Source organism: Schistocerca cancellata, chromosome 6, assembly GCF_023864275.1.
Source record: "Schistocerca cancellata isolate TAMUIC-IGC-003103 chromosome 6, iqSchCanc2.1, whole genome shotgun sequence".
Classification (NCBI taxonomy): Eukaryota; Metazoa; Arthropoda; class Insecta; order Orthoptera; family Acrididae; genus Schistocerca; species Schistocerca cancellata.
The window spans coordinates 634,370,876-634,515,054 of NC_064631.1; positions in this window are offsets into that span (position 1 = coordinate 634,370,876).

A 144,179-nucleotide genomic window follows, 5' to 3' on the forward strand; every position below is an offset into this window, starting at 1 on the left:
ACCCAGGTTCGTCGTTGAGTACACCATCGTAGGCGCTCCTGTCTGTTGCAGCATCAAGGGTAACCGCAGCCATGGTCTCCGAGCTGATAGTCCATGCTGCTGCAAACGTCGTTGAACTGTTCGTGCAGATGGTTGTTGTCTTGCAAACGTCCCCAACTGTTGACTCAGGGATCGAGACGTAGCTGCACGATCCGTTACAGCCATGCGGATAAGATGCCTGTTATCTCGACTTCTAGAGATACGAGGCCGTTGGGATCCAGCACGGCGTTCCGTATTACCCTCCTGAACCGAATCCATATTCTGCTAACAGTCATTGGATCTCGACCAATGCGAGCAGCAATGTCGTGATACGATAAACCGCAATCGCTATAGGCTACGATCCGACCTTTATCAAAGTCGAAAACGTGATGGTACGTATTTCTCCCCCTTACACGAGGCATCACAACGTTTCAACAGGGAACGCCGGTCAACTGCCGTTTGTGTATGAGAAATCAGTTGGAAACTTTCCTGATGTCAGCACGATGTAGATGTCACTACCGGCGCCAACCTTGTGTGAATGCTCTGGAAAGCTAATAATTTGCGTATCACTGCATCTTCTTCCTGTCGGTTAAAGTTCGCGTCTCTAGCCCGTCATCTTCATGGTGTAGCAATTTTAATGGCCAGTAGTGTATATGAGCTCAGTGAACAGGTAAATTTCTGTGCAAAGTAGATCATAATCTAATAATTATGGGAGACTGGTGACTAGAGCGCATAGTAGGGGAAACAATAGAAGAAAAATTACGGTAAAAGATTGGCTTAGTAGCAGAAATGAGAGAGGACTTCTCTCAAAAGACAAAGCACAGACGCTGGGCGATCAGTCGTGGTTAAAAGGAAGGAAACTGCGAACAAACGTTGAGTTGTTGTTGTTGTGGTCTTCAGTCCTGAGACTGGTTTGATGCAGCTCTCCATGCTACTCTATCCTGTGCAAGCTTCTTCATCTCCCAGTATCTACTGCAACCTACATCCTTCTTAATCTGCTTAGTGTATTCATCTCTTGGTCTCCCTCTACGATTTTTACCCTCCACACTGCCCTCCAGTACTATATTGGTGATCCCTTGATGCCTCAAAACATGTCCTACCAACCGATCCCTTCTTCTAGTCAAGTTGTGCCACAAACTTCTCTTCTCCCCAATCCTATTCAATACCTCCTCATTAGTTACGTGATCTACCCACCTTATCTTCAGCATTCTTCTGTAGCACCACATTTCGAAAGCTTCTATTCTCTTCTTGTCCAAACTAGTTATCGTCCATGTTTCACTTCCATACATGGCTACACTCCATACAAATACTTTCAGAAACGACTTCCTGACACTTAAATCTATACTCGATGTTAACAAATTCCTCTTCTTGAGAAACGCTTTCCTTGCCATTGCCAGTCTACATTTTATATCCTCTCTACTTCGACCATCATCGGTTATTTTACTCCCTAAATAGCAAAACTCCTTTACTACTTTAAGTGTCTCATTTCCTAATCTAATTCCCTCAGCATCACACGACTTAATTCGACTACATTCCATTATCCTCGTTTTGCTTTTGTTGATGTTCATCTTATATCGTCCTTTCAAGACACTGTCCATTCCGTTCAACTGCTCTTCCAAGTCCTTTGCTGTCTCTGACAGAATTACAATATCATCGGCGAACCTCAAAGTTTTTACTTCTTCTCCATGAATTTTAATACCTACTCCGAATTTTTCTTTTGTTTTCTTTACTGCTTGCTCAATATACAGATTGAATAACATCGGGGAGAGGCTACAACCCTGTCTTACTCCTTTCCCAACCACTGCTTCCCTTTCATGCCCCTCGACTCTTATAACTGCCATCTGGTTTCTGTACAAACTGTAAATAGTCTTTCGCTCCCTGTATTTTACCCCTGCCACCTTCAGAATTTGAAAGAGAGTATTCCAGTTAACATTGTCAAAAGCTTTCTCTAAATCTACAAATGCTAGAAACGTAGGTTTGCCTTTTCTTAATCTTTCTTCTAAAATAAGTCGTAAGGTCAGTATTGCCTCACGTGTTCCAACATTTCTACGGAATCCAAACTGATCTTCCCCGAGGTCGGCTTCTACCAGTTTTTCCATTCGTCTGTAAAGAATTCGCGTTAGTATTTTGCAGCTGTGACTTATTAAACTGATAGTTCGGTAATTTTCACATCTGTCAACACCTGCTTTCTTTGGGATTGGAATTATTATATTCTTCTTGAAGTCTGAGGGTATTTCGCCTGTCTCATACATCGTGCTCACCAGATGGTAGAGTTTTGTCATGACTGGCTCTCCCGAGGCCATCAGTAGTTCAAATGGAATGTTGTCTACTCCCGGGGCCTTGTTTCGACTCAGGTCTTTCAGTGCTCTGTCAAACTCTTCACGCAGTATCTTATCTCCCATTTCGTCTTCATCTACATCCTCTTCCATTTCCATAATATTGTCCTCAAGTACATCGCCCTTGTATAAACCCTCTATATACTCCTTCCACCTTTCTGCCTTCCCTTCTTTGCTTAGAACTGGGTTGCCATCTGAGCTCTTGATATTCATACAAGTGGTTCTCTTCTCTCCAAAGGTCTCTTTAATTTTCCTGTAGGCAGTATCTATCTTACCCCTAGTGAGACAAGCCTCTACATCTTTACATTTGTCCTCTAGCCATCCCTGCTTAGCCATTTTGCACTTCCTGTCGATCTCATTCTTGAGACGTTTGTATTCCTTTTTGCCTGCTTCATTTACTGCATTTTTATATTTTCTCCTTTCATCAATTAAATTCAATATTTCTTCTGTTACCCATGGATTTCTATTAGCCCTCGTCTTTTTACCTACTTGATCCTCTGCTGCCTTCACTACTTCATCCCTCAGAGCTACCCATTCTTCTTCTACTGTATTTCTTTCCCCCATTCCTGTCAATTGTTCCCTTATGCTCTCCCTGAAACTCTCTACAACCTCTGGTTCTTTCAGTTTATCCAGGTCCCATCTCCTTAAATTCCCACCTTTTTGCAGTTTCTTCAGTTTCAACCTGCAGTTCATAACCAATAGATTGTGGTCAGAATCCACATCTGCCCCAGGAAATGTCTTACAATTTAAAACCTGGTTCCTAAATCTCTGTCTTACCATTATATAATCTATCTGATACCTTTTAGTATCTCCAGGCTTCATCCAGGTATACAACCTTCTTTTATGATTCTTGAACCAAGTGTTGGCTATGATTAAGTTATGCTCTGTGCAAAATTCTACAAGGCGGCTTCCTCTTTCATTCCTTCCCCCCAATCCATATTCACCTACTATGTTTCCTTCTCTCCCTTTTCCTACTGACGAATTCCAGTCACCCATGACTATTAAATTTTCGTCTCCTTTCACTACCTGAATAATTTCTTTTATCTCGTCATACATTTCATCTATTTCTTCATCATCTGCAGAGGTAGTTGGCATATAAACTTGTACTACTGTAGTAGGCATGGGCTTTGTGTCTATCTTGGCCACAATAATGCGTTCACTATGCTGTTTGTAGTAGCTAACCCGCACTCCTATTTTTTTATTCATTATTAAACCTACTCCTGCATTACCCCTATTTGATTTTGTATTTATAACCCTGTAATCACCTGACCAAAAGTCTTGTTCCTCCTGCCACCGAACTTCACTAATTCCCACTATATCTAACTTTAACCTATCCATTTCCCTTTTTAAATTTTCTAACCTACCTGCCCGATTAAGGGATCTGACATTCCACGCTCCGATCCGTAGAACGCCAGTTTTCTTTCTCCTGATAATGACGTCCTCCTGAGTAGTCCCCGCCCGGAGATCCGAATGGGGGACTATTTTACCTCCGGAATATTTTACCCAAGGGGACGCCATCATCATTTAATCATACAGTAGAGCTGCATGTCCTCGGGAAAAATTACGGCTGTAGTTTCCCCTTGCTTTCAGCTGTTCGCAGTACCAGCACAGCAAGGCCGTTTTGGTTAATGTTACAAGGCCAGATCAGTCAATCATCCAGACTGTTGCCCTTGCAACTACTGAAAAGGCTGCTGCCCCTCTTCAGGAACCACATGTTTGTCTGACCTCTCAACAGATACCCCTCCGTTGTGGTTGCACCTACGGTACGGCCATCTGTATCGCTGAGGCACGCAAGCCTCCCCACCAGCGGCAAGGTCCATGGTTCATGGGGGGGAACGTTGAGTAATATAAGAATAATCAAATGATCGACAATGGGAAGAAATAACAAGTGCTCAGAGAAAGATACAGGAGATAAGCAAAATAATGTGAACACATGTACTTCCTTCGGAATAGTTTATTAAAGAGGAGTAGGCTCCCCATTTGCCACTAATGCAGCTGGAATTCTTTTTTGAAATACTGGCATATAATGATCGTACAGTCTCCAGTGGAATGTTATGCCACTCTTCGATCAGAGCCTCTTCTAACCCCTGTAGTGACGAGGGAGGCGGAAATCTGCACCGGAGTCTGCGCGTCAATACCGACCATAAGGGTTCGATAATGTTCAAGTCAGGGGACTGTGCTGGCTAGGGAAGACGCTGCAGTTCATTTGCATGCTCCTCATACCACGATTGTACTGTCCTGGCTGTGTGAATGGGTGCATTGTTGGGGAACAATATTTGAATCATGGTGTGCACCTGATCACCTAAAATGTTCACATAAATGTTGGCTGTAACGCGGTCTTTGAGAGCAATGATGGGACCAACGAAATACCATGACATGGGTGCCCATACTATCATACTTTCACGTCCATGCTTAATCTTCGAAATCAAGAAATTCGAACCTTAAGCTTCTTTAGACGTTCTCCAGATGTAAACCCGACCCGATGTTGGAAATAACGAAATCGTTGACTCGTCGGACCATATGTGTGTTTCCACTGATCAGCCGTCCAGGATTTATGCTCCTGACACCATGTTTTACGTTTCTTTGGGTTGGTTGTTGTCACTAATGGTTTCGATATAGCAGCTTGTCCAATAATATTCACTTTTTGGCGTTCTCGGTGGACAGTGACGATAGATAAGGGGTCTCGAAGATATTTATGGAGCTCTGCAGTCACTTTAGCCGCCTTAGCTCTGTGTTGTTTTGACACAATTCGTGTTAGCGTTCGACGATCTCTGTCACTTAATTTTGATTTGCGCCAACTGTTGCGTTTACACGGTGATGTCTTTCCATGTTTTGTGCAGGCTGACATTACTGCTGAAACAATTGCTCCTGAAACATTCAGTTAGTTGGCTGTTTGTTTACTGATGCTCCAGCTAATCGGGCCCCCACAATCTGCCCTCTTTGGAACTCAGTTAGGTCTTTCATTGCACGTTGACCTCGGCCTCTGAATGCAAATACGAAGTGTGCATTACACGCAAAGAGCCTGAACAGAGGTCTTTCCGTACTGAACACGCGCAGTCCATCACTGCAATTGCCTTACTTGAGTTGTTGACTGTCAAACGCAACCATCTCGTTACTACCACTGTTAACGTTATTATGGCTACCGTTTGCAGAAAGCAGCAATGTACGTTGTCAGCAAAAATATAGAGGTCGGAGCGTGGAAAGTCCTATCCCTGATCCAGTACATAGATTAGAGAATTAAAAAAAAAAGAAGAATAATTCGTTAACAAGACAATGGAATTAGCCAGTAGCAGTTGCAGGACTAACACAACTGCTAGTCAGGTGGGTATATAGTTAACTGTACAAAATTAAACAGTGACAATGCAAGGGTAATTCTAATAATGAGTAAGAAAATAGAAATACATGTAAGCTATTAAGAAAGTAATAATGAACACACTATCATAGCCAAAATAGTCTCTAAACCATTACTCTCTAAAGTATAATACTACAGTTATATGGGCCAAGAAGCTCGGTAGATGATGAGAGTGAAATAATGTATGAAGAGTTAAAATACATTATAAGATACTTAAAACAGGTGAAATTTTTATTGTGATTGGAGAATGGATTTTGATGGCAGTAAAAGGAAGAGAAGGAAAAGTATTAGAAGAATGACTGGGGAGAAGGATGGAAAGAGGAAGCCGAATGACAGATTTTAGCACATAGAATAATTTAATAGTCACTAAGAACCATGTAAGAAGCTTCTGGACGTGGACGTGACTTAGAGATATTGAAAGTATCTAGGTGGATTACATAATTGTAACAAACAGATTTAGAAAACTAATTTTTAAATTATAACACAATTCCAATGGGAAGTATGAACTATGGTTACAATTTGTTGATTGTGAACTGCAGAGAAGGCAAAGAGGTAGAAAAATAAGGAGAGGGTACCTGGATTAATTGAAAGAACCAGTGGGGTTACAATTTGTTGATTGTGAACTGCAGAGATGGCAAAGAGGTAGAAAAATAAGGAGAGGGTACCTGGATTAATTGAAAGAACCGGTGGTAGTTGAGAGATTTAGAAGAAGGATTAGGGAATAAGTGGCTGATACAGTGTTTATATTAATTTGGAGCTTAAGATCTTAGCGTTTTTGTTTTACATGTTGATATTCGGGCTGCAATGGCTTTGTTTATCCATTGTAGTTTTTTTATTTGTAGTTTATTGTTACTATCTGAATTTACATATTGTCATTTTGTTATTTCGAGCTAGTGAATGAAGCTGTGGACGCTAGAAAGTAGGGGGGAAAGTGTAGAAATCGGAACACTCCCGACATATTCCTCTGTTTGAGTTCAGTAGAGGGATGATAGAAGTGGAGGAGCCAGAAAAATTAGCACCGTGTACAGAGACAATGCCAATGGAGCGAGCACTACAAGAAACTGGTTTTCACGTTTTAAGGAGGACCGTTTTGACATTAGTGACTCTGCACGTTCAGGAAGATCTTCGAGGTTTGATGAATATCATTTAAACGCTCTGAATTTAATGACCCACTCAAGTGTACTCGAGAACTCGCAAATATGATGAACTGCAATCATGCCACCATCGAGCAACATTTGCATGCGACAGGGTAGGTTCAAACATCAGGTGTATGCGTACCGCAAGCTCTAAAGCCATCTCTCGCCTCAAATCTGTTACGGCGTAACGACTAGCGCCGGCACGACGATCATGAACGGAGGAACAGGTAGGGCTGTGGGACGACGTTAGCCAGTAGTACGCTGACAAACTCCTCTCTAAGACGACACCAAAACAGAATCGGCCTCTGCACGCTGAGAATATAAGCGCCGTGCCGCCTAGCCGTCGTACAAACGCTACAGCAGTGACTTACAAGCTGTACTGTTTTGCTTTCAACGAAATTGGATATGGAAAAGGACGTTGATTACTTGTATGACGCATTTGCTTGCGACACACCTTTTTGAATACGCAAAGTTAAGTATTGTCAATTTAATTTATTGTACTAAACTCCATTAATACGATTTGCTTGAATTGTTGTCCAGCGATCCGAGAAAACAGTCACTCTATGTTTGACGAGTGGGCAGAACACAACAAAAACCACGTCATTTCTACAGCCTCAGAATCGAAAAGTTACTCCAGAGTTGGCAGAATATTGTAAATAGTAAAGAAGAATATATTATTGGTCACTAAAACGTCTGTTATATGCATCTGTTGTGTTCATTTAACTTATGGAAAGACGCAACGAACAATGTACCAACCCAATAACAGACGGCAAATAGATAGCTTTGTAAGATGAAATAGCGAAAGCAGCGAAAGGTCAAATAGGTGAAAACGTAGCACAGTAAAATCTTGGATAACACAGGAGGGACTAAATTTAGTTGATGAAAGGAGAGAATATAAACATGCAAAAAATGATGCAGTGAAAAGGCATACAAGTAGAAATTAAAATAATTTCTAAAATGGCTATAAAATGGCTAAAGGGTAATGGCTAAGGACAAATACAAGGCGTTATGTGGTTGTGTAACGGGTGGGGGTGGTGGAGGAGGGGGGATGATAGATCAAGCGTGTGCTATCGACAGCTACGATGCCACTGCTTAGGTTGGCACTACGACGGACACCGACGACAGTGCCCTCTAGCCGGCGCTGGAGAGCTCTACGAGCTTCGCTACAGATTCAGCCCATTTCATCAGGTGCAGACAGCCAGGACACTTCGCTTCAACTTCGCACCACCTTGCAAGTTATGTAATGTGTTTGCATATGTTATCCGCTAGTAAAGGTACTTTAACTGTGTCCGCAGTACCGAGAGCTTTGTACCTTTTCCTTTTTCCTGGTCCTACCCACGCGCCACCTCCCAGGCGGGATACAAAAGTTGACGACGAGATGCCGCATTTAATCTCCTATCATTCCCTCTTTTTTTGCTCGGTACTGCTTTAGCCTTTTTTGTCATTTCACAGTGTGACGGTGTGGGTGTATCACTGTTTCCCCCAGTTGCTATAAAACTTTCATTTGTGTACATCATGGCTTCGCCACAGGAACAGGCTTCGCTGTCCGATCTTGTACGTTTTCAGACTCAGCAAATGACGCAGCTCCTTGCTGCCATAAATGGCCTGGTCACACTACAAACTGCAGCTACTTCAGCGCCACCTACGCCACCGCCTGTACCGACGCCGTGGAGAGAGACCAAGAGATGAATACAGTAAGCAGATTCAGAAAGATGTAGGTTGCGGTAGGTACTGGGAGATGAAGAAGCTTGCACAGGATACAGCAGCTTGGAGAGCTGCATCAAACCAGTCTCAGGACTGAAGTTCACATCAACAACGCTTTCCGGGGCGCACGCCCGGTACCGCACGCACTGCGTGACACCGTAGTTGCTGACCTTATACATTTTCAAGACAGTGGTGTCATTGAACCTGTTTATGCTTCGCCGTGGGCTTCGCCTATCGTGTGTGTGAAAAAACCAAACGGTCGTCTCCGTATTTGTGCTGACTTTAAGTCTACAGTAAATCCCCAGACACTGGTAGGTACGTTACGCTAACTGCGTTCTGAAGACATTTTTGATAAGCGTGGTGCGGGAAAATTCTTTTCCACGATTGACTTGCGGGGTGCCTACATTCAGATTCCGCTTGCCTAACAGTCGCAGCACTATTTTGTGATCAACACCCAAATTGGCTTGTGCAAGTTTCGCCGCCTTCCGTTCGGTTGTGCCTCAGCTACTGCTACACTCCTGGAAATTGAAATAAGAACACCGTGAATTCATTGTCCCAGGAAGGAGAAACTTTATTGACACATTCCTGGGGTCAGATACATCACATGATCACACTGACAGAACAACAGGCACATAGACACAGGCAACAGAGCATGCACAATGTCGGCACTAGTACAGTGTATATCCACCTTTCGCAGCAATGCAGGCTGCTATTCTCCCATGGAGACGATCGTAGAGATGCTGGATGTAGTCCTGTGGAACGGCTTGCCATGCCATTTCCACCTGGCGCCTCAGTTGGACCAGCGTTCGTGCTGGACGTGCAGACCGCGTGAGACGACGCTTCATCCAGTCCCAAACATGCTCAATGGGGGACAGATACGGAGATCTTGCTGGCCAGGGTAGTTGACTTACACCTTCTAGAGCACGTTGGGTGGCACGGGATACATGCGGACGTGCATTGTCCTGTTGGAACAGCAAGTTCCCTTGCCGGTCTAGGAATGGTAGAACGATGGGTTCGATGACGGTTTGGATGTACCGTGCACTATTCAGTGTCCCCTCGACGATCACCAGTGGTGTACGGCCAGTGTAGGAGATCGCTCCCCACACCATGATGCCGGGTGTTGGCCCTGTGTGCCTCGGTCGTATGCAGTCCTGATTGTCGCGCTCACCTGCACGGCGCCAAACACGCATACGACCATTATTGGCACCAAGGCAGAAGCGACTCTCATCGCTGAAGACGACACGTCTCCATTCGTCCCTCCATTCACGCCTGTCGCGACACCACTGGAGGCGGGCTGCACGATGTTGGGGCGTGAGCGGAAGACGGCCTAACGGTGTGCGGGAACGTAGCCCAGCTTCATGGAGACGGTTGCGAATGGTCCTCGCCGATACCCCAGGAGCAACAGTGTCCCTAATTTGCTGGGAAGTGGCGGTGCGGTCCCCTGCGTAGGATCCTACGGTCTTGGCGTGCATCCGTGCGTCGCTGCGGTCCGGTCCCAGGTCAACGGGCACGTGCACCTTCCGCCGACCACTGGCGACAACATCGATGTACTGTGGAGACCTCACGCCCCACGTGTTGAGCAATTCGGCGGTACGTCCACCCGGCCTCCCGCATGCCCACTATACGCCCTCGCTCAAAGTCCGTCAACTGCACATACGGCTCACGTCCACGCTGTCGCGGCTTGCTACCAGTGTTAAAGACTGCGATGGAGCTCCGTATGCCACGGCAAACTGGCTGACACTGACGGCGGCGGTGCACAAATGCTGCGCAGCTAGCGCCATTCGACGGCCAACACCGCGGTTCCTGGTGTGTCCGCTGTGCCGTGCGTGTGATAATTGCTTGTACAGCCCTCTCGCAGTGTCCGGAGCAAGTATGGTGGGTCTGACACTCCGGTGTCAATGTGTTCTTTTTTCCATTTCCAGGAGTGTATTTTTCAGTCTTATTTGCAGCAGTTGTGTGCCACCGTCCCTAGTTGTGCCAATTATCTGGACGATTTAGTTGTATAAGGTCGCACACCTGATGAATATTTACATAATTTATGTGCTTTATTTACTGTACTTTTGCACGCAGTACTAAAGTGTAACAGAGACAAGTGCAATTTTTTTTCAAATTGAGATTCAGTATTAAGGACACAGGGTTAACGGAGAGGGTATCCACCCCTGGCCGTCTCATCTCAGTGCGATTGGAGAGCTGCCAGCGCCCAGGAACTTGAAAGAACTCAGTCTCTGTAGGGCAAAATCACTTACTATATTCGAATTATACCACATGCAGCGCAGATTGCAGCGCCTTCGCATCGCCTACGGCGTAAGAACGATCCTCTTGTTTGGTCTTCGGAATGTGGCGCTGCTTTCCACAAGCTCAAATCTGCTTTGTTGAATGACCGCTGTTTGATCCCTTTCGATCCCTCCCAACCAATTGTTTTCGTTGTCGATGCATCTTCTCATGGCATCAGAGCGGTTCCCTCGCACCGCATGAATTCTGTCGATCGCCCGATCTCTTTTGAGTCTAAGATTCTCAGTTCTGCCCAGCAAAACTATTCTGAAATCGAGAAAGAATCTTTAGCTATTGTATATGGCGTAACTGAGCTTCATGACTTTTTTGTACGGTCGCAAGTTCGATTTGGTCACCGACCATAAGCCTTTGACGTCGTCGTTCCACCCGTCAAAGCCAGTTCCGGCCCATACTGCACAATAGTTGCTACGTTGGTCTTTGTATTTGTCTAACTACAATTACGAAATCTTGTTTCGGTCTACGGCCCGACATGGCAATGCTGATGCTTTTTCTCGTCTGCCTATCGGTCCTGACGAATTGTTTGATTCTTCCGAAATGCCCTGCATGTTTCTTGATTCGCAAGATAAGGGGTTACCTGCTGGTTTTCCGATGGATTTTCGTCGCATTGCTGCCGCGACAGCCACCGATGCTTCATTGCCGATTCTTTTGCAGTATATTCGTACTCAATGGCCTCCATCTGCTACGAAAATTCGTGATCCACTTGTTCGACATTACTTCGCGCAAGGTCACAACTTCTCTGTACATCACGGTGTTATCTTGTTACGAACTGACAATGATCAGTCTCGTGTGGTTGTACCTCGTTCGTTGTAGTCGGACATCCTCCGTTTACTGCACACTGGTCATTGGGGTATAGTGCGGACGAAGCATCATCACCGCACTTGGGTCGGCATTGACAGACAAATTGAGAATCTGCTTGCTAACTGTCGCTCTTGCGTGGAGCATCAATCTGCTCCCCGCCAGCGCTTCTTTGCGTGGCCAACTCCTACTGCGCCATGGCAGAGCGTTCATATTGATTTTGAGGGTCCTTTCTGGGATACCCGCTGCTTGATAGTTATTGATGCGTACAGCAACGTCATTGACTGTGTGGCTGGTCCCGGCAGAGGTTCGAGTCCTCCCTCGGACATGGGTGTATATGTGTGTGTGTGTGTGTGTGTGTGTGTGTGTTTGTCCTTAGGATAATTTAGGTTAAGTAGTGTGTACCCTTAGCGACTGATGACCTTAGCAGTTACGTCCCATAAGATTTCACACACATTTCAACACATTTTTCGTACAGCAACTTTCCTTTCGTTGCACCTATGTCCTCTACTACACCTGCCAACACTATTCGGGCTTTGACGTCTATTTTTTGCGTTGAGGGCCTTCCTGAAGTGATTGTCTCCGACAATGGCCGCCAATTCGTGTCCTCGAAGTTTGAAGCGTTCTGTGCTTCTAATGGCGTTCGTCATCTGAGCTCAGCCCTGTTCCAACCCCAGTCGAACGGCTAGGCTGAACGCTTTGTGCGTATGTTTAAGTCACAGATGAGCAAATCGCGCGTCACGCACTCTCGCGAGCGAACACTCTGGACTTTCCTTGGTTCATATCGCTCTCAGTCGAGCGGCACCCGCTCCCCTGAGGAAGTGCTACATGTCCGCGCCCATCGGTCGCTCCTGCAGCTATTGCACCCGCCGCCGCGCGTTGCAGCTGCTTTGTCTCGTTCTGGCTTGGCGCCGCATGATTTGGTGTTACATCGCATTTTCTCTGGCAGGTAGCGTTGTTAGCAGGGGCGCATTCTTCGCCAACTTGGCCGCGCCGTATTTTTCCCTCCGGCACTGTCAAGCGACACCGGAATCAGATCCGTTTGTGCCGTCCTTGGTTTTCTGCCGCTGGTTGTTTACCGGCAGAATTGGAGGCTTCGCGGCTTCCGCGGCCTCAGCCTACAACTCCACCGACTGCGCCTCCACCTCTCACGCGCCTGCCGTCGTCGTCGCCACCGCCGGGCCCGTCACCTGCACCGGACGGGCGCCTCTCGCCACCGCTGCAACCGATGGACGCTGAGGCTGCCGTCATGCCGCCGCCGCCGCCGCCGCCGCCACCGCCGCCGTCGCCCGTGGAGGTCGCTGCTCCGCCTCCGCCGCATCGGAGCCTACCCAGTAGCGGTGCGCGGCCTGGGAAGGTTTTCCACGGGGCGTTTTCGCATTTTCCTCGCCCCCTCGCGAGCATATTCGGGGTCGCGGGTGGACAGCGCGCCCCGGCAGTTCCGCTTTCCGACCCCTCCGCTGCACTGTCCTTGGGTCCCTCCACCCACCGTCGGAAACCATACTCAACCACGGTCCCTCATTTCAGGGGGAAGGGATGTGGTATCGATAGCTACGATGCCACTGCTTAGGCTGGCACTGCGACAGACACCGAAAACAGCGCACTCTAGCCGGCGCTGCAGAGCTCTACGAGCTCCGCGATTGCGTCAGCCCATTTCATTAGGAGCAGACAGCCAGGACATTTCGCTTCAACTTCGCACCACCTTGCCAGTTATACACTCCTGGAAATTCAAATAAGAACACCGTGAAGTCATTGTCCCAGGAAGGGGAAACTTTATTGACACATTCCTGGGGTCAGATACATCACATGATCACACTGACAGAACCACAGGCACATAGACACAGGCAACAGAGCATGCACAATGTCGGCACTAGTACAGTGTATATCCACCTTTCGCAGCAATGCAGGCTGCTATTCTCCCATGGAGACGATCGTAGAGATGCTGGATGTAGTCCTGTGGAACGGCTTGCCATGCCATTTCCACCTGGCGCCTCAGTTGGACCAGCGTTCGTGCTGGACGTGCAGACCGCGTGAGACGACGCTTCATCCAGTCCCAAACATGCGCAATGGGGGACAGATCCGGGATCTTGCTGGCCAGGGTAGTTGACTTACACCTTCTAGAGCACGTTAGGTGGCACGGGATACATGCGGACGTGCATTGTCCTGTTGGAACAGCAAGTTCCCTTGCCGGTCTAGGAATGGTAGAACGATGGGTTCGAAGACGGTTTGGATGTACCGTGCACTATTCAGTGTCCCCTCGACGATCACCAGTGGTGTACGGCCAGTGTAGGAGATCGCTCCCCACACCATGATGCCGGGTGTTGGCCCTGTGTGCCTCGGTCGTATGCAATCCTGATTGTGGCGCTCACCTGCACGGCGCCAGACACGCATACGACCATCATTGGCACCAAGGCAGAAGCGACTCTCATCGCTGAAGACGACACGTCTCCATTCGTCCCTCCATTCACGCCGGTCGCGACACCACTGGAGGCGGGCTGCACGATGTTGGGGCGTGAGCGGAAGACGGCCTAACGGTGTGCGGGACCGTAGCCCAGCTTCATGGAGACGGTTGCGAATGGTCCTCGCCGATACCCCAGGAGCAACAGTGTCCCTAATTTGCTGGGAAGTGGCGGTGTGGTCCCCTACGGCACTGCGTAGGATCCTACGGTCTTGGCGTGCATCCGTGCGTCGCTGCGGTCCGGTCCCAGGTCAACGGGCACGTGCACCTTCCGCCGACCACTGGCGACAACATCGATGTACTGTGGAGACCTCACGCCCCACGTGTTGAGCAATTCGGCGGTACGTCCACCCGGCCTCCCGCATGCCCACTATACGCCCTCGCTCAAAGTCCGTCAACTGCACATACGGTTCACGTCCACGCTGTCGCGGCTTGCTACCAGTGTTAAAGACTGCGATGGAGCTCCGTATGCCACGGCAAACTGGCTGACACTGACGGCGGCGGTGCACAAATGCTGCGCAGCTAGCGCCATTCGACGGCCAACACCGCGGTTCCTGGTGTGTCCGCTGTGCCGTGCGTGTGATAATTGCTTGTACAGCCCTCTCGCAGTGTCCGGAGCAAGTATGGTGGGTCTGACACTCCGGTGTCAATGTGTTCTTTTTTCCATTTCCAGGAGTGTATTTTTCAGTCTTATTTGCAGCAGTTGTGTGCCACCGTCCCTAGTTGTGCCAATTATCTGGACGATTTAGTTGTATAAGGTCGCACACCTGATGAATATTTACATAATTTATGTGCTTTATTTACTGTACTTTTGCACGCAGTACTAAAGTGTAACAGAGACAAGTGCAATTTTTTTTCAAATTGAGATTCAGTATTAAGGACACAGGGTTAACGGAGAGGGTATCCACCCCTGGCCGTCTCATCTCAGTGCGATTGGAGAGCTGCCAGCGCCCAGGAACTTGAAAGAACTCAGTCTCTGTAGGGCAAAATCACTTACTATATTCGAATTATACCACATGCAGCGCAGATTGCAGCGCCTTCGCATCGCCTACGGCGTAAGAACGATCCTCTTGTTTGGTCTTCGGAATGTGGCGCTGCTTTCCACAAGCTCAAATCTGCTTTGTTGAATGACCGCTGTTTGATCCCTTTCGATCCCTCCCAACCAATTGTTTTCGTTGTCGATGCATCTTCTCATGGCATCAGAGCGGTTCCCTCGCACCGCATGAATTCTGTCGATCGCCCGATCTCTTTTGAGTCTAAGATTCTCAGTTCTGCCCAGCAAAACTATTCTGAAATCGAGAAAGAATCTTTAGCTATTGTATATGGCGTAACTGAGCTTCATGACTTTTTTGTACGGTCGCAAGTTCGATTTGGTCACCGACCATAAGCCTTTGACGTCGTCGTTCCACCCGTCAAAGCCAGTTCCGGCCCATACTGCACAATAGTTGCTACGTTGGTCTTTGTATTTGTCTAACTACAATTACGAAATCTTGTTTCGGTCTACGGCCCGACATGGCAATGCTGATGCTTTTTCTCGTCTGCCTATCGGTCCTGACGAATTGTTTGATTCTTCCGAAATGCCCTGCATGTTTCTTGATTCGCAAGATAAGGGGTTACCTGCTGGTTTTCCGATGGATTTTCGTCGCATTGCTGCCGCGACAGCCACCGATGCTTCATTGCCGATTCTTTTGCAGTATATTCGTACTCAATGGCCTCCATCTGCTACGAAAATTCGTGATCCACTTGTTCGACATTACTTCGCGCAAGGTCACAACTTCTCTGTACATCACGGTGTTATCTTGTTACGAACTGACAATGATCAGTCTCGTGTGGTTGTACCTCGTTCGTTGTAGTCGGACATCCTCCGTTTACTGCACACTGGTCATTGGGGTATAGTGCGGACGAAGCATCATCACCGCACTTGGGTCGGCATTGACAGACAAATTGAGAATCTGCTTGCTAACTGTCGCTCTTGCGTGGAGCATCAATCTGCTCCCCGCCAGCGCTTCTTTGCGTGGCCAACTCCTACTGCGCCATGGCAGAGCGTTCATATTGATTTTGAGGGTCCTTTCTGGGATACCCGCTGCTTGATAGTTATTGATGCGTACAGCAACGTCATTGACTGTGTGGCTGGTCCCGGCAGAGGTTCGAGTCCTCCCTCGGACATGGGTGTATATGTGTGTGTGTGTGTGTGTGTGTGTGTGTGTTTGTCCTTAGGATAATTTAGGTTAAGTAGTGTGTACCCTTAGCGACTGATGACCTTAGCAGTTACGTCCCATAAGATTTCACACACATTTCAACACATTTTTCGTACAGCAACTTTCCTTTCGTTGCACCTATGTCCTCTACTACACCTGCCAACACTATTCGGGCTTTGACGTCTATTTTTTGCGTTGAGGGCCTTCCTGAAGTGATTGTCTCCGACAATGGCCGCCAATTCGTGTCCTCGAAGTTTGAAGCGTTCTGTGCTTCTAATGGCGTTCGTCATCTGAGCTCAGCCCTGTTCCAACCCCAGTCGAACGGCTAGGCTGAACGCTTTGTGCGTATGTTTAAGTCACAGATGAGCAAATCGCGCGTCACGCACTCTCGCGAGCGAACACTCTGGACTTTCCTTGGTTCATATCGCTCTCAGTCGAGCGGCACCCGCTCCCCTGAGGAAGTGCTACATGTCCGCGCCCATCGGTCGCTCCTGCAGCTATTGCACCCGCCGCCGCGCGTTGCAGCTGCTTTGTCTCGTTCTGGCTTGGCGCCGCATGATTTGGTGTTACATCGCATTTTCTCTGGCAGGTAGCGTTGTTAGCAGGGGCGCATTCTTCGCCAACTTGGCCGCGCCGTATTTTTCCCTCCGGCACTGTCAAGCGACACCGGAATCAGATCCGTTTGTGCCGTCCTTGGTTTTCTGCCGCTGGTTGTTTACCGGCAGAATTGGAGGCTTCGCGGCTTCCGCGGCCTCAGCCTACAACTCCACCGACTGCGCCTCCACCTCTCACGCGCCTGCCGTCGTCGTCGCCACCGCCGGGCCCGTCACCTGCACCGGACGGGCGCCTCTCGCCACCGCTGCAACCGATGGACGCTGAGGCTGCCGTCATGCCGCCGCCGCCGCCGCCGCCGCCACCGCCGCCGTCGCCCGTGGAGGTCGCTGCTCCGCCTCCGCCGCATCGGAGCCTACCCAGTAGCGGTGCGCGGCCTGGGAAGGTTTTCCACGGGGCGTTTTCGCATTTTCCTCGCCCCCTCGCGAGCATATTCGGGGTCGCGGGTGGACAGCGCGCCCCGGCAGTTCCGCTTTCCGACCCCTCCGCTGCACTGTCCTTGGGTCCCTCCACCCACCGTCGGAAACCATACTCAACCACGGTCCCTCATTTCAGGGGGAAGGGATGTGGTATCGATAGCTACGATGCCACTGCTTAGGCTGGCACTGCGACAGACACCGAAAACAGCGCACTCTAGCCGGCGCTGCAGAGCTCTACGAGCTCCGCGATTGCGTCAGCCCATTTCATTAGGAGCAGACAGCCAGGACATTTCGCTTCAACTTCGCACCACCTTGCCAGTTATACACTCCTGGAAATTCAAATAAGAACACCGTGAAGTCATTGTCCCAGGAAGGGGAAACTTTATTGACACATTCCTGGGGTCAGATACATCACATGATCACACTGACAGAACCACAGGCACATAGACACAGGCAACAGAGCATGCACAATGTCGGCACTAGTACAGTGTATATCCACCTTTCGCAGCAATGCAGGCTGCTATTCTCCCATGGAGACGATCGTAGAGATGCTGGATGTAGTCCTGTGGAACGGCTTGCCATGCCATTTCCACCTGGCGCCTCAGTTGGACCAGCGTTCGTGCTGGACGTGCAGACCGCGTGAGACGACGCTTCATCCAGTCCCAAACATGCGCAATGGGGGACAGATCCGGGATCTTGCTGGCCAGGGTAGTTGACTTACACCTTCTAGAGCACGTTAGGTGGCACGGGATACATGCGGACGTGCATTGTCCTGTTGGAACAGCAAGTTCCCTTGCCGGTCTAGGAATGGTAGAACGATGGGTTCGAAGACGGTTTGGATGTACCGTGCACTATTCAGTGTCCCCTCGACGATCACCAGTGGTGTACGGCCAGTGTAGGAGATCGCTCCCCACACCATGATGCCGGGTGTTGGCCCTGTGTGCCTCGGTCGTATGCAATCCTGATTGTGGCGCTCACCTGCACGGCGCCAGACACGCATACGACCATCATTGGCACCAAGGCAGAAGCGACTCTCATCGCTGAAGACGACACGTCTCCATTCGTCCCTCCATTCACGCCTGTCGCGACACCACTGGAGGCGGGGTACACAATGTTGGGGCGTGAGCGGGAGACGGGCTAACGGTGTGCGGGACCGTAGCCCAGCTTCATGGAGACGGTTGCGAATGGTCCTCGCCGATACCCCAGGAGCAACAGTGTCCCTAATTTGCTGGGAAGTGGCGGTGCGGTCCCCTACGGCACTGCGTAGGATCCTACGGTCTTGGCGTGCATCCGTGCGTCGCTGCGGTCCGGTCCCAGGTCGACGTGCACGTGCACCTTCCGCCGACCACTGGCGACAACATCGATGTACTGTGGAGACCTCACGCCCCACGTGGTGAGCAATTCGGCGGTACGTCCACCCGGCCTCCCGCATGCCCACTATACGCCCTCGCTCAAAGTCCGTCAACTGCACATACGGTTCACGTCCACGCTGTCGCGGCATGCTACCAGTGTTAAAGACTGCTATGGAGCTCCGTATGCCACGGCAAACTGGCTGACACTGACGGCGGCGGTGCACAAATGCTGCGCAGCTAGCGCCATTCGACGGCCAACACCGCGGTTCCTGGTGTGTCCGCTGTGCCGAGCGTGTGATCATTGCTTGTACAGCCCTCTCGCAGTGTCCGGAGCAAGTATGGCGGGTCTGACACACCGGTGTCAATGTGTTTTTTTTTCGATTTCCAGGAGTGTATGTTTGCATATGTTATCTGCTAGTAAAGGCGTCTTAACTGTGTCCGCAGTACCGAGAGATTAGTAGCTTTTCCTTTTCCTGTTCCTACCCACGCGCTGCCTCCCAGGCAGGATACAAAAATGTGTACAGAAGTTAGAGAGACCATAAGACAAAAGAGAAGCACAAGCATGAATATCAAGATCTCAGATTGCAAGTCGATATTAGACAAAGAAAGATGAAACCTGGGAGCAATATACAGAACGGCTATACAAGCGAAACGAATTTCAAGGCAACGCTGTAAAAAGGAAAGCTGTCATATTTTGACAGCAAAATAACTGATGATAATCAAAGTGTAGAGGACAGTGAGAAAAAATTACTGAATGACAGGAATTTATAACCGCATATAAATTTGATCATTTCGGACAAAAGAACAGAATAGTCTGTGAGGCTACAGAATAACGGTGCAGAATATTTAGGTTTATCGAGTAACTAGTGAGGAGATACTGAATCATAGTGGAGAAAACATAAATGTATGGTACAACTTAAAGCTGGTATCGACTGATAGACCTCTTGTGAAGCGTAAAGATATAGTCAATAATGGGGAAAGTTGTGAGTTCGAGAGGGGGGGGGGGGGCGGGAACAGATAATGTATGGGGGACTTAGGCATGAATGTAATTAGCAGACTCAAACGGATGTAGATTAAACTAACTACATATAGTTGAAATGTTTCGCGCTGGATGCACTACCATGATGAGATGTATCAAACTTGTCTTTGGACTGAAGCTCACAATAAGAACAACAACAACAACTAGAACGAAGTAAGCAGCAAGTGCGTGCAAGCCAAGGGGAAGGGCTGCAGGAAGAATCAAGCAGATCGAAGAAGAGATCGTTCGAGGATGGACAGATTCAGGGTAAAGAAAAGTAATAATTGAAGGGATCTCGGAGGAGGATTTCTCTGATGATATATGAAAAAAGAAATAGAAGTCGATATGGATGGCATAGGCCTGTAGGGAATCAACTATGTGAGTCAGAGATTGACACAGCTTTGGAAATCTTGCGATTAATTAACGCAAAAGGGATACATGATGATGCTTCGGAAATTCTAAAAAAGCGCCTGTCAGTGGACTATGAAGTTGATATACCGAATAAATTCAAAACACATTCCCGCCGTCTTAGAACGGATAAATACAAGTTCCGTCTTGTTTCAAAATGAATCTTATATTATACATCCTGAAGAGTAGTGACCAATTGAAATAACGATGATGGAGGTAGATAGATACCACACACTCTTTTCTCCTAAGCAGTCCTTAAACCGTTACTAATATTGTGATCTGTAATGGAATGAGAAGATGCGACAGTTTGTATTCATGCGAACAATACGAATCTTTCGCGATGAGAGCTATGTGAACATGGGTGCTGTCGTCTTCCAACACAGTATCTTCATTGGGAGACTAACATTGCACCATAGGGTGGTCCTGAACAACCAAAATAGTCATATAGTCCTCCGCAGCAATGCCATCTTGCAGAGTAGCCAAGGGTCCCTTGGAATAGCACGATATGGCTTCCCGAATGATCACCGCATTCCTGACATGTTTCACACTTGGACGTAAATTAGTTTTTATGGCTTCGGCATTATGTTGTTCTACTACGTGATTATTTTTTTTGTGCTCGCAGCGTTCGCGAGTGCAGTAACCTTCGCAGCAAAGTTTGCTCCGTGTTGTGAGTTAGCGGACGACGTTCCTCCACCTTCCTTGTAAGTGGCTAATATCTTCGATATGTCTCTCGAAATAACACACACTTCATCTATCCTCCGTACGGAAGCATCCACCAACCCGTCAACTAGGACCAACAATTTGGCCATGTTCGTATACACGTAACTCCGACACAGTGAGCTCAAAACTACAAGACTGATCAGTAAATGAAAACCTTTTTAAAATAAAATTTATAAGCATGTACGTTTGGAGCATAGTATTTAATGGCAGCGGGTCGATGACTATGAGAAAATATAAGAGAACTGATGCATTTCGGATGTGGTGATATTCAGTTTGTTACGGTTAAGAGCGTGCAAAAGTGTAACAAACTGAGGTAGGGAACCTAAGATCGGAGAAGGCAGCTTAAGGGGAGATGGAAGTTAACTTGTCCACCGTTTTGTCTAGCATTAGGTTTTCCAAGTTATTTACAACAAAACTATGGGATCAAAACTATCTGAACACGCCAAAAAAAATACGTTCTTCGTATTAGGTGCGTTGTGCCGCCGCCTACTGCCGGGTACACAATATCAGCGACCTCAGTAGTCATTAGATCTCGCGAGAGAGCAGAATGGGGCGCTCTGAGGAACTCACGGACTCCAAACATGGTCCGGTGATTGGGTATCACTTGTGCCATACGTCTGTATGCGAGATATCGATACTCCTAAACATTCCTAGGTCCACTCTTCACGATAGATAGTGAAATGTAAACGTGAAGGGTCACGTACAGGGCAAAAGCGAAGAGGCCGATCTCGTCTGTTGACTGACAGAGACTGCCGACTGTTGAAGAGGGCCGTAATGTGTAATAGGCAGACATCTATCCAGACAATCATACAGGAATTTCAAACTGCATCAGGCTCCACTGCAAATACTATTACAGGTAGGTGGGAGGTCAGAAAACTTGGATTTCAACGTCGAGCGGCTGCTCATAAGCCACACATCACGCCGGTAAATGCCAAACAACGCCTCGTTTGGTGTAAGGAGCGTAAACATTGGACGATTGAACGGTGGAAAAACGTTGTGTAAAGTGACGAATCACGGTAGACAATGTGGCGATTCGATGGCAGCGTGTGAGTATGGCGAATGGCCGGTAAACGTCATCAGCCAGCGTGGGCTGTGCCAACAGTAAAATTCGGAGGCGATGGTGTTATGGTGTCATCGTGTTTTTCGTGGAGGGGGCTTGCTCCCCTTGTTGTTTTACGTAGCACTATCACAGCACAGGCCAGAATTGATTTTTAAACACTTTCTAGCTTCCCACTGTTGAAGAGCAATTTGGGAATGGCGATTGCGTCCTTCAACACGGTGAGCACCTGTTCATAACGCACTGCCTGTGGCGGAGTGGTTACACGACAATAACATCCCTGTAATGGACTGGCCTGCACAGAGTCCTGGCCTGAATCCTGTAGAACACCTTTGTGATGTTTTGGAACGCCGACTTCTTGCCGGGCCTACCGACCGATACCTAATCTCAGTGCAACACTCAGTGAAGAATGGGTTGCCATTCCCCAAGATACCTTCCCGTACCTGATTGAATATGTGCCTGCTTGAGTGGAAGCTGTCATCGAGGCTAAGGGTGAGCCAAAACCACAATGAATTCCAGCATTTCCGGTGGAGGGCGCCACGAACTTGCAAGTCATTTTCAGACAGGTATCCGGATACCTTTGATCACATAGTGTAACATGCGCATACGTTTACACGCACTTTTCTGTTTACTTACATGCACATTCGTTATTTCCTGCAAGGAAACAAGGAGGACGAGTCTGATTGCTAGAAGTCATGATGCAGGTTTTGTTTACTTTACTTGTCCATAAAGTAGCTCTGCTATATCACGTTTACTTCGTTCCATGACAGAACACGCTATTGACCAATGACAGGCCCATTCACTACTCATCGCTATCCAGAGATGTACAGTTCGGTGGAGCAGTACCAGTGCAATTTCGCAAAAGTTACTGAAACGTACCTGTGTACAGGGAAGTACGTTGCAGTGGCCTCGCTGCTGAAGGCCTGTACAAGGATCGATTTCCTAACACGCATCACCCATCACGACGAGTGTTTATTTCTCTCGATCGACGATTACAAGTGATTGGTTCATTAGAAAGAAGAAACAAGGGTCCTAGTAACATGGGGACCACTCGCAAACCCATTTCCCATGAGGATGAAATGGCCGGTGCATACACTAGCATACGGCGAGTACTCCACGGACAACAATAGCACCCGTATCACCCACAACGGGTCCACGCAATGCTTGTGACTGACTTTGCACCAAGGGTGGCATTGTATCTGTGTTTTCTCCAACAATGGACTGATCTACCAGATTTCCTCCAAATCGTTCTGTTTACTGATGTGGAAACATTTGATCGTGATGTTATTTCGAACAGCAGGAATACATATGTTTGAAATGAGGAAAGCCGTCACGCTGTAGGAGAGTCACCTCATGAAGTACGTTTTGTTCTGCATGTCTGGGCCGGCATTGTAGCAACAGTCTCATTTGTCCATATCTTGTACCTGACCGTCTGAACGGCCACTTTTACTTGAGGTTCGTGCAAACAGTTCGACCTGAGTTATTGGAGAACATATCCGTGGCTGTTCCTGAGAAGATGTGGATAGAACATGAAGGCGCACCCCCTCACGTCATTGTGGATGTCCGAACCATCCCAATGCTTTATTTCCTAGTCTGTGGACTGGAAGGGGAGGTCCTATTCCATGACCTGCTAGGTTACCTGCCCTGAATCCCATTCGTTCTTTCCTACGGCTATATTCTGAAGTCACTTGTGTATGGGACACCAGTGGATATGCAAATTGAATTAGTTGCCAGAGTTGTAGATGTCTGTGACGTAATTGGAAACACACCAGGGATATTTGTCATCGTGCGTAAGAACCTTGTTATCCGAAGTCACCGTTGAATTGAGGATGATGGCCGTCAGTTTCAGTACATTTTGTAAGATGCAGTACAAATATTTCGTCATTGTGTCGATGATGGTATTTGCAGTCAGCAGTAGCTAATGTAAATAAAAAAGTACAAATTGTTCAAATGGCTCTGAGCACTATGGAACTTAACATCTGAGGTCATCAGTTCCCTAGGACTTAGAACTACTTAAACCTAACTAACGTAAGGCCATCACACACATCCATGCCCGAGGCAGGATTCGAACCTGCGACCGTAGCGGTCAAGCGGTTCCAGACTGAAGCGCCTAGAAGATCTCGGCCATTGCGGCCGGCTAAAAAAGTACACAGCAATGTGATTATATTCATATTATCTCCTTAAGCGGGCTTCTATGACACCAGATAACCTGCCTCAAACAGTTCAACGGAGCATCCTTTATCTCTTGTTAAATTTTTTCACGATCTTACGGAAACATCCTCTTACGGCAACACCCAATAGAAGAATATTCTGATTACGTTCTCAGCTGAATCGTTAAAAAAGATTACACATGCAAAAAATTGACTAGAAGTCAAGGATTATGTGACATACCTTGAAAGGTAACAGAACGACTTTCAGACTACTAGGAGAAGCTGCGGACAGTAGAAACTGTTGGTGAAGACAAGGATAGGAACACATCCAATAAGTAGTTGAGTACATCGGGTGAAAGTGCAGCTCTGAGATGAAGACGTTGGTACTAGAGAGGAATAAAATCAGTTAGAAATATGATGAGGAAAGAGACTGAGTGAGAGAGACAGAGACAGAGACAGAGACAGAGACAGAGAGAGAGAGAGAGAGAGAGAGAGAGAGACTGACGCCTAGCTTAAAGAAATACTTGGAGGTATGAGGTAGATATTGTTAGATGGCGATGTGGAGGTCCATAGGTATCGTCTGCAGTCAGACTTAGGCAGACTGTGATACTGAATAACTTTCTTTAACTTGCTTAACGACGGTGACATGCCCTTGCATTCTGAGCAGAACATATACTTCGTTGCATTTATTAACTTCTACAGATATAGTAGTGTATCTCAAAAACAGGGATTGCAAGCCTGCCACTGTATCTTTTTGTATGAAATCCAGCCCAACTTTATCTCCCCCTGCATGTACCCACAAACTGTTATTCAACTTAAACTCTTACGCTAACCTTTGACTGAGCAGAACGTAGTTTGAATTCAACTACAACTGGTCTGAATACAACTCGTCTTTATAGGAAACACGATACTCTCGTAAAATAAGCGACTGACCCTGATCAAAATTTCCACTTACCTCACGTGTTGATATCACTGGTGCCGATTTCTCGAAAGCACAACAGTAAATAGCAAGCACACAGGCGGCTAAGCTGGATTTCTACTTTTTAAATATATTTCCGGGATATATACAAACTATTACATACCATATGGAGGAATATTGTGAGGCGTAATGGTAAACCCTGTATAAGTTGTAAGGTTGGGAGCGTAACTGTTCCTGTGAAATTCCAAGATAACGATTTCCGAATGAAGTATGTATTCAAAACTACATGGTAAAATTTAGCGTGATCTTCACACACAATACTGGTCTGAATAATACAGTGTTGAACAAAGTGGACAATGATTTGAAAATGGTAAATTGTTAAGAGTGAATTTCTGTAAAAACCAAACAGCCTCATCGGTTGATATCTTAATGCATGACTCAAGGAAGAGGGGTCGTCTTTCTCTCAGCTCTGAACAAATTAACCAGCTGATAATAATTATTCCGACAAACTAGTTGCGCATTGCTGCAATATTACCTCCAATTCCTTCTCTTCAAAAAAAGAAAATAAGTTATTCAGAATTGATATTCTTCTCGCCTTCCATCGTATACGTTATATTTACACCTGCTTCCCTTTACAATAAATCTTCCTTCATCTGGGAGGTACTATCACAAGTCAGCACATTACTACTGAATAAGTCCATCACCTACCACACTTATCTAAGTATGTAACAGACTGCAAAGTGGCAAAGACTGTCCTCAACAAGACCAAAGAGTTTTTTAACAATACCATAATTTGCTCTCTCTTGGTCGTGCAGAACGATAGCTTATGAAAGTCAAAATGACAAGATACACTTGTGTTATTTCAAATTTTCAGGACAAGCTGTACAGCATGACTAAGTTCTTTGATATAATTCTTACCTTGTTTCATTGGTACTAATTACTTATGTAGGTTCGAAATAGTTTTTATCGGTGTAGATCAGCGACCTTAATACAAAATTTGTTTATTAGTGGCCCAATGGTAATGTAAAGCATGATGCTGGCCTCGATTACAAAGTTCATGAGCATTATTAGCACCTACGACATGTTGACAGTTCGGCTAAATCAATAATTGTTATATCTCTAGAATGTTTAAAGTTTTCGTCGTAATGTCTGTGGCCTATTCGGTTCAAAACGTGATGGTGAGGCGAGGCACACATAACAGTCCCTTAAGTTGTCAGGAAATAAATGTTCGTATAAACCGTTTATTATAGCAAAATACCAGTATATAAGTTACATCTGCTACTGTATCTGTGGAAATGCGTAGCTGAATATACTTTTGTATGCACTGTCTAGTATTAATACGTGATGGTCTACATGTAGTGTCTGTACACCTAATGGTTAAGTGTTACAATTTTGCATACTTTGTTGCCTATTTTTCTCTTTTGGTGCAGGAAAATCGAAGATGCTGGAGCGAAATCGTTCGTCCCCAGTAAAAAGTATAATGCTATAGTTGTATGTTTAATAAGGTAATCATTTTAAAATATTAAAATTTAGCAGACACCTGGGATAGAACAAAGACCACACTGATATGAAATACGTATTTCGTTGCAGCGGTACAAAGCAGAGAGGATATGTAAGTGCAGGGAAGAAAATTAGAAAACAGCATTAGAGATATGAAAGCAGGTTCTGACATAGTGGTAAGACTTTCTCATCCGCTGCTGAATCAACTCTCACTGCACCATTTCAGACAGAAATCTTACTTACACAGTCTAGTACGCCCTACATGTTCGCAGTCCGATGGTGATAATGTTGTTTTCAAACCCATAGTTCCAGGGTAGCTCCGTTTTATTACGGTCATTAGAAGGAATTTTACCTCTGCGAACGCTTTCTGAATATGTTGCACCAGGGTTCAAGCAGTATGTTAATTCGTTACTGGGATGGATGTCTGTGTAGAAAGGCAAAAGTCTTATAGGATTACGTCCACGGGAATAGTACGTTGATCCACTTAACTGTCAGATGTATTAGAGATGTCATGTAACAGATTATTAAATTTTTATGCACGATTCCCGAGAGGTGGGATTGAAAATCACATCATCATCCTTGCCTCACTGAGTGGTAGCTACTGTTTTCGCTTACTGACTGGAAAAATTTTGAAAGTCGGCCGTAAGTAAAATGGTCTCCTGTATTCTGCAAATTAGAAGAATAAAAACTTATCGCAAAAGCGTAAGGATAACATGAAAATGTTATTTAGTCTACACTTCGGAGAAAGAGTTTTAAAAAAAAATTACTCAATGTCTTAACTGTTAGTTGTAACTGCTGGACAGAATAACAGAAATTTTAAGAACCATCCACAAAGAATACAGCTATTTCTATGGTCCTTAAACCATCTGTAAGTGCTAAAAAGCATATGAATCTTTACGATGTGCCAGTATAATTGATCTAAGGTGCTGTCCTATAATGTTACGCCCATATGTAATACCGCAGAGAGGTTCAAGACAGAATGAAATGACACAATAGGTTTCGGCTGCGGAGTTGCTGAAATACTGTGCTGTTACCTCGAGTATATAGGTTATTTCCAAAAGCCGGAAAATTGTGCTACTGATGTAGCATTTCCAGAGGGATTGAACAGAGCATTGTTTATAAGAACCATGGATAAACAGGTGTTGTAGACAATCTATAATCGAGCTACCTTTTGAAAACGGCTGCTGTGGTTTCCTCGTTGGCAGACGGGCTGGATCAAAGCAACAGCTATTTTTTCTTTTTCTTCTCTCTTTGCATTCTCTCGTTTGCTTGCTTGGAGAATACCGTCCTTCCTCACAGCGTTAGTAAAGAACTTTTACCCCTACATTCTCCTCATCGTCTCCAATAAATCCTGTGATAACGTAGAAAGAATTAAGGAGTTGAAGGAGCATGTTTACTAGTTTGGATGAGCGTAGTTATCTGATTGCTATTTAGGTAGCGATTACTTGCAATTAATTCATTCCTGTATTTACATTGATACCCACGATTGTCCGTGTTTGCAGAGCCGCTTATAGGCCTGGGTTGTATCGATGTCTTTGACGTGGATATGTGGACTATCGATCGTGCTGCTTGTCATTTACTTACTGGTGGACACCCTGTGAATATTCAGACAATCGTACGATATTTCTTAAGGGCCCAATTAATTTTCCTAAGTCTGTTGCGCCTTGTCAAATCAGCAATTGTCCGACAATAAATCTTATAAAGGAGGTTCGAACATAAGCTCTCTGATACTTCGTATCGTAAGTGTTATTGTATTAGTTCGTTTGTAGCCCAGTACTCCACAAGGATTCAATGGAAAGCGCAATACGCTGCGCGCCGCTATTCACGCTTAAGGACCAGGATTCGTGGCTGTTGGTGACCCGGATGCGTATTTTTCAGTCGGATTCTGTCTTGCACGATTCGGATATTAATAGATACACGGTAGTACAATTCCTTCCACTACTACGCAGCGGTACTCACACTCAAGTGCTATGAACACGAGCAGCAAAAATATAATTTCTTCTAGGCCTTTGTTGTCAGTGACATCATTTTCTCGTGTCCTTTTAACAGGCTGCACATGCTATCAATATACTCTACAAGGAGTTTCACACTACGTTAAAGAAGAAGTGAATAAAAGTACAAAGTAGATTGCGTTAAGTAGAAATATTAAGAGATAGTGGGCTTAGACTGTCGAGTTTGTCTTGATGAGCAGCCGTCCTGGTAGCTTCGTTTCGGTCACTGTTTTTTTAGGTGAATCAGTAAATACCGAAACGTCCTCTCTTCTAATAACGATGAATACATTTTCGTCAATATTTAAGTTATTCTTTAAGTTAGGTTGCCAGGTTTCAGCTGAAACTTTTCTGTGGAGTATCTCAGGATTTCTTCATTGATCGGCAGTGCGATTCCTTCTTCTGCCGCGTTTAACAGAGAAAATCCAGTACCAGTGAGGTGCCATAGACTATCCAGTAGACCTTGCGGTAGGTGTTGTCTGTGCACGATTGTCCTGATTCTTTTTTTTGGGGGGGCGGGGGGGGCGGGGGGGGGCGGGGGGGGGGGCGGGGGGGCGGGTTGATGAGGAGGGGGGGGGTTCATCAGTCTCCTGACTGTTTTGATGCAGCCGCGATGAATGCTTCTCCTGTGCTTCTTCATCTCACAGTAGCACTTGCAACCTACGTCCTCAGTTATTTGTCATAGGTCCCTCTGATACCATGCATGTCCTGTCATCCTGCGCTTTCCTCTTGTCAGTGCATTCCGTATATTCCTTCCCTCGCCGATTTTACGAAGAACCTCCACATAATTTTCAATTTTCTTCTGTAGCACCACATCACGAATGCTTTGTTTCTCCTCTTTCCCGATTTTCCCGCAGTCTATGTTTCACTACCATACAATGCTGTGTTTCAAACGTAAATTTTCAAAAACTTCTTTGACAAATTAAGACCTTTATAAGGTACTAGTAGACCTGCCTTGACCAGGAATGCTCTTTTTGCTAGAGTGATCTTCTTCTGAAGTCCTCCCCCCCCCCCCCCCCCCCTCCGTTCATCATGAGTTATTTTGTTGCTTAGGTAGCAGAAATCCTAAACTTGATCTGTTCGTAATCACCACTCCTGATGTTGTTTTTCGCCGTTCTCACTTCTGCTAGTTCTCATTACTTTCGCCTTTCTTCATTGCATTCCCAATCCGTATTCTGTACTCATTAGACTGTTCATTCCATTCAATAGGTCTTGTAACTATTCTTCACTTTCACTCAGTGTAACATTGTCAACAGCGAATCTTACCACTGATATCCTTTACCTAGAATTATAATTCCGCTCTTAAAACGTCCTTTCATTGCCCTCACAACTTCTTTGATGTATAGAATGAACATTAAGGACAAAAGACTACATCCCTGTCTTATACCCTTTTAATCAGGGCACTTCCTTCTTTGTGTTCAGTTCTTATTGCTCCCATTTGGCACTTGTACACATTGTGTATTACACGTCTTTCCCATAGCTTACCCCTATTTTTCTCAGAATTTCGAAGATCCCGTATCTTATGACCGTGTCGAATGTTTTCTCCAGGTCGACAGACCCAATGAAAGCGTCTTGATATTTTCTTTAGTTTTTGTTCCATTATCAACCTCAACCTCAGAATTCTCTCTCTGGTGCCTTCACCTTCCCAAAGCCAAAGTGGTCCCCATGTAACACATCCTCAGTTTACTTTTCAATTATTCTTTATATTATTCTTGTCAACAACTTAAATGCATGAGATTTTAAGCTGAAAGCGATAATTCTCGCACCTGTCTGCTCATGCATTCTCCGGAATTATGTGGATGATGTTTCTCCGAACTTCAGATGGTATATCACCAGACTCGTACATTCTAAAGACCAACGTGAATAGCGTTCTGTTGCCAAATTCCCCAGTTATTTAAGAAATTCTCAGTGAAATTTATCTGACCCTTCTGCCTTATTCGATCTTAAGCCTCCAAAAGATGTTTTAAATTCTCATTTCAATACTGGATCCCCTACCCTTTCTACAGTGACTTATGTTTGTTTTTCTATCACGTCATCATTCAAGTCTTCCCTCTCATAGAGTCTTTCCACCAATCTTCTCTCTCCTCTGCATTTAACAGTGGAATTCCCACTGCACTTTTAGTGTTATCACCTTTGCTTTTAGTTTCATCCAAGGTTGTTTTGACCCTTCCAACGCTAAGTCATCCCTTCACATTTTCCGTGCAGTCATTTACCCTTAGTTTTCCTGCAATTCCTGTTTCATTCACTTGCAAGCGACTTATATTTCTAAATTCCTGATTTCCCTGAAGATGTTTGTACTTTTTCCTTGCGTCGATCAACAGAAGTATTTCTTCTGTTACCCTCGGTTTCTTCGCAGTACTTGTACATATTGTTTTCTTCCTAACTTCCTTGACTGTCCTTTTCAGAAGTGTCCATTTCTCTTCAAACGATCTGCCAAACGGGCTATTCCTTACAGCAGTATTTATAATTTCAGAGTACTTCAAGAGTAACTCTTCATTATTAGTACTTCCTTACCTCACTTCTTCGCGTACTGATCCTTCCTGAGTGGTCTCTTAAAAATCAACCTACTATTTATCACTATCAAATTGTGATCTGAGTCTATATCCGCTCCTAGGAACGGCTTACAATCCAGTATCTCATTTAGTGATTTCGGAGTCTCTGCCCGACTGTGGTGTAATTTCAAATGTTCCCACATTTCCAGGAATTTTCCAAGTATACCTCCTCCTCTTGTGATTTTGTAACGGAATATTTGGCATTACTAGTTAAAATTTGTTGCTACCAAGCCCATGTGTTCCGTTAACAGTTCTTTCTACTTCTCCCATAAACGCTTTCAATTCCCTTCTACTATAAGATTTTCATCTCATTTTACATACCGGATTACTCGTTCAGTATCCTCATTTATTTTCTCTATCACCTCGTCTTCCACATGTGACGACGACATGTATACCTGAACTATCGTTGTTGGTGTTGGTTTGTTGTCGATTCTGATGAGAATAACCGCACCACTGAAATGTTCACATTCTATCCCCTACTTTCCTATTCGTAACGAACGCCTATTATGTCGTTGGCTGCTGCTGTTCATATTACCATCAGGTCATCTAACCAGAAATCCTTGTCATCTCTCAATTTCACTTCACTGACTCCCACTATAAGTGGACATAGCGTATCCCTTTACAGATATTCTAGTTTCCCTATCACATTCAATCTTCTGACATTCCACGCCCTGACTCGTAGAACGTTAACTTATGGTTTGTTATTCAATCGTTTTCTCACGGTCACTTCAACCTCGGCAGTGCCTTCCCGCATATCCGAGTAGAGGACTAGCGCGCAGTCCTTTGTCAATGGGGAGATCACCTTGACACTCTTTCAGTTACAGGCCACTTGACCTTTGGATATATATTATGTTTCCTTAATGCAGTGGTTTCCATTCCCTTGTGAATCTTCATGCAGTTCATCATTGCTGATTCTTCCCCTTTTTTGATGGCAGTTTCCCACCACGCTGGCCAGAGAGTGCCCTGAACCTCTTTGACAAGGCCGTTGGCTGAATGAGGGTGAATTCTTATGCAGAAAGTCTTCGGCCGCCATGGCTGATGATTTGTGACTCAAGACCTATCTGTTCCACCGTAGCATCAGACGCTTGGAGCGCCATGGTCATTTTGTGATGTTTATGTAATTAACTACGATATTGGTGTCATTAGGTACACTACGTTTCACGACCACACTATTTTCGTTGAAGGGTGGTCAGAGATGACTGTTACGTCGGTATGGCGATTCCCAAGCAGTATCTTAATCGAGATGTCGGTAGTGTAGTATCCTGCCCACTTGTTTGATATACAATGCCTAGAAAGCTGTTTTCTCTTATCGCTAGACAACAGTTGAAGCAAATCGTAGTAGTGGAGATTATTACAGTAAGTTATATTGACACTACTTAACTTTGCGCGTCGTAAAAATGGTTCAAATGGCTCTGAGCACTAGGGACCCAACATCTTAGGTCATAAGTCCCCTAGAACTTAGAACTACTTAAACCTAACTAACCTAAGCACATCACACACACCCATGCCCGAGGCAGGATTCGAACCTGCGAACGTAGCAGTCCCGCGGTTCCGGACTGCAGCGCCAGAACCGCTAGACCACCGCGGCCGGCTGCGCATCGTAAGCAAATGGCGATTTGGAAATAATCGATGCCCTTTGGTACACATAATTTCAATGCAAGCAAAGCAATTCTGTTCATAAGTCACTGATGTAGCGTTTGTGTGTCCGCCTGTCTTCTACTGGGGCTGCGGCTAGGCGGTGCATCGATTATATTCCCGTCATTCAAGTGCCGCTCCAGTTGTGGTGTTGTCCTAGTCAGCGCACTATTGGTTGACATCGGCTCACAGCCCTCTCTGGCTTCTCCTTACGCCGGAGCAGGTAGTTCATAATTTACATTTTACTCTAGTCAGGTGGCTCGTCATATGCTACACATATGTCCACACCCGAAATATTACTCTGCCTGATGAACCAAGTAGACATTTCGAGAAGGCACGTGGCTTTTGCTGACGGCAATGTAAGAGCTATGAACTGCGTCAGTAACGGGCAAGTTTTAAGCGTCATACGTTTTTCGTCCTTCATCCATTCTACGTAGCACTGATGAGTCTGTTAATCGCCAGGGAATTGTTCAGCACAATGTTTCCTCTTCTGAACATTTTGTCTAAGACATTCGCCCAGCATCCGTGAAGTTGTGATCTCCGATGAACGAGTTAAACACGCCATCCCCAATGTCTACGGTAACTGTGTGGAGATGGTGTGGGGGATGGAAGGAGATGGAAGGGTGGAGTGGAGTGCAGGGGTGGAATCTATTTGGGAAAGGGAGCTCAAACGAGGAGACGCTAACACGAAATGAAGGGGGAATTCGGCGTTCCAGCCTTGCTGATTCATCGAATAAAAACGGAAATTAGCGAAACTTTTTGCTCCTTCGCCTCCGCAGCCAGGAAACGATGGGTGAAATTCCCTCTCCTCTTTTCCCTCCAATCGCTGCCTCACGTAGCAGCCACGCCCAGGGCACAGAAATTGCACCGCCGCCACATTAGTCTGAATACATTTTCCTCATTAAGTTTTTTAGCTCTTTATTCAGCGGCACGGAATAGCAGCAGTTACACGCCTGGTAGGGCGGATTTTGCTGTAGCGTAACTCGCCGTTTATGCATAGTCAGCTAAAGCATCTCTTCAGTTCCACTGTGCTTAGCAAATCTAGAACAAGTGAAGAACTAGAAGAGACTCATCAGATTCTCTAGAGAGAGATATTTTGCTAGGGTAGAGAGAAACCAGTTTCAGAGTTTTTCACTTTTCAACGATAAAAACAAGCTGATTAAAGATGATTTATTCCGTTTCCCAACACTGTATTTTCTAAATAAATAGTGGCAGAAACTAGGAATGAATTATATCCTCCGAATCGAAATTAAAAGTTTTCCTTGGCGTAGGTAAAAATATCCGTTCTTGTGTTTTGCCGGTAGGGCTGTCCTTCAAACATTTCGCTGTCTCTCATGCTCACTCGGTTCTAGGCATCATATACAGGGTGGTAGGTATATAAGTGCAGATACTGTGATCATTGTGGTACCTTAATATGTACTAATTTCAGCGTGTTAGTTTTTTTTCTCTGCTGCTAACAGCCTTCCCGCAAACATCTCACACAATGAAAAGCCTAATGTTTTCTAAATGGTCATAATTGTACCACTGAGTAGACTATACCTGTCAGAACAGACTAACCGTTTTGCTTCCATGCGTTTTACCCCTTAACACCTGACCTGTAGCAAAGGAGAAAATAAATCGAATATCTTGCTCTTGCCGCATGTACTTGGAAGTACTAACGAAGCACACTTCTCCGAATAGCTGCAATGTCTGTCTGCAAAAGACGTAAATATTGATAAAATGTTGTTTCAGTACACTATCCTCAGTCAGGATTTGCACTTCTGTGCCAATCTTTACGTCCAAGAGTAGCACTTGCACCTATGTCCTCAATTATTTGTTGGATGTATTCCAGTCTCTGTCTTTCCCAACAGTTTTTATCCTCTGTAGCTCCCTCTAGTAAAATGGACGTTATCCCCTGAGTATTAACTCTTCTTGACAATGTTTCCATGTGTTCCTTTCTTCGCCGATTTTGCTGAGAACCGCGTCATTCCTTATCTCATGTACCCACTTTCAACATACTTCCGTAGCACCATATCTCAAATGCTTCGATTCTCCACTGTTTTCCCCCGTGTTTTACTCCAATGCAATGCTGTGTTCCAAACGTACGTATCGGAAATTTCTCCCTCAGATTGAGGGCTATGTTTGATACCATTAGACGACACTTTACAGAGGAAATCCTTCGTTGCATATGCTAGCCTGCTTCTTTTATGTCGTCCTTGCTTTGTCCGTTGTGGGTTATTATCCTTTCAAAGGAGTAGAATTCCTTAACTTCTTATACTTCGTCATCGCCGGTTTTGACTTTAAGATACTATTCTCTTTTCTGCTGCCTCTCGTTACCTATGTCTGTTTCCGGTTTGTTATCAGCCTAAAATCTTCGCTCATTAGGTTGTTCATCCCATTTAGCAGATCCTTCACTTACTCTTTGCCTTCACTGAGGATAGCAATGTCATTACCAAAACATATCACTGATGTTAATTCACCCTGAATTTTAACCCCACTGTTGAACTTTTCTTTGGTTTCTGTCGCTGCCTCTTCAGTGTTCAGTGTGCAGATTGAACAGTAGAGGAGAAAGACTGCCTTCCTGTCTTACATTCTTTCAATCCGAGCACTTCGTTCTTGATCTCCAAATCTTATCGCTCCCTCTTCTTTCTTGCACGTATTGTACACTATCCATGTTTCAATATACCTAACTGCTTATTTTCTCAAAAGTTTGAGCTCTTTTGAGCCAATTTGCACTGTCCAACGCTTTACCTAGGACAACAAATTTTATGAGCGTGTCTTCTCTTCAGTCTTGATCTCATCGTCAAGAGCCACGTCAGAAATATGTCTATGGTGCCTTCAACTTACCTACAGCGAGACATATCATCTTCTAACAGATGCTCAGTTTTGCTATCCATTCTTCTTCATATTATTACTGTCAGTGGCTTGAATGCATGACCTATTGATTGGGCGATAGACCACGAACTTATCTGACCTAGCTATCTTCGGAATTGTGTAGGCATTGTTTTCCCTATAGTCTGAGGATGTCTAGATAGTCTCATACCTTCTACAAACGAGCTTGAGTATACTTTGGTTCCCATTCCCCAGAATGTTTTTAGAAATTCCGATGGAATATTACCTATTCCTGCGGCCTTATTTGATTTTATGTCAGAATTAAAAAAAAAAGAGAGAATTTACTTGTCCTAGATTCTCTATTTCTTCGATGCCGACTCAGAATTCTTCTCTCACGTCAACAGACAAGTTCTTCCCCTCATAGATACCTTCCAAGTACTCTTTGCAAGCTCCCTTTCTCTCCTTCATTTTAATTTCACAAAGGTTTGTATTGACTTTTCTGTGTGCTGAGTCAGTTCTCTCAACGATCATTCTATTTTCGTTATCTTCACACACTTCCTGCTGCCATATCGACTTGTTTGCCTTGCATTTCCTCTTCATTCTAAACGTAAGTGATTTACATTTCTCTCCCGTAAACATTTTTGTTCTTCTCTCTTATGTTGATCACTTGTGTTTGTTGGCCCGGCATCTGTTATTGTCGTTTTTAAAGATGTCCAATATATTTCTATTGCACTTTCTACACTGTTATTTCCTATCACAGTATCCACAGCGAGCATAAATATCGCCTCACAATTCCTCAGTACTTCGGTATCCCACTTCCTTCCTCACTGACTCTTCCGCATGTGATTTTAAATCTCAGTTTACTCTTCATCATTACTAAATTGTCATGTGAGTCTATATCTGCTCCTGGGTACGCCTTATAATCTAATGTCTGATTTCGGAATATGTATCTGTCAGTGTTTTGGTATTTTTCAAGTATATATCCTCCTTATTCCCTACTACGTTCAGACTTCTGCGTTTACGTGCTACGACTCGTAGAATATTATCCCTACTCTGGATATTCCATTTTTTCTCATGGTCACCTCCTAGAGATCAAAATGGCGAACTGATCCCGAGAATGGAGAGATCATCACTACACTTCTTCAATTAAATGTCCCATGTCCGCTGGGAACACGTTATGTGTCTTTAATGAAGTGGTTTCCATTGCCTTCTCCATCCTTATGCCATCGATTACTGTTGCTACTTCCACCTTTTTGGGGCAGTTTGCAACCCCAAAGGGAAGTAGTGCCCTGAATCTCTGTCATCTCTTCCGCCCACTATGAAAAGGCCTTTGGCAGAGGAAACGTGACTTCTTACGTCGGAAGTCCTCGGACGCCATTGCTAACGATTTTTCTTCAACATTTAAGTAGTGGCTGTGTTCAAACAGTGGGACCCAGATTTTATATCCTACTCTGCGTAGGCCGGCCGCGGTAGCTGAGCGCTTCTAGGCGCTTCAGTCCGGAACCGCGCGACTGCTACGGTGGCAGATTCGAATCCTGCCTCGGGCATTGATGTGTATGATGTCCTTACGTTAGTTAAGTTTAAGTAGTTCTAAGTTCTAGCGGACTGATGACCTCAGATGTTAAGTCCCATAGTGCTCAGAGGCATTTAAACTACTCTGCGTAGGCAGGAAAATACTTCATAACATCGCTCACTGGGGGACAACGAGGAGAACGGTGGAAAGAAAATATGATAGTCCGAAACAGCGGAGATCCCAAGATGAAGGAATAACCAACACAGGTCCAAGACGTAGCCAAGTCGTCTAAATACAAACTACGATCCAAGAGGATATTCAAACTCAAAACGTAATCAGGCAAGGTCAAAATACTCTGTTTTCTTATGGTGCGATGCTCAGGTTTCAGAGAACAATGAGAAATTTGTGGTAATAGTCGGTCTGAGGTACATCGGTAAACAGTCGTCAGAGGGCGGCACGAACTCCAAAGCTTGCCGCAGCATGAAGTTTTCGCTCTGGCGATACTCTGGAATTTGTACTGCAAGCTGCAATATCATCCTGTTGTTTCATGCTTGTTTTGTACTCAAACTACGTTTTTGCCGTAAACATACATTGCGTTGGGTGTTTCGCCCCTCAGCATTATACTTGGGTTTCAGGTGATTGTTCAGTCTATTGACTGTCCATCGTACGCCACATCAGTAATGGTCAACCTGTCATCACTTGATTTCAATGTTGTAGTTAATTGTAAATTATGACTGGTTCCATTACCTTCTGACCAGGGTTCTTGCTCGACGCTTGTCTTTGTATACGCCGCTAACCTGGTTAGCGTATGTTGTGGCTAGCTTAATCACTGCTCAATAGCCCAACACAGTGTATCGGCCGTCAGAAGCCGTGTATGTGTTATTTTTTCCCTTTATTCTAGTCAATCTATGAGCATGCTATTCTTAATTTGTTACTCTAGGTAGCCATTAAGTCGCAATTTTTTGGGTGTTTAGATGGAATGCGGCTCCTTTGAGCATAGATTCGCCAATTTCGTATTTAGTGTTTTTCCACCAGTTTCTATCTAAATGTCGTTTTTATCACTATTGAGCTGTACTTAATGTTACATTATAAAGAAAGGAACTTACTGGAGGTTAACTGCCGCCGTAAGGTGTTGTGAACGGTGCACTTTCGTGTTATTCACCTTAATGTTCTAGTCAATGTGCAAACTCACTAATTATTTTCCCTTAAAATGGAGTGTGGCTGCCTTGATGTTGCAAGTGACTATTTTATAACCAGTTCTTTAACGCGCCTACGCGCATATTTATATTTACGGGAAAACTTATATTGTGTTCGCCTGTTCGCCTGTTGGGTGCAGAAAACAGAATCACGTGTTTATTATTGTTCTAGTGCTATTATCTGTCAAGTGTAACACGCGACATTTTCGTGGTCCGTTGTCAAGCGTTACAATAAATGCAAATTTCAGTGAAGTGACGCGGTATTTCAGTTGTTCCCGTGATTTCCTATCTCCGCATATAATATTTGATATGAGAATGATTAAGCCTTTGTTGGGGGGTAAGGTGTGGGATGCGTCACCAATAGCCTCTCCCACACAAATGTCAACCTCTCCGGCACGTGGTATCCCCTGCTACGCTAACGAGGCTCTGGCGACCGAGTTTCTCCCGGGATAAGGAGAACCCTCTACTAAGTCAACGACCTTCTAGAAGGGCGGATGAGCTGGTAGAGCAAGGGCACCCTCTTGTCCTTGGAGTGAGAAATCACTCCTAAAGACGGAAGAATCACCAAGGGTTGTCAACGGCATAGGATGCTGAAGGCAACGGGAAACCACAGCATTAAAGATCCAATGGATATCCCCAGGAAAACTCATCATGGCAGGGTTCAATGTCAAATTATCCGGAGTTTCAACTCCCCCACTCGGATCTCCGGGGGGGAGAGCCTTGAACAATGCCACAAGTAAATACAAAAATAATGCAACAATAGCAACTTGGAATGTAAGATCATTATACCAACCAGGCAAAGTAAATAATGTTATACAAGAAATGAAACGCCTAAAAAATTAACATTTTGGGTGTAAGTGAAACAAGATGGCCTGACTCAGGAGAAATGACCATTGACAACATGAAAGTATATTACTCGGGAAATTCTGATAGCCAGCACAGGAATGGGGTAGGAATAATTTTAGATGAGTATGCTAGTAAATCTGTCAAAAGCATTTTACCAATCTCAGATAGAGTAATCAGTGTACATTTACAAACGAGACAAACAAATATTAATTTAATCCAAATCTATGCTCCAACAGCCGACAAAGACCAAGAAGAAATAGGAAAATTTTATGAAGAATTAACACAAGCAATAGGAACCTCAAAAAGCAGAGACATTATTATCATCATGGGAGATTTTAATGCCAAAATAGGTGAAGGAAGTGAAGGTGATCTTATTGGACCTTTTGGTTTAGGAACAAGAAATGAAAGAGGAGATTTGCTGACACAATTTTGCCAGGGAAACAATCTGTCTATTACAAACACATTTTTTAAACTCCCTAAACGAAGACTTTATACTTGGAAATCACCAAGAGACTGTAATGAAGAAGTTTGCAGAAATCAAATCGATTTCATACTTATAAACAAGAGGTACAAAAATTCTATTCATGGTGTGAAAACATATCCAGGAGCTGATATATTTTCTGATCATAACCCTTTAGTAGCAAAGTTCCATGTGAAACTGAAAGCCATACAAAAGAAACAAAAGAAGGACTATATAAATACAACTATTCTAAGAGACCCCTTGACTAAACAAAAGACTTCTGAAGAGATTAATAAGGAATTAGTTAGGATAAAGAATAATCAAACAGAAGACATTGATGGCAAATGGGAACTTATAAAAGACACATTAAATAATGCATGTAAAAACACAATGGCGACCAAACACGACAACATGAAAAAGAAGTGGATGACAGAGAAGATATTACAATTGATGGAACAAAGAAGAATACTTAAAAATAGAGATGAAAGTGAGTATAAAAGATTACATGCAGAAATACGAAAGGAAACACGGCGAGCAAAAGAAGAATGGTACAAGGAACAATGCTCTGAAATTGAGAGTTATGAAACAAGACATGATAGTTTCAACTTACACAAAAAAGTTAAAGATTTAGCTGGACTTAATAAAAAGAAAAGTACAAGTTTATTGTTAGATAAAAATGACAAAATAATTCCTGATGTTAAAGGTAAACTGGACAGGTGGACAGAATATGTCAAAGAACTACTTGAAGATACAAGAAAAGATCAAAAATTTTATGATAACATGATCGGAGAACGAGGACCAAGCATATCGAAAGAAGAAATATTACATGTTATCAACAAATCAAAGACAGGAAAAGCCCCTGGACCAGATAAGATACCAAATGACATCCCGAAACTCATAGGAATAGACCATATAGATATATTTGTACAATTGTTTAATGATATTTATAATTCGGGAATTATTCCTAGGGATTGGTTGACATCTACCTTTGTTACATTACCCAAAAAGGCTAATGCCAAAACTTGTAATGATCACCGTACAATAAGCTTAATGAGTCACACCTTAAGGATATTTCTAAAAGTTATACACCAACGAATATACAAAAAAGTAGAAGAAGGTATAAGTGAAACACAATTCAGTTTTAGAAGTTCCCTCGGTACAAGAGAAGCATTGTTTGCTTTTAACATATTAGCGCAACGATGTATGGAGGTTAATCAGCCACTATATGTGTGCTTCCTGGATTATAATAAAGCATTTGACAAAGTTCGTCATGATCATCTCATAGAATTGTTAGAAAAGAAAACACTTGATAAGAAAGACATCCGCATTATATATAACCTCTACTACAATCAAACCGCAACCGTGAAGGTAGAAAATGAGTTATCGAATGATATAGAAATAAAGAGGGGTGTGAGACAAGGTTGCGTTCTCTCACCCTTATTGTTTAATATGTATTCAGAAGACATATTCCAGGCAGCTCTATCAGATGAAATAGCTGGCATTAAAGTGAATGGGCTAAACATTAACAATGTTAGGTTTGCTGATGACACTGCACTACTAGCTGGAAACCTCAAAGATCTACAATTACTTCTTGACAAAGTCGCAGAAAAAATTGAAGAATTTGGCTTGACTCTTAACGTAAGCAAGACTAAGTTCATGGTGATATCTAAAACACACCAACAAGAAAATCTTACAATCAATAGGGAAAGAGTCGATCAAGTACGTAAATTTAAATATCTCGGAACAATTGTAAATGAGGAGATTGAAAGCTCAGAAGAAATTAAATCGAGAATAGGACAGGCCAGAAGTATCTTTAATAAGATGAAAAATGCATTCTGTTCGAGAGACATTTGTTTAAACACAAAAATGAGGTTGCTAAGATGCTATGTATTCTCAAAATTACTATACGGAATGGAAGCGTGGACATTGAAAAAGAAGGACATGAACAGTTTAGAAGCTTTTGAAATGTGGGCATATAGAAGAATACTTAGAATTAGTTGGGTGTCGAGGATTACTAATCAAGATGTCCTAAGAAGAATGGGAAAGGAAAAAGAATTAATTAAAACTATTAAAGTAAGGAAGCTACAATATTTAGGCCATGTTATTAGGGGAGTAAATTACAAAATATTGCAAATAATACTAGAAGGGAAAATTTGTGGGAAGAGAACGAGGGGTAGAAGACGGACATCCTGGATTGACAATTTAAAAAATTGGTACAACTGCTCAACGTCAGAACTCCTTAGATCAGCCAAATCAAGATCAGAAATTGCCATGATGACAGCCAACCTTCTTAGAGGAGACGGCACATGAAGAAGAAGAAGCCTTTGTTGAAATATTGGAGGGATGTGCGCGTGTCTCATCGCGTATGCATTTAAGAACTTTACCTGTCACGAGAAATTAGTTATGAAATAGAAGACGATGAGAATTATTTCATTTTGAAAATAAGCATGCTAGTGCAAAGAGCTGCTATGGAGGTTGTGATGCAACGCATAGAGAACGTCGAGGTCAATAAAGATTTATAAGTAGCTTGGATTTCATTACCATGTACGAGCCGTTGTACATAATAATAAAAAGCACGTCTCATATAATTGCGTAGGCTTCCGCGGCCAGAGTCGGTTGACATAATAGTTTTCTGGGTATGGTACGGAGTCATAATGTATAACACTGTTGCTGCTGGAGAGAAACTAACGTTTCGGCCACGGTTGCTGCGGTGTATCCACACCCAGAAGAACACAGCTGCAACCGTGGCCGAAACGTTGGTTTTTCTCCAGCAGCAGTAGTTTTATACATCCTGACGCGGTACCATATCAAGATAACTTTTATGTCGAAGCACGTCTCAGCTGGGGAATAAGTTTTTCGCATTCTCTAATGAGTCGAAGTCATGTAACGATTCTATTACGGCCAAGAAAATAAATTATAAATATACTCTCATGCTCAGAACAAACAGAATACCTGTAACGACTAGAGCTATAACGTTCACATTGATAGGAATGTACGCCAATATGCTCTGCAGTCATGATTAGGATCTGAACCATGTCGGCCCGCTGATTCGAGGTTAACATCGATATTGCTGTGCAACACCACAAAACGGTAAAATGTACCTGCGGCTCTCGCTTCGCTATAAAATGGAAATGAGAGTATGGCGTCGTTGGCCAGTGGGCCCTTAATCGGGGAATTTCGTACGCAAAGTGCAAGCCTTATTTAATTCGACGCCACATTGGGCGTCTTGCGCGCCGGTGATGAGGATGAAATGATGATGACAACACAACACCCAGCCACCGAGCTGAGAAAACCTCCAACCCGGCTGGGAATCGAACCCGGGCCCGCTTGAATGGGAGGTGAACACGTTACCACCCAGCTAAGCACGTGGATGTTGTCGGGATAAACCGAAGATAATGGATCAGTGTGACTTGAGCAGAGGTGCAGGATGCCTCCCAGACGTGTGCACGAACCATACCGTCAGATTAGTGAGTTTGAAAGACAGAGCATTTTTGATATGAGAGAAGGTGATGTATTTATCCTTGAATTTGCTGCTTGTGAGGAACTAGGTGTTTCGGTAGTGAAACATATGTGTGAAGAATGGTTCACGGAAGGCCATAGAACACGACGAGATGGGTCAGATCACACCACCCAGACCACCACAGTGACAGTGGAACAGCTAAGAACAAGGTTCCACCTCGCCCACTACGCGATGTGTCGCTGGCCTAGGAAGCGCAAACGGCATTCCGCACAAGCCTCGAAGCATGCCCACGCACGCCACTCAGCAGCCACCGCCTCCCTCCCCCCCGCCCCCTCGTCAAACCGACGTGCCTCTGCGCCTGCGCAAACACTGTTTGCTATGCCGCGCGATCGCATTGCCCGCTCAGTTCCGACCGTCATTTCTATTTGCATCTCAAAGACGACCTCGGCTCGTGGCCGCGCCTGCTGTTTTGCCACCGCGTGCGGCCCGCAGCCACCACTGCAGACGCCATGCTGGGGACAAGTCACAGGGAACCGCCAGCGCCTGCAATTCCGCCGCCATTGTCGGCTGAGGTGAGCGCAGGCGGCAGGTTCCCCGCGGCTCTTAACTCGCTTTAACATTTGGCGCTACACTGACTCCGTGTGTTGGTGGACCTTGGTGAACCGAGACCGAATCACTGGCTTTGCTCAACTGCCTCTTCTGAATCTGATACTGTGATGGTTTTATTTCGCAAAGGAAAAGCTTTTCCCTTGTAGCGAGAGAATGGAGAAACGAGAGGGAGATAACAAAGAATTTTGGATGAGGGTGGAAAAATTTTGTAGACCACGATGTGCCATTACTTCATTCATTCAGTATTTGCATTTGAGAATGAGAGTACTTCCAGAAACTACACAAAATAACAAACATTTACGAAACGGTTATATTGCTGACAACACGCAAAAATTATGAAATTGAAAAGTTTACTACTTTCATTACCGCTGTTCACGCAGTGCAACTGCCACATGAAGCAAGACATTTTAATTTATTACTTTTTTACCACTGTCTGTATTCGCAACACGTTTTACAGAGAGTGTTCCCACAATTACACCGCCGTACGAGATATAGTTCAGGAGATATAACATCAGACACTGAGATTTGTGAAACCTGCTGCATCATGCACGACTCTTAAATTTTTTACTTCATTAAGGCCAACTCTATTCGCCACACATTTCACAGACAGTAACCTCATATGCCACTGAATGTATCTTCGAAATTGCATTACTGTCAACACATGGTTCATGAGACAACACGTCAGAAACAATGTGCTAGTCTGTGACCCTCTAATGACGTTTAAATATATTACGTCTTTGCAACTACACGTATTCACAACTCATTTCGCAGACAGTAGTCATATGCACTCCTGGAAATTGAAATAAGAACACCGTGAATTCATTGTCCCAGGAAGGGGAAACTTTATTGACACATTCCTGGGGTCAGATACATCACATGATCACACTGACAGAACCAAAGGCACATAGACTCAGGCAACAGAGCATGCACAATGTCGGCACTAGTACAGTGTATATCCACCTTTCGCAGCAATGCAGGCTGCTATTCTCCCATGGAGACGATCGTAGGGATGCTGGATGTAGTCCTGTGGAACGGCTTGCCATGCCATTTCCACCTGGCGCCTCAGTTGGACCAGCGTTCGTGCTGGACGTGCAGACCGCGTGAGACGACGCTTCATCCAGTCCCAAACATGCTCAATGGGGGACAGATCCGGAGATCTTGCTGGCCAGGGTAGTTGACTTACACCTTCTAGAGCACGTTGGGTGGCACGGGATACATGCGGACGGGCATTGTCCTGTTGGAACAGCAAGTTCCCTTGCCGGTCTAGGAATGGTAGAACGATGGGTTCGATGACGGTTTGGATGTACCGTGCACTATTCAGTGTCTCCTCGACGATCACCAGTGGTGTACGGCCAGTGTAGGAGATCGCTCCCCACACCATGATACCGGGTGTTGGCCCTGTGTGCCTCTGTCGTATGCAGTCCTGACTGTGGCGCTCACCTGCACGGCGCCAAACACGCATACGACCATCATTGGCACCAAGGCAGAAGCGACTCTCATCGCTGAAGACGACACGTCTCCATTCGTCCCTCCATTCACGCCTGTCGCGACACCACTGGAGGCGGGCTGCACGATGTTGGGGCGTGAGCGGAAGACGGCCTAACGGTGTGCGGGACCGTAGCCCAGCTTCATGGAGACAGTTGCGAATGGTCCTCGCCGATACCCCAGGAGCAACAGTGTCCCTAATTTGCTGGGAAGTGGCGGTGCAGTCCCCTACGGCACTGCGTAGGATCCTACGGTCTTGGCGTGCATCCGTGCGTCGCTGCGGTCCGGTCCCAGGTCGACGGGCACGTGCACCTTCCGCCGACCACTGGCGACAACATCGATGTACTGTGGAGACCTCACGCCCCACGTGTTGAGCAATTCGGCGGTACGTCCACCCGGCCTCCCGCGTACCCACTATACGCCCTCGCTCAAAGTCCGTCAACTGCACATACGGTTCACGTCCACGCTGTCGCGGGATGCTACCAGTGTTAAAGACTGCGATGGAGCTCCGTATGCCACGGCAAACTGGCTGACACTGACGGCGGCGGTGCACAAATGCTGCGCAGCTAGCGCCATTCGACGGCCAACACCGCGGTTCCTGGTGTGTCCGCTGTGCCTTGCGTGTGATCATTGCTTGTACAGCCCTCTCGCAGTGTCCGTAGCAAGTATGGTGGGCCTGACACACCGGTGTCAATGTGTTCTTTTTTCCATTTCCAGGAGTGTAGTTGGATGTACCTGAAAATATACGATTCATAGTTTAGGAGATACGACGTCATAAATATTAAGCTGAGAGAGAATGAAACATAACGGTGAAATTCACTAGATATACAGGTGAAACATGTGTTCAAATACTTGTCGAATGTGTTCAGAATATGTTAAATACATTTGAAACGTGCACACGCGGGCAAATCATTGTGTAAAAGACCGTCGTAAACAGTTGCAAAGATTTCAACCAAATTTGGGAGACATATTAGTTGCCATCTGGAAAGGAATACTGATGGAGTAAGAACCGCCCATCTCTTGTGGTGGCTGATAACACGAAGAAAGCGAGGGGAGGAAAAGGGGGCAAGGAAGAGGTGGACAGACTGGGGGTGGGGGGAGGAGGTGATTGGCAGAGAGAAGGGGCAGAAGGAAATGGAGAGAAAAAGCGGAGGAGGAAATGGACAAAGGGTGGGGAAATATAGTCGGAGAGATGGTAAAGGAGGGATGCTTTAATACTAGAGTGGAATTAATACATACGTGGGCAACGCCGGATACTTAGCTATCTTTACATATACGCAGAGAACATCAAGTCGTGGTACATAGTTTACAGAGAGATATTGCAGTAGATTTCTGGCTCTCCGGACCGAATCAAATTACGATCCATTCTAAGCATGCCACAAACACTCGTGAAAGCATTTACTTACTCCCTTTCCTGGCACATTCTGTAATTCGTTATTCGGTCGCGTCAAAATGATTTCCATGAAGTAAACGAGTGACTTACAAGCAAAATGAGCTCTATCAGCTTTTCCCATTGCGTAAAATTTGGTGCTTTATTTTCAATGTCAAGCGGTTCGCTGGGCCGCAAGTGACTTTCGCCGCATGACTTTCAAGAGATAACATTTGTGGTGGCGCATAACCATGGACAGTCAGCTTCTGCATTAATATTTTTTATTATAAATTACTGTTTAACCACGGCTAGCACCGCGGGTGGCACATAGTGTATAGTAAAAGAGTCCATACCATAGGATCATCAAGGTTATCAGTGACAACAACGAATTTTAATAACGATTTGAGACGATAAATGTGGTTCTCAAGCTCTAGGTCTCGAAAGTAATATTCAAAAGATTAAAACCGTGAACCCAGTTATTATTACCGTTCATAACGAAAACTATGCTCTAGATGTTGTAAATGAATACTTTTATTTCGAACATAAAATGCAACTTGAAAAGAAATCCGACATCAGAGGCCACCAGATAAACTGCCGTCACCTGAATGGCATTCGGGAAACTTGGTTAACATATCCGTAAATAGACTATATCAAAGACTTAAAACGGAACGTCTACGACAGATACATTCTGCAACAAACAATATTTTATTTCTTAGTCCCGGGTGTTTTCCCTGGTTTGACGTGGCCCGCCAAGAGTACCTCTCCTATGCCAAACTTTTTAACAAAGAGCAGCACTTGAAAATTAAGTTCTCGATTATTTTCGAGTGTATTTCAATATCTGTCTTCCTCTACAGATTTCACCGTTTACAGTTCCCTCTAGATGTCTTAACAGATGTCCTATCATTCTGCCCTTCTTCTTGTCAGCAGTTTTCCATTCATTCCTTTCCTCACCGATTATGCGTAGAACCGCTTATTCCTTACGTATCATTTCACCTAATTTTCAACATTCTTCTGTAGCACAAAATCTCAAATGCTTCGATTCTTTTCTGTTACGGTTTTCGCACAGTTCATGTCTCGCTACATACAATGCCGTACCCAAACGCATATTCTCAAAAGATTGAGGCCTATGCTTAATACTAGTAGACTTTTCTCGGCCAGGAATCAGTTTCCTGCCCTCTTTGCTCCATCCATCATGGGTTACTTTGCTGGATAGGTAGCAGAATTCCTTAACTTCAGCTACTTTGTGATCACCAACTGTCTTGTTAGGTTTCCCTCTATTATCATATCTGCTACATCTCATTACTTTCGTCTTTCTGCGATTGACTCTCAGTCCATAACCTGTATTCGTGAGACTATTAATTCATTCAACATATCCTGTAACAATTCTTTACTTTCCCTTAGGATTGCAATGTCATCTGCAAATCTTATCATTGATATTCTATCACCTTGAATTTTATTCCCACTCTTCAGCCTTCCTTTTATTTCCGTCACTACTTTTTCGATGTGTAGATTGAATAGCAAAGACGGAAGTCCACACCCCTGTCCTACTCCAATTTTAATCCGAGCACCTCGTTCTAGTCTTCCACTTCTATAGTTCCCACTTCGTTCTTTTTCGTATTGTGTAAAATACGTCTTTCGCTGTAGCTTACCCGTATTTTCATCAGAATGTTGAACATCTTGCACCATTTTACACAGTCGGACCCTTTCCTCAGGTCGATAAATGTTATGAGCGAATTTTTATTTTTTTTTGTAGCTTCTTTTCGTTACTAACCACAACGTCAGAACTGCCCGTCTGGTGTCCTTACTGTTCCTAAAACCTAACCAATTGTCTTCTAAAAGATCCTCCATTTTCTTTTCCGGTATTCTGTACATTGCTCCTGTCTGCATCTCTTTTAAATTCTGATTCTAATATGGATTCCTTATATCTTCCATTTTGACTCGTGTTTCTTCTTCTGTGGCTTCATCAGACAAACCCTGCCCTTCATAGAAGCCTCTGTGTCTCTTCCCGCCTCTTCGCTCTCTCTTCTGCGTTTGACAGTGGGATTCCTAGTGCACTATTGATGTTACCGCCATTGCTTGCAACATTTTGTGGACTTTATCGGTTACTGGTACAATGCTCCCGACAGTCATTTCTTATTCGATTGGTTCACATTATGCATGCAACCATTTCGTCTTAGCTTCCCTATATTATCCGCTTACTTCATTCTCCTGTTATATGTATTCCTGTATTCCTTAAACATTTTTGTACATTCCTGCTTCCCTTGCGCTTCTTAAAGATGTAAATTCCTCTGCAACTGAACATCCTCTTGAGCTACTCATTATCGCAGTGTCTATATCCTCTGAGAACTTCAAGCATGTCCCTTCGTTCCTTAGTGCTTCAATATGCCTCTTCTTTATGCATTTTTTCTTCCTTACTAGTCTCTGGAACTTCAGCCTGCACTTCATCTTCACTAAATTGCGATCTGAGTACTCCTTACACTCCAATATCTGATTTCGGGATCTCTCCCTGACCATGAACTGATGGTTCAAAGGCTCTGAGCACTATGGGACTCAACTGCTGAGGTCTTTAGTCCCCTAGAGCTTAGAACTAGTTAAACCTAACTAACCTAAGGACATCACAAACATCCATGCCCGAGGCAGGATTCGAACCTGCGACCGTAGCGGTCTTTCGGTTCCAGACTGCAGCGCCTTTAACCGCACGGCCACTTCGGCCGGCACCATGAACTGATATCTTCCCGAAATTCCCAACCTATCCCCAGTACACCACCTCCTCTTGCGATTCTTGAGCAGAGCACTCGTTACTTCCATCTGAGGTTTATTAGCAGTTTTTATCCTCTTTTTCCTACTACCAACCCTGCACAGGTAACTTTCAAGAAGTCAACAGTGCCATCTAAGGCCTTCCTTTTGCTTTTTGTTTCTCCTTTTCAATGATTCGTGTTTTTACTGGAACTGATGAAAGAAAGAACTTCTAAATTACACATTATGCCATTCTTTATCGAGTTGTTTCGACGATATGCGGAGGTTTCCTGCCATTCTGTCGGTATATTTTGGGGTAATTCATCACTGAGGAATAAAGTATTTATTGCACAAAAGCGTGTAATCAGAATAATAGCTGGAGTCCACCCAAGATCATCCTGCAGACATTTATTTTAGGATCTAGGGATATTCACAGTAGCTTCTCAGTATATATACTCTCTTATGAAATTTGTTATTAACAACCAAACACAATTCAAAAGTAATAGCAGTGTGCATAACTACAATACTAGGAGAAAGGATGATCTTCACTATTCAAGATTAAATCTAACTTTGGCACAGAAAGGGGTGAATTATACTGGCACAAAAGTCTTTGGTCACTTACCGAATAGTATCAAAAGTCTGACAGATAACCAACAAGTATTTAAGAAGAAATTAAAAGAATTTCTGAATGACAACTCCTTCTACTCCATAGAGGAATTTTTAGATATAAATTTAAAAAAAATATTAATAAAAAAAATAAAAATAAAAAACATAAAAATAAAAAAAAACAAAAAATGAAAAAGTTGTTATATTAACTTAAGTATGTTGTTAAATTAACTTAATTATGTCTTGTATTGGAAAATTTGACTCGTTCCACATCATTACGAAATATCGTATTCATGATCCATGGAACTAGTATTAATCTAATCTAATCTAATCTAATCTAATCTACTTCATGCAGCTAAACACGGAGTGTGTCCGGGGAGGCGAATGAAGCTGACTGAATTCTGTGTCAGTCAGACTGACCGCAAATATTCTTTTTTTGTAATCTGTATGACGTGTAATACGTCCGACTGTGGCTTCTTCCGCCAATGCACCGCGAACGCCCGAGGAGTATATGGAAACTGAAATTTGTGATAAGTCCAATGGGACCAAACTGTCGATGTCATCGGTCCCTAAGCCTACACACTATTTAATCTAACTTAAACTAACTTACCCTAAGGACAACCCACACACCCATGCCCAAGCGAGGACTCGAATCTCCAATGGGAGCAGCCACGCCAACCGTGACAAGGCGCCGAGGAGGAAGCCGGTCACCCTGGGGCGAGCCCTGAAGAGAAGACACTGCAGTCATTATGCAAGCACTCAGCGGGAAGCCAGGCGGACATCCTCCACTTAATTCAATGGCTGGCTCAAGTTACTGTATTTATTCTTGTAGGTAAAGTGCACGGCGAGATAATCTGCCATGGGCCACATTTGCCGACATCAGGAATTTTAGTACCTGATGGTCGGTAAATACCTTTATGTTCCTTCCGTATAAGAAGTATCTAGATTTACTGAAGATACCTGCCAGCCCCTCGAGTTCCGTGACCGAGTAAATTCCTTGTGCTCACGACAGCACTGTGCTCGCGAAAGAAACTGGCTTCCAGGTGAGCGAATCGTTAGCGTCTTCTTCTTGAAACAGAACCGCACCAATACCGTTCGCCGAACTATCCGTCATGAGGTTGAAACCGCGATTCAAGTCTGGATGTGAGAGAACAGGTGCATTTACTAAAGCCTCCTTCAACCTTTCGAATTCGTCCTGTGCTTGAGCGTCACAATACCAGATCGTATTCTTTCCTGTTAGAGCGCAGAGACGAGTCGTGGTCAGCATGCTCAAGTTCACTAATTTCTTGAAATAATTTGCGACTATTAAGAATCCTCTTAGCTGCCTCTTCCTTGTTGGCCTTGGAAATTCAGCAATTGCTTTATCTCCCTCAGTGTCGTGTTGAATCCCGTTCACCGAAACTATGTGACCTAGAAACTTTATTCTCTTACGCCCAAACTGAGATTTATCTAGGTTCACTGTTGTACTGGCTCATTCTAATACGTCTAATAAACGGTTCAACACCTCATTGTGTTCTTCCGAGGGTTTTTCTGCTATTAGCACATCGTCAATGTATATTGTAATTCTCTCACATAGCTACTCAGGATGGATGCTGCTGAGGCCTCGTACGAACGCTGTGCTGAAACATTTAGTCCGAACGGAAGCCGTTTAAATTGGTAACAATCTCCATAACACAAAAATTCGGTGTATGCATACACTCTGGATGCAACACGATTTGCCAGTAACTGCAATGATTCTTCCATACTCCCCAGCCTGTCTGTTTCTGCTTTAATAATTGTTTTGATTTGCTGAGAATCCAGCTCCAATCTTACTGATGCACCCTTTTTCCGTACTACCAAAAGTGGTGATTTGTACGAACTCACGGCGCCTTCGACAACATCCTGCTCGAGCATCTTTGCGACCTGCCTTCACTTTTCGTTTCTATGCTAACGGAATGGGGTATGGCGTCACGAAAAACTTTTTGTGTTCTCGTACTTCGAACTTGTATTCAAAGCCTTTTATCACACCCAGTGCATCTGATAATATTCTTTGGTGATTCCTTAAAACTTCTAGCAATCTTTAATGGTCGTCCTCTGGCATGTCTCCTATGCTGTGCATGCTTTCTTCGATTATTTTTCTGAAAACACCATTCCTTCCATGCACGGATAGCGGTAAGCTCTCTCTGCTAATACAGTTTACGAGGGTCTCCGATTCCTGGTGCAATCCCGGGTAAGTAAGAATTTTTAGGCAGCTAGCTTCAGACTTGTCCCTTATGACCCAATTATCGAACTTCAATTCAACGGGGTTCCCCTCTGTGTTTAAAGACGTGATACCTCCACCCTAGTCTACAATTGCCTGGTGAGCGTTCATAAGGTCTACCCCTAAAACTACTTAAGTGTTGAAACTTCCTGGCAGATTAAAACTGTGTGCGTCTCCATAACACAAAAATTCGGTGTATGCATACACTCTGGATGCAACACGATTTGCCAGTAACTGGCTCTCAGATCAACGTAGGTTAATACCTTTACTCCATGGAAATGTTGCAATGATTCTTCCATACTCCCCGGCCTGTCTGTTTCTGCATTAATAATTGTTTTGATTTGCTGAGAATCCAGCTCCAATCTTACTGATGCACCCTTTTTCCGTACTACCAAAAGTGGTGAGTTGTACGAACTCACGGCTCCTTCGACAACATCCTGCTCGAGCATCTTTGCGACCTGCCTTCACTTTTCGTTTCTATGCTAACGGAATGGGGTATGGCGTCACGAAAAACTTTTTGTGTTCTCGTACTTCGAACTTGTATTCAAAGCCTTTTATCACACCCAGTGCATCTGATAATATTCTTTGGTGATTCCTTAAAACTTCTAGCAATCTTTAATGGTCGTCCTCTGGCATGTCTCCTATGCTGTGCATGCTTTCTTCGATTATTTTTCTGAAAACACCGTTCCTTCCATGCACGGATAGCGGTAAGCTCACTCTGCTAATACAGTTTACGAGGGTCTCCGGTTCCTGGTGCAATCCCGGGTAAGTGAGAATTTTTAGGCAGCTAGCTTCAGACTTATCCCTTATGACCCAATTATCAAACTTCAATTCAACGGGATTCCCCTCTCTGTTTAAAGACGTGATACCTCCACCCTAGTCTACAATTGCCTGGTGAGCGTTCATAAGGTCTACCCCTAAAACTACTTAAGTGTTGAAACTTCCTGGCAGATTAAAACTGTGTGCCGGACCGAGACTCGAACTCGGGACCTTTGCCTACGCCGGGCAAGTGCTCTACCAAGTGAGCTAAGCAAGCAGACTAAAACATCCCCCAGACTGTGGCTAAGCCATGTCTCCGCAATATTCTTTCTTCCAGGGTTGCTAGTTCTGCAAGGTTTGCAGTTTGAATGATAGGATACGATGTGTTGGCAGAATTGAAACTGTGAGGATGGGTCGTGAGTCGTGCTTGGATAGCTAAGTTGGTGGAGCACTTGCCCGTAAAAGGCGAAGGTCTCAAGTTCGAGTCTCCGTCAGGCACACACTTCTAATAGTCCAGAAAGTTTCATATCAGCTCACATTCGGCTGCAGAATGGAACTCTCATTCTACTTCGGTGTTCATTAAGGGAAAAATGAAGTTTACCTCGAACTCCTCGCCCTGGCATCTGAACATGATCCTAGGCTGCCACTCGACTTCTACACTGTTACCGTATATTGCCCCTTCCACCTTCGTTCCTCGCTACGGTAACGTCGGCAACGCCTCCGCCTCCCCGCATTTTTGGAAAGCAGCCAGGCATTTCTGTGAGAAACCATGTTAAGTATTTTATATAACAACAACATTGACTTAATAAAAATCAGGGAAAGTACTCATTGATCACTCACTTTACTTAAGCGTCCGATTATATGGCATGCTGCCTCATCATCAGTACTACAAAATAGAAGTATCAATTTTATCCAACCTGGCTATCTCTCCTAACTAAGATGACTAAGGCAGCCATCATGCAGAGCGCCTATACTCACCATAGTCACAGCACGGCATGCCTAACCGTCTTCCCTCATCCGGGGTCCACACACGGTGGCTGGAAGGGATCAGAGAGTCTGCACAGCGGCTATTTGCCAACCTAACGGGGCCTGCTAACGCGCGGGGAACATGTCTCTCCGGTCCAGTCCAGTCGCACTCTACTTGATACAATGGCTGGCTAAACTGCATCTCCACATTCACAGAACCCACAGCAGACAGCCCATTCATGCGCGATCAGACTACCCGCATTCACACTTTCAGACTATACTAACATAATTCCGCCGCAAATTTCGCCAAAGACCCGCGAGCACCGAGTAGGAGGGGGAAGCTGGACACCCTGCGGCGAGCCCCTAAAGGAAAGAGACTGCAGTCATTCTGCAAGCACTCGGAGGGAAGCCAGCGGACATCCTCGCCTCGCTCAAGGAGGGACACATCGCGAAGGGCCTGCCTGAAAACAAGAAGAGTGTGGAGAAGTGACGCACACCTGCAGCCATTAGGACGGAACGCCAAGAATGTACGCACGAAAGCAACTGAGTTCTTCTGCCCTGGCGACAGTTATTTTACCTGCCTTAGAAAATCAGGAATACAGAAATACAAGTCGCTGAGGAATGAAACAAATAGGAAGTGCAGGGTAGCTAAGACGAAATGGCTGCAGGAAAAATGTGAAGCCATCGAAAAAGATATGATTGTCGGAAGGACAGACTCAGCATACAGGAAAGTCAAAACAACCTTTGCTGACATTAAAAGCAACGATGGTAACATTAAGAGTGCAACGGGAATTCCACTGTTAAATGCAGAGGAGAGAGCAGATAGGGGGAAAGAATACATTGAAAGCCTCTATGAGGGTGAAAATTTGTCTGGTGTGATAGAAGAAGAAACAGGAGTCGATTTAGAAGAGATAGGGGATCCAGTATTAGAATCGGAATTTAAAAGAGCTTTGGAGGACTTAGGGTCAAATAAGGCAGAAGGGATAGATAACAATCCATCAGAATTTCTAAAATCATTAGGGGAAGTGGCAACAAAACGACTATTCACGTTGGTGTGTAGAATATATGAGTCTGGCGATATACCATCTGACTTTCGGAAAAGCATCATCCACACAATGCCGAAGACGGCAAGAGTTGGCAAGTGCGAGGATTGTCGCACAATCAGCTTAACAGCTCATGCATCGAAGCTGCTTACAAGAATAATATACAGAAGAATGGAAAAGAAAATTGAGAATGCGCTAGGTGACGATCAGTTTGGCTTTAGGAAAAGTAAAGGGACAAGAGAGGCAATTCTGACGTTACGGCTAATAATGGAAGCAAGGCTAAAGAAAAATCATGACACTTTCATAGGATTTGTCGACCTGGAAAAAGCGTTCGACAATATAAAAAGGTGCAAGCTGTTCGAGATTCTGAAAAAAGTAGGGGTAAGCTATAGGGAGAGACGGGTCATATACAATATGTACAACAACCAAGAGGGAATAATAAGAGTGGACGATCAAGAACGAAGTGCTCGTATTTAGAAGGGTGTAAGACAAGGCTGTAGCCTTTCGCCCCTACTCTTCAATCTGTACATGGAGGAAGCAATGATGGAAATAAAAGAAAGGTTCAGGAGTGGAATTAAAATACAAAGTGAAAGGATATCAATGATACGATTCGCTGATGACATTGCTACCGTGGGTGAAAGTGAAGAAGAATTAAATGATCTGCTGAACGGAATGAACAGTCTAATGAGTACACAGTATGGTTTGAGATTAAATCGGAGAAAGACGAAGGTAATGAGAAGTAGTAGGATTGAGAACAGCGAGAAACTGAACATCAGGATTGATGGTCACGAAGTCACTGAAGTTAAGGAATTCTGCTACCTAGGCAGTAAAATAACTAATGACGGACGGAGCAAGGAGGACATCAAAAGCAGACTCGCTATGGCAAAAAAGGCATTTCTGGACAAGCGAAGTCTACTAATATCAAATACTGGCCTTAATTTGAGGAAGAAATTTCTGAGGATGTACGTCTGGAGTACAGCATTGTATGGTAGTGAAACATGGACTGTGGGAAAAGCGGAACAGAAGAGAATCGAAGCATTTGAGATGTGGTGCTATAGACGAATGTTGAAAATTAGGTGAACTGATAAGGTAAGGAATGAGGAGGTTCTACGCAGAATCGGAGAGGAAAGGAATATGTGGAAAATACTGATAAGGAGAGGGGACAGGATGATAGGACATCTGCTAAGACATGAGGGAATGACTTCCAAGGTCCTAGAGGGAGCTGTAGAGGGCAAGAACTCTAGAGGAATACAGAGATTGGAATACGTCAAGCAAATAATTGAGGACGTAGGTTGCAAGTGCTACTCTGAGATGAAGAGGTTAGCATAGGAAAGGAATTCGTGGCGGGCCGCATCAAACCAGTCAGTAGACTGATGACAAAAAAAAAAAAAAAAAAAACAAAGCAAGAATGTTCCAACATTTCATGCATCCCGTGGGCACAGCAAGGAGCGTACACAAAGCGCGGGGAACTGGTGCAGGGAGGCTTGTGAAAGAAGTCATTCGTCCTAAGAAAAATTTGTCTCGACAGTAAGAACATTCTTTATAAATCACCGATGCCGGCAGATTTTGAGACGGAGCTCAAATTTGAGTCTGTTCAGGCCTCATGCAGAGAGAGCAGTTATAAAGAGGTCTTGTGTAGCTGCTCTCCCTACAGCCTCGGAATGCAGGAAAGCATCTTAAGACCGTGAAATCGTCAGAGAAATGCCGATTGACGAGCCACACGCCAGCCGCGCCAGATAGGAAATTTCCAACCCCCACGGAGTGGCGCGGCGATGAAACGGCGATCCATCATTGTGCTGCATTGAAAATTTGTCCCGCCAATGACAACGCATAAAGGAAGAATATTTCGAAGAGGAGTTGAACTGGGAGACGGATGAGAAGGGAGGCGAGGAGACAACTCGGAAGCGAGAGGTCATTGACATTCTTCCATCCATCGGCAACATCCGCCTTCCGACACAGTGATAGCACAGCTTCGGCCACGCGACCGATGTAGGTTACGCAACTGTCAGACAACGCGGATATCGTACCCGAGCCTCACCGCAACGCTGAGATTGCTGATGTTGGAGGCCGACTCGCCCAGCATATTTTTGAGGCGACGCGTCGCACCGACGCAGCTCCTGCCGCCGCACAGCAGTATATGACGAACGTTAACGAAGAATGGTGAGACGATTCGTTCCCTCCACCTTCCACTTAATAACTGAGTCCTGTCCACGCCCATTCAAATCGGCCCCGAGATCCATAATTTTTTTTTGGTTTGTGTAAACAGCACGAAAGTATATACATTTCTTTAAAGTTTTTATCATATAAACAATCTTCTACACTCATACAAGAACACCTTAATTACGAACCATTTGCGTTTTCATTTACTTATTGATATTAATTAATTGTTGGCTCCTAAAGTGGGGCAATCTCATTATTCATCTGCTCGTCATTTCATGTCCGACAGCAGAGAGAAGAAGTCACAATTCACTACATTTTTCACACCCAACGTGGGACGACCTGATTGGTAATGTTGATGTCACAAAACAATTTCTCGAGTTCACTACATTTTTGGCGCCCAACGCGGAATGACCTGATTGGTAATTTCGTACGACATCTGATGTCACAAAATAATTTCTCGAATTCACTACAAAAGGTACAGAATAGCTCTTTTAATGAAGAAGGAAAAGCGTTAGAGTCTACTGCTGTCTCTTGGATGCCTAATAATGCAGCTAATTCTGCTAATTCTGTATGACACTACAATGACAGAGCACTGGTTTTGGCAAGACAATTAAGAATAAGAAATTATGTGCGTATCTTTGTCTGTAACGACAAAAAATTCTGAATCTGAGATATTATTTTACAAGTTACGCTCATCAAAATGAAAATAACCCAGATCTCATTCATATTGCTGTCTAGTACTATTTAGGCTTGAGAGGCAACGGAGCAACTCCGTGAAATTCGCAACGTCTAAATATTTCAGTGCAGAATCATTACATCATACAAATTTTAACGTGGTTACTTTTGCTGCCGGATTAACAGCAACGTCCCATCAGTTTCTTCCAATCAGGTGCGCTTCGTGAATTCTATTATAATTTTTAATTGTTCTTATTATTATTAATATTTCAAACTGATTTCCATGTACTTGAGTGTTAGTAACCAACCACATTCACTGACGTACATACTTGAGTTTGTAACGTCTACGCTCGGTCGTGCGTTAACTCTATAAAGCCTGTACTATGGTAAGTTGACGGGCTTCACCTTATAAATATGTTGACCGCGTGTACCTGAATGGAGGCAAAATCAGACTTACACCCACTCAGTAACAACAATGATACGTCAAGCAAGTCTAAAGTGCAACTACACGTTAGGACGGGCAAGAAACATACACAGTAGATGCTACCAATTAATAATAATATGGTCGCCAGCCTAATTAGGCATTAAGTGAGTTTTTTCCTTGTACAAGTGGATGTACGTACAAGCATAACAACACGTAGTAATACTGCATTATATGGTAAATTTGAGAACCAGAAAAATCTACTGAACTAATATTTTCGCTTTCTGTACTAATTTGGACAAGCTATAAATACACAGCATTACACTATAATGATTACTACAAACTGCGTTTTGTCTATTGACCGACTGAAATCGGGCATAGGTTACCCTAGAAATAGCACTTTTGAAACACACTTACAATGTCAATTTTAAGAAGAGTAAAACACTGATAAATTTAGGTTTTATATTGACTTTAACTTTGCTGGTCAAAGCAGTTCAGTACACTTCAGGATTAAAATGAATAGAAAAGAAAGAAAGGAGAATGGGGGGGGGGCTGAAACTGTTATGATCACTGTAGTGAAAGTTTGATCATTGAGAGCCTTAAGCATTCTAGATTTCGAATATACGATTTACCACTCTTTTTGTCTTATTTCCTGCTCATTTAACTACTGTAATTTTGGCTCAATTTAAATAAACTTCATTACTAAACCAATTTCAATATTATCTTCCAACTTGGTCAGACCTATATTATTCGTCTAGGATTTCATTAACAACAAAGTTCATTAAACATCATCCTAACATAGATAGGTCTGCAGGTAATTATTATTAACATAAACTTTAAATCTTCATCTTGGGACACTCGGGTTGCACAACATGCGGAAAGGACCCTGTCTAGGTTAGTTGTGAGGATAATTAATTGATAGGACAGTTCAGGTAAAATTTAAGTTATTATTGAACAGTATGCAGCAAAAGTGACACTGGTCCACACGAATACAATACTGAAAGTTTCAACCTGTTCGTATCGATGAGGCGGTCGGCCGGCGGCGAGATGGCGAGGCACAAAGCACACGTGCAATTACAGCAATGGCTCATGAAATATCGGCACTTTACTTCTTCATGGCGTCGCAATGCTTTTCGATTTAGTGCCTACGGAATATTGTCATGCTGTATAGACGTCGGAAACAGCGCATCCGAGGCTCAACGACACCACTTTTTTCCAGGAGAGCCCCATCGATCCAGCACGTGTTTCTCAGATCGACGCCCAACTCCGACTACTCTGCTACTGAGCCCGTTATGCCGTACCGTGCCCGTATGCCTTTTCCCGCGCTCGCCTACCTCCACCTTTTCCTGCTCCCCTACAGACAGGGTATTCATCAAAGGTTTTACATTCCATATATTCTAATACATTACCTACGTATGGACCAGGCATACAATTACATCTTTCACATCTTACAATATTTTCAACATTAGTTACACTTCCCTTTGATTACAACATTACTTGAAATTTGACATAAATATTAAAATTTACATCGAAAATTGTTTATAGCTTCTTCAACATAATGGCATGAAACAAAAAAAGAAATGAAATCAGAACATCGATTATACTAATTTATTGAAATTCAGAAGAAAAAAATTTATTACATATACAGTAGGATAACGTTAGTGTTGTTACAAGTTATATGTAATAACAAGATCACGTGGTGGTGTACAAACTACTTACGTAGAAAGTTTGTTGGGGACATACTCCTCAAGCAGTGTAAAACGCATAAGTAACTATATGGTTATGTATAAACCACTCATATTAGCTACGTGCATTAAAAATTTCTGTTCAGTTTGTTCAGTGGTAAGTTTATGCGTGACTGCCAACTGTTCACACAAACATAAATACTTTCTACCTTAACGGTTGTAAAGCAGTCTTCGTACTTCTACAATAGTTACGATTGATGGATGCAGACTGATGTATGTTCGAGTTAAATTAGTACCATAGCATGTCTTAGAGATCGTTCGAACGAGGGAACTACATTCATGCATAACGTCTTAGGCAAGCTGGGAGGCCGTCCAATACATAATACGATTTTAAATTACATGTGTTGTTCAGAAGTACGATGCAATGTTCCTTTGGACAACCTTTTATGTCCGATGGAGCAGGCACTGCGCCGCCCACAGCTGTTATGAAATACATGAAATGTATTCCCAGTTGCGAATATGGACAACCATCACCTGTATAAAGGAATAACGACTACGAAAGCCCCGATTTCCCACTTACCACGAGCGCGCCCCATTAAAATTTCATAATGTGTGTTCGAGTGCAAATTGTAGACATGTGGTTAGATAACATCTTGGACCTACTGATAACAAACAGACCCGAACTTTTCGACTCTGTAAGCGCAGAACAGGGAATCAGTGATCATAAGGCCGTTGCAGCATCCCTGAACATGGAAGTAAATAGGAATATAAAAAAAGGGAGGAAGGTTTATCTGTTTAGCAAGAGTAATAGAAGGCAGAGTTCAGGCTACCTAACAGATCAAAACGAAAATTTCTGTTCCGACACTGACAATGTTGAGTGTTTATGGAAAAAGTTCAAGGCAATCGTAAAATGCGTTTTAGACAGGTACGTGCCGAGTAAAACTGTGAGGGACGGGAAAAACCCACCGTGATACAACAACAAAGTTAGGAAATTACTGCGAAAGCAAAGAGAGCTTCACTCCAAATTTAAACGCAGCCAAAACCTCTCAGACAAACAGAAGCTAAACGATGTCAAAGTTAGCGTAAGGAGGGCTATGCGTGAAGCGTTTAGTGAATTCGAAAGTAAAATACTAGGTACCGACTTGACAGAAAATCCTAGGAAGTTCTGGTCTTACGTTAAATCAGTAAGTGGCTCGAAACAGCATGTCCAGACACTCCGGGATGATGATGGCATTGAAACAGAGGATGATAAGCGTAAAGCTGAAATACTAAACACCTTTTTCCAAAGCTGTTTCACAGAGGAAGACCGCACTGCAGTTCCTTCTCTAAATCCTCGCACAAACGAAAAAATGGCTGACATCGAACTAAGTGTCCAAGGAATAGAAAAGCAACTGGAATCACTCAACAGAGGAAAGTCCACTGGACCTGACGGGATACCAATTCGATTCTACACAGAGTACGCGAAAGAACTTGCCCCCCTTCTAACAGCCGTGTACCGCAAGTCTCTAGAGGAACGGAAGGTTCCAAATGATTGGAAAAGAGCACAGGTAGTCCCAGTCTTCAAGAAGGGTCGTCGAGCAGATGCGCAAAACTGTAGACCTATATCTCTGACGTCGATCTGTTGTAGAATTTTAGAACATGTTTTTTGCTGGAGTATTATGTCGTTTTTGGAAACTCAGAATCTACTATGTAGGAATCAACATGGATTCCGGAAACAGCGATCGTGTGAGACCCAACTCGCTCTATTTGTTCATGAGACCCAGAAAATATTAGATACAGGCTCCCAGGTAGATGCTATTTTTCTTGACTTCCGGAAGGCGTTCGATACAGTTCCGCACTGTCGCCTGATAAACAAAGTAAGAGCCTACTGAATATCAGACCAGCTGTGTGGCTGGATTGAAGAGTTTTTAGCAAACAGAACACAGCATGTTGTTATCAACGGAGAGACGTCTACAGACGTTAAAGTAACCTCTGGCGTGCCACAGGGGAGTGTTATGGGACCATTGCTTTTCACAATATATATAAATGACCTAGTAGATAGTGTCGGAAGTTCCATGCGGCTTTTCGCGGATGATGCTGTAATATACAGAGAAGTTGCAGCATTAGAAAATTGTAGCGAAATGCAGGAAGATCTGCAGCGGATAGGTACTTGGTGCAGGGAGTGGCAACTGACCCTTAACATAGACAAATGTAATGTATTGAGAATACATAGAAAGAAGGATCCTTTATTGTATGATTATATGATAGCGGAACAAACACTGGTAGCAGTTACTTCTGTAAAATATCTGGGAGTATGCGTGCGGAACGATTTGAAGTGGAATGATCATATAAAATTAATTGTTGGTAAGGCGGGTACCAGGTTGAGATTCATTGGGAGAGTCCTTAGAAAATGTAGTCCATCAACAAAGGAGGTGGTTTACAAAACACTCGTTCGACCTATACTTGAGTATTGCTCATCAGTGTGGGATCCGTATCAGATCGGGTTGACGGAGGAGATAGAGAAGATCCAAAGAAGAGCGGCGCGTTTCGTCACAGGGTTATTTGGTAACCGTGATAGCGTTACGGAGATGTTTAACAAACTCAAGTGGCAGACTCTGGAAGAGAGGCGCTCTGCATCGCGGTGTAGCTTGCTCGCCAGGTTTCGAGATGGTGCGTTTCTGGATGAGGTATCGAATATATTGCTTCGCCCTACTTATACCTCCCGAGCAGATCACGAATGTAAAATTAGAGAGATCAGAGCGCGCACAGAGGCTTTCAGACAGTCGTTCTTCCCGCGAACCATACGCGACTGGAACAGGAAAGGGAGGTAATGACAGTGGCACGTAAAGTGCCCTCCGCCACACACCGTTGGGTGGCTTGCGGAGTATAAATGTAGATGTAGATGTAGATGTAGATTTACAGATTTCTGGGCGTGGTCGTGAGTCGTGCTCGGATAGCTTAATGGTAAGACGACCACACGTGATATGTGGGAAATACGTGTTCGTGTCCCTGTCCTCCACTAATTTTCACTGTCGTCATTCCATTATACAGTTGACGCTTGTACAGATCCGCAACTTCGAATAAATTTCATGTATTTAATAACTGTAGCCGCCGCAGTTCCTGTTCCTTCGACATACACTCATGTCCGAAGAAACGTTGCATTGTACTTCTGAAGTCAATATCATATTTATTCTCCGACAGCTGACAGGCGGCAATCAATTAAAATGCCTCCGCTCTACGGGTATACACATAATGAAGACAGGAGTGCAGGTTGTACATACATGGTAGACGACATACGGAAGTTTGGTTATGGCCGTGAGTGGTACTCGGATAACCAGCTGGTTAAGTCAACCACTCGCGATAAGCGGGGAAACCGGGTTCGAGGCCCAGTCCGGCATAATTTTCACCGTCATCATTCGATTACCCAGCAGATGGTTGTCCATATTCCCAATTGCTAACACAAAATACTTCTGATTCAATACTGGAAACATTTAAAACTTCACCAGCGAGTAGACAAGCATGAAATGTTAGGGAAGAAGCTGGTATCTGGCCATCGATGCATACGCCTGAAGATAGCCAGAAACCTTTGCGGCGAAGCTCATTTAGTTGATTTAAACATTAAGCTTGAGGTCATTCTCAGAACGCTGAGGTGATAAAATAAAGAAAATAATGGTCCAGAGCGTTGACATCACTGCTCGCATCCAACTAAATGGCTACCACTGGTGTAGTCACCACGTGACTTGGTGCAGAGGCGAACGATTCTAGAGACAAAACGGATTGCGTATGGCGGAATGTGCAATCACAAGCGGTATTTACAAAGGAAGTTTTGTAAACGGCAAATCTGGTCGGCTGTTAACGTTGTACTGTCACGAGCATAAGTGAAAACTGTTGAAAGATGGTGAAACGACAAGTAGGCGGCAAGGTGTTGAACGTCTGCAACTCACGCCGGACGAATTCACCTGGGCCTCCATGATACCAGTGGCAGTAATTAGAGATACAATAACAGCGGAAAATTGTTGCTGACCACCAGCATCCCTTTGTGCCTATGCAAAGCCGATGTTATCTTCCTCTAGAATAACTGTTCATGTCACAAGGCAAAAGTCGTGCTATAGTGGTTGGAGGAGCATGAGAGTGAAGTCACGTGGATGTCTCGGCCACCAGATACACCTGATATGAACCCTATGGAACATACACTCCTGGAAATGTAAAAAAGAACACATTGACACCGGTGTGTCAGACCCACCATACTTGCTCTGGACACTGCGAGAGGGCTGTACAAGCAATGATCACACGCACGGCACAGCGGACACACCAGGAACCGCGGTGTTGGCCGTCGAATGGCGCTAGCTGCGCAGCATTTGTGCACCGCCGCCGTCAGTGTCAGCCAGTTTGCCGTGGCATACGGAGCTCCATCGCAGTCTTTAACACTGGTAGCATGCCGCGACAGCGTGGACGTGAACCGTATGTGCAGTTGACGGACTTTGAGCGAGGGCGTATAGTGGGCATGCGGGAGGCCCGGTGGACGTACCGCCGAATTGCTCAACACGTGGGGCGTGAGGTCTCCACAGTACATCGATGTTGTCGCCAGTGGTCGGCGGAAGGTGCACGTGCCCGTCGACCTGGGACCGGACCGCAGCGACGCACGGATGCACGCCAAGACCGTAGGATCCTACGCAGTGCCGTAGGGGACCGCACCGCCACTTCCCAGCAAATCAGGGACACTGTTGCCCCTGGGGTATCGGCGAGGACCATTCGCAACCGTCTCCATGAAGCTGGGCTACGGTCCCGCACACCGTTAGGCCGTCTTCCGCTCATGCCCCAACATCGTGCAGCCCGCCTCCAGTGGTGTCGCGACAGGCGTGAATGGAGGGACGAATGGAGACGTGTCGTCTTCAGCGATGAGAGTCGCTTCTGCCTTGGTGCCAATGATGGTCGTATGCGTGTTTGGCGCCGTGCAGGTGAGCGCCACAATCAGGACTGCATACGACCGAGGCACACAGGGCCAACACCCGGCATCATGGTGTGGGGAGCGCTCTCCTACACTGGCCGTACACCACTGGTGATCGTCGAGGGGACACTGAATAGTGCACGGTACATCCAAACCGTCATCGAACCCATCATTCTACCATTCCTAGACCGGCAAGGGAACTTGCTGTTCCAACAGGACAATGCACGTCCGCATGTATCCCGTGCCACCCAACGTGCTCTAGAAGGTGTAAGTCAACTACCCCGGCCAGCAAGATCTCCGGATCCGTCCCCCATTGAGCATGTTTGGGACTGGATGAAGCGTCGTCTCACGCGGTCTGCACGTCCAGCACGAACGCTGGTCCAACTGAGGCGCCAGGTGGAAATGGCATGGCAAGCCGTTCCACAGGACTACATCCAGCATCTGTAAGATCGTCTCCATGGGAGAATAGCAGCCTGCATTGCTGCGAAAGGTGGATATACACTGTACTAGTGCCGACATTGTGCATGCTCTGTTGCCTGTGTCTATGTGCCTGTGGTTCTGTCAGTGTGATCATGTGATGTATCTGACCCCAGGAATGTGTCAATAAAGTTTCCCCTTCCTGGGACAATGAATTCACGGTGTTCTTATTTCAATTTCCAGGAGTGTATTTGGACACCACCAAGCGCCAGCTCCTCTCCCACAATACATCTGTCCCCAAGTACGGGAACTGTGTGGCATGGACGTAGAAATCAGGCGCCACCTACGTCTAGGAACATATTACCGAATCTATGCAACGCAGTATTCAACACAATTGAGCAGACGGTCCCAATGTAATGTGTAATTACGTTCTAAAATACTCTGTTCCGGAGCAGGCTATGATGGCCCAACGGTACCGACCGGCTGCCGTGTCATCCTCAGCCCACAGGCGTCACTGGATGCAGATATCGAGGGGCATGTGGTCAGCACACCGCTTTCCCGGCCTATGTCTGTTTCCGAAACCGGGGCCGCTACTTCTCAAGCAAGTAGCTCCTCAGTTTGCCTCACAAGGGCTGAGTGCAGCCCGCTTGCGAACAGCGCTCGAAAGACCGCATGGTCACCCATCCAAGTGCTGGCCCACCCAGACAGCACCTAGCACCGGTGATCTGACGGGTACCGGCGTAACCACTGCGGCAAGGCCGTTGTCATCTAACATGCCAGTGACCGCAAAATCATTAGTATCAGTGCGACTTACGTGCAGACGATATTTGTTAACGGACAGTATGTATAAAACCGTAGTAAATTCACAATCTCAGTTTATTATTGGTTTCCACTCCCATCCCATTAAGACTGCGGTAGAAGATGGAAAGTTTAGTATCTTACAGTCTATTGACTTTTAAAAATAGTCGCCAATGTATTACCCTTCGAAGATTAGAGCCATTTTATAAAGGCCTATTAGTCGAAGTTGCCAGAAAATACCAACAGGAAAAATATGAAAGTCAAAATTTGTGGCTCGTAGTGATCATCATTATGAGTTTGGATGTATTAGCAAGTTGTGCAAACTCAGATAGCAGGCATCTTCAAATTTTATAGGCCTGTCCTCCTCAGTTGCGCGCAATATTACGGTATATTAATAATTTTTACTTATGGACCGTCTGACAGCAACTGAATAAAACACAATAGCATATAAAATAGCATATAAGCCTGGGCAAACCCTTCAATCACACCTAAGCCAGCCAGCTACCAAGAGAGACAAATTCCAACAATCAGGAATATATAAACATGAATGTCAAAGTTGTGATGCAGTATACATAGGCATGACATGCAGGAATTTTCAAACAAGATACAAAGAACATATCAGATGTTGGAAGTATGAAACAAACCATTCCACATTTGCAGAGCATTTAAAACACTACAACCATCATCCTACAAACATGGAACAAGAAATGAAAATAATGAGAATAAGCAACCATGACAAACATATTATACAAATGCAAGAAAACTTCCACATCCAGAAAGCCATAGCAGAAAACAAACATGTGATAAATGAACAAACACAAATCAGCACAGGCTCCCTACTACACTTAGTAAAGGAAATGATAACATAAAACAAAAAATAATAAAAAAATGAAAAAAAATTAAAAACAAAAAAAAGAAAGAGAACTCTTCCTCACATCATCTGGACACACACACACACACACACACAAACACACACACACACACACACACACACACAGCACAAAAAAATATATATCACACCAAAACACACACACACACACACACACACACACACACACACACACACGCAAACGCACACACAAATGCATACACGAACAGACCACAGATACTTCAATAGTTACACTCATAAGTTTGGCAATAAAATTCGATCTTTGGAAAAAAACATTTGACAGTCGTCAACAGAAACCAAAACATTGCTTTAAAACAAGCGTTCTGTGCATAGTGTTGTAGGATGGCGAAAAAAACCGCAAATTGGCGTTCATAAGAAGAAGAACAACGCCAAAAATGCAACAGGAGCGTAATATGTAGGAAATTGTCCACGCAACCTGTAAGTACAGTCCAAAACATTACTACTTAATAGGAAATACCAACCACCAGAACTCTTTATAACCTATAGGCACAATGACAAAAATGTAAATAAAATAGCTAACATATGTACATATTCCAGGCCACTGATGATGACTTGCAGAAAATAAAGGCGAAACGCGTATGGCACTAAAATTGTGTTTTATTCAGTTGCTGTCAGACGGTCCATAAGTAAAAATTATTAATATACCGTAATCAGATAGCAGGCATTAACACGTGTGCTCTACGCAGTGCATATCTGAAGTTGGCTGCTTGTTGCATATCTAAACGTCCTCCATACGGTATCGTTGGAGTAACGAGATATTCTGGGTCTTTATCTTTTACGTTCGACGGTAAAATAAAAAAAAAAGAAATGCCGTTGAAAGTAACGAAAAGTGGAATGTGACTGAAGAGGATTGCACATCTAAAAGGAGGCAGAAACCAAAGAATATATGAGCAATGAAGTGCATTAACGTACGAGGGTGATTCAATAAATAAGTCGTTACGCCAGAATACGGCATATCCTTTTAAATGGAGCGTCTGTATACAGAAGGCGGCAGCACATGTCGCGTGGAAGGTGGTCGGAACACACTATTACTCCGCCAATGATTAATGATCTGCAGTCAGACGTAGACGGCAAATGTGCTATGAGTGAGCACCCGACCAAAGAAACGCGATTTTTGTGAGCCGGAGGACTATCTGCAGAGCATGTCCATAACGAAATTCGTCCAGATTTTGCTTAGAACTGTATGTAATGGAAACTTTTGTTCAATTTAGTTCAAGAATTCAGCAAAGGACAAAAAAAGAAAATGAAACCTCACACAAAGAGTCAGCGTCCTTGCCGCCCTGGTTATCCAGTAATGGAACATTATTTCCCAGTCCTGCCCCCAGGACACATCGTGTTGTTCAGTAATGTAAGAAACCAAATAAGCTTGTTATATTCCGAGGGATCGCTTGTTAGATGCGAAGACCGTTGTAAGGGTTCTGCACTGCAAGTTCTTACTGCTTTGTCGAGATATTGGATAGGTGTTAAATTTATAACGGAATACGCTGGAAAGTAAAACAAATATCAGGCTGATGTACATGGCTCTGATGTTTCTGTTCCAGTGCAATGATTTATTTATTGGCTCACCTTTGAATATATCTTCTTCCGCGTCAGTCTGAAACGTACTGTGTCAAAATCAATGTCTCCGTGAGAAATAGGAGGAAATCATCCTTTCGTAAGGAAATAAATTTACCTGATAGTTCAGCTGTTAATGCTACACTCGTTTTTTGACTCGACTCCATTACAAAATCGTAACAGCATGGCTTTGGCACGTAACAAAATGCGTTGGTTTAAATGAATTTCTGATGAAGGCTATAACAGTTCTGAAATCAAGAGTCGGATACAATAAATAATTAACAGTCTCACAACCATCTAGTCAATAACACAAACATTAAACTGTGCCCTCATATATGTGCAAGAAGAATGTTTCGCATTCATGTTTACTTTCCTCCATTCTTGTAGAAGCAAGTGATTATTTAACACAGCATTACTTTTCACTTACGAGGGCTCTTCGGAAAATATGGTCCGATCGGTCGTGAAATGAAAACTGCTGTCAAAATCGAAAATGTTTTATTCGCAACAGCTAGCCACACCTTCCAGCTACCTCTCTAAATAGTCGCCACTCGGGCATAGACATTTGTCGTGGCGCTGTACAAACTTTCCAGTATTCTCGTCACAGAAAGCAGCCACCTGTGATTTTCCGTCAGTTCTCTACGCTGTTCTGCCTTTCGTTGTTTGTGCCGAAATGTTGTGTTCGTAGCCAGCGGTTCATGTAAGCAGAGATGAACATAGGAAGGATCCAGTTTAGGGCTGTATTGTTGGTGGTCAAACACATCCCATTGAGATCGCTGCAGGAGCGTCCTCATTGCCCCTGGTTGAAAATTGTCTTGAAGGAAGAAACACATTTCATTTATGCTATGTGGGCTGCATAGCTTCAGGTGAAATCTCTCACCAAATCTACATACGAGGACTATTCGTAAAGTAAGGAACGATAGGCCGCGAAATGGAAACCACAGTGAAAATCAAAACTGTTTGATATCCTACGGTCAGATACAACTTCCAGCTACTTATCTCCTTAGTGGCCCACCTCACTACGACATTTGTCGTAGCGTTGTACCAAATTTCCAATACCCTCGTCATAGAAGGCAGCCACCAGTGCTTTCTGCCAATTCTATTCGCTGGCTTACATCTCGTTCTTGTCTTCAAAGCCAGCGGTTCATGTGAGCAGAGATGAAACTCAGAGGGAGACAATTACGGGCTGTATTGTGGGTATCCAAACATCTAGAATTGAAAACGATGCAGGAGCAACTTCATCGCCCCTGCAGGATGCGGCTGAGAATTGTCTTGAAGGACAAAACGCACTAAAATTATGTAATGTTGGCTGCATAGCTTCAGTCGAAATTTCGACCAGGCCTTCGTACTTGGCGGGAGACACTATTGTTCTAGGTATCGTTATGTGCTCCCTGTGTGCTCAGAATTAAAAAGAACGACGTAATGCGATCGACGGGCATACTAGAGACACTGCCCAACACATCAGTGCGAAGTTCCATCGGTTTTTCATAGTGGTTTCCATTTCTCACCTAATCTGACTTTACTTTCCGAATTCGCCTCGTATTTTTTAGTGATTACTGACTGCTGTTGAAACTCTAGTGGCACTTCCTGTATTGTAGTGTGTCTAGATACATCCAGACGTTTACAAAAGGTTATGGTAACTTAAGGCATTATACGATGAGCGCCCATCCAATCCATGAACGTCATCTGATATGCACAGCGTGTGAATTGCGCTTGAGGTGTTTTACCCTCGTTAGCAAGGGTAGAATTTTCCATACACGGAGTGGGCTGTCCCGTCACAGTTTTCGCTAGTTGTTCGCTGTGTGCAAGCGACAGCACGGCTGCCAGGAGACGTGAGGGCTAAATTTTGGATGCGACATTCATGTTTTGCGTCTACCGTACACGGCATGGGTATGAAAAAGTGATGGAAGCCACCCCACGGGGTCCAGGGCAGCGACTAACTGCCGCTACACGCAGCTTCTGAAAAGATCATGGGCTCCCCCAGCCCTGCCGGGAACCCGTTCACCCTGATATCAGAATCTCGACTGGCTGTTTACGTACCTCATATACTCTGCCAAACCTACGTCTACTACGCAGTGCTTCTTTCTGGCACAAACCACATTTCATTTTGGAATAGACATACTGTACTCAAAGAAGTGCTTGTCTATGGAAGTTAAGTACCTACTTATCACACACATCTACAGAACTTACGAGTAATCCACGTGCACTATAAAATTATGCTTTTTTTTTGACGGCCATGACTAAATTAACTCCGTTCAAGCGACGTGCCTACTATGTGAACCAACTATTGTCCTCGAATCAAAGGAGACGGGAAGCAGAAATTATATTCCAGAACTCAGGGTCACAGAATTATGTTTTGTACATTTGAGAAGCCTGATAGCTCCTGAGGAAAAAGTATGTCAGCAATAAAGAATTGCTTGTCCATCTCCTTTCACCTTGTCGAATGTAAATTACCTGCTGCTGCTTATGATTCTGCGTTTGAAATATTAAGACAATAATAAAGTACTGTGCTATTCACATGGAGACTCGAGGAAGACTGGTGACAAAAGCTCTGTTCTTATGTATGTTACAATGAGATAAAGAAAGAGTGATCCACTAGTACGTCACTGGAGTAAATCTGGGTACGCGGAAGAAATGTATAATACTTTGGCTTAAGGGGCTCCGGAACGCCCTATACTTGCAATGTTAAAATAACGCTTATAAATTACATCTTTCCTCTCAAAGTATTTGAGGTAGGAAGTTGAACTTTTTACAGATTATTTATTGGAATATGGGCCACAACTTAACACAGGGATTTTACAAAATTTTAGTTCAGTTATTAAAGATGATTTTTTTTCAATTGTAATGAAAATTCACAACACTTTTTTGCAATTATTTATTTATATATTCAAAAATATACAGTTTTTTGGAAAAAGGCTGTGTTAAATTATGCAGAAGGTACTGTGTAACATTTACTGAAAGTTTGAAACAAATATGTTCGGAAGATCCTTAGAAAACATGTAATTAGTATGAGAAAATAAAAGTTTTGGGAATCGAGCGACAAAGATTGGATTAACTTTTTAGTGCATTCCAGGTCCATAGGATGGATTATCTTCATCCTCTGCAAACTCCTCCTCCAGATTCCTCTTGTTCCTCCTCCTGTTTACTCTTGCTTGTATTTCTAGACTCTTTACAGCCCTGTCTGCAGCCCGAAGGCGTTCCTTGTCTAAAGCAAGTATCGCTCGTACCATGTTAGAACCTATCTTCATTCCCATATTTCTAAATACCTTGCACCTTACAATGTTGCCATCATTGAAAGTCGCGACAGCATCATACACACCAAAGTGAAGTGTTTCTATTCCAACAAATACAGTTTTGGGGATTCTCGACCATATAACACTATTTACACTTTCATTGGGGTTTTGAGTTTTTCTGTGAATACACATTTTCAACAGTTCAGGTGCTGCTAAGTCTCTGAAAATAGGTTTTATCACCTCCATTATTGCATGAGGCAGACTATGCTTATGAGTGTACACTTCACCAGTTAGCAATCCTTTGTTATATTTACACCAACTGTCTTCTTCTTTGGGACACAAGCTATGTTGGGGATTTTCATCGGTTCAAGAAGTATGAAAAAAAAAGTAGCCCAAACAGCCTTCTTCATTTCGTCGACACTTTGTGTATTTTGCCTAATAGCCATTCCATAATAGTTCTGTATTTTGTCAATTACACTGTCAGTTAACCTTCCCTTCCCATCCAACCCTTTACCATCACTGAGTTTTTGTTTTTTGTACGAAGCTTTCAGTCGCCGAAGTCTTGTTCCCATTCGCTTCTGTACGTGTCCAATACACTCAGATTTCTGCACTACAACATCATCACCATAGGGCTTCAGTCCTTGAACATGTTTGAAACTTTTATAATCACCGTCACCAAGGTAATTAACATATCGCACAGCGCCACAGTGGGTCACGCCCATGTAGAACACATTTCAAAAAAAATTTAAAAATAGTTGTAGTCTTCGGAATTGAATAAATTATACATCTATTAAAAGGTAATAGTCTGCAGACTCAGAAAACGCAAAAAAGTAAAAATTGAACTTTTCATGATTTTGAGCCTTTCCGGAGCCCCTTAAGTTATGCATTCTTTGTGATCCCACATTTGAATATGCACTTGAAGATGGCTCGTATGTCCTGAAACAAAGGTGTTTTTCGTTGCGACGGTATCTTCTCATGAAATTTCAATCACTAGTTTTCTCCTTCGATTGCGAAAACATTCTGTTGGCACCCACCTACATAGGGAGAAATGATCATCACGATAAAATAAGAGAAATCGGGGCTCGCATAGATAAATTTAAGTGCTCGTTTTTCCCGCGCGCCGTTCGAGAGTGGAACGGTAGAGAGACAGTTTGAAGGTGGTTTATTGAACCCTCTGCCAGGCACTTTATTGTGAATAGCAGAATTATCAGGTATATGTAGATGTAGATGTTTCGGAACGCGTTTTGTCAACGCGGTCTGTTGCTTACCCTGCGGCTTTCACTTGTGTCTTATTTATTGTCCCGATCTATTATAATTAGATTTGTACTTTGCATAGCCGGTTGCTAGCTATCCATACGAGAGCAGACACCATAGTGTAGTTGGCAAGGTTCTTCGTTGTTCGATGGTGTTGGGGTCACGTACTGCTTACTAATTACCGATTTTTTAAATCTACTCTTCCACTATTTTGTCACATCGTTCCACTACTTGCTTGTAAGCATCCTCCAGTCACGTTCACAAAATATTAGTTGACGATTTAAAGCCCGTATCTCGTGGTAGTGCGGTAGCGTTCTCGCTTCCCACGCCCGGGTTCCCGGGTTCGATTCCCGGCGGGGTCAGGGATTTTCTCTGCCTCGTGATGGCTGGGTGTTGTGTGCTGTCCTTAGGTTAGTTAGGTTTAAGTAGTTCTAAGTTCTAGGGGACTTATGACCACAGCAGTTGAGTCCCATAGTGCTCAGAGCCATTTTTTTTTGACGATTTAAATACAGAGGGTCGTCTATTCAGGTTGTTCAACATTTTGCCAAACTTTTCATCTTGTTAGTCGAACTTCGTGTCGAAATTTTAGTCATATTTGTCGAACTTCTTCTCTTAATCTCGTTTAGTTGCTTGCTACTCTCGGCACTCTCAGAGTTATTCACGCAAGAAAAACATCGCCTTAATCCTAGATTTTTTTACATCTTTAGTTATCGGAATCCTCGACGTGACTTCCCATAGTAGCAGAAATACTGCACTCATTAATACATTCGTTTGTTTTCCAAATCAGCAACTTCTTCATGTCCTACTGTTAAAGCGATTACATTATTTTATTTCATTGGTAGTAATGCAGATGAAAATTCTATGAAATATAATAAAACTGTCCCTTGAGCACAGCCTGTACTCTGCTTACAACATAATAGCAATGTATTTCAGACTCACATTAACATCGTAACCCATTTTAAAACAGAGCAACAAGTAATAACATCGAATAAGTGAATGTCATGGCATCACTCTTCAATGGCGTACCTCGATGTTACATGTAAAACACAGTAAATAAATGGCTTCACAGTATGATGTAGTGTAGAATGTATGAGTCTGGCGATATACCACCTGACTTTCGGAGAGACACCATCCACACAATTCCAAAATTTGCTAGAGCCGGTAGGTGCAACAATCGCCGCGCAATCAGCCTAACAGCTCAGGCAACAAAGTTGTTAACGAGAATGACATACAGAAGAATGGGAAAAAATTGTTAAATGATGATCACTTTGGCTCTGGGAAAGGTAATGCCATCAGAAAGGGATTTCACACTATAGGTTTCATAATGGAAGCAAAACTCAAGAAGGATTAAGATACGTGTCTTACGATGGAATGGTTGCCCCATACTCTCTTAATTTCACAGCTTTTCTTGATGCCTCTGTGAGGTAAGTCATAACTACGACACCCACTGTTGAAATCACTTGGTGTTTTTCACGAGTGACCGAGAAAACAATTTAGACACACCGAAGCTCAGGATCGACACAAAAAATTCACAGGGGGTGGCATCAAGGGCGCTAATGAAAACATCTCTTCCCTTGGGGCGTTCATTCCCACAGACTCCTATGCCGAAAACGGCAGTTCGTAGTGTGATGAGCACCATCGTGGGCGTGCAACCCCACCGAACGTGGAAGCACCCCTTTTGGGTACAGTGCTACGAGAAATTATCTCGACACACCTCAGCTGAGTGGCGCGACATCGCTGAACTAGCGCCTGCTGACCGCATGCGAAGTCTAAGGGATTTTGGAAGCGGGGATGTCGGAAGTGGTTCCTGTCACATCGCCGCCTAGGAATCAGTAAATGGATGCCTTTACTCAGGGACACTTTTAAAGCGTCCAACGTAGGTGTTTGGGTGACAACGAAGGTGTTGCCGAGCTGGTGTGTTTTAGAGCGATTCGTTGACTATTACCTTTATTCACGCATGTGAATGTCACAAACACCCCCATCACGTACACGTCTCAAGAGGGTGAAACAGGTAGGCTCAAAAAGAATAATCACTTTTTGCACATTCTAATTTCGTCGAATGTTCTTGAACACGTCTCAGTGGTTTTTAAACATATACCAAAGCAAAAATAGTGGTCACACTCCAGAGGGGTGCGGTCGCGTACGTTGGGTTTATGAGCTCACAATGTCCGTAGGGTAGAGTTGAATCTCTGAATACTGTTAGCACTGTCATAAATTGCCAACGGCCTCGTCCTGATGCTTACTGCACTGCGAACTTCTGTTTTCGACCGCGAAATGTATGCGATTCGTCTTCCCGAAGGAAGAGGTGGTTCTACTGATGTCCAATGAGACCTTTTCGTGTCGATTCTGAGCGTCAGTATGTTGAAACATTCTCATCAGCTGCCCATAAGACACCCGTGTGATCTCGACGCTCAGTGCTACGGTTCTAACCTCCGTCACAGAGACATCGAGAGAATGTGGATAGCAAGGGGTGTGACGACATTCTCATCGTGTCACACATGCACCGTTGCGTTGGACAACAATGCCTAGAAATTGGATGCCAATGTTTTATAAATAACACAAATTACACCTCACTAGAACTCTTGAGCTACGGTCGTCTTTAGAGGCCTTGCTATTTGAAGCGTCACCGAATTTGCGAGTGACGTCGCAGGGCGTCACACTTCTGTCTACGTATTGGCACATTTGAGCTAAAGTTCAAGCTTCTGCGTGGCGATGGGAGACAAATAATGTGTTTCGAAAATGTGATCCTTTAACTTTGTTGAGCAGTCTGCGTGAATTGTTAGCTGTGTTTCGAATGATGTACTACGTACACGAAAATTCACTCCTGTTGTTTTCTGAAATTCCTTGTATGAAAATAACCAGCTGCTCTTTATATCTACATCTACATGGATACTCTGCAAATCACATTTAAGTGCCTGGCAGGGGGGTTCATGAACCACGTTCACAATTCTCTATTATTTCAGTCTCACGGAATGAACGAATACCTATATGTTTCCGTATGAGCACTGATTTCTATTATTTTATTATGGTGATCGTTTTGCCCTATGTAGGTCGGTGTGAACAAAATATTTTCACTTGCGGAGGAGAAGGTGACTGGAATTTCGTGAGAAGATTCTGCCGCAATGAAAAACGCATTTGTTTTAATGACGTCCACCCTAGATCCCGTATAATTTCAGTGACACTCTCTCCCATATTTCACGATAATACAAAACGAGCTGCCTTTCTCTGAACTTTATCGATGCACTCCGCCAATCCTATCTGGTAAGGATCCCATAGCTTGCAGCAGCATTCTAAAAACGGACAGACAAGAGTAGATTAGACAGCCTCCTTAGTAGATCTGCTACATTTTCTAAGCATCCTGCCAATAAAACGCACACTTTCCAATTTAAGTTGTTTGTATTTGTAATTCCTGGTATTGAATTTTGAGCCTTTAAATTAGACTGATTTATCGTGTAACCGAAGTTTAACGGATTCCTTTCAGCATTAATTTGGATGACCTCACACTTTTCGTAATTTAGGGTCAATTGCCAATTTTCGAACAATACAGATATTTCTTCTAAATCATTTTGCAATTTGTTGTGATCCTCTGATGACTTTGCTAGTCGAAAAACGACAGCGTCATCTGCAAAGAGCCTAAGACGGCTGCTCAGATTGTCTCCAAATTCGTCTATAAAGATAATGAACAGCCAAGGGCCTATAACACTACATTGGGGAACGCCAGAAATCACCTCTGTTTTACTCGATGGCCTTCCGTCAGTTACTACGAACTAAGACCTCTCTGACAGAATATTACAAATCCAGTCACATAACTGAGATGATATTCCATAAGCACGAAATTTCACTACAAGCCGCTTGTGTGGACAGTGTCAAAAGCCTTCCGGAATTTCAGAAATACAAAATCGATCTGGAATACCTTGTCAATTGCACTCAACGCATCATGCGAAGAACGAGCTAGTTGTGTCTCATAAGAACGATGCTTTCTAAACCCATGTTGATTGTGTGTTAATAGACCGTTTACTTCGAGGTAATTCATACTGTTCGAACACGTCATATGTTCCAAAATCCTACTGCATAGCGACGTTAATTATATTGGCCTGTAATTAAGTGGATTACTCCTACAACCTTTCTTGAATATTGGTATGACCTGTGCAACTTTTCCGTCTTTTTGTACGGATCTTTCCTCGAGCGAACGGTTTATGTCATTAAGTATGGAGATAATGCATCAGCATACTCTGAAAGGCCGGCCGCGGTGGCCGTGCGGTTCTGGCGCTGCAGTCCGGAACCGCGGGACTGCTACGGTCGCAGATTCGAATCCTGCCTCGGGCATGGGTGTGTGTGATGTCCTTAGGTTGGTTAGGTTTAAGTAGTTCTAAGTTCTAGGGGACTTATGACCTAAGATGTTCAGTCCCATAGTGCTCAGAGCCATTTGAACCATTTTTGAATACTCTGAAAGGAACGTAGATGGTGCGCAATCTGGACCAGAAGACTTGCTTTTATTAAGAAATTTAAGCTGCTTCACTACACAGAGGATATTCACTTCTACGTTATCCACGTTGGCAGCTATTCTTGATTCGAATTCAGGAATATTTACTTCGTCTCCTTTCTTGAAGGCATTTCGGAAGGCTGTGTTCAGTAACTCTGCTTTGGCAGCACTGTTTTCGATACTATCTCTGTTGCTATAGCGCGGAGAATGCATTGATTGTTTATTGCCGCTAGCATGCTTCACATACGACCAAAATCTCTTTTAATACAGGTTTCTACACAAAGTTCCGTTATGGAAACTGTTATAAGCATCTTGGATTGAAGTCCGTGCTTCATTCCGAGCTTCTGTAAAAGATCGCCAATCTTGTGCACTTTGCGTCTGTTTATATTTCTCATGTTTGCTTCGTTGTTTCTGCAGCAGTGTTCTGTCCCGTTTTGTGTATCAAGGAGGATCGGCTTCGTTGTTTGTTAATTTATTTGGTATAGATCTCTCAAATACTGCCGATAATATTTCTTTGAATTCAAGCCACATCTGGTGTACACTTATATTTTTATTTTGGATGAAATTGAGGCGTCAAGTGAAATTTTGTTTTTATTAATAGATACATTTTCGGTTTATTTTGGGAGGATTTGGGGGTTACAATAGTCAATCTCGCGACGACAACCATGGGTACCCTGTATCCGTTTCGGTGCTAGTTACTAACTCAGAATTATTTATTGCTAAAGGGCCAAGTGTGTTTTCACAACCGCGTAATATTCGCGTGGGTTCATGAACTAATTGCTCCAAATAATTTTGAGAACGCGTTTAGGACGATTTCGAATGAAGTTTTTTTGCGTACTTCCGGATTTAAATATGTATCTTCGCCAACATATCGAGGGTAAATTAGAGTCACCACCAACTGTAATCGTATGAGTAGGGTACGTGTTTAAATCAAACAAAAGTTTTCTTGGAACCTTTTAGTAATTGTATCATCTGAACTGGGAGGTCGGCAAAAGGACCGAATTATTATTTTATTCCGGTTAGCAACAGTGACCTCTGCCCATACTAACTCACAGGAGTTTCGCGACAAGATAAGCTACTTCTAACAGCAACAAACACGCCACTTAAAACCGTGATTAGCCTATCCTTTCGGAACACAGTTAGGTAGTTCGCAAATATTTCCTCTGAGCTTATCTCCGGGTTTAGCCAATTTTCAGTGCCTATAAAGATTTGAGCATCATTGCTTTCTATTAGTGCTTGGAGCTCTGGTACTTTGGCAACACAGCTACGACAATTTACAACGGTTATACCAATGGTTCCTGTATCTAAGTTCTTCCTGTGTCCGGCCTGCACATTTTGCGACTGTAACCCTTTTTGTGTTTTCCCGAGACCGTCTAACCTAAAAAAAACCAGCCAGTCCACTCCACACAGCCCCTGCTACACCTGTAGCCGCCTCCTGCGTGTAGTGGACACGTGACCTATTCAGCGAAACCCGAAACCCAACCTCCGTTGGGCAAAAGTCTAGTAATCTGCAGTCTACACGGTCGCAGAACCGTCTGAGCCTCTGATTCAGGCCCTCCACTCGGCCCTCTACCAGACGTCCGCAATCTGTCCTGTCGACTATGCAGCAAATGGTCAGCCTCGTATTCATCTCGCAAGCAGGACTGGCTGCCTTTACCACTTCTGTTAGCCGTTCGAAACCAGGGAGATTCTGAACCAAGGTGACACACATTACTGGTGCCGACGTAGGCCATCACCTGCAGTTGGCAGCATCCTGTGCACTTCATGGCATCCGGGAGGACCCGTTACACGTCTGGAACGACTCTACCCAGTATGCACACTGAGAGCACATTGGCTTTCTTCCCCTTCTTGGTAGCCATGTCCATAACGTGCCTAACGTAGGAGCTCCCAATTATCAGTAATCCCAACTACTGTGACTGTCCGGACCTTTCAGGCTGAGGGCCTTCCTTTGAAACAGGCCAGGCGACGTCGTCTGGCTCAGCGACAGTGTCAGCTACCCACAGCACCAGGAACCTGCTTCTCAGATTAACCGGGGAGGCGTTAAGTGAGGCGGCCTCGGGGGGTCCTTCCCCACCTGATACGCCCCGGGGTAACCTCCTACTCGAGCACAGGCGAGAGGTCAACCTCAGTGCGAGCAGTAATTGGGCTGGCCACCGGTAAGGACTAATTGGAGGACTGTGACGTGCTGGACGTCCGTTGGATCCCCACAGGCGGTTTACAACAGCGGTGCCTATCCACTGCAGCCCCGAGCTGTGTAACAGAATATTTAATAATTGCTTTTAATAGTACAAGCTAATGGATGGTCTTCACTTACTCAGCTGTAAATATTTTAACATTTTAGATGACCTAGTTATGTTACAATGTTTAAAGTGCCGAAATCGTAGTATCAGTTAAAACGTTTATACACATAAAGCAAAGTTCCATTTCGTAATATTACTCTCGTTTGTCAGTAATATTGACAAATATCATCATAATAATTAATTTTCATATGTACATATGCATTGGTCGAACACTTCAATTGTTAGCGAATACAGTACATTTCTGTAAAAATACTTTCGTTCGGATCTTCGATAAAAGTGGAAGACGAAGAACGATGTCCTCACACCACAGAAGGTGTAAGACACTGACGTAGTCTTTTGCCCCTACTGTTCAGTCTATACGTCGAAGCGACAACGAGGGATATCAGAGAAAGTTTGACGAATGGAGTTAACGTTCAGAGCGAAAGGATATCAGTGATAAGATTCGCTGATGGCAGTGCTATCCTCCGTAAAAAATCAAGAATAATTCGAGTTTTTTTTCCTTTATTGAATTTCAATTCCCCCCGAAGGGGGCGGGCTGGCAGCAGCTTAGGACGCCGCTCTGCAGCCTACAGATTTTCTGACAAAGAGCAGGAGAATAAATAATAATAAAAAACAGGCAATAAAATCGGGGACTTAGTGAGTAACAAGGTGAAAAGAAAACGGGGAAATTAAAACAAGCAACAGAGGGATGATGAAGCGAATAAAAATACATACGGAGCAGACAGGGAAAAACAATAGACAATTAAAAAAAAACACGGCGACAGTCTGGATTCTGTTCGCAAAGTATATAAAATTCACACCCAGCGACAGCATGGTTTCTGTTCGCAACACGTGGAAGACAAACAACACTGAATAGTCACTAGAACACAGCACGAAAAAGTCGGCAAAGGTGACACCACAGTCGAGAGCAGGTGGGGGGAAACTGGACAGGAGATGGGAAAACAAAAAGGGGGGAAAGGAGAGTAAAAGCGAGGGGGGGGGGACCGGGAAAGGAGCTGATGGAGGATGAGGACCCATAACAGGGGTGGGGGGCAGACGCGACAGGGAGGGGGTAGGCAGAGGAGGGGAATACAAAAGGACTGGGGGGAGAAGGGAGGTAGGGAGAGGTGTAGTGGGGAGGAAACAGGACGGAAGGGGGGGGGGAAGAGGGAGCCCAGGGAAAGGACAGAGGAAAGGAGGGGGAGGGAGGATCAGAGTTGATAGGAAGGATAAATGAAGGGAGAGAGGGCATCATCCGGGAGGGGGAGTTGACGGAAGCCACCTTGGGAAAGGAGATGGAGGGTGTAGAGATGGAGGGTAGGGGGGACACAACGGTGAAGACGTGGCAGGGGGCGAGGATGGGAGAGGAGAGGAGAAACCAGGGAGTGAGGGGGTTCAAGACGGCGGGAGGTATAGAGGATGTGGATATGTTCGAGGAAGAGGAGCAGATGGGGGAAAGGAATGAGATCATAGAGGATCCGCGTGGGGGACGGGAGGCGGATACGGAAGGCGAGGCGGAGTGCATGACGCTCAAGGATCTGGAGGGACTGATAGAATTTGGGGGGGGGCAGATATCCAGGCAGGACTGGCATAACAGAGGATGGGACGGATTAAGGATTTGTAGGTGTGGAGGATGGTAGAGGGGTGCAACCCCCATGTCCGGCCAGAGAGGAGTTTGAGAGGCGGAGGCGGTTGTGGGCTTTGGATTGGATGGATCGGAGATGAGGGATCCAGGTGAGGTGACGGTCAATGGTGAGGCCACGGTAGGTGAGGGTGGGGGTGAGACGGACAGGACGTGCGCAGACAGTAAGGGCGAAAACCAGGAGCCGGAAGGAGCGAGTGGTACGACCTACGATGTTTGCCTGGGTCTTGGAAGGATTGAGTTTCAGGAGCCATTGGTTACACCATGCAGCAAAAAGGTCAAGGTGATTCTGGAGAAGGCGTTGGGACCGTTGGAGGGTAGGAGCGAGGGCGAGGAATGCGGTGTCATCAGCATATTGCAAGAGGTGCACTGGAGGGAGGGGTTGGGGCATATCTGCCGTGTACAGGAGGTAGAGGAGAGGGGAGAGGACAGAGCCCTGGGGCACACCGGCAGAGGGGTAGAAGGTGTGGGAATTGGCATGATGGATGGTAACGTAGGAGGGGTGGCGGGTAATTCGAGCTATGTTGAATGGAATTAAGAGTCCAATGAGTGCAGAATAGGGATTGAGAGTCACTCGACGACAGACGGCCGCGCAGGATTAGCCGAGCGGTCTAAAGCCGTCGGCACACGGACCATGCTGTCGAACGTTAACGTTGAGCGTGGAAAGTTCAACGTGCTGCTGAACGCTCAGGAACGATGCGACTTGTGCACACGGTACGTGGGCCCCTACGTGGTATACGCGATCGCAACGCACTCCAGCGGCAGTGGAGGGATGTTTCTAGTTCGTAAAACTCAACGGGCGCGGGTAAAATTCCCACGTAAGCTCCATTGAAACGCACATTTTCTCCATCGTCCACGATAAGGAAAGTACCATGTCCAGTCAATAAGGACATAGGCTTACAAAAGTTCCATTACAAACAGTGCGGTACAAATTTGGAATACGTCTCCGCATAAGATAAACATTATTTCATCATTCCCACATTTTAGTAAAACCCCTAGGTCAGTCTTACTTCATCCCTGTTCCTACCCAGTAGCAGAATCGATGCAACATGTCAATTACGAAGCGTAAAAGAAAAAGGAGCAAAATATCTTTATACAAGTAGCGCAAGCTGTCCTGTAGATTAAGCCAATTGATCAAAGTCACTCCTCAAAAAAGGAGAACTTGTATTTACATAACATCAAATATTATAGTCTATACTTATATTAAACTAATAATTAAGTATCAGAACGTAATAAAAACGCGAATGTTAGGAAAAAAATTGGTTGTGTCAGGACCACCGCCACAACAGTAAAACTAGTTAGAGGGTAAAGACGCTATTCATTACGCTAAACCAATGTCACAGTTTTGGAATCTAATGATAGTATGTTACCGCTTGTTAAAAACCTTAATTGTAGATATGTTACTAAATGAAATTTAATTATAACAAATTGTGCCAAGAACAATGCGTTTTGGGTGGATCTTCAGCGTATCGCTGCCTTCAAGTAGCCTAGTCTCACTATACTTAAGTTACAATAATTCTTTTGCCACGATTATGATGTTTCTCATTATTTTTTCGAACGAATCACACAGTTAACAACGGGTTTTGCAGTGATTCTCAATTTTCTGGTGCTCGGAATGGCATATACGCATATAGGCTTGAAATAAATGCCAATATGGCGCCTCACAACCCTGTACCGAAGGGAGACGGCGTGCTTGTGACGTAGGTGGGGTTGTGCCATCTCATTGGTCAACGCTCAGACGCACGCTCAGAATATCTCACGTGCCAGATATTGCTCTGCACGTTCGGAAAGACTCCCGAGCGTGCTATTCCACGCTGTGACGTCAGAAACTCGGCACACTCAACGCTCAACGTTCGGATGCACGGTCCGTGTGCCGACGACTTAAGGCGCTGCAGTCATAGACTATGCGGCTGGTCCTGACGGAGGTTCGAGTCCTCCGTCGGGCATGGGTGTGTGTGTGTTTGTCCTTAGGATAATTGAGGTTAAGTAGTGTGTAAGCTCAGGGACTGATGAACTTAGCAGTTAAGTCCCATAAGGTTTCACACACATTTGAACATTTTTGACGACAGACGAACTTTAGTAACAGAAATCAGAACAGCAAGAAACTTGACATCAGACATCTGGATCACAAAGTAGGCAAAGGTAAGGAATTCGGCAACCTGGGCAGCAAAATAACACATGATGGACGTAAGAGGGACACAAAATGTAGACTAGCACTAGTAAAAATGGCATTGCTGGTCAAGAAAAGTCTACTACTGTTGAACATACTCTTTTATTTGAGGAATACATTTCTGAAAATGTACATTTCGAGCATACCATTGCTTGCAAGTGGAACATGGACTGCGTATAATGTATTAATGTAGGAAGAATAGATGCTGAATGATGAATGCATGCAGCTTGCCGCTAACTTTGTGTAATGTCTTGTCTGTATAGACGTGTATCTGTTGCCTTTAAGATCCCTTCACTTTCACACATAAATCTATACAGTAAAGTAAGGGCCTCCCGTTTTGTCTTTAGGCTGATCCGTGATAAGACTGGCGAAAAATTAGACTAATGGAGGATTATTAGTCTTTTCTCTAATTTTCATTCGCTCTCTCTCTCTCTCTCTCTCTCTCTCCGTTATCTATGTACAGTTTTTGATATAATATTTCATTACGTGAAATCAGCCAAATAGAATCTCTGGTGGAGCCCTTCGTCTTAGTATTCAGCGGCTGGCTTGCTGTAAGAGATCTTTACATTTATTATTATTGTTAAGAGCTGCATTCAGTTGGGAAAATCAATCGTTTGAACAATTCGTTCCTTTTACGAAAGATTTCGCATTCCAGATGTGTACGAAGCCTTTTTGGACGATTTAACAAAGACTCGGTGATTGCAGGCTCTCTTCGACACAGCTGAAACTTCCCCACTAATTACAGGGCCAACGCGATCATCAATGATTCAGACAAAGAACTCATTCTTTCATTCACTCCAGAATAAAAGGGGTCACAAACCTTATTTATGAAGGAAATTGTATATACAATCCATCTCCATTACATGTCCAGATCTCTGTTGGTTCCAAGTCTTAATTATTTTCCGTTACAGTTTCTTTCTCTTCAAACAACCCGCTAGTGGCACAAATGTTAATAGCTCGCTTTAGCGAGAAGAAAAGCAGATATGTCTCTTTTAGAAACCCGTCAATCTTTCAACAGATACTTCCGAAGCTGTCCTAGTTACCAGTCTAACAACCACGGAGAATCCATACATGTATCTCTGTTATTCCAAAGAATAAACGTACTAGAAAATACTTTGGCGTCGACGAGCTGTCGGCGCATATATTACTAGAAAATCAGATCAGATACTTTTCCAAAGTGAATGAGTGTGGATGGTTTGATTGACAATGATTAACTGGTGCGTGGTAGAGGGTAATTTTCCGTGGGGAGATTCCACTGCCCCTCGCAGCGAGCGAAGTTTGTGGGCTTAATTTTGATTTACCGAACACACTTCGCGAGCTATCTATTAGTGTGGATAACCCGGAAGTGATGATTGTCAGTCCTCCGACTGAAAAAAATATTATGTTTAAGACGGACGAAGAAAAGAAATATTGAAAACAGAAGAAATGAAGAGACAGGTACCGCGGCTGTATTGCTTTTACGTGCATCAAGGTGTTATGTCTGCTGTGCACAACCAAGGAAGATGATCTTTCATGAAACTGTTATCAGGGTCTACCCATTCGGGAACTTCCTTAAGCAGGGAAACCTTGGAAAACCTCTTAAGCCTAGACCCCCAGCCTACGGTACATAGAAAATAGGAAAGCCTACAGAAGAAAAAAATAATAATTTTGGAATTGATCTCTAAAGGAAAGATAGGGATCGATTTATAATGATTTGGAGAAGAGTGATTTGTGCCTCTAGCAAAAAACATTTTACAATAAATAACTCGAGTTTTCGTTTTACAATCTTGTTCCCAGGACAATATCTTGCGGTGCTGAAACTCCCCCGGATCTTGCATGTCCCCGTTGCGGTGATGAAACTCCCCCGGATCTTGCATGTCCCCGACGTCCACATTTGTAGTCGGTCTTCTACGCGGCCCACAATGGGAAGAGTAGAAGGGCCAGGGATACCCGAGTTCACATGCAACATTCATTCCAAAAGAATTAGCAATGACCGAAAGGGAAACTCTTCCTGTAAAATAACTGGTTAGGTTGCACCGTCCAAGATTCTCCTTTTTGAAAACAAAATCCTTATGGCTTCATGCATCCTTTTTCTTACGATGTACTGCAAGGAATTTAGCCATTGACGTAAGTTTTCCATTTAGCCATTGACTAATGCTGTTGCCAAAAACATCATCATATTTACTCTAGTTTGAATATTCTTTTGGACTTTGCATCCCCACTTGTGCTTATAAGTCCAAAAATTCTGACACATTTCTGTCAATGATTTATTCTTCGTAATTTAAAGGATTCGTCCAACTTACAGTAGATTTTGGATTCAAATCATCGAATAATGGGAAGTGTGGTTCATTTTATACAAAGACATAATCCATCATTTCCTTGAAAAGTCATATAATTTACCTATACTCAAAAAATTTTTATCCTAAATACATATATTTCTCCGCTTGATTGCTGTAATGTAAAAGTTATTAGCATTGAGGAATGCGGATTCACTTCTTTCATTTATTATCTGATTCATCAGGCGTTCATACATGCACATATATGGAAATGGACTTTCAAACAAAATTCCAAAACGAACAAGACCCACTAAATAACTACTAATTCTATGAATATTACTTTCTTTTAACATTCAACAATAAATTAAGAACTCTTAACGTCTAATTATAACACTTTTTTTTAAAGTTCAACATCAAATAGTTTCCCCTCGCGTTTGATGCGAGTCTCTTACAAAGCATATCTGTGTCGTCTATATCGATTCTAACTCTCGCGCCGACGTCAACTGTTTTGCGCGGGAAATTATCTCTGCGGCGTTAACCGTCACTCATGATTCACTGCCTAAATGCATCCCTTCACACATGTACACATCTAAGCGTGCACTTGAAATTATATATGAACATTCACTAGGAACCTCTTTTGATTATGCAGCGTCATTTGTGGGAAACATTTCATTCTTCTTGAAGGTCAGTCAGATCCTTTATAAATCTTGATGACATTAGCAATGCTAAAGTTCCATGTTTACCCAAACACAGGTGAAGCCTATCTCCACTATCTTCTTTGCAGCACTCGATAGTAATAGTTAGTCACTGTTTCTATAATCTGTGTCACTGATTAATTATTTCAGTTTAAAGTTTTCTAACACTACACACACACAGTTTATTGTTATGTTTTTCACGAGCGTTCATCTCTGTCACTCGCAACACCATTACTCCCTATCTTCTAATCTTCATTAAATTTTTTCAATCTCCTTGGTTGGTAAAATTCCCTTTGCGTCAATTATATGTCCCAGGAACTTGATTCTGTTTACTGCAAAATGGGATTTCTGTAGGTTAGCAGTTATTCCCATGGTTTTGAACACGTCCAACACTCGATTCAGTAGGGTAATATGCTCTTCCCAGATTTTCGATGCAATAAGCAAATCATCAACAAACACTGTTATCCTGCTTCTGAGTTCTGGGCCTAGTGCATAATCTAGAGCTGCTATAAAGATTCCAGCACTAATGTTGAGTCCGAAAGGAACTACACTAAATTGGTAACTTCTTCCAGAATAAATGAAAGCCGTATATTTCCTTGATGACTCATCCAGCTTGACTTGCCAATAAGAGCTCCGCAAATCAATACTCGTGAAATATTGGACATCGTGGAACCGTTGTATAAGTTCGTCTATGTTTTCCGGATGTGTTCTTACTGGAATTATGATTTTATTTATTTCTCTGGCGTCGAGTACCAGTCTAACAGTCCCATTTGCTTTTGGCACGACCAACAATGGGGAGCAGTATGGGCTTGTAGAGGGTTCGATCAAACCCCATTTCAACATGCGATCTATTTCCTTTTGAACTTGAGCCTTTAACCTCCAGGGAACAGGATAGAAAGTTCTACAATACGTTTCGTGCGGCTTAACGTAGAGATGGCATATGTATCCCTTAATAACTCCTGCCCTTTCATTAAACACGTTTTCATACGCTAATAATAATTCATTGAGCTGCTTCTTCTGATCTTCTATAATGCAGTCGGATTCTCTTAACTTTTCACACACTAATTGACCGAAATCTTCTTTGACTTGGAACTCATTAATTACATGCTGTTTAGAATTTTGTGCCGTCCTGATTACTTGCACACTGATCCCACAATTATATTTTCTCGTAAGGCTTTCTTTTTTCAAGAACTCCAACTCAATTTCTTGTTTATTAATATTCAACCCAATTTTTCCTGATTTAAAATCTATTCTGCATCCGTATTGACGTAGGCTGTCGACTCCGATAATGCAATCTACCACCAAATTTTTCACAACAAGGAATGTGCTTAATATTGCTACATTTCCGACTTCTACACTAAGTAGTGACTGCACTTTTACATTAGCCGATCTAGCCCCAACGGCGCCTATTATTCTGCAATTTTGAACGGGAAAAATTGGTACTCGTCTTATATTTCTGATCTTGTTGAATAGAGCCTCCGAAATAACATTTGTGGTTGCAGCTGTGTCTAAAACCGCCACTATAGGTACAGTCTCCAAAATGACTTGCACTTCGGCTACTGCCACCTGTTCCTTATCCTCATCTTGTGGTTCTAAGTCCTCGGTCAGTTCATCTGCCAGTAATCGTCCATCATTATACGTTAGCATGGGTACACATATCGTGTTGCCCCTCAACCAATTGTTGACCGCTCCTCCAGGGCACGAGTGGGTCTTTACAAGTTTGTTGGATTTTGATTTGTCTGCTGGTTGACATCATCCGTCACTTCGGTAATTACCGGTTGATTCGCAGATGTCCGTCCCCACTGATGTTGGTTATTTGAATTCATTCCCCCCGGTTGATTTCACTTTCTATTATTGTTATTATTCCAGGCTTGGGGTCTGAAATTCCTTTCGTTCCCCCACACGGGATTGTATCTTTTCCCATTCCTGTTGTTCCTTGGATAGCCCCTCGCAACACTATTGCCGGGATTACTATTGAGATTTTGAGGGGTTTCTCCATTATTTAACGATCTCTGTTCATTCCCTTGCCTACCGTTTGGCGGAGGTTCTATCTCCCTATATTGGAATCTGTTATTACGGGCTTTCTGGTTGATCTCTTCGATAATGTCTATATGGTCTAACGTCGTGAGGAATGACTCCAAGTCTTTATCGTTGCCGTAAATCAATTGATTCCGGATGCTAGTTGGTAGTCTTGCCTTAAGTATGTTTATTATGTCTGGCAAGGGCATAGGTCTGTCCCAGTATCTTGTTTTATTTATATATTTTTCGAAATACTTTCTAAGGCTTCCTTTCGAAAAGGAGAAAGGCTCTGGGTAGAGCACCTCCTGCCTTAGGCGTTCCTGTACCCCTTCTGACCAGAACTTTGCTAAAAACGCCTTCTCAAAATCGTCATATGTCGAGCAAACAGAAGTCATGTCCGAGGCCCAGATCGCCCCCGAACCTTGTATATATCCTGTAACAAAACTGATCTTCTGCCACTCCGACCAATTTCTGGGTAACACTCCTCTGAAACTTCGAATAAAGACAATTGGATGGACCTCCCTTTTGTCAGGGTTAAAAATCTGGAATTGCCGATGCTTTATCATTTTTTCTTCGGCATGGCAAAGGCTTTCGTAATCTTCGTTAGATAAGAATTCACGCGAACAACTAGCTCGTGGCAATTTAATGTTTGAGTTACTTACACAAGTCGGTATCGTGTGCGAATGTGCAGTAACTGGCTCTATAGTCGCTGCCAACTTCTGCTGCTGGCCTGTATTCATTTGTTCTGAGCTTTGTTGTGAAGCGCTCATCGACTCTTCTATCGTTTGTTTCCAATGCTCGAAATCAGCACCTAACTGCTGTCGCACCTCCTCAAGTCCTTTCGCAAACAAATTCTCTTCCTGTTTGCCAGATAAATTCTGGAATGCTGCCTTAACATTTTGCTCAACGTTTTCACACATTAGCCTTTTGTTTTCTAATGTGATTTCGGATAATTTACCCGTTAATACGTTAATTTGGTGGTCTATAACGTCTTGACGCTCTGTCAGATGTTCAACACTTTCCTTTAGGTTAGTCTGCGTACGTGCCAATTCAGGAAGTTGCGCAAAAGCACATGACATGGCGTCTTGCTTTTGTACTAATTGCGGAACCATTTCCACCTGTTCTCGTACAGTATCTATCTTAATAGCCACATACTCCCTCATTTCTACACGTACGCGGTGAGTAGATTCCTCACATTGAGCTTTCACCAATACTATTTGTGCCGTGAATTTTCTTTCCGTCTCTTCGGCCTGATCTTTGAGTTCCTTGGTCTTCGCCTCTATCCGCTGCTCTAATTCGGAAAAACTGTCTTGTAACTGCTGCTTAATCTCAGTCTGGATTAATTTCATTTCTTCTTGAGTTTGAGTAACTGTCACTAACTGTGCTCTAATATCGGTTTTCAGATTTTCCTGCCCTTCCGTAACTGAGGCTAATTTCGCGTTCAGATCATTTTGCCCTGAGGCTAACTTCGCGTTAATGTCGGTTTTCAGATTTTTCTGCCCTTCCGTAACTGAGGCTAATTTCGCGTTCAAATCATTTTGCCCTGAGGCTAACTTCGCGTTAATGTCGGTTTTCAGATTTTTCTGCCCTTCAGTAACTGAGGCTAATTTCGCGTTAATGTCGATTTTCATATTATTCATGCTGTCGGTTATCATCTGCATCTGTCTCATGATAATTACCAGTGGATCTAATCCATGTTGCGTACTTGCTGTTGCATGTCCCTCCGTGTCTACAGGGCGTTCTATTGCTCTATCTATAGCAATCGGTTCTACAACACTTCTTACTACATCATTATTATCAGTGCTAACAGCTGAAGGCTGTTGCGTGCTGCTATGCTCTGCTTGACTCATCCTAAACATTGCCCTAGTTAAAGCCATATAAATGTTCTACTGTCACTATCTATATATATATCTCCCTTCTACTGTCACTATATGTAACTCCGTTCACACAAGAGTACTTCTGTGGCTACTTTCTTACTGTACTTATACAAATAAATGCAACTGGGACAGGTCAATCAAGACTCATCCTAAACATTGCCCTAGTTAAAGCCATATAAATGTTCTACTGTCACTATCTATATACATATCTCCCTTCTGCTGTCACTATATGTAACTCCGTTCACACAAGAGTACTTCTGTGGCTACTTTCTAACTGTACTTATACAAATAAATGCAACTGGGACAGGTCAATCAAACTACATCTAGCATGAACACAATTAATCAATGTTCAAATATCCAATAATACTAAACAGAAAAGCGTATACTCCATCTATACTAGCAAGCTTTAATATTGAAATTATTAATATATCTGACCTTTACTCTGCACCCAGTGTGTTGTCTGTCTTTCGTTCTTATTTGTAGATCCAATTAATTTGACTGCGAGTATTTCCTCTCTTTTCCAAGCGTCAGTTAAGTTAGCGCGTCGTAGTTCACATGAAACAGAGAACAAAATTATTTTAGCAACGTCCAAAAACGTGTCCTGTCACGGTCGCCATTATAATGTATTAATGTAGGAAGAATAGATGCTGAATGATGAATGCATGCAGCTTGCCGCTAACTTTGTGTAATTTCTTGTCTGTATAGACGTGTATCTGTTGCCTTTAAGATCCCTTCACTTTCACACATAAATCTATACAGTAAAGTAAGGGCCTCCCGTTTTGTCTTTAGGCTGATCCGTGATAAGACAGGCGAAAAATTAGACTAATGGAGGATTATTAGTCTTTTCTCTAATTTTCATTCGCTCTCTCTCTCTCTCTCTCTCTCTCTCTCTCTCTCTCTCTCTCCGTTATCTATGTACAGTTTTTGATATAATATTTCATTACGTGAAATCAGCCAAATAGAATCTCTGGTGGAGCCTTCGTCTTAGTACTCAGCGGCTGGCTTGCTGTAAGAGATCTTTACATTTATTATTATTGTTAAGAGCTGCATTCAGTTGGGAAAATCAATCGTTTGAACAATTCGTTCCTTTTACGAAAGATTTCGCATTCCAGATGTGTACGAAGCCTTTTTGGACGATTTAACAAAGACTCGGTGATTGCAGGCTCTCTTCGACACAGCTGAAACTTCCCCACTAATTACAGGGCCAACGCGATCATCAATGATTCAGACAAAGAACTCATTCTTTCATTCACTCCAGAATAAAAGGGGTCACAAACCTTATTTATGAAGAAAATTGTGTATTCAATCCATCTCCATTACATGTCCAGATCTCTGTTGGTTCCAAGTCTTAATTATTTTCCGTTACAGTTTCTTTCTCTTCGAACAACCCGCTAGTGGCACAAATGTTAATAGTTCGCTTTAGCGAGAAGAAAAGCAAATATGTCTCTTTTAGAAACCCGTCAATCTTTCAACAGATACTTCCGAAGCTGTCCTAGTTACCAGTCTAACAACCATGGAGAATCCATACATGTATCTCTGTTATTCCAAAGAATAAACGTACTAGAAAATACTTTGGCGTCGACGAGCTGTCGGCGCATATATTACTACAAAATCAGATCAGATACTTTTCCAAAGTGAATGAGTGTGGATGGTTTGATTGACAATGATTAATTGGTGCGTGGTAGAGGGTAATTTTCCGTGGGGAGATTACATGCGGAAAATGTAGAAGGTAGTCGAAGCATCTGAGATGTGGTGCTATAGCTGAATGTTGAAACTTGAGTGGACTAATAAGGCAAGATAAGACGAGATTCTCCACAGAATCGTCGTAGGAAAGAAACACTGAGGAGACGAAACAACTTGAAGATAGAATGTGTATCAAGACGTTAGACACTAGAATGAACTGTAGAGAAGGTCGGTATAAAGCTAGCAATATATGAGGTACTTGGTTTTACCCCAATTGTCCCCCAAGTGCGCATCATTAATAGTCGAAATCTCATGTTGAATGTTCTCTGCTTCAGATTGTTGCCATCCTGAGCGGCTCCAAAGTCGTGAAACTGTCATTGCCTAACGAAGTGTCGTTGTGTTGTCTATGAGAGTGGATGATTAATTGATTAGTGTGAGCAATTGAGCTTACATTTGAATGCATTATGGGACACGATCGCAAATGTTTAGTAAATGGGTCGAATGGCATTTTTTCCTAGTCAAAGCATTATTTTACAACAGCCTGAAATTAGATAAATATATCTTGGCACAGATACTTAGAGCATTTGAAGCTGTCATTCTAATATGCATTCACGAATCCATATATTTCTGTGTCACATATTATACCATAGCAGCTAATCTACATACCACTCTTCCCCGTGGTAAACGCCCATCTTTACTTAGATCACGGCCGAATTCTCCAACGTTAATTAAAATGAAGTACATCTTACAATATTACTGCCTCTGAAAGTGTTTTTGCTTGTGACTGAGCAGAAAAACTATCAAGAAGATCTTAACGTAATATAAGTTTATTGGATTCAAATTTTGATTATTAGATGCATATTATAAAATACGGCTGAAACCCGCGAACCATAGCGAGCTGTGCTGCGACTAGCGTTGGAGGTCAGACGGTATCGTTAAGTTCGCATGGTTGTGGTTGTTTCTCTTCTCCTCGTGTTGACTGGCGCCACTCGGCTTCGCAAGTGTTGCCTGTCCTCTAGTGGCAGCAGTGGCGGTTATCGATATGTAGTAACTGTTGCTCTATCTTTGGGTCGACGTCGTTGTTTTTCCGTGTCGTGTGAGCTTGGTAGTCAAGTTGGGGACTCAGGAGGAGCTAGGTCTGCGCAGTGCGAGAAAACGCCGTGACTGCTGGCGGCATGCATGGACTGCCTGATGGAAGGGTTGTGGTCACGAGGGTGAATGACCTCGTCGAAACTGGAGCCAGCAAGCTTTAAGATGAGTGCATTTCAATCCAAGCATAGCAGAGTCAGTCACCCGTGTGGGCATGGTAGTATGTATGTGATGGTGTGACAGATTATCATCGTGCTGTCACGTTCAGTTTGGTGGATCTGCTTACCGCTTAGTACTTGAAGACCCTACTGTGTTAAAAGCACTTGGCTCAGTGATTAGACGGTGTGGTTACTCAACTGTGGATTAATATAGCAGTGAAGAGATTTGTTTAATTTCGGCCAACCGTCGTCCGAGTTGTCACAGTGAGTTCAGTGGGCGTTTATGTGCCTAATGAATTTTCTTCCACTCATATGGTACATGGTTTTGGCTCGCTTTGCGATTGTTTCCACAGTGACGTGTGGTTGCTGATTATGGTTGGTTACATTTCGGATTGTCTCGCTCGCAAATCGAGTGGGGTTTTAGTTACTGTTACATTGTCTGATGTTCTGTACTGTGACTTGTTTGTTCCAGTTTTCGGGTTTCTGGAATCGGACGGAAATCTAGTGGTGGTTCCTTTCTCGTTCCGGGCGCTCTAAACAAAGAATTCTGGGGACGTAGTGCAGTCCGCCTGTTCCGGCTTTGGCGAGTTGTTCCATTCCTACATTTGGTTTATTGGATGTCAGTTGGCTTCAGCAAGATTCTCATTAGTCGTTCGTTAGACTGCCACTAGTCTGAATTACCATATTGTGAAGTGAATGCTACTCTTGGCTGCCTATCTTATCGCTCGCGAAAGTGTTTGTTGCCGGACCTTCACAGAGGTCGATTCTTCGAGCACCGTCTGTGACTGGTCCTTGTGTTTCTATTATTTATTGGCATACCTTGTAACGCCTACGTGAAAGGTTGTGTATGTATAGTTAATAGTTCCGGTCGCCTTGTGGAATAATTCTAGCAGAGTTAGGGTTATGTTACAAGGTAACCATCATCTTATTTTACCCATTTGGTAGTCAGTTTCTTGTTTCTTTTAATTAACCTTTGCTTGTATTCGTTGTTTTACAGCAGGTTTCTGAATTTTTCTTTATATAATTACCGTTCCTGGCGTGTAAGGCCTTCATCTATAATTGTGAACATTTGCTTTGAAAAAATAATTCCATATCTGTATTTTATCTGTAATTCTTAAAACATTATTTACTGCCATTCCTGGCGTCTGACACCTTCTGCAGTGTTTGTGGCCTTCAGCCGTGATCACAGTGACATGTTTTCTTTAAAACATTATCTGTATCTCTATTTTATGGTGATTTGCTAAATTGTAACGCTCTGAAAACACTATTATTTACATAGTTGTTTATTCCTTCATTAATAACGTGTAGTATTCTTTTTTTATTGTTGAGTCTGGGATTAATGTTTTAAAAATAAATGTATGTAATTGTAAAAGGCAACGAACAGCAACTGATTACGGCCCCGTTAACAATCGTAACCGAATCCTGCGTTCCCTCGACTACCACCAGGTTTCACATACGAATACTTTGCCGCAGTTTGGTTACCCCTGTTCTTTTTTTCTTTTTTTGAGTCCTCAGTCTTCTGACTGGTTTGATGCGGCCCGTCACAAATTTCTCTCCTGTGCCAACATCTTCATCTCAGAACAGCACTTGCAACCTAGGTCCTCAATTATTTGCTGTATGTATTTCAATCTTTGTCATCCTCTACAATTTTTGCCCTCTACGGCTCCCTCCAGTACAATGGAAATCATTCCATGATGTCTTAGCAGATGTCCTATCATCCTGTCCGTTCTTCTTGTTAGTGTTTTTTACATTTTACTTTCCTCTCCGATTTTGTGCAAAATCTCCTCATTCCTTACCGGATCAGTCCACGCAATTTTCAATATTCATCTGTAGCATTACATCTCATATGCTTCAATTCTCTTCCGTTGTGGTCTCCCATGGTCCAGGTTACAATACCATATAATGCTCTGTTCTAAATGTACATTCTTAGAAATTTCTTCCTCAAGCTAAGGCGTATGTTTGATATTACCAGACTTCTCTTTGCTCTTTTTGCCAGTGCTAGTCTACTTTCTACGTCTTCCTTGCTCCATCTGTCATTCGTTATTTTGCTGCCCAGGTAGCAAATTTCCTTAACCCCCTCTACTTTATGACCATCAGTCCTGATGTTAAACCTCTCGCTGTTCTCATTTCTACTGTTTCTCATTACTTCGGTCTCTCTTCGATTTACTCTCTGTCTATGATCTGAACTCATTAGACTGTTCATTCCATTCAGCTGATTCCCAATTTCTTCTGCACATTCACACAGGATAACAATGTCAGCAGCGAATCGCATTATTGATTCTTTCACCTTTTATTTCTATCATTGCTTCTTCGATATGTCAACTGAACGGTAGGTTTTAAAGACTACATCCCTGACTTACACCCTTTTTAATCCGAGCACTTCGTTCTTGGTCGTCCACTCTTATTAATCCGCCATGGCTCTCGTACATGTTGGATATTACCCGTCTCTCCCAATAGCTTATTTCTTTTATCTCAGAATTCCGAATATGTGGCACCATTTTACGTTGTCTACCGATTTTCCCAGGTTGACATATCCTATGAACGTGCCTTGATTTTTCTTTAGTCTTGCTTCATTATCAAGAGCAACGTCCTAATTGCCTCTCTGGCCCCCTTACCTTTCCAAAACCCAAACTGATCTTGATCTAACTCACCCACTCTTCTGTATATTACTCTTATCAGCAACCTGGATGCAAGAACTGTCAAGCTGTATGTACGATAATTCTCGCGCTTGTGATGTCTGGCAGTGTTTGGAATTGTGTGTCTGATATTTTTCAGACAGTCAGGTGGTATGTCGCCAGATTTATACATTCTACATACCAAAGTGAATCGTCGTCTTGTTGCCACTTCCCCCAATGATTTAAGAAATACTGATGGAATGTCATCTATCCCTTCTGAATTATTTGATATTAAGTTCTCCAAAACTTTTTGAAGTTCAGATCCCCCATCTAAACCCACACCTGTTCCTTCTTGTATCACATCAGAAATATCTTCCCCTCATAGGGACCTTGAATGTACTCTATCCAACTATCCGCTCTCTCCTCTGCATTTGGCAGTGGAATTACCGTTGCACTCTTAATGTCACCACGTTGTTTTAATTTCACCGAAGGTTTAGACTTTCCTTACGCTGAGTCAGTCATTTTTTTTCGATTTCTTCACATTTTTCAAGCAGTCATTTTGTCTTAGGTTCCCTGCACTTCCTATTTATTTCATTCCTCAGTGACTTGTGCTTCTGGATTCCTGGATTTCCCTGAACGTTTTAGTACTTTATACTTTCATCGATTAACTGTAGTATTTTTTTATTACCCATATTTTCCTTGTGTTTACCTTCACTGTACCTATGTTTTTCTTTCCAACTATTGTCATTGCCATTTTTAGAGACGTTCATTCCCCTTCAACTCTACTGCCTACTGAGATATTCCATATTTGCTGTATCTATAGCATTAGATATCTTCAAGCATATCTCCTCATTTCTTATACTTCTGTATTCCACTTCTTGGCGTATTGATTCTTCCTCACTAATCTCTTAAACTTCAGCCGACTGTAAATCACTGCTACATTGTGATCTGAGTCTATATCCGTTCCTGGATAAGACAATCGAGTATATGATTTCGGAATCTCTGTCTGACCAGGAAGTAATCTAACTGAAATCTTTTCGTGTTACCAGGTCTTTTCCAAGTATACCTCTTCCTCTTGTGATTCTTGAACAGAGATTTCGCTTACTTGCTGAAATTTACTACAGAACTTAGTCTTTGTCCTCTCTCTCATTCGTTGTCCCAAGCCCTTATTTTCCTTTAATCTTTGATTCTACTCCTTCCCCTGCAACTGCATTCCAGTCCCCTATGACTATTAGATTCTCATCTCCCTTTACGTACTGAATTATATTCCCAATATTCTCGTATACTTTCTCTCTCTCTTCATATTGCGACGTCAGCATGTATACCTGAAGTATCGTTGCAATGCTGGTTTGCTGTTGACTCTAAAAAGAGCAACCCTATCACTAAACTGTTTACAGTGACACACTCTTTGCCCTATCTTCCTACTAATAACGAATCCTACTTCCTTTTTATTATTTTCTGCTGCTATTGTTATTACTCAATACTCATCTGACCAGTAATCTTTGTCTTCATCCCATTTCACTTCAGGTGACGCCTCCTATATCTAGACTTAGCCATAACATTTCTCTTATCAGATTTTCTAGCTTCCCTATCACGTTCAAGCTTCTGACATACCACGCCCCGACTCGTAGAACGTTATCCTTTCGTTTGTTATTGTCTTTTTAACATGAACACCTGCCCCTTGGCAGACTCATCCCGGAGGTCTGAATGGGGACTATTCCGGAGTTTTTTCCCAATGGAGCGGTCATCATGACACTTTTTCAATTACAGGCCACATTCCCGGTGGATAAACGTTATGTGTCTTTAATGCAGTGATTTCCATACACGATGACTGCCTCGAGCCCGTTATGGCGACAGTGACCTGCTACGGCGACAATGACTCAAATCAAATTACAAGAGCAGCTCGTCACCAGCATGTTCAAATAATGCGTTGGGTGTAATGGCACCCCATTCGCACACTTTCCGATGCACCTCAGCTCCATCAAAACATTCACAGCTGCTCATCCTACCCATCAGATGGTATACATATACAGCGAACACAAGCAGACCTAACGTCATTCCTGGGGAGTTCCTATATCTGATGAAAGCCCGCTATTTGGGATAACATACTAGGCTGTATTAAAATATCTTTGAGCCGCTTACACATCTGACATGTATTCTGCATGCTCAGTCATCCGTTAACAGCCTGCAGGTGGGCACTGTCATAAATGCTTTCCAGATGTCTAGGAACATGGAGCCTACTGATTGGCAGAATATAGAGCGAGGAAACAGGAAGGTGAGTTCCGAACGAGCGATTTCTAAATTCGTGATGATTTGTGAATAGAAGTTGAAAGAGAGCTGTAATCTCAGTGCAGTCTAAGTGGTTTACCTTTGGTTTCTCTTTGTACTATCACAACCGATATGTTTGTCCACTATTCTCTTACAGAGCCACTTGTCCGTCTTCAGTAATATCAATGTCTACGGGATATTGAGATATAATAACCTCACTTTACGCTCCTCGTCGACTTATTCAGTTCAACAGTGGAATTAGGGTAATATTAGGAAAGAAACATATCAGTGTACAGTTCTTAATCAGTGAACAACGTACTGATATCCCAGGTGGTACACAGTTCTTCAACATTGTAGAACATAAAATAAGTGGAAGGTGTACAGTTGAATGACAGAAAAAGTTCTGATGTTCTCCATGACAAAGTGCGACGACTATATTACACAAAACGTGCCATTCTACTTTATAATCTGTGTGAGGCTGCTACCATTGATGTCAATACTCCATGACTGTTAGTAAATTTGCTTCGACAGTTTCGTTTCATACTTTTATTAACTAAACAAGATTTCGTGAACCAATATCAAAATTAATAACAAACGCAAAATCAAAGAGTAAACCCATTGACAATATCTAGGCCTTCCGTTGCGATTCAGTGTTTGTTCTCAGAGAGTAGAGCGGAACATTTATGAGTGGTAAATCTGACACCGTTTGCTTTATACTCCTAAACAGTCTACAGATTATACTGATGCTAAGATACACCACTTACTTGAAATCCACGATTCTGTATTGTCCCTATTCGTATGAAGTTATCATTCATAGTTCGTGTTCATTGATTCGCTTTACCTCCAACTGTCCCTCTAAATTTTGAAAAATTGAAGTAGCTCACTAACATTTCTAAGGCAATTAAGTATTTCCGCCTTTGTGACTGGTAAATAAGTACACAGTACTCACTAGAGCATTGTCCAGCGCTGATGTGACAGTTATCACTTGGGTCAATAAATGTCCGGACGGCTATACTTTCTTCTTTTCCTTTTGCCCTTATCCCCCACAGTGTCGGAATGGTTATGCGCCGGTTTGGTGTGGCTGATTTTAGGGAATGCTGTAAGCTCTTCCTCTCGCCACATAATTACCCCCTGGAAGGAATGTGTGTACCTCCATAGCCTGCAAGTAGTGTTATTCATGTGTAAGTCAGCGAAAGGTTTGTATGTAACAGCGAATCGTCCGCAGCTCGTGGTCGTGCGGTAGCGTTCTCGCTTCCCGCGCCCGGGTTCCCGGGTTCCCGGGTTCCCGGGTTCGATTCCCGTCGGGGTCAGGGATTTTCTCTGCCTCGTGATGACTGGGTGTTGTGTGATGTCCTTAGGTTAGTTAGGTTGAAGTAGTTCTAAGTTCTAGGGGACTGATGACCATACCTGTTAAGTCCCGTAGTGCTCAGAGGCAACAGCGAATCGTCTAATTAGGCGGCTACACGATAAATCAGTCTAATCTGAAGGCTGAAAATTAAACTACCTACCTAGTAATTACGATTACGAACAGTTTAAATTAGAAAAACTCATAGAAAACGTTGTAGTGAAGGCAAACCCAAGACTGCGTTTTATAGGCACCTAAAATTGTAACAGATCTACTAAAGAGACTCCCTACACTACGCTTATCCGTCCTGTTTTAGAATACTGCTGGGTGATTTGGGTCTTTACCAGGTATGATTAACAGAGAACGTCGAGAAAGTTCAAAGGAGAGCAACACTTTTTGTACTATCGCGCAATAGGGGAGAAAGTGTCACGCACACGACGCAGAAATTGGGATTCACACAGAAAAAGAAGACTTTCTCGTTGCGGCGGAATCTTCTCACAAAATTTCAATCATTCATTTCTCCTAAGAAATGCTAAAATATTTTGTTAAAGCCGACTTACATCAGAAAGAAACGATTATCATAATAACCTTAGGGGAAATGAGAGCTCGCACGGAAAGATGCAGGTGTTCGTTTTTCCCACGTGCTGCTCGGAAGTGGAATAATAGAGATTTATTGTGAAGGTGTTTTGATGAACTCTTCCAGGCACTTTAGTGTGATGTGCAGAGTGTCCATGAAGATGTAGATATAGAGTACCTGACTGGTATTCTAACAGGAAGTGAGAAACTGCTTATAAACCATATCCAGACCAGCCGTCAGAGAGGTCCTCTTTGTTAATCCTAAGGGCGGATTCGATCCGGGGCAGCTTCACGTCCCCACCCAGGCCTGAAGCGGCGTTTTAACAATCACGATTTTTTTTCCAGGTAAAGAGTAGAGTGGTCTGTTTTGAGCCGGTGGAGGCAGCGTGGGTAGGCGTCGAAACCCGAGGCCTGACCACGACGCCTCCACCTTCCCATTCCTAAACCACTCCCCTCTAGTTTATTTATTGCTTTTATTTTTATTTTATGTTACCGGACGCAAGATGTGTAAAAAAATTATCTTTATTTGTACAAGCATAAATACAATAGAAAAGCCATCTTTCCGATGGGATCAGCACTATACATAACACTCGAATAAGGCGAGAAAAGGACTTTATTAAGGTGTGGAAAATAATAATAACAATAATACTGAAGTAAGATAAGAGGTGTGAAGCCGTAGACAACGGAGGTAAGAAGGTGCAGGGGCATCATAAGACTTGCAGATATCTGCCTGGCCGATGGGGCGTGGAGGCAGAGTGGGCAGGGGTCAAAATGCGAAGCCTGGTTACGGTATCCCCGGAATCACTACCGGAAAGAAGTGCCTGAAAGGAGGGCCGAAGCCATGGAGGAAGGGGCAGTAGAGTTGGGGGAGCGTTTCCACGCGCCTACTCCACTGTGGATTACAATATAGAAATGTAGTGCGGAGAGTCTCATATGTCTGCAGGGTGGGGTGGTAAGAGGGCTGGGAGTGTTGTCCATGTGTGGCACCATCCAGCAGATGGGGGATGACGTAAATATCGCGTGAAGGTAATTGGCGAAGAAGGTGCGGTAGCGCTGGCGGTTCTCGACTTCACTGTGTACTGTATGAAGTCAAGGCGTGATTTAAAGCCATCACTATACATCGTCCACCCCTTGACCCACAAAATCGCATGATTTTTGGGTGTGTTGAAATAAATATCCTCATGATGGATAAAAGTCCATGGATCAACCAAATCCCGCGGAAAGAAGAGATAACAAGCAACGAAATGTCGACCCAGTTTCAGACGTCACTGGTGGTTACCGTCATCTATGAAGTGGCAGATTGAACTAAGCGGAATGTCCGTTAGTCCGATGGAGTGAGTGGCGAATTGTCCATATGCGACGTGGTACCATGTTGCCCGACCGTTGGAGGGAAAGAAACGCTCGCGCTCCTGGATATGACAACAAATCGTGGGTCACCGCAACGATGCATGTTTCAGTTCGATGTAGCTACTGCTTATGTAACGACGCAGTGGGGTGTAGAAACCTATGGATCGAGGAAGACGGGTGCTCGATAAGTAAGTGTGAGCATAACTGAAGTCGACGACGACATCAGAAACGTGCCTCAGATGGTGTGTGATTTGGCCGACAGCTACTGGCGGCATTATGGTCACGGGAATAAGAATTTCCACCAAGCTGGAGTAAAAGAGAGGCCCTCGTTCCACTGCTTGTGCATGTTGAACATGATATCAGAGCAGCGGTGCACGGTGGAGGTGAAAATGATACCAAGGTATCGTAGTTTCTGTACACACGAGAGAGATGCTAAATTGTCGGGTGAGAGGCCGCGTCCAACGAGCATCGCCAAGGATTTAACCACATTCATTTTAGTGCCCGCTGCAGTTTCGTACGTTGATATCACATCATGAGCCATCTCTGTTTCATTCCGTGAGCGGACCAAGAAGATAAGGTTTTCCGCGTACGCCCTACACCAAAAGGTGTGATGTCGCAACGTGAGACCAGACACGTGGGTCCTCAGACTACCCATGAGTGGCTCGAGGTTCATGGCACAGAGTAGTGTCTAAAGTGGTCAACGCTGCCTTATGGAACGCCAGATTGTCACTGGTCCCACCACTTGGCCGTTGGCCTGAATCAACGATTCGACGCTGGCATACAGGCGCCGGATGATATCCATAAAGACGGGTGGAAAGCCCATTTGGTTCACTACTGAGTATTGAAAACGATGCGCACCTTGTTGAATGCGCTGTCAAAATCATGGAAAAGCCGCTGCCAGTCCAATTAATTCTCGATATTCTCCTGTGGCCGTTTGTATATTAACTTAACCACCCAGAGTTGTCTCTTCTGGGGATACAATGCTAGGCAGGATCTTGCGGCATTGCGTCGCCAGGAGTCATGCAAAAATTTTATAATCTGCGTTAAGAAGAGTTAGGGGACAATGTGCTGTCGTCACTCCCCTTATCGACTGATGGATGGTTACAATAATTCCCATGACAAAGGACAGCGGTACAGCGTTCTCCATCGTCAACAGTTCATGAAACATTGCCGTCCATTGTGACGTCATTAACGCAAGGAAAGAGCGAAAAAATTCTGTCGTCAATCCATCGACGTCATGTGCCTTATTCAGAGCACCTTTGTTGATTGCATCGTGGTCGTTGTCGCACTTAACCGCCTCCATCAGCTCATACGCTTTGTCGCCGGCGAGGATGCAAGTTGCATTTGGTAACACAAACTTCTCAGCGCTGTTGTTGGTAGTCGGCTCCTGGTTGATTGTGCGGTAGTGGTCTACAAAGGCAGTGACGATTTCGGTGTGACGAGTGATGTGCTGGGCGTGACAGGTGGAGATCCCAGTGATGAGTCGTAGTCGTCTGTATTTCCTATCGGAGGTAATACAATGCATTGTGGGATGTTCCTGTTCCTCCTCTTCTTGACTTCGGTGTCCGCACCATCGCCACTGCAGTCTAAGTTATGTCAGCGTTACAATTTGTACCTGAATCCTGCTGCGTTCCCTCTGGGTTTCAGTGGTCAACGGCTGGGCGTCCAGACCGCGGATAACGGCGTAGAAACAGTCGGTAGTGTGCCGGCGCCATGCAACTGCTTACTTGCCACACTGAATCAAAGTACGTCGGATGGCAGGTTCGTCACATTCCATCCACCAAGTCAAGGTTATGCAGTACTTGGGTAAGTGCGTTCGCAGGCGTCCAATGTCTCCTGTTGAACTCATTCGGGATCATGAAGATGGGAAGTGTCTAGCTTCCACGGTGCACGACTGGACCAGACCACTTGTGGAGGGAGCAGAATGTCGCAGATGCAGTCACAGTGGCCCGAAAAGACCAGTAGATAAAGTTTTGCATCTTGGACCGTAGGGGTGAGTTCCCGAGAGACGTAAATCCTATCAGGGTGACTCGTGGAGTGACTCGACTGGTAAGTATGTCCAGGTACGTCGCCGTGCCAAACTTCCGAACTGTCGCTGACTAACAGATCACGGACGATGAGGCGCAGTTCTTGACAGATGGTGTTGTGGGACACTAGATACTTAAGGTGCAGGGCACAGTTAAAATCACCCCCAAGCAAGTAATAGTCACAGCGCCCGAGAAACAAAGGGGCGATATCTTCTGAATAGAAGTCTGCCCTGTTGCGGTTGTGGGTGGAGCCTAACTGAGCGTAAATGTTGACATGTCCCCATGACAGTGAAAGCCATGCCTCTGGCAGAGGGAAGGTATGTCATATCAGCCACCGTAATGCCTTCACGAGAGTAGGTGGCTGTACCACGATCCAGGTGACCGGCAAGAGAAGAATAAGTGTTATATCCCGCAACGTCTAGAGATGTGTACACTTCCTATAGTAGTGAGACGTCAACGCCCGTTGCCCTTATCAACTCTCGCAGCAGTTGAATGTTCACGTGGAAGCTAATAGTGTTAGAGTGGTTCGTTGCTACTCGATAGGTTTTTAGTCGTGCCCATCCGTGAAGGGTTGCTTAGTGTGAAGAGGGCGAGAAATCGGCGAGTCATTCCGCACGCCACCTGACGCCGTTATCGGCGGCATAACTACGTGTCGGCCTGCGGTAGCTTCGTCCCCAGCGTGGGGTTCGGGCCATCGTCAACGTCGTCACTCCATCCAATCGAGAGCGGTAGTTGTGATGTTCTTCTGTTCCACCTCGTCCTTAGGAGCGGACGACGTCTCGACGGCAGTGACAACAGTGGAGTCCATTGGTTCCGGAGCGCCTGGGCGAGCTAGCAGAGTAGGCACCGGTACGGCCAGAGCTGGCGTCGTGTTGTCGTTATTCTTGTCTTCGTGCGGGCTTTCCGAGACTCGCCGGGCCGGACGGCCTCTGGATGTGATCTGTCTCGTTCCGAGACCGTACGGTACCTCCTCTTGCGCCTTGTAGGTGATCATTGTTTGCGTTTTCGTCCCTGCGTGTTGGGAGGGAGTCGCGGCGATCTGGGAGGAAGGTCGTTGCGGGGACGATAACTAAGGGGGCGTTCACTTCGTCGGCCGGGAGGCGATCAGGAGTCGTTGCTGTTGGTAGTGGCGCCGGAATAGCGTCAGGTTGTGAGCGTGACGCATCGACCGAGGCGGTATACGTAGCAGCAGGAAGGGTCACCGGTACGTGGTCCGGCGGACGGCGGCCAGCGGGAGGAGAAGAGAGCGCCGATGCGTAGGTGATGGGTGAAACTGTCGTCGGAGTCGGAGGCGCCACGATAGTGGCTGGTCATTGGGCACTTAGACTTGTGGGGACGTGTCTTGCGTTGGCCGTCGTATATGAAACCACGCGGCACCCGCTGATTTGGAAGTAAGACGGCACGTAGCAACGGAATATGATGGTGATCTGTCGTACACCGTAAAGAACGGGGTAAGTTTGGAATCGCTCCCTACGTTCGGCAGTGTGGCCATGTACAGTTCCATAGGGGCGGAAAGCCGCGATATCGTATTCACCAGGGAGCTGAAATGGGACTTCGAAGGCTCGTATGGTGTTCATTCCCAAGCCTGCGTGGTCGACAGTGACCGCACCGACTTTTCCGTCGGCGTGGCAAAAGCGTAGTTCATGTCTGGTGCCACGAAGTATTCTCTCGCACTTTGATGTACACCGTCCTGTTTAATATGGACAAATGGATGCCCGATGTGTTGGAAGATAGGATTTTAGCAACGTTGTGTAGGAAGCGTTCCACTTCCAAGGCCTTTGGTCGGGTGTCGTCATTGCAGAAGCTGAATCGTAGTATTCGTTTTGTAAAACGGTTGGCAATAGTTCTAGCACACGTAAAGATCGCGCAAGTGACGGCCGCTGGAAGTAAACAACAGCGAGCGCGCGCACTCCGCAGGTGGAAACAACAGCACGTCCGCAATGCACGGTTGCCAAAGCCGGACTACGCTATCCAGGCGAGTTTCGTATGACAGTAACTTACCTTGTGTAAAATTCTGCAAATAATGTAACCATCTGATTTGCAGACTACATTTGAAAGAACTGCGCAGTATCCAAGTTTGTTGGCGTAATGGAAGGCTTTATATCATTTTTATTGGAGATCTAGAATCAATTAGCGTTACACACGACTATACTATATGGGCAGCCACACCCGTTGAAATTCATGGTACATTGAACCTGAATAAACAGCAAACAACTATTAAGCCACGATTAAAAGCAGGGGCACTGGTCATCAATAAACCATTGATTAACACCTGTTTGCGATTTATTGACATTCAGTTTACAATAATCTTCATTAATTAGAGAGACCAGATTTTTCTTCTTATTAATTCTAAATCAGTCATTATGAAATTAGTTTTCATAAATCTACTCGCGTGAGTGTTCGTTCATGCACATCTTGAAGGCAAATGATGTCAGTGCACTGATGCAGTTTTCTAAAGTAAGGTCTTGAACGCCATGAGCGCTGCGAAATTACACAAGATAAAAATATCTGGTTCAATAATTTAGATCTATGAGCTATGGTTAGACGTTCCGAATGTCAAACAAATCCAGTGTTTGGTCTCGTAAGGTTGATAGCATTATGTGATGATCGCAATAGGCGACCAACTTGGGGGCGTGTTCCTTCTGCACGAATTAATCTCGGCAACGAGAAAATATGAGGGCGATTTGCCAATGTGTAATCTCTCTCTCCCTCGGGTCACGGAAGGAGCTCAGCTGCGCCCGTGCAGAACTGTGGATAGGCCACACACACACACACACAAGAAAAAAAGGGAGGTGATTGCACCCATGAAGAACAAAGAGTCGGTCCCCCTTCGCCACGTAAATTCCATACACACGGCAGACGGGCTGGACTTAGCCTAGTGTGTAAAGCGTATGCTTCCCGCTCCCGCCAGGTTTATGGGCCATAAATACTGGATGAGGCGGCGGAGTTATGCTGCCGTAAATACTCGCAGCCCATCCCACGGCGCCCTACAGGGCTGGCCGCCGCCAGAAACCCCGAGCCGACGAGGCAGCAACCGCGCTGCAGTCGGACGCCAACCACTGCCTTCCCGCAGCGCATGGCTATCAGCAGCGCTTCGAATGTATTTCATCTTACACACAGCTCACAGCTTTTAGTAGCAGTTTAATATGTTTCCAGCTTGTGTCGTCATATTTTCTTACTATAGATTAATTATCCCCAATTTTACTATTGGAGAACGGCGCGTATGTAATTGTTAAACTATACAATATATTTTAAGCTTGCAAAACAGTATGTGATCCACTGTCATTTACGAAAACAATTAACTCCCTTAAAGTACAACTGCAACTCTCTAAAATCTTCATTACCATAGTCTTGTAGCTACTGCTTTTCAAAAAGGTAGAGTGTGTTTTCGAGCATCGTTGTCATCATCAAGAGAAAAAGCGCCATTTTCTTATATTCAAGTCCTACAGTAAAACTTTTGGGTTACTTTTTAGTAGGCATATAGGCTAACAGTCATTAAGCAGTACAGTTACACTGTGCAATTACATCCGAAACTGGCAACTCTACTTACACTAAAAATATTTCACACGGAGGCACAGAGTAGCTGTAAATAAAAATGGCTGCATCTAAATCTACATTTACATCATACTTTGCAAGCCACCTATGGTGTGTGGTGAAAGGTACTTCTGGCACCACTAACTGATACTCCCCTGCCCTGTTCCATTGGCTAATGGTGCATGGGAAGAATTAATTTTTGCTAAAAGTAACCTTAGCCACTGGTGTGGTTTAAAGTAAATTAGCTCTATAAAACTGACTGACTCTGACATAATACGCACCAAGATAAGCTGTTGAAAAATTTACTCTACGAAAAACTAGTTCTAACCGAAGCAGTGACAATGTCACTACCAGCAAGCAGCACACCTTGGGACAAAACTGTATAGAAGCTGCTGTCAACTGAAATTCATACACGTCATTGTAAAGTTAAACATCCTAATGTTTACATTTGTCAATTTTCTAACTTCATGGTATTATGCTACTCCAAAGACAACATACATAAGGTTTAAATTAGCTACTTACGCGTCATTATATCGCTTCCGAGGAAACTTTATTCACTAATCATCAAGACAATGTATGAAATAATTATGATGTAATTTAGTGTTTCTTAGCAAGTAAAAACTTTACATCCTTTCTATGCACTGGCCATTAACGCCCACTGCGAAGTGCCGATATTAGTACTCCGCCTGAAAAGAAAACTTGAAGCATCCCAATAGGGAAAAGTTAATGATGCTTTGCATTTTTTTCAGTCATTGTAAGATAGTCAAAATTACAAAGATCTTGTCAGTATTAAATCACTTATAAGACGTTGCCCTCCCGCCGGCATAGATGGTTGCACTTTTCAGGATGTGGAGGGTGTCATGAAGCCGTTGTATGCTTTCGTGAGATAAATAGGTCAACGACTGTCGTAACTCTTCCTTGATATCCTGGACACTGGTAATGGTGTGGAGCTGAAGTCTGAGGTGCTCGCACATATGCTCTGGTGGTGACAGGTCTGGAGATCTAGCGGCCAGCAGAGCACTTAAACACCATGGAGACCGTTCAAAGACACGCGAACTATGTGTAAGCGAGCATTGTCTTGTGGAAATATTGCACAACGCTGCTGTTTACACAGAAGTAACACTTGAGGGCACAGTATAATTTCTTCACCTTTATGCTGCCATTACCATATATTTTGGAATGTCCCAATAAAGATACCAGAAGTTGATTTAGTGAGCATTGTGTATAGTTTATTGAACCGAGGAACTAGAAACAACGAAGAGGCTTCGTCCCTCAGTAGCCCTCATCCCACAACAAGCCACAGCAGTCCGCCCACCCCACCGCAGCCCCACACCAAACCTAGGGTTACTGTGTTACTGTGCGGTTCGGCCCCCGGAACGTCTCATACCAGACGAGTGTAGCGCCAAATGTTTGCACGGTAGAATAATTATCGTGTACGCATGTGGAGACAGTGTTGGCTCAGCAATCGCCGATGTTGTGTAAAAGGCGGAATAAGGGAAACTATTCCATATTCGCCGTAGCTGATGGAAAACCGTCTTAAAAACCATTCACAAGCTGCCCTCCACAACGGATCTCGACACTAATCCGCCAGGCGGATTCCTGCAGGGGACTGGTACGCCTTCCTGCTCGGGAAGCAGCGTGTTTGACCATGCGGCTAGCCGGGAGGGCTAGAGTGAGCATAATTACACTCCTCCCTCGGAAAATTTCTGTCACTTACTCGTTCTCTTTCACGCTTCCGGAAACAGAAGGTCTCGTATAATCACTCATCAGTAGTAGCTGCCTTCTGTTATCACCTTATCAGCAGGCTATTCTTTGCAGAAGTTGCTAAAATAATACTATCGTATGAATATTATCAACGCTATATAGTGACTGCGTCTGTTACGCTTTCACAACTAAACTGCAGAACCGATTATGATGAAGTTTGAGATGGAGTTAGCTTGAAATCTGCGGAAGACTGTGAGGTACGTCAGAAAGTGTATGGTCTTCCTTTTGCTAGCGACTTTGTCCCGCACCTTTGCGCAGGGACAGCACTGTTAAATCGGATTCGGCATGGTTTATTTTATCGGATGGCCGGATCCCCTTCCTGCCGCCACCCCATACCCTCTGCAGGACGGAATAAGTATACCCCAAATGTCTGTGTCTAGTGTAAACCATGAAATACTGCGAACGTGTTTCAAATTTCTGCGAGGCGTGTAACTGGGGCGGGCTGTGGGGACCAACCCGGTATTCACATAGTGGGATGTGGAAAACCGCCAAATTGCACATCCCAGCTGGCTGGCACACCGGCCCTCGTCGGTAAGCGCCAGGTGGATTCGATCCAGGGGAAGGGCGCCTACCCGAGTCCAGGAAGCAGCGCATTAGCGCTCTCGGATGACCTGGCGGATGTCTGAAAGTGTATAGTACAACACATTTATTGATATGAGGTTACACTCAACAACCGAGCTAGGTTAATAATTGGCTCCTTTTACCGACCTCCCGACTCAGCAGCATTAGTGGCTGAACAACTGAGAGAAAATTGGGAATACATTTCACATAAATTTTCTCGGCATGTTATAGTCTTAGGTGGAGATTTCAATTTACCAGATATAGACTGGGACACTCAGATGTTTAGGACGGGTGGCAGGGACAGAGCATCGAGTGACATTATACTGAGTGCACTAACCGAAAATTACCTCGGGCAATTAAACAGAGAACCGACTCGTGGAGATAACATCTTGGACCTACTGATAACAAACACACCCGAACTTTTCGACTCTGTAAGCGCAGAACAGGGAATCAGTGATCATAAGATCGTTGCAGCATCCCTGAATATGGAAGTAAATAGGAATATAAAAAAAGGGAGGAAGGTTTATCTGTTTAGCAAGAGTAATAGAAGGCAGATTTCAGACTACCTAACAGATCAAAACGAAAATTTCTCTTCCGACACTGACAATGTTGAGTGTTTATGGAAGAAGTTCAAGGCAATCGTAAAATGCGTTTTAGATAGGTACGTGCCGAGTAAAACTGTGAGGGACGGGAAAAAAACACCGTGATACAACAACAAAGTTAGGAAACTACTGCGAAAGTGAAGAGAACTCCACTCAAAGTTTAAACGCAGCCAAAACCTCTCAGACAAACAGAAGCTAAACGATGTCAAAGTTAGCGTAAGGAGGGCTATGCGTGAAGCGTTCAGTGAATTCGAAAGTAAAATTCTATGTACCGACTTGACAGAAAATCCTAGGAACTTCTGGTCTTACGTTAAATCAGTAAGTGGATCGAAACAGCATATCCAGACACTCCGGGATGATGTAGGCATTGAAACAGACGATGACACGCGTAAAGCTGAAATACTAAACACCTTTTTCCAAAGCTGTTTCACAGAGGAAGACCGCACTGCAGTTCCTTCTCTAAATCCTCGCACAAACGAAAAAATGGCTGACATCGAAATAAGTGTCCAAGGAATAGAAAAGCAACTGGAATCACTCAATAGAGGAAAGTCCACTGGACATGACGGGATACCAATTCGATTCTACACAGAGTACGCGAAAGAACTTGCCCTCCTTCTAACAGCCGTGTACCGCAAGTATCTAGAGGAACGGAAGGTTCCAAATGATTGGAAAAGAGCACAGGTAGACCCAGTCTTCAAGAAGGGTCGTCGAGCAGATGCGCAAAACTATAGACCTATATCTCTGACGTCGATCTGTTGTAGAATTTTAGAACATGTTTTTTGCTCGAGTATCATGTCGTTTTTGGAAACCCAGAATCTACTATGTAGGAATCAACATGGATTCCGGAAACAGCGATCGTGTGAGATCCAACTCGCTTTATTTGTTCATGAGACCCAGAAAATATTAGATACAGGCTCCCAGTTAGACGCTATTTTCCTTGACTTCCGGAAGGCGTTCGATACAGTTCAGCACTGTCGCCTGATAAACAAAGTAAGAGCCTACGGAATACCAGACCAGCTGTGTGGCTGGATTGAAGAGTTTTTAGCAAACAGAACACAGCAAGTTGTTATCAATGGAGAGACGTCTACAGACGTTAAAGTAACCTCTGGCGTGCCACAGGGGAGTGTTATGGGACCATTGCTTTTCTTAATATATATAAATGACCTAGTAGATAGTGTCGGAAGATCCATGCGGCTTTTCGCGGATGATGCTGTAATATACAGAGAAGTTGCAGCATTAGAAAACAGTAGCGAAATGCAGAAAGATCTGCAGCGGATAGGCACTTGGTGCAGGGAGTGGCAAATGACCTTTAACATAGACAAATGTAATGTATTGCGAATACGCAGAAAGAAGGATCTTTATTGTATGATTATATGATAGCAGAACAAACACTGGTAGCAGTTACTTCTGTAAAATATCTGGGAGTATGCGTGCGGAACGATTTGAAGTGGAATGATCATATAAAATTAATTGTTGGTAAGGCGGGTACCAGGTTGAGATTCATTGGGAGAGTCCTTAGAAAATGTAGTCCATCAACAAAGGAGGTGGCTTACAAAACACTCGTTCGACCTATACTTGAGTATTGCGCATCAGTGTGGGATCCGTACCAGATCGGGTTGACGGAGGAGATAGAGAAGATCCAAAGAAGAGCGGCGCGTTTCGTCACAGGGTTATTTGGTAACCGTGATAGCGTTACGGAGATGTTTAACAAACTCAAGTGGCAGACTCTGCACGAGAGGCGCTCTGATCGCGGTGTAGCTTGCTCGCCAGGTTTCGAGAGGTTGCGTTTCTGGATTAGGTATCGAATATATTGCTTCCCCGTACTTATACCTCCCGAGGAGATCACGAATGTAAAAATAGAGAGATTAGAGCGCGCACGGAGGCTTTCAGACAGTCGTTCTTCCCGCGAACCATACGCGACTGTAACAGGAAAGGGAGGTAATGACAGTGGCACGTAGAGTGCCCTCCGCCACACACCGTTGGGTGGCTTGCGGAGTATGAATGTAGATGTAGATGTAGATGTAGATGTAGATGTAGATGTAGAATATAAAGTGAGACATGGAAGAATAATTACTTGTTCATATAGCTGTTTACTCTTTGACTTTTGTACTTCATTGTGTCTGTGAGAATGCTTTTATTTTTTAAAATGTTCTACATAACATGATTTAACATGATGGATACGATGCCGATACACTCCTCCATGTTTATTCCATACTTCCATACTAATATTGGTCACAGGTCCACTGAATTTTAGCCACCTAGGGTCATGCTCTGCTTTTAACTTATGAGACGCGTAGATGCGAGCTGATCTGCGTCAACAGCTGTTGGCTATGTTAGCGTTTCTGACTGGGTCCTTGGTTCGCTTCACGACAAGGTCTGACATCCTCCGCTCGCGACGGGGTGAATACGTTGTCCTCACCTTAATATTATCATAACCGACCCGCAAGTCGCCGACCTTTCGTCAAATAAAAAGACGTACTCAAAGCACCGACCACTGTGACCGAGCGGTTCTAGGCGATTCAGTCTCGAACCGCGCTGTTGCTACGGTCGCAGGTTCGAATCCTGCGTCGTGCATGGATGTGTGTGACGTCCTTAGGTTACTTAAGTTTAAGTAGTTCTAAATCTAGGGGACTGATGACCTCAGATATTAAGTCGAATAGTGCCTAGAGCCTACTTACTCCAAGCTCTCGAACACACCGGCCAGAGTCTCCCAGGATGTAGAAGGCAATGGAAACCACTGCATTAAAGACACGTAACGTGTATCCACAGGAGATGTGGCCTGTAATTGAAGAAGTGTCATGATGATCTCTCCATTGGCAAAAGATTCCAGAATAGTCCCCTATTCGGATCTCCGGGAGTGGGCTGCCAAGGGGGAGGTTACCATGAGAAAAACATTGAATAATCAACGAAAGGATAACGTTCTACGAGTCGGGGCGTGGAATGTCAGAAGCTTGAACGTGGTAGGGAAACTAGAAAATCTGAAAAGGGAAATGCAAAGGCTCAATCTAGATATAGTAGGGGTCAGTGAAGTGAAGTGGAAGGAAGACAAGAATTTCTTGTCAGATGAGTATCGGGTAATATCAACAGCAGCAGAAAATGGTATAACAGGTGTAGGATTCGTTATGAATAGGAACGTAGGGCAGAGGGTGTGTTACTGTGAACAGTTGAGTGACTGGGTTGTTCTAATCAGAATCGACAACAGACCAACACTGACAACGATATTTCAGGTATACATGCCGACGTCGCAAGCTGAAGATGAACATATAGAGGAAGTGTATGAGGATACTGAAAGGGTAATGCAGTATGTAAAGGGGCACGAAAATCTAATAGTCATGGGCGACTGGAATGCAATTGAAGGGGAAGGAGTAGAAGAAAAGGTTACAGGAGAATATGGGCTTGGGACAAGGAATGAAAGAGGAGAAAGACTAATTGAGTTCTGTAACAAGTTTCAACTAATAATAGCGAATACCCTGTCCAAGAATCACAAGAGGAGGGGGTATACTTGGAACAGGCCGAGAGATACGGAAAGATTTCAATTACATTACATCATGGTCAGACAGAGATTCCGAAATCCGATACTGAATTGTAAGGCGTACCCAGGAGCAGATATAGACTCGGTTCATAACATAGTAGTGATGAAGAGTAGGCTGAAGTTCAAGACGTTAGTCAGGAAGAATCAATACGCAAAGAAGTGGGATACGGAAGTACTAAGGAATGACGAGATACGTTTGAAGTTCTCTAACGCTATAGATACAGCAATAAGGAATAGCGCTGTAGGCAGTACATTTGAAGAGGAATGGACATCTCTAAAAAGGCCCATCACAGAAGTTGGGAAGGAAAACATAGGTACAAGGAAGGTAGCTGCGAAGAAACCATGGGTAGCAGAAGAAATACTTCAGTTGATTGATGAAAGGAGGAAGTACAAACATGTTCCGGGAAAATCAGGAATACAGAAATACAAGCCGCTGAGGAATGAAATAAATAGGAATTGCAGGGAAGCTAAGAATAAATGGCTGCAGTAAAAATGTAAAGACATCGAGAAAGATATGATTGTCGGAAGGACAGACTAAGCATACAGGAAAGTCAAAACAACCTTTGGTGACATTAAAAGCAACGGTGGTAACATTAAGAATGCAACGGGAATTCCACTGTTAAATGCAGAGGAGAGAGCAGATCGGTACAAAAAATACATTGAAAGCCTCTACGAGGGTGAAGATTTGTCTGATGTGATAGAAGAAGAAACAGGATTCGATTTAGAAGAGATAGGTGATCCAGTATTAGAATCTGAATTTAAAAGAGCTTTGGAGGACTTACGGTCAAATAAGGCAGAAGGGATAGATAACATTCCATCAGAACTTCTAAAATCATTGGGGAAGTGGCAACAAAATGACTATTCACGTTGGTGTGTAGAATATATGAGTCTGGCGATATACCATCTGACTTTCGGAAAAGCATCATCCACACAATGCCGAAGACGGCAAGAGCTGACAAGTGCGAGAATTATCGCACAATCAGCTTAACAGCTCATGCATCGAAGCTGCTTACAAGAATAATATACAGAAGAATGGAAAAGAAAATTGAGAATGCGCTAGGTGACGATCAGTTTGGCTTTAGGATAAGTAAATGGACGAGAGAGGCAATTCTGACGTTACGGCTAGTAATGGAAGCAAGGCTAAAGAAAAATCAAGACACTTTCATAGGATTTGTCGACCTGGAAAAAGCGTTCGACAATATGAAATGGTGCAAGCTGTTCGAGATTCTGAAAAAAGTAGGGGTAAGCTATAGGGAGAGACGGGTCATATACAATATGTACAACTACCAAGAGGGAATAATAAGAGTGGACGATCAAGAACGAAGTGCTCGTATTAAGAAGGGTGTAAGACAAGGCTGTAGCCCTTCGCCCCTACTCTTCAATCTGTACATCGAGGAAGCAATGATGGAAATAAAAGAAAGGTTCAGGAGTGGAATTAAAGTACAAGGTGAAAGGATATCAATGATACGATTCGCTGATGACATTCCTGTCCTGAGTGAAAGTGAAGAAGAATTAAATGATCTGCTGAACGGAATGAACAGTCTAATGAGTACACAATATGGTTTGAGAGTAAATCGGAGAAAGACGAAGGTAATGAGAAGTAGTAGAAATGAGAACAGCGAGAAACTTAACATCAGGATTGATGGTCATGAAGTCAATGAAGTTAAGGAATTCTGCTACCTAGGCAGTAAAATAACCAATGACAGACAGAACAAAGAGGACATCAAAAGCAGACTCGCTATGGCAAAAAAAAGGCATTTCTGGCCAAGAGAAGTCTACTAATATCAGATACCGGCCTTAATTTGAGGAAGAAATTTGTGAGGATGTACGTCTGGAGTACAGCATTGTATGGTAGTGAAACATGGACTGTGGCCAAATCGGAACAGAAGACAATCGAAGCATTTGAGATGTGGTGCTACAGACGAATGTTGAAAATTAGGTGAACTGATAAGGTAAGGAATGAGGAGGTTCTACACAGAATCGGGGAGGAAAGGAATATGTGTAAATCACTGATAAGCCGAAGGGACAGGATGATAGAACATCTGGTAAGACATGAGGGAATGACTTCCATGGTGCTAGAGGGAGCTGTAGAGGGCAAAAACTGTAGAATAAGACAGAGACTGGAATACGTCAAGCAAATAATTGAGGACGTAGGTTGCAAGTGCTACTGTGAGATGAAGAGGTTAGCACAGGAAAGGAATTCGTGGCGGTCCGCATCAAAAAAGTCAGTAGACTAATGACCAAAAAAAAAAAAGAATGGACGACCTTGAACTGGCGTCACGTGACAGGACGTCCGAACACGATGCGCTGTAGGTTCTCACTTTAAAAGTGACCTTCCTAAATACGAAAGTAACTCGTTTTCGTACGTTTTCACGTCACTATCGCCAAACGATTGCGATAAAACTGTCATGGAGATATCTTGAACCCTGAAGAAGATCGAGGATACTCTGGAAACGTATATAATTATTTTAGTATTATTAATGTTCTTAAATGTGGAATACATGGGCGGGATGCAGGCGACGCTGGCTCGATTGTCGGCGACTCTTTGTGTTTATAGATTATTGCATTACAGTGCAAATCCAGTGTTATTGTGCACGTGATTCATGATATTGAGTTGGGAACACCACTAAGCATATCTGGAGAGCTTTTGTGTACATACAACTGGAAAATCCGACGGCAGTCTCAAGAACCATATTCGCACTGTTACGACATCCCTCGAAAACGGAAGTCTGATTTAGAGCTTGAGCTGCGATAGTTACTCGAACGCAACTAAACTCGGAGCAATCTCAGATCCGACGGACCTTAGATCTCGAATGTGCTGCTCTTGAAGATTCAGAACAACGTCATTCAAAGGTTCTGTCAGAAACAGAGAGAAGTGCCTTTTCATGTAAAAAGCAATAGGCTCTTAGTGAAGCATTTCATTGGGATCCATTACATGACTACTTCAGATATCGATTACTGATCTTAGGGAGAATGGATCAAACATGTAGGCATTATAATATATTGAAATGGAAGGACGAAACGCTTGTTATGTGTTTCTATAATGGCAAAATCCCACGTTCGGTACTAGGTCAACCAGAAAAGCCCCTATAAGCTCTACTTCTGTGCGAATGTAATGAATCGAGGCTTTTTTTAGATAGAGTTAGTGAATATAATGTATGCTTTCTGATGGAATCATTTTCTGTGGATTTAGAAGTCAAAATGCCAGATTTTTCTCCCAGTCTTATGAGTCAAGGACAAATCTACCGTACAAGTACCTCTCTGCTTCGAACAGTTAATGATCGTAATCAGGCACACTGTAAGTGTAATAATATCCAAGGCATGGAAAAAGAGGCGGTTTTAAACAGTCAGAGAATGTTGCATGAACATGAATACTCATCAACAATTTTTAAAATAGGTCTAGTCAAAATGTCAGGAGAAGATCAAATAAATTTGTCAGCCACCCAGACCGCACTCCAAGTAGGGAACACGAGAGACTGTATAACATACCATTGAGAAATGAAGTTGCTGCCGTGGTTACAAGGCGGACAGTTAGCAACACGCGACATCGTTTGCTAAGCCCATGATGGCAGAGTAACCAGGATGTCTGATACACATAAATATTGAGAAGCAAAGGGCACGGAATTAAGCATTTTCAAATCCCACAGTTCAATCGCATAATGTGCTCATCCTTGCCAAACAATAAAACGCCTTTCATGGACTTTTATGCATATCGTATGATAACGCGAGAAAATTATTTTAAGATGATATCACGATGCAACCACCTGGGGGGCGGGGGGGAGGGGGGGAAAGTGAACGACTACGACTCATATCTTTAAATTAAGAAATGTGTAGAGCAAATAAAATGTGCTAAGTGATGTAAATGTAAACCCAGCATGGCAGCAAGTAGTCGATGAATTATTTCCAGCCAGGCAGCAATTGGTGGACATGATGTTGCACGAGTTTAAAAGCAATCAAGCTAATGTCGTTCATTACAAAGTGAAAAATACATGGAAAAAATGCCGTGTTTTATATATTCCATTTAATGACAAAAAACGCGGCTTATCACATGACACATTTCACTTTGTCTCAAGACAGATTGAGACCTAATCAAACTAATAACATTATCAGTGTATAAATACACGATTCAACCATTAACCCTAGAAGTTTATACCAGGGTTACCCTGACATTAGATTTTTTTGTTCAGTGCTGTGCATGCACCTCTGCAAATACACACTGCCCTTAATGTAAATTCAGCATTTAGTGAGACTTAGCACAGGACATACGTTCGAATTTGTAAAGCATTGTTGTTTACTTAGTGTGAAAGAAATGTCTTTTGAAGGGTCTGTTTGTAGCTGGGGTACACATTGTATAACTGTCGCGTCGATGGGTGTGCGGAAATAGATCGAAGGAATCACATTGTATTAGTGGAAGATGCTATATGTGAAGCATTGTTAGAAGAACTTAATCGTGAGAGTGAGGCAAGTGACTTTCGTGATGAAAGTGAATCTGAAGCCGTTGTTCCTGGAGCAGTCATGGACAATGGCGAAACTAATCAGATTGCCGACTCTTCAGACAGCGATGACGAAAATGCAGTCGTCCATAGTGAGAATGGTCACCGTTGTAACAGAGATGTCAATAAAAGAACAGTCCTGCCAGCTGCCGAACATTGTAGTCCACGTTCCAAGAGTGTGGAAATAATGAATAGACATATTTATGAATAATTGACAACAGAGCAAAATATTTATGTTATATGTGCATTTGATTAAACGATTAGCATCTTCATCCAATCAAACAGCAAATGAAATCTTTAGATATGGATCACTTTCAGTTTTCTTCTTTGACAAGTTTCCATGAATTACTCAGTCTCGAATTTTAGATGCGTTAATACCAATACTAACTGAAAAAGGTACATAAGAGAGATGAAATAAAAGTAGTTTAGTACGCTAGAGTCCCGTTTCCTTACAAAATATTTTATTTTCAGGCAATTTCTCCAGCAAATAATTGAGGATTATTGTGACCCTTATGTATATTCCTTTAGCACTTCAAGAGGCTAACGCTAATAGGGTTATCAAGAAAAGATATGAAATTATTGTAAGAAACTATGATCCATAGTCCGTGTTGCTCGAATTATCTTAGTCTCCTTGCGAGAACTGTGGAGACTGCACTGAAAAATTCCTTCGTGCGCTTCACAAGGAGACCTAGAACAATGAAAACGGCAATTCTCCGTACATAATCCCACAGATGAAGTACACACACACACACACACACACACACACACACACACACACACACACACACACGTCAGTCTGGCCGTTATCTCAGTTGTAACGAAGCTATGTAGTGTCTTTCAGATTTTTCGTTGCACGAAAGTTATCCCACTGAAATATACTACAATGTTCAGGTACGGAATGGTGAAAGGGTTTGTTTTAATGTAAGTACTTTACACTGACTGCATTTTTTTTACCTTTGTGCGAGAGACGATATTAAGAAGTGTTCTATCGTTTAAGGTTCCGAGATACCTGGGTTACAACAAGAAAACAACGGAAAAGTCGAGTTAAAGGAATCCCTGTTCATAAATGCTCTGGTGGTAAGTCTGGAGATGGTGTAGGTAGAGCCTATAATTTGCATGTCGTAAGATGGAATGCTTTTGCTTGAGAATGATTCTACGTCATTGAGCCGTGCTTCGGCTCGCGTTGGTGCTGTTGTAGGTTTCCGTCCTCTGTTGGAGACCAGACTGTATCGTTTAGTTGACATGATTGCGGTTGTTTGTCCTCTTCTTGTGTTGACTGGCGCCACTTGGTTTCGCAAGCGTTGCCTGTCCGCTAGTGGCAGCAGCGGTGTTATCGATATGTAGTAACTGTGGCCCTATCTTTGGGATGACGTCGCTGTTATTCCGTGTCGTGTGAGTGAGCAATTCGGTTAGGGACGCAGGAGGAGTCGGTCTCGATCAATGGACCACCCTGTATACCCAGATGTTTGTGAATTACTAGCACGCGTGCTCATCCTTACTCATCGTTAAAAAAACTTCTAGCATGCGAGCGGAGCATCAGTTAACGAGTACACAATATATTCCTTTATTTGTGAACTTAAAAAGTATTTAGTTTGCGGCATTTTTTAAACGTAGTACATATTTAGTTGCATCCTTTCCAGAATAATGAACATATACTTCATCATTATTTTATTAGTTTTCCGATGATCTTTAGTTTCTGTAAAATTAATGGGGGTGTATTCCGTCTTTACAAATAAATGAAAGTGAGTAAGTTTTTTTTTTTTGCCATACGCGTTTGACTTCTTTCATTTATGTAGCAACTTCAGTGACTTGTGATACGTGTCTAATGTATATAATATTTGTATGATGTAGTAGTTACAAGCGTGGTACTATGCTACGTTTTCTCTTATTGTTCTCTTATTCCTCGAGGTCTGAAACAAGTTTCACGGCACAAGTTTCGTGTGGTTAAATTATCATTTGGTAATACGATTTCGAATGTTGTTAATCTATGTGTGTGTCTCGGAAATGTATTTTCTCGTTCTGCATACTGCAGATGGTAGATTTTGGGCATTTTCTGGACAACATTTGTTTTGTAAAGTTTCCAACGGCAGTTGTGTGTTTATCCCTCGGATATTTTTGTATTGTGGTGTCTATGTGAGGTTGATATTTGTTCTCTTGTGGAGTGTATGTGTGTGTGTGTGTGTGTGTGTGTGTGTGTGTGTGTGTGAAAGAGAGAGAGAGAGAGAGAGAGAGAGAGAGAGAGAGAGAGAGATAGGGAGAGTGACAGACAGAGACAGATAGGTAGAGATAGAGAGAGAGCTTAAATTACGTTATAATGTATTTTACATCTCTGTTATTGATTTTGTGGCTAACATGATCAGGTACTTGTTGCTCTTTGTGTATGAAAGTTTTCCTGTAATGTCAGGAGTTTTTGTTTTTTTTTTTTTTTTGTCGTAAGTGTTTAGTCTAATACTTTTCATGTCATGTACAATGCTTTATCAAGCGTTCATCAAAGGTGGAATGGCTATTTTCATAATTATAGCTTACTATATTTTCTTTATACACGTTTTTGAAGTTTCTTATACAGACCAGTGATATTCATATACGATTTCAGTTTCTCTCGTATGCGTTCATAGTTTTGGTTTATTGTCCTGATACAGAGAGTCACTGATGTATTAGTCAGAGTCCTGATACAAAGAAATATATTTGTGATCTTGTGTTGCGGAAAAGATTAAGAATTGGTAATATTTTTTAAAAAAGTGCCTATGTAAGTGGATGAAAATGAAACGTAAGAGATTGGAGTAATGGAGAGGGAACTTTCTTATTAAAGTAAAGCGTTAAGGGATCGTTACCGAGAACGACGGAAATCATTTGTGGGGAAATAAAGTCATCGATTCAGACTAATGGATAGATCAAAACCCGTATTAAAATGTTATGGTAGAGTAATGTACACTCCTGGAAACTGAAATAAGAACACCGTGAATTCATTGTCCCAGGAAGGGGAAACTTTATTGACACATTACTGGGGTCAGATACATCACATGATCACACTGACAGAACCACAGGCACATAGACACAGGCAACAGAGCATGCACAATGTCGGCACTAGTACAGTGTATATCCGCCTTTCGCAGCAATGCAGGCTGCTATTTTCCCATGGAGACGATCGTAGAGATGCTGGATGTAGTCCTGTGGAACGGCTTGCCATGCCATTTCCACCTGGCGCCTCAGTTGGACCAGCGTTCGTGCTGGACGTGCAGACCGCGTGAGACGACGCTTCATCCAGTCCCAAACATGCTCAATGGGGGACAGATCCGGAGATCTTGCTGGCCAGGGTAGTTGACTTACACCTTCTAGAGCACGTTGGGTGGCACGGGATACATGCGGACGTGCATTGTCCTGTTGGAACAGCAAGTTCCCTTGCCGGTCTAGGAATGGTAGAACAATGGGATCGATGACGGTTTGGATGTACCGTGCACTATTCAGTGTCCCCTCGACGACCACCAGTGGTGTACGGCCAGTGTAGGAGATCGCTCCCCACACCATGATGCCGGGTGTTGGCCCTGTGTGCCTCGGTCGTTTGCAGTCCTGATTGTGGCGCTCACCTGCACGGCGCCAAACACGCATACGACCATCATTGGCACCAAGGCAGAAGCGACTCTCATCGCTGAAGACGACACGTCTCCATTCGTCCCTCCAATCACGCCTGTCGCGACACCACTGGAGGCGGGCTGCACGATGTTGGGGCGTGAGGGGAAGACGGCCTAACGGTGTGCGGGACCGTAGCCCAGCTTCATGGAGACGGTTGCGAATGGTCCTCGCCGAAACCCCAGGAGCAACAGTGTCCCTAATTTGCTGGGAAGTGGTGGTGCGGTCCCCTACGGCACTGCGTAGGATCCTACGGTCTTGGCGTGCATCCGTGCGTCGCTGCGGTCCGGTCCCAGGTCGACGGGCACGTGCACCTTCCGCCGACCACTGGCGACAACATCGATGTACTGTGGAGACCTCACGCCCCACGTGTTGAGCAATTCGGCGGTACGTCCACCCGGCCTCCCGCATGCCCACTATACGCCCTCGCTCAAAGTCCGTCAACTGCACATACGGTTCACGTCCACGCTGTCGCGGCATGCTACCAGTGTTAAAGACTGCGATGGAGCTCCGTATGCCACGGCAAACTGGCTGACACTGACGGCGGCGGTGCATAAATGCTGCGCAGCTAGCGCCATTCGACGGCCAACACCGCGGTTCCTGGTGTGTCCGCTGTGCCGTGCGTGTGATCATTGCATTAACAGCCCTCTCGCAGTGTCCGGAGCAAGTATGGTGGGTCTGACACACCGGTGTCAATGTGTTCTTTTTTCCATTTCCAGGAGTGTAGAAATAAATTTTCTTGGCGTGTAACATTAAGGTTTGCATAGAATGTGGCAATATATCAACATTTTCGAATCCTCACTTCACCTACCACCCTAGTCTATATTCCAAGCTGTATCTGTTTGCTAACATGACACTTTTATGTCGTCCGCACCTCGTCTTTTCTCTGCCTGGAACACAAAGTTGGGTCGCCGCAGCTACAACTTGCATTTTTTATTTTTCAGGGCAGTGATAATCTGCAGGAAAGAGTCCACACGTACAAGGAATGAACAGGAACAGAAGGCAGCAGACGCAGCACGGATGTCTGAATCGCTGTCCGGAGTTAATGACATTGCATACCGTAGTATGATATGTCGCGTGTCAGCGGCGGGGACGCGGAACGCCAAGAATCTTATTAAGTGACCGCAGCCCCACCATTGCACCACAGCTTTCGAGTTATGAGGTTCCACGAGAGCTGGTATTGATCAAGCGCCGATATGGGTGCCACGCTCTGCTGAAATCTTGTGCTCTCTGAACGGATTGTTCTAGCCTTCCCAAGCCAGCAGAGAGTCGCGGGCTGAACATAAAGTAAGACATAACGACATGGGAAAACTGTGGCGGTTACTGACTTATTTGATCTCTGCATTAGATTTGTTGGCAATACATTTCGCTGAAGAGATAACTTACAGACGTGATAATAGTAGCACAAAGCACAGTAGGCTCAGAAACGGTAAGGACATATCAGTAAACTTCGATGGGCACCTGCAATGAAAATACACTGCCGAAAAATGAATCAGTACGCACTTTTAGACGTTTCCTACTCGTTCAGGATTTACTGCGGGAGCAGTGCATATGGCGTACATGAAGTGATTACTGAAATGCCTCGGCTAACAAGAAAGAGCGGATTAGGTTGTAGAAAGGAGCCAAAGTAAGTTGCTGTCAGTTGCACTTCATTTATAAACACTCATTATTACAACAAGAATGCAAAACACTCAAAACGTTAATCGACCTCCTTTGATTAACTTTAGACCGGCAGACGCAAGACGCAAGGCCTAAGCAAGAAATTGAAATACGAGGTTCTTCTGGAGGTTTCACCGAAGAATATTTTCTAAATCTTCAATATAAACAGGCTGAAGGCATTACCAGTTTAATTTTAATGGAACGTGGCTGGCGGCTGGATATTAACCAATAAGAAGAGTTTCAATCAAAAGGCAGAAGGCCTTATCTTAAAACATTTGAGGCATAATTCGGCCCCATACAGAAGCATAGCAATCTTACGTCTTAAGGGCAAGACAAGAACTTTAATTTAAGAGATATTAATACTCGGCTGAAGACCAGATATCAACAAAATACGTTTAACGGCTTAAGGCCTACAAAGAGAGTTTATCTTCAAACATCTCATGTGAAATTCTTCTGAATGCCCATATGACATAATAACAACCTCGTGACCTAATGGTAAACAAGAACCTTAATTTAAAAGATACTCGGCTGAAGGCCACAAATAAACCAAATAAATAAAAACCCAAACAGGGAAATTACTATGTAACACACATGGAACGGCGCTCTGAAGTTTCCAAGGGTCGGCCTGAGATTGCAACACTAACGGCGACTTAGGTGAGACAGGCAGCCTGTATAACGACTTCTTAATCTGAAGGCAACCCAACCGACAGGCAGCCGATCGACCAGTCAACAGGATCAGTGCCGCTCAGCACAACCAGCAAACAACCACAAGATTTCAACACAACGACATACAGAATATTGGCGCCCACAACGACGAACAACATCTCAGCTGTCGAAATACACGCTGCCCTGCATAGCAACAACACGACGAGGAAAATACACTGCCGAAAATTACGTCAATGACCAGAGCAGGTAACCGGAACGTCAACGGCCACAAGACAGAAGATACCGCTGGTCAACTTCAGTAACAGGCCCCATACAAAAGGATAGCAACTTACGTCTTAAGGGCAAGACAAGAACATTAATTTAAGAGATATTAATATTCGGCTGAAGACCACATATCAACGAAATACGGTTAACGGTTTAAGGCCTAGAAAAAAAGTTTAAATTTAAAAGGCAGAAGGTCTTATCTTAAAACATCTCATGTAAAATTCTTCTGAATGCCCCATATGACAGAATAACGATCTCTTGACCTAAGGGTAAACAAGAACCTTAATTTAAAAGATGCTCCACTTCACAGGAAGACAGCTGGAATCTTAGCCGACTTGAATACACGCACACGTTTTTGCTCGTGGCAATGTCCCAAAAGCGGCAACTAGGATCAAACGAAGAAATGTAAAGTGTTGCGGCTCGGTAGTAGGTTAAGTGAGGACTCATTTTCATGTCCAATATAGGTCGGCGACGAACTTCGTGGCACTCGCAAGCAGCACCTCACATTACCACCACGTGTACACACTGCCAGCGGCCCCTGCTAGAGTGCGCGCGACGGAGACTTCCTTGCTGCTCCACGCCAACCGACCGACTGCCCAGGCCCGGAAACGGTGAAAAGACGGAATACACGCCGGCCTATGAGACGACCAACCGAACAACCAACGAACTGTCGTCCTGCTGTAATCTGCCCCCGTCCGACGGTTCATGCGTGTCGCCAGCAGTCGGAGAGCACTGGCTGTCGGCGCCTCACCGGCGCTCCGTCCCCGACTTCACTGCTGCTGCGTCCCGACTGCACTGCTGGTCCGTCTCCAACTGTTTGCCAGACAGACGACGACCCGAAAATACACTCCTGGAAATTGAAATAAGAACACCTTGAATTCATTGTCCCAGGAAGGGGAAACTTTATTGACACATTCCTGGGGTCAGGTACATCACATGATCACACTGACAGAACCACAGGCACATAGACACAGGCAACAGAGCATGCACAATGTCGGCACTAGTACAGTGTATATCCATCTTTCGCAGCAATGCAGGCTGCTATTCTCCCATGGAGACGATCGTAGAGATGCTGGATGTAGTCCTGTGGAACGGCTTGTCATGCCATATCCACCTGGCGCCTCAGTTGGACCAGCGTTCGTGCTGGACGTGCAGACCGCGTGAGACGACGCTTCATCCAGTCCCAAACATGCTCAATGGGGCACAGATCCGGAATTCTTGCTGGCCAGGGTAGTTGACTTACACCTTCTAGAGCACGTTGGGTGGCACGGGATACATGCGGACGTGCATTGTCCTGTTGGAACAGCAAGTTCCCTTGCCGGTCTAGGAATGGTAGAAGGATGGGTTCGATGACGGTTTGGATGTACCATGCACTATTCAGTGTCCCCTCGACGATCACCAGTGGTGTACGGCCAGTGTAGGAGATCGCTCCCCACACCGTGATGCCGGGTGTTGGCCCTGTGTGCCTCGGTCGTGTGCAGTCCTGATTGTGGCGCTCACCTGCACGGCGCCAAACACGCATACGACCATCATTGGCACCAAGGCAGAAGCGACTCTCATCGCTGAAGACGACACGTCTCCATTCGTCCCTCCATTCACGCCTGTCGCGACACCACTGGAGGCGGGCTGCACGATGTTGGGGCGTGAGCGGAAGACGGCCTAACGGTGTGCGGGACCGTAGCCCAGCTTCATGGAGACGGTTGCGAATGGTCCTCGCCGATACCCCAGGAGCAACAGTGTCCCTAATTTGCTGGGAAGTGGCGGTGCGGTCCCCTACGGCACTGCGTAGGATCCTACGGTCTTGGCGTGCATCCGTGCGTCGCTGCGGTCCGGTCCCAGGTCGACGGGCACGTGCACCTTCCGCCGACCACTGGCGACAACATCGATGTACTGTGGAGACCTCACGCCCCACGTGTTGAGCAATTCGGCGGTACGTCCACCCGGCCTCCCGCATGCCCACTATACGCCCTCGCTCAAAGTCCGTCAACTGCACATACGGTTCACGTCCACGCTGTCGCGGCATGCTACCAGTGTTAAAGACTGCGATGGAGCTCCGTATGCCACGGCAAACTGGCTGACACTGACGGCGGCGGTGCACAAATGCTGCGCAGCTAGCGCCATTCGACGGCCAACACCGCGGTTCCTGGTGTGTCCGCTGTGCCGTGCGTGTGATCATTGCTTGTACAGCCCTCTCGCAGTGTCCGGAGCAAGTATGGTGGGTCTGACACACCGGTGTCAATGTGTTCTTTTTTCCATTTCCAGGAGTGTACTACCAGATGCTCCAGAGATGGTACGGCAGTGCTCTTATCGATACGTGCTGCTGCTGCTGCTCACGGGCAAATAAGGCAGGAAAGTAGTGCCGCCATTAAATGGAATAAGAAAACGAGGCGACAGTACCGTAATAGAAGATGACAATTAATAAATGGCATGAACACGAGCCGTGCACGGCTCAATTACATTTACACATCAGTAGTAAAAGTGGTTGTGATGTACCATGTATGGATCAATGCTGAAACACCAATATCAGTAAGGCGTGTAGCCTTGACGGGCGGCAATGAGTGTGGTTATTCTACCATACATTAAACAGTAAAAAAGGTGAATAATGTCCTGGGATACGTTATGACAAGCCTGCTCGACCTGCTCACGTAGTTCTGTAAGAGTTGTTGATTGACGAACCGCATGAGTCACTTCTCGTCACTTCACGTCCCACACGTGCTCCTTTGGAGACAAGTCCGCAAATCACGCTGGCCACAGAAATTCTTGCACGTATTGTTGAGCACATTGAGATACACGGCCTTTACACTGTTAGAACAATTCATCACCTTCTTGTAGACAGAATGGTAAAAGAAACAGGTCAGAAACACTCTGCACGTTGAATGTGCTGGGTACTGACCACTCTAGAAATACCAAAGGTGAAAGACAGTTGTTACCTGTCGCACCCCAGACCAAAGCACTTTACGAGACAGCACTCACCAGGTCTACGTCGTAGGGGTAAATCACCATCACTTGCATGCAAGCAGACTTTACTTTCACCGGCGCAGCATTCCATCTTCCGTGTCATTCTCTTACGGCACCGGTCGTGCCATGCTCGTCGATGTTGTGGCATAAGCCGGCCGTGTGGCCGAGCGGTCCTAGGCGCTACAGTCTGGGACTGCGCGACCGCTACGGTCACAGGTTCGAATCCTGCCTCGGACAGTTCTAAGTTCTAGGGGACTGATGACCACAGAAGTTAAGTCCCTTGGTGTTCAGAGCCAATTTAGCTGTCACATAAGTGTAGACGAGCTAGAGCTGTGTGTGGCCATAGCCCCATTGCTCATAACAGGTTCGCAACAGTTCGCGTTGACACGTCTGGCCTGACAAGCCCTCATCTGTGTTGTTGCTTTTGATGTATTTGTCAGTGCTGCCTTAAAATACGACGATCTTGGCCGGCATCTGTGCTGCATGAACTTCCAGAGCCTCGTCAGTGGGTGTGATAATGTTCACGTGATCACTGATATCAGCATCGGTGCTCAGCTGACGCGACAAGTCCAACTTGGGTCGATGTTCTCAGTAAGTACCGTGCCGCCACTCGGGAAGCCACAATTTTACCCCTTTCAAACTCGCTCACTTGGCTGTAGGAAGCGCGATTGTGCCTCCGCGGCATGGTTGGCTGCCAGCTTCTAATGTTTGCCCACACTGAGCCTTCCGGCTGTGAGATTTCACTATTACAGGGTCGACACACATGGCGCCCTGGCGTCTATACCACTATGCTATCTGTTGGCGGGCTATGCTCAAACCACTATCGCTGCATCTGTTACCCCACAGGTGGCATATGCCGTCATCGGATTATGAACTTCGCCTTTCCAGGTGTATTAATTTTTTCCTAAGAGCATAATAAATATTATGTTTCAGTCTGTGGTTTCTTTAATTGTCTAACGTGACAGGAACTGAAACATTTCTTGAAAATGTTGATGAAACCTGATATGAAATACTCTTTCGATGTAACTAAAAAACTCACCACATAAACGTTCCAGTCATCATTACGATATTTGCAGTGTGTTTAATGCAGTTTATTTCCATTGTTGTTGTTCCGATCTTCAGTCCAGAGACACGTTTGATGCAGCTCTCGATGCTACTCTATCCTGAGCAAGCTTCTTCATTTACCAGTACCTACTGCAGCCTACATCCTTCTGAATCTGCTTAGTGTATTCATCTACGGTCTCCCTATACGATTTTTGCCCTCCACTCTGACGTCCAGTACTAAATTGGTGATCCCTAGATGCCTCAGGTCCTACCAACCGATCACTTCTTCTAGTTAGGTTGTGACACAGATTTTTTTTCCTCCACAATTTTATTCAATACCTCCCCATTAGTTACGTGATCTACCCATCTAATCTTCAGCATTCTTCTGTAGCACCATATTTCAAAAGCTTCTATTCTCTTCTTGTGCCGGCTGCTGTGGCCGAGCGGTTCTAGGCGCTTCCGTCCGAAACCGCGCTGCTGCTACGGTCGCAGGTTCGTATCCTGCCTCGGGCATGGATGTGTGTGATGTCCTTAGGTTAGCTATGTTTAAGTAGTTGTAAGGGACTGATGACCTCAGATGTTAAGTCCCATTGTGCTTAGAGCCATTTGAATTTCTCTTCTTGTCCAAACTATATATCGTCCTTGTTTCACTTCATTACATGCCTACACTCCATACAAATTCTTTCAGAAACTACTTCCTGACACTTAAATCTATACTTAATTTTAAAAAATTTATCTTCTTCAGAAACACTTTCCTTGCCATTGGCCATCTCCATTTTATATCCTCTCTACTTCGACCATCATCAGTTATTTTGCTCCCAAATAGCAAAACTCATTAACTACTTTAAGTGTCTCATTTCCTTATCACCCGACTTAGTTATTTCCATTAAGACATTATTCTCCACCTGTATCCTCACTAGGTGCAGCATCAGACGTGGTACACCCCGTCAGAATTGAGGTGCGACGCAGAACTCTTGTGATGGGTGTGCCATTCATTAACGAGATGACACTCCAAATTGGTCAAAGAATATACATTAACTTTGTCGTAGTAACGAGCGAAAACATCGTTTCAAATTTAAGTGAACTGTGAGTTATTTATGAACACGTTGTCCTTATCAGCATAAAATTCTTGCCTGGCGTGCTGCGTGCTTCGAGAGCTCGAGGCTCAGTTTATGTTTTAAAGGGAGATCTGTCGGCTTTTTTCCGATATCGCGTTTCGCTATTTGTTGCTTGGTTGATTAGGGGCAGAGGACCCAACAGTGAGGTCTTCAGTCCCGTCGAATTAGGGAAAGATGGGGAAGGAAGTCTACCGTGCCCTTGCATAGGAGCCATCCAGGCATTTTCCTGAAGTGATTTACGGAAGTGATGGCCGTACGCGGGTTTGATCCGTTGTCCTCCCGAATGCGAGTCCAGTGTGCTAACCACTGAGCCACCTCGCTCGATTTTGTTGATTGTCGTGGTCTGTGGCCACGTGTCATTGTACAGTTTTAAGCTTTTTTAGTGTTGCCCGTTTTTGCTTTTTTACGTTGGTATGGGAGTTTTAAGTTGAGCAACACTAGGCAACTGATGTTTCAGGTACAAAAAATTACCGAAAACTAACGAAATGCTCTACGTGTATTGGTATCGCCTTTTGGCTTATTACATTGCTATCGCTTTTTGGCTTTACTGTAGCTTTATGTTCAGCTGCGTAGCTTAAGCGATGTTTTCGATACTAGTTGATTATCGCTAATTTCGTGTTTTATGGCATCTTTGAAACCGATAGTGGTATCGTGTTTCCCTGGCTGTTTCATTCTGTATATATTTTTTATTGCCGTGACAGTTTTCACGTTAACGTCAATGTTCATGTATTTGTTTTGTTTATTTCGGGTTTATATCCCTGAGCAAAGGCAATCTCATCGGTTGTTATTTTGAAATCAAATTTGTGTTGCATTTTGGAGCTCGTTATGGCATCAGTTTTCAAAGTCAATGGCTGGTATCAAAGGCTCTGTTTCTCAAGTATCTACTGTCATGCAAAGGTTACAGAGGTCAATTACGTATCATTTGTTATTATGCCAAGAAGTTCAGATCTACTGCTGTATCATCTTCTGTATACCGGATTCCCTGCCATGAAAATGCAGAACCACTTGTGTGTCACGTCAGTCTCAGAGTGGCTTACGTGTAAGTTTTACTGGAAGTTTTTAGAAAAAACAAGCTGATGGGTAGTACCTGTTTTCTTCGACATAAACACGTGGACGAAAGAAAATACACAAACAGACACACACGCACACAATTACTGGTGTAAGTGATTTATAAATTATTCTGGGAGTCCTTTAGAGAAGCAGAAGTAGCCTGCGGTGATTACATCTGTTTGTTAAGGTATAACTTGATTTGTTAAACTCCACTGCTGAAGAGTGTACTTCATGGTGATATTTACGGACCATTGTACGTGAATGACTGATTGTATCTCGATAACTCATTCAACAGCCACCTGCGGAAGTATAGCATCCGGCAGAATGAATATTAAGACTTGAGGCATGCTGTATAAGGTCGCTGTTGCGCCTGCGCGAAATAAATACGCATGCTCTGCATTAAGGACGCCATTTCTAATAACGGCCTTGTGGAGATTGAAGCATTGAATGGTTCCCATCGAGCCATACTACACAAATAACGACGCTCCCAAAATAGTTTAGCGACTCTATGGTCGCCGTCTGAAACTGAAACGACATGATGATGTTTTCAGTCATCAGACAGATGTACGGATCCACTGCATCTTGACCAAAGAAGAGCAGTCCAGGGAGACGAGGAACTCAGAGGACCGCAAAACGAGTGGAAGGGGCGCATCAAGCACTCATCCTAAATCGAACTACTCGTCAGGCGTGCTTGGGCGCTGTCACCGTCAGATCCTACTTGCGGCACATCGTCCGTGATGACTTGCACCTGCACCAATACAAATTTCAAGTCGGTTATATACTAAGGAAACAAGACACAGTTGCCCGAAGTTAGAAGTAGTCACAATCAAGCTACATTAGCGCATTAGAAACAGTATTGTAAGGTGCTTCAAAGTGTCATTAGAATGGGAAAGTGTATGTGGTATGCAAACAGAATAGCTCATTCACAGGATAAAATTAAAATCAAATGGTCAGTTGTGAAGGAAGTGTCTGGTCAGCAGCACAAGGTCGACGCTATAAAGTCATTAGATATATGTACAGTATTCACAACCATTTTCTGAGCATTGCTGGTGAATTAAACAACAATTTAGTTCGTACAGGAAATCATATAGCTTTCTTGGCAAATGGCTTTCCGAGATTGATGTCTGAAATACTCTGTGTTACAGACAAGAGGGAGATTGAGTCGCCGGCCGGTGTGGCCGAGCGGTTCTAGGCGGTACAGTCTGGAACCGCGCGACCGCTACGGTCGCAGGTTCGAATCCTGCCTCGGGCATGGATGTGTGTGCTGTACTTAGGTTAGTTAGGTTTAAGTAGTTCTAAGTTCTAGGGGACTTATGACCTCAGCAGTTGAGTCCCATAGTGCTCAGAGCCATTTGAACCATTTTTGGAGATTGAGTCAATAATTAAATCACTGAACACTAAGGACTCTCATGGTTATGATGGAGTGTCTAGCAGAATATTAAAGTGCTGTCCTGCACATGTCAGCCCTGTGTTTAGCCATATTTGTAATTTTTCCTTTCCTGAAAGATTAAGTACTCAAAAGTAAAGCCGCTTTATAAAAAGGGAGAAAGGGATAATGTAGATAATCTTAAACCTATTTCTATGCCATCAGTGTTTGCAAAAGTTATTGAAAAGGTTATGTATGTAAGGATAATTGATCATTTTATATCACACGATTTGCTATCAAATGTACGGTTCGGCTTTAGAAGTCGTTTAACAAGTGAAAATTCTATGTTCTCTTTTCTCTGTTAGGTACTGGATGGGTAGAAGAAAAGGTTTTGAACGCTTGGCATATTTTTTGATTTAACTAAGGCACTTGATTATGTTGATCACGAAATGTTGCTCCAAAAGTTGGACCATTACGGAATACGGGGAGTAGCTGACAACTGGTTCACTTCGTACTTTAGCAACAGGCAGTAAAAGGTCATTATTCACAATATTGGAAACGGCTGTGATGTGGGGTCTGAGTGAGGTACTGTCAAGTGGGGGAGGGGGGGGGGAGATACGCCCCAGGGATGAATGTTGGAGCCACTCCTGTTCCTTATCTATATAAATGATATGTCCTCTTGTATTACGGGTAACACTAAAATATTTCTGTTTGGTGATGACACTAGCTTGGTAATAAAGGATGTTGTGTGTAACATTGGCTCAGTTTCAAATAGTACAGTACATGACCTCAGTTCATGGCCTGTAGAAAATAAACTAAATCACAGCAAGACTCAGTTTTACAATTCAACAAAACCTGACGTTTTAATTTCACAGACTGGGCAAACGATTAGCGTTACAGAACAATTCAAATTTCCAGGTGTTCAGATAGATAGTAAGCTGTCGTGGAAAGCCCACGTTCAGGATCTTGTTCAAAGACTTGATACTGCCATTTTTACTATTCGAACGGTATCAGAAATGGGTGATCGTTCGACACGAAAACTAGTCTACTTTGCTTATTTTCATTCGCTATTGTCGTATGGTATTATATTTTTGGGTAACTCTCCTCATTCTAAAAGGATATTTTTGGCTCAGAAGCGGGTTGTTCACGCAATGAGTGGTGTCAGTTCACGAACCTCTTCTTGACCTCTGTTCATGAGTCTGGGTATTTTGACATTGGCCTCACAATACGTATATTTCTTATTGTCGTTTCTTGTTACCAACATTAATTTATTCTGAAGAATAAGCAGCTTTCACTAGGTTAATACTCGGCAGAAATCAAACCTGCATTTGAATTGGACTTCCTTAACTCTTGTGCAAAACAGGTGTGCAGTATACTGCTGCATTCATTTTCAATAACCTGCCACTCGAATTAAAAAATCTTAGCAGTAATCTAAGCGCTTTCAAATCAAAACTGAAGAGTTTCCTCATGGGTCTCTCCTGTTATTCTGTCGAAGAGTTCCTTGAAAAATTAAGCTGATTTTTATTATATTGCTGTAGCGTTTACTTAAACTTATGGAGTGACGTTTTTAAGGTTCATGAAAATTTATTTTTACATGTTATTAGATTTATGTTGTAATTTTATGTATTGACACGTTCGAGGACCTTGGAGATTTGCACCTCAATTTGGACCTACGGAACTTGACGAGTAAATAAATAACAAATAAATACGAAAGTTCGCCTTGCGCTTCCTAGAACTTTCAGCAACCGTGGGAATGGAGACGATCTGTACAATGTCACGTTCAAAACGAAGTAAAGAGCATTTATGGAATGTAATAATATGTAGTTTTTGAAGCCTTTATCACATATCTGTCACAACTTCAGTAGTTATAGACATACAGAGGTGTTTAATTAACTGTTCATAAGATAAAAGGGCTCCTGATGCTACAACAACAAAATGTTGAAATTGCTTAAGTATGTACCTTTCTTCGTTTTCAACTTATGGTGCAATCAGTTTACCAATTTAATTCGAACCTCTGTCCTTTGTAAGTCCTACTATTAATTGAACTATGGCCTATACTTGAAAACTTCAGTGGATCGTAGGACACAAATGGTTTATAATTACTGAAAAGAATCATAAAGTACAATTCTGTACTTCTCAGAAGGTCGCACAAACTATAAATATACATGACTAAATTAGTCAAATATAAGACGTATGCTTTTGATACCGTTCCTCACAAACGACTGTTAATCAAATTGCGTGCGTATCGAGTATCGTCTCAGTTATATGACTGGATTCGTGAACTCCTCTCAGAGAGGTCGCAGTTCGTAGTAATAGACGGTAAATCATCGAGTAGAACAGAAGTGATATCTGGCGTTCGCAAGGTATCGTCATAGGCCGCCTGCTGTTCCTGATATACATAAACGATCTAGATGATAATCTAAGCAGCCCCCTTGGATTGTTTACAGATGGCGCTGAAATTTACCTTCTAGTAAAATTATGAGACGATCAATTTCAATTGCAAAATGATCCGGAGAGAATTTCTGTATGGTGCGAAAAGTGGAAATTGGCACTAAACAAAGAAATGTGCGAGGTCATCCACGTAGGTACTAAAGGAAATCCGATAAATTTTGGGTATACGATATATCACACAAATCTATGGAATGTCAATTCGAGTAAATACATCATCATCATCATCATTTAAGACTGATAATGCCTTTCAGCGTTCAGTCTGGAGCATAGCCCCCCTTATACAATTCCTCCATGATCCCCTATTCAGTGCTAACATTGGTGCCTCTTCTGATGTTAAGCCTATTACTTCAAATTCATTCTTATCCGAATCCAGGTACCTTCTCCTTGGTCTATCCCGACTCCTCCTACCCTCTACTGCTGAATCCATGAGTCTCTTGGGTAACCTTACTTCTCCCATGCGTGTAACGTGACCCCACCATCTAAGCCTGTTTGCCCTGACTGCTACATCTATAGAGTTCATTCCCAGTATTTCTTTGATTTCCTCATTGTGGACACCCTCCTGCCATTGTTTCCATCTACTAGTACCTGCAATCATCCTAGCTACTTTCATATCCGTAACCACAACCTTGTTGATAAGGTAACCTGAATCCACCCCAGCTTTCGCTCCCATACAACAAAGTTGGTCGAAAGATTGAACGGTGCACAGATAACTTAGTCTTGGTACTGACTTCCTTCTTGCAGAAGAGTAGATCGTAGCTGAGCGCTCACTGCATTAGCTTTGCTACACCTCGCTTCCAGTTCTTTCACTATGTTGCCATCCTGTGAGAATATGAATCCTTAGTACTTAAAACCGTCCACCTGTTCTAACTTTGTTCCTCCTATTTGGCACTCAGTCCGTTTATATTTCTTTCCCACCGACATTACTTTCGTTTTGGAGATGCTAATCTTCATACCATAGTCCTTACATTTCTGATCTAGCTCTGAAATATTACTTTGCAAACTTTCAATCGAATCTGCCGTCACAAGTAAGTCATCCGCATATGCAAGTCTGCTTATTTTGTGTTCACATATCTTAATCTCACCCAGCCAGTCTATTGTTTTCAACATATGATCCATAAATAATAAGAACAACAGTGGAGACAGGTTGCAGCCTTGTCTTACCCCTGAAATTACTCTGAAAATTGAACTCAATTTACCGTCAACTCTAACTGCTGCCTGACTATCCATGTAAAGAACTTTAATTGCTTGCAAAAGTTTGCCTCCTATTCCATAATCTTGTAGAACAGACAATAACTTCCTCCTAGGAACCCGGTCATATGTCTTTTCTAGATCTATAAAGCATAGATACAATTCCCTGTTCCACTCATAACACTTCTCCATTATTTGCCGTAAGCTAAAGATCTGGTGCTGACAACCTCCAAGGGGCCTAAACCTACACTGATTTTCATCCAATTGGTCCTCAACTAATACTCGCACTTTTCTTTCAACAATACCTGAGAAGATTTTACCCACAACGCTGATTAAAGAGATACCTTTGTAGTTGTTACAATCTTTTCTGTTTCCATGTTTAAAGATTGGTGTGATTACAGCTTTTGTCCAGTCTGATGGAACCTGTCCCGACTCCCAGGCCATTTCAATAATCCTGTGTAGCCATTTAAGTACTGACACTGACATGAGTTCCGACTTAATTTCATGCACCCCAGCCGCTTTATTGCACTGCAATCTATTGACCATTTTCTCCATTTCCTCAAATGTGATCCTATTTCCATCATCATTCCTATCCCATTCTACCTCGAAATCTGAAACATTACTGATCGCATTTTCACATACATTGAGCAACTCTTCAAAATATTCCCTCCATCTGCCCCTTTCGAAGATTGCTAATTACACTCCAGAATGGTTTTCCAGCAGCTTGACTCATAGACTCCAACCTGTTTCCAAAGTCTTCCCAAGATTTCTTCTTGGATGCTGCAATTATCTGTTTGGCTTTGTTTCTTTCTTCAACATAACTTTCTCTGTCTACCAGGGTTCTAGTATGTAGCCATTTTTGATACGCCTTCTTTTTGCTTTTACAGGCTGCCTTGACTGTATCATTCCACCAAGCTGTTCGCTTCATCCTACTTTTACACACTACTGTTCCAAGACAATCTTTAGCCACTTCTAGTACTGTGTCCCTGTACCTTGTCCATTCCTTTTCCAATGACTATAATTGACTACATTCAACTAACTGGTACCTTTCTGAGATCGCTGTTATGTACTTGTGCCTGATTTCCTTATCCTGAAGTTTCTCCACTCTTATCCTCCTACATATGGACCTGACCTCCTGCACTTCCGGCCTCACAATCCCAATTTCACTGCAGATTAAGTTATGATCAGTGTCATCAAAAAATCCCCTGAATACACGTGTGTCCCACACAGCCTTCCTGAATTCCTGATCTGTTATTATATACTCAATGACAGATCTGGTTCCCCTGCCTTCCCAAGTATACCGATGAATGTTCTTATGTTTAAAAAAGGAGTTTGTGATTACTAAGCCCATACTGGCACAGAAATCCAAGAGTTGTTTCCCGTTCCTGTTGGCATCCATATCCTCTCCAAATTTACCCATAACCTTTCCATACCCTTCTATTCGATTTCCAAGCCTGGCGTAAAAATCCCCCATGAGCAGAACACTGCCCTTGTCCTTTACTCTAACAACTACATCACTGAGTGCCTCATAAAAACTATCCATCTTATCTTGATCTGTCCCTTCACAATGCGAATATACTGACACAATTCTAATTTTCTTGCTAGACACTGTCAAATCTATCCACATCAGTCGTTCGTTTACATACCTTATTGCAACTACGCTGCGTTCCATTTCTTTCCTGATGTAAAGCCCTACACCCCATTGTGCTATTCCTGCTTTGACTCCTGACAGGTTGACGTTGTATTGTCCCACTTCCTCTTCTTTCTCACCCCTTACCCGAATGGCACTAACAGCTAAAACGTCCAGCCCCATCTTACTTGCAGCCTCTGCCAGCTCTACCTTCTTCCCAGAGTAGCCCACATTGATATTATTAGCTCCCCATCTCATTACCATTTGTTTGCCAAGTCGTATCTTAGGAGTCCCTGGATTGTCAGTTAGAGGTGGGACTCCGTCACCTCCAAAGGTCCGAGGCATTTTGCTCTGATTGTTGCCAGCATCATATTTAAAGTACCAGGGAAGCAGGTTGCTAGCCTTACTTGCCCCGAGTCCCACTGGGTTTTACCCCTAACGGCTGAGGGACTAACCGGTGGATTTGGTAGTCTTTGCCGTATGAGCACAAAGGTGACCACGACTCAGAATAAGTCCGAGATGCCCAGCCTTATTCCAAAGTAACTGGTATCCCGACTGTCAGGACCACTTACTTGGCCACTCATACGTAGCCCGTGGTTCATGAACTAGGACATGACTACAGGAACCCACACCATGAACCACATGAAATACATAGGAATTACAATTACGAGCAACTTAAATTGGAAAGACAATATAGATAATATTGTCGGGAAGGCGATACTTTACACTTGTCCGTCCTCTGCGGCAATATTTCTGTGCAGTGTGGGATCGTTACCAGGTAGGATTGACGGAGGACATAGATAAAGTGTAAAGAAGGGCAGTTCGTTTTGTGTTATCGCGCAACAGTTGTGAGAGTGTCACTGATGTCAGACAGGAGTTGGGGTGGCAGTCACTAAAACAAAGGTGGTTTTCTCTGCGGTGAGATCTATTTACGAAATCACAGTCACCAAATTTCTCTTCCAAATACGAAAATATTTTGTTGACACCCACCTACGTAGGGAGAACTGATCATCATAATAAAATAAGGGAAATCAGAGCTCGGACGAAAAGATTTAGGTGTTCCATTTTCCCACGCGCCTCTCGAGAGTGGAATGGTAGAAAAGTGGTAGGAAAATGGTTCGATGAACCCTCTGCCAGGCACTTAAGTGTGAATGTCAGAGTAACCATGTAGATGTAGATGTATCGGACCAGAGGCAACTTTAAAGATACCAATATACGCCCCAGTATCAATAAAATAAACACAGAGTACCTAAACTGTACCGTATGAAATCCGTCGATATCACACAAAAATGTGTTCTGTTAATGGGTTTCTCGCCGTAAACAGCCTCAACGGTCATTTATACAGTGTGCACGACTAGTTTTTTAATGTAATTTACGTAAAGGATGTTATTAATGGTAACAGCCTGTATAATATGTAAGTCATTTGCATGAAGTACATAAACATTTTCTCCAAAGATCTAGATGTGCTCTTGCAGTTAAATATCACACACGGAATTGTAACGATGCTATGCAAAGTGTCACATATATTGTAAATCGTTTGACATGTGCTGAAACACAAGTTATACGTATTTTTTGCATTTTATACTGATATAAAGGTGACGAAGGCCATCTGTGACATATGTACCATGGTTTCCATAATTTATAGTCTATTTTAGCTGTTCGCATAATTCCGTTTGACATAATAATAAAGAAACTAGTTTCTTCTTCAAGTTTACATTCGCCAATGAGATAAAGACACGAATTTTAAATATAAATTTACAAGGCTAATGTTTTAAGATCGCACAATAGTGTTATAGGAACTGTAACTGTTGTTAATTCCAGAATATTGAGCAGACTCGTCGCATCCTGATAACTATTTGCTGTTAATTTCAGGATGGGGCTAATGTGGCCCTTTCGTTAGTGTCCTGTTGTACTGGGTATGTCGGTCTCGTAATCAACGCTGTGTGCCTTGCTCTCAGAAGTTCGACGTTAAAGACTACAGTCCTTCACACATCTTTCATCTTCCTAGAAATTGGAAATCTTCGCACAGGTTGTGCAGACCTAAATACATTAGGATGCAACATGTTTCGTCTAAATGGATGTGAGTCACCAGGAAAAGTGTTAGAGAAGAGTTCGTACTCATATTTCCCTAACGGCTTAGTGGTGTTGAAGGTTTCCCCCGACTTATGCTGTTTCACATTCAGATCTGTTGACGTTCTATCATCCCATACGAAACGACATCAGCAAGTATTCAAGGGTCTCTTTTTCGAGCAAATATACTGTGTGGATTCTGTCGTCGATTGTCTCTAGCAAAACGTTCTTACGTAACTCTGATATAAAAGTAAGATGTGTGGTCGCTGAGTCAGTTTGATAGCGGAGTTTAATTTACAAAGAAGAAAGAGGCTTATTTTTAAAAATTAAAGAACACTACACAAAACGACATCTCAAAATATTCCCTTATGCTTTGTTAAAGCAATGTTCGTACTGTGTGACTTATCTGATGTCAGAGCTGTCTACAGAATTGGATGCCCATCAGAGAGTTCATTACTGCTTGAATTATTGTAAAAAGTATGAGGTTCCGAGAAGGCTCTAAAAGCGTAGGCAGGCGGTTGAGCCCCCCTGGAGAAGATGTCGTCGTGGAAATGTGGCGCTGCAGTCCGCTTATGGGGTAGCGTATATAGCGACATACACGGCGCGCCCCACACTAAAGCCTAACGGTTACTGCAGGGACGCACCGTAGCCGCACCTATCAGCGCACACTCTCTCCACTCACACACGCACACACACACACACACACACACACACACACATATTCGCAAGATTTAATTTTTTTTTTTCGCCCTCGCACATCGCCACATTCCTAACGACGTTTGCACAGCGCCACGCGATGTTATTTGCGGAGAGACGCGGGCCTGCGCTCGTGAAAGCGCCGTTCTCAGTGGAAACGCACCTGTCTGTCTCGCCTTTAGCAAGTAAATCTGCGGCTGCCTGTCGGACTTTTTGTGCATGAATATTTTCCGATTCCTGGGAATCCTGAGGACGAGCTACGGAATTTCGAGCTCGTTGTGAAACGCGTCTCAAATCTAAGGGTACGTAATACATTTAGTGCAGTCAGCAACTGCTGAGGCTGCACATAGCGGCGATGTGTTGTACTAAAGCCTGTAGATTGTGGCAAAGCACAGTACACTCAACAGCAAAGAAAACTGGATTACCGTAGACAAAACGGCAGAAAAATCCGACCATTTGACAATAGCAGATTGAACGACAGGCCAGGATGTGGCGTTACAACAAACGGTTCATTGATTAAGGAATTGAGTGACATCTGATGCCCACTCTGTATTCACTTATGTCCCGTATGATAAATGCTTACTTTGTGGCACAGATTAACGATCTGACTGAATGTTTGAGCTGAAGTCACAGCATCTGGATATCAACACGTAAGAGGCAGAGATCCAATAAAAATGTTAAGAGTACGCTTATAAAGGCTCACTATACCCCGTTTACGGCTAAGTAAGAAAGTATGATCAATTTTATCAACTACTTTTCTTTCTAAAATCGCTTATATTCGTCCTTTGCAAGTCGAAATGATAAGTTCGCACTTAGAGTGAAGATAAAATCCACATCGGCGATTATAAGTGCTCAAGTGTTCAAGTAGGGAGCTTCTATATCTGTCTATCGGGGAAGAGTGGAGAGGTAAGCAGAAGGCACAGAATCGAAAACTAGGAGTTTCCATTTTTTTATTCTTTGTACGAACACACCCAAATTACAAAATCGTGTATAAAAAATAGATGCTCCTATCGCATATCGGCTTCCCTACAATTCAGTTTTTTTTTCAAGCACATAAATAGCTAAAAGTATGGTGCCTTGTATCAGAGATAATATCCAAACAATAAAGCAGTTTTTGGAGAACTATTCTTAAAAGAATGGAACCACATATAAAATCATTACTAGTTCAGTATAAGAACTGACAGAAATTCGTACAGTTACACCCAACAGTTATTATAGCTAAGTGTTTACAAGCAGTGATTAAATTTTCCAGTAAATTAACGATAGAATACTTAGATCAACAGCGAACGAGTAAGGATGTAACAAGTACGTGCACGCCCATAAACGGCCATTAAAGGTAGCACGGAGGAGCAATTCCATCAAATTAGTAACATTATATTACAGGATCACCTACTTGCCAGGAAACAGCGACTGCAATATACGAATTCTGTTACGACTTTTAGAAATAAATTATACCCATAGCTCAAAGTTTTGCAGTGAAATTTGACATCTGATGTTTGCATCTCGAGTAATGAGGTAAGTGCAGTTACTGGACCTTAAGTTCCATATAGTTTAGTAAAAACTGAGACAAAAGTACACTAAAACAATAAGGAAAACCGAAAGAATCTTTTGGACAGCTTGCATTTGCAGGTACAAAACAGTTCTCACACATCCTCCATCACACAGATGATAAAAAAAATAAAGAGCAAAAAATAATCTCATGTAAACAGAATAAGAAATTAGAGGCTTTAAATTCTATTAATAAACTGATTGGAATTATAAATAAACAGGCAGCGTATCACAAATTCTTTCACAGGACAGTGCATGCCGCTAACAGTCAGTTAAGTAATGGTGTACTCACCCTCTTAAATAATCCTACAACCAAACCAACCAAGGTCAATAATCACAGTATCAAAACGTCATAGCCGGTAAATAACTTGTACGTCACAAACCAAAACTAGACATATGTGAAAAAAACGCACTGGCATTTCAGTCGCATAAAATGATATTAAAACTGCTAGAGGCAAATGATACCGACAGAAGAACTGCACTGAAACATTTGGAAAACATTAACATCAAATCATCTAAAAGTAAAACAGTCATAGTAAAGGCTGACTGAGGAAGCACTGTTGTTGTATTACATGAAATGTAATATACAGGGGAAATATGACAATTTCTCATAAAAATGGCTATGATCCTATAATAATAGACAAACCCCACAATAAATTAAAAACTAAAGCTACACCTCCAGAGGAGAGCAGTTTACACGTCATTCAATCCAAACGCAACATTACAATGTCCGTTTGACGCATTTGGTTTTACTGTTTCTTTGCAATGAAATATACTGTCTAGGTTCTTTGAATTTTCACAATCACATACGTTTGTATTGAGTCACGAAACGAATTTTCAGTGTGCACCAAATATTTTGGTTTAGAACATACTAAAACAAATACAGAATTCACAAATAATGTGAATGTCAAAGATGCTGCAATGCAGTGATGCGATGGTATGCCATTTGTTTGGGGAAGGAACCGCACATTACAGATGTGTCTCATAGAAAGAGTACCTAATATAAAATCTAGGGCAATATAGACACTGTTGACATTACGACAAAAATCTATTTATGTATAAGCAGTTTAGTATTGTAGAGCCTTGAACTCATAAAAATATCCATACACATCCTGGAGCACACTTATTTTAGCTTCAATATCAAGTTTTCCCAACAACATGATCGTCTGGATATGGGAAGTAGTTTTAGTCACGTAGTTGTTGAAATGTACATCACCCACGTAGAACAAAATTAATTCTCAACTAATTAAAAAATCATAAGGTAAATAACATACCACAAAAGATATCCTGATGATTTAATCCTGCGCTTTGATGGTACAAACAGTGAAACTGATGCATAGTATACGGGCCACAGCAAAATGTATAAAGGTATTAAATTTAAGGTTGAGAATGAAAAATAAGAGCAAAACTTTGCTTGATCTTTAAATGTGTAACATTAACCACATACATCAGTTTAGCACATGTAGAGAGCCCTACACCACAGATGTCAGCTCTGACAACTCCTCATGTCATCCCACCGGGCACATAACGCAATATTCGAGAGCCATCGTACACCAAGAGCCAAAAGTACCTGTGAGTCACTCAGATCATCATCAAATCAGTTAAACTAAAACAGTTTCGCAAAAATATACCTCTGATCCTGTACTAATAGTAAACTCCACAATAAAGTAAAACTAAAGCCACACCTCCACAGAACAGCAGTTCACACACCACTCAGTCCAAAACTAATCAGCCTCCTACAGAAGCCTAATTTAAATATACCACTGTCACATACATAGGTCCAGTATAACCGAGATGAAAGGCAAAGATATGTTCTCTTTGGGGACTAACAAAATGTTGTTCATAACTCCAACACCAACACCATAAATACTGTTATATTGATGGAATATACTTACTTTCAGAATCATTTCTTACTAAAAAATCCATGATTCAGGATGTTAGAGCATTCCGACTGGGATTTTGTGGTCCGTATCCCTTAGTCCCTAGCCAAAATGAATAAGCACTTTAGACCATAGCTAAATATTGAGGCTATCCTAGCACATGAGTTAAACTTTCTAAACATGCCCACTAAGAAAATCCTGTCAATTTACAAAACTGGTTCAGTGCATGAAATTGAATATATTGGCAATAAAAAACGTTTTCCATTTTAACTAATGGATAGGTCATGGATAAGCTAACTTCCAGGATTCAGAGGACAGTAACACATAAGAAATGAGGTAAAGTGACATTTATTTTTCGTTTCCCCATAATGCCTTAATGAAATGTATCTTTCTAAATGTAAGATAAAGGTGCATATGCTTCAAAAAGCGTATCAGTTATGGAGTGGAATGAATTCGCATAACTGTACCGCTGTATGAAGAAAGCTACTATCAGTTGTCAAAGGAGTAAAACATTGAATAGGGAAGAAGCTCCTTCCCCTGAATTTTACTTCCTGTTATTCTTCCATTTGATACAGACGTACTGTTGGTACGTGTATAAATTACATATTGTACTTTGTATTGTTCTGTAAAATAACTAAAATAATTAGAAAATCTACAATCAGTTTAATCACAAACAGGTTTTTAATGTAGTTCATTTTCTGATCTAGAGATGGCCTGTCAGGAAGGGTGAGGTACAGTGAACCAAGGCTGTGGCACCGATCGCATATTGCGTCTAGCTGTTTGAGCATTTCATTCTCAATAGACCCTGCATCTTTTCTCATTCAAAGTCCAAATGAGCATTACTAGCACCATTTAATGTGGAAACTAAATTTATGCTGTTCATAGTCAATCTATTTGCAGAAAAATGGTATGTTTATTAGCTCCCACGACAGGATACACTCATCGATCAGTAGACGATAGAAATATCATTTTCCTTACAGGAAGCTGAATTAGTACTCAACAGAACCTCTAACAATAACAGTTGCTTTGATTTATGGTTCAAATGGCTCTGAGCACTATGGGACTCAACTTCTGAGGTCATTAGTCCCCTAGAACTTAGAACTAGTTAAACATAACTAACCTAAGGACATCAAAAACATCCATGCCCGAGGCAGGATTCGAACATGCGACTGTAGCGGTCTTGCGGTTCCAGTCTGCAGCGC